The 121,896-nt window shown below is 52.1% G+C and overlaps 3 protein-coding genes across 6 annotated transcripts; 1 reads left to right on the plus strand and 2 right to left on the minus strand.

Moving 5' to 3' along the window:
• Positions 1-13,808: 13,808 nt before the first annotated feature.
• AIPL1 (aryl hydrocarbon receptor interacting protein like 1) lies at positions 13,809-22,652 on the minus strand. Its single transcript, XM_066363388.1, has 6 exons — positions 22,498-22,652; positions 21,708-21,887; positions 16,843-17,031; positions 15,729-15,905; positions 15,480-15,621; positions 13,809-14,735 (listed from the first exon to the last, which is right to left on the minus strand). Exons 1-6 carry the CDS (start codon positions 22,591-22,593, stop codon positions 14,473-14,475), a joined length of 1,047 nt encoding a protein of 348 aa, XP_066219485.1. The 5' UTR covers positions 22,594-22,652; the 3' UTR covers positions 13,809-14,472.
• Positions 22,653-28,725: 6,073 nt separating this feature from the next.
• PIMREG (PICALM interacting mitotic regulator) lies at positions 28,726-34,166 on the plus strand. Of its 2 annotated transcripts, XM_066366246.1 has the most exons (6): positions 28,726-28,793; positions 29,373-29,698; positions 31,321-31,616; positions 32,467-32,562; positions 33,190-33,239; positions 33,832-34,166. In XM_066366246.1, the coding sequence occupies exons 2-5, from the start codon at positions 29,408-29,410 to the stop codon at positions 33,221-33,223; spliced, it is 717 nt and encodes a 238-aa protein (XP_066222343.1). In that variant the 5' UTR covers positions 28,726-28,793; positions 29,373-29,407; the 3' UTR covers positions 33,224-33,239; positions 33,832-34,166. The 2 variants fall into 2 exon arrangements, with proteins under 2 accessions (XP_066222343.1, XP_066222342.1); XM_066366245.1 differs by lacking the exon at positions 33,832-34,166 and having other exon boundaries at positions 33,190-33,320.
• Positions 34,167-36,254: 2,088 nt separating this feature from the next.
• Positions 36,255-120,331, minus strand: PITPNM3 (PITPNM family member 3). Of its 3 annotated transcripts, none has more exons than XM_066363389.1 (20): positions 120,144-120,331; positions 105,986-106,081; positions 93,474-93,581; positions 79,404-79,451; positions 66,578-66,654; positions 65,878-66,113; positions 62,564-62,753; positions 61,960-62,082; positions 61,298-61,482; positions 58,683-58,855; positions 56,457-56,627; positions 55,011-55,205; positions 54,235-54,383; positions 51,629-51,745; positions 48,099-48,215; positions 47,687-47,835; positions 47,270-47,419; positions 42,721-42,904; positions 40,000-40,128; positions 36,255-38,396 (listed from the first exon to the last, which is right to left on the minus strand). In XM_066363389.1, exons 1-20 carry the CDS (start codon positions 120,163-120,165, stop codon positions 38,094-38,096), a joined length of 2,922 nt encoding a protein of 973 aa, XP_066219486.1. In that variant the 5' UTR covers positions 120,166-120,331; the 3' UTR covers positions 36,255-38,093. The 3 variants fall into 3 exon arrangements, 2 of the variants coding, with proteins under 2 accessions (XP_066219486.1, XP_066219487.1); XR_010748878.1 differs by lacking the exons at positions 36,255-38,396; positions 40,000-40,128 and adding exons at positions 42,121-42,358; positions 42,507-42,616; XM_066363390.1 differs by lacking the exons at positions 36,255-38,396; positions 40,000-40,128 and adding an exon at positions 42,119-42,616.
• Positions 120,332-121,896: the final 1,565 nt, after the last annotated feature.

A 121,896-nucleotide genomic window follows, 5' to 3' on the forward strand; every position in this document is an offset into this window, starting at 1 on the left:
CAAAGGATTCATCGCTCTACTTATCAATGCTCCTACCTCTCTCTCCCTCTCTCTCATGTCTTCACCCGTGCCCACTCTCCTGGCTACGGCAAGCACACAGCATCCCACGTAGAACTGCCTTCCCTCCTCTGCCTTGGTGAGCTTCTCTAAGCCTGCGACCCCCGCCCTCACCGACCGGTGTCTGCCTTTTGTCTCCTGCGCTCACTCTCTGTTTGAAACTGAGCTACTGATCGCTCAGATGTCACCATTGGCCTTGTGGTTCTCATTCTGCCTAACCTCTCTCCACACGTCTGACTTGGCACGAGGCTGCTTTCTCCTCCATGCTGGAGCGTCAGGCCGAGCAAGCTCCCCGCTGGATTCTAATCCCAGTGGGGTCAGGAGACAGTCTGCCTCTCGCTCAGAGGCATGTGACCCTGGAACATAGTGGGCTTTTAATAATGCCTAATGTGAACAGAGAAACAAATGAACCCATTAATCAATTCACCACTGCCCATGGCTGACGAGCTGAAGTTCTGCTCCAGCCCCCCTCCGATGGGTGAGGGCTGATGAGGGCCCCCCCACATTATGGTGAAGAGAGCCAGGTGACCATCAAGCAGGCAGCTCTGTGAGATCCCCATCGAGACCTCATGGCCCTGTTGGCCCTAAGTCATCTCAGTGAATGACTCCCTCGTGTAGGGAGGTGATTTTGCAAGAAGGGGCCAGGAATAATAAGACCTGCTTTACTCTGCCCTGGACCTTGGCTTCACCCTCCTTTCCCTGAGGACCCCAAAGGTTGCAGCCTGCCCACTCAGTTGCACAGGAGGGCAAGAGGCTTGAGTTTACCAGGGGACGACCTCAGGCCTTCTCAGCAAGGTCACAGCCACCAAAAAGTGATGGGAAAGTAGGTTTAGAGGGAAGGATGGAGGTAAGCATCCTAAGGCCCTGCTCCAGGGCAGCACTGGAGTTCAGACCCTAACAACCAAGAAGGAAAGCCTCGTGGCCTTGGGTCAGAAAAGAAAGTCAAATATTTCCTAACTGGTTCCAACAGTGCAGATGTGGATTCTTGTAAATTACAGTGAGACAACAGGTTCTAGACTCAAAATTATTCCCTCTACCTGCAGAGGTTACATCTGGTTTTCTCCTGAATTACCCAAAAGCAAGTTCATCTGACTCCAGAGGGGATTCATGTCTCCAGGGTCATCACAGTCTAATCTCATCTAAGGGAAGCATCTTCCTCCTTGAACGTGACTTTGACCCCACAAGCGGTGACCCCGGCCATTGAATACTCTGTAGCATCTGACCCCAGCGGAGCCCCTTGCACTCTGTGGGTGCCCATTGTCCACTGGTGTGTCACCAACCCAAGTAAATTCTTTCTGCTGCTGGTCTCCAGTCCCTGAGAGCAGGGTCATCTCTCACTTGTTCCCTCACATCTCCAAACAAAAGACTTGGACTTGCTGGCTGTGGACACCTGTGGTCATCAGGCCATGCCAAGTATTATAAAAAACACTTCTGCAAAGACCCCAAATGGTTGTACTGATTGAAAACAGTACAGGCTTATTCCTGACTCATATTACAGTTTCATGAGTAGTCCTTCATGGGTCCAGACTCCCCCTGTGGTAGAGTCTCACCAATATCAGGCATATGGCTTCAGTGACCCTTGGGCATTATCGATCAGCAGATAGGAAGGTGACCATGCGAAAGGTTTTAGGGTCCAAGCAGAGGCGGATTTAACGGCAGGCACACCGGGCGCACGCCCTAGGCCCCGACTTCTGAAGGGCCCTGCAAAACCCCAACTTTTTTTTTTTTTTTTTTTTATTATATAATTTTATTTTTTTAATGGGGTGACATCAATAAATCAGGATACATATATTCAAAGATAACAAGTCCAGGTTATCTTGTCGTTCAATTATGTTGCATACCCACCACCCAAAGTCAGATTGTCCTCTGTCACCTTCTATCTTGTTTTCTTTGTGCCCCTCCCCACCCCCTATCCCTCTCCCATTCCCCCCTCCCCCCTGTAACCACCACACTCTTATAAATGTCTCTTAGTTTCACTATTATGTCCCACCTACGTATGGAATAATACAGTTCCTGTTTTTTTCTGATTTACTTATTTCGCTTCGTATCATGTTATCAAGATCCCACCATTTTGCTGTAAATGTTCCGATGTCATCATTTCTTATGGCTGAGTAGTATTCCATAGTGTATATGTGCCACATCTTCTTTATCCAGTCATCTATTGATGGGCTTTTTGGTTGTTTCCATGTCCTGGCCACTGTGAACAATGCTGCAATAAACATGAGGCTGCATGTGTCTTTACGTATCAATGTTTCTGAGTTTTTGGGATATATACCCAGTAGAGGGATTGCTGGGTCATAAGGTAGTTCTATTTTCAGTTTTTTGAGGAACCACCATACTTTCTTCCATAATGGTTGTACTACTTTACATTCCCACCAACAGTGTATGAGGGTTCCTTTTTCTCCACAGCCTCTCCAACATTTGCTGTTACCTGACTTGCTAATAACAGCTAATCGAACAGGTGTGAGGTGGTATCTCATTGCCGTTTTGATTTGCATTTCTCTAATAGCTAAAGAAGATGAGCATCTTTTCATATATCTGTTGGCCATTTGTATTTCTTCCTGGGAGAAGTGTCTATTCATATCCTCTTCCCATTTTTTTATTGGATTGTTTGTTTGTTTGTTGTTGAGTTTTATGAGTTCTTTGTATATTTTGGATATTAGGCCCTTATCTGAGCTGTCGTTTGAAAAAATCATTTCCCATTTAGTTGGCTTTCTGTTTATTTTGTTATCAGTTTCTCTTGCTGAGCAAAAACTTCTTAGTCTGATGTAGTCCCATTCATTAATTTTTGCCTTCACTTCTCTTGCCATTGGAGTCAAATTCATAAAATGCTCTTTAAAACCCAGGTCCCTGAGTTGAGTACCTATGTCTTCTTCTATGTACTTAATTGTTTCAGGTCTTATGTTTAGATCTTTGATCCATTTTGAGTTAATTTTTGTACAGGGGGAGAGACTGTAGTCCAGTTTCATTCTTTTGCATGTGGCTTTCCAGTTTTCCCAGCACCATTTATTGAAGAGGCTTTCTTTTCTCCATTGTGTGTTGTTGGCCCCTTTATCAAAAATTATTTGGCCCTGGCCGGTTGGCTCAGCGGTAGAGCGTCGGCCTAGCGTGCGGAGGACCCGGGTTCGATTCCCGGCCAGGGCACATAGGAGAAGCGCCCATTTGCTTCTCCACCCCTCCGCCGCGCTTTCCTCTCTGTCTCTCTCTTCCCCTCCCGCAGCCAAGGCTCCATTGGAGCAAAAGATGGCCCGGGCGCTGGGCATGGCTTTGTGGCCTCTGCCTCAGGCGCTAAAGTGGCTCTGGTCGCAATATGGCGACGCCCAGGATGGGCAGAGCACCGCCCCCTGGTGGGCAGAGCGTCGCCCCTGGTGGGCGTGCCGGGTGGATCCCGGTCGGGCGCATGCGGGAGTCTGTCTGACTGTCTCTCCCTGTTTCCAGCTTCAGAAAAATGAAAAAAAAAAAAAAATTATTTGACTATATATGTGGTTTTATTTCTGGACTTTCTATTCTGTTCCATTGGTCTGAGTGTCTATTTTTCTGCCAATACCATGCTGTTTTGATTGTCGTGGCCCTATAATAGAGTTTGAAGTCAGGTATTGAAATGCCCCCAGCTTCATTCTTTTTCTTTAGGATTGCTTTGGCTATTCGGGGTTTTTTATAGTTCCATATAAATCTGATGATTTTTTGCTCTATTTCTTTAAAAAATGTCATTGGAAGTTTGATGGGAATTGCATTAAATTTATATATTGCTTTGGGTAATATAGCCATCTTGATTATATTTATTCTTCCTAGCCAAGAACAAGGTATATTCTTCCATCTCATTATATCTTTTTCGATTTCCCTTAACAATGGCAAAACCCCAACTTTACACATTTTTTCTAATGACACCAAGTTTGGTTTCACATGCAATTTTAACATTAATAGTACATAATAAATATTTTCTACTTATTTAAAAATATGGCTAACATGTATTTTTATTTTCCCTGTCTCTCTCTCTCTCTCTCTCTCTTTTTTAAGGGGCCCAATATTTTATTTTGCGCCCAGGACTTCAACCAACCTTAATCAGCTCTGGGTCCAAGCCTGGAAGTGGCACACATCACACCACTGTCATTCTACCCGCTAGAACTCAGGTATATAAACCCCTCTAACTGTCCGGGGAACGGGGAAGCAGGGAGCGGGTGGGCCCGGGGGTAAAAGTAAATGGTTTCAGTGACCATCTATCTTCTCTGTAACAAGGTTCCTTCCACCATAGTTATAGGTCCTCCAGCTGCTTTGAACTCTCCCCAGAAACACTGTAACCAAGTTCCCTTACTCATCCTGCATCACGGAGGCTCCCCACAAAGGAAGAGAGCATTAAGCGGCACGCCCTCCCTAGGAGTCTACCTCCGGTCCCAGCTGGCCCTCTGCTCCCATCCCAGCAGCTCTCCTGGGGGAGCTGGCTTCTGCACATTACCAGAAATTGGTTCCCATTGAGGGCAGCTGTTCTTAAATTAACCGAAACAAGGCATAGAGGGGAAGGAGCATTTGGCAAAACAGCTGATGGCTTCATTGACTCAGAGGAAGCCTCTTTGCTGCTGCTATCCGGCTGCCAAGCCTCCCCTCTGGGGAACCAAAGCATGTCTTTTATGTTCCTTCCTCAGATCTAAACTTGGGGACGTTTGCAAGCCCTGGAGACGAGGCCTTCTGATGCTGGCCCCAGGAACTGACAGGTCCGCCCGCCCGCCCGGAGGGGCCAGCCGGAGAGGCCAGTCCTGCGAAGAGAAAAGGCATCTCTAAGAAGAGAAATGCAAACTTGTCAGCAGGATGAATACAAAGTTTTGAGATGGTGTCACTTTTCTTGCTTAAAAGTCCCCGAGGGGGTCCTGAAAAGTAGCTGTGAAAGACTGAAGACTGGTGGTGGCTGCTTGTGATATTTATCACAAAAAGAGGACATCCAGGAGAGAAAGGTCGCACTGTTCATGTTGGCAAAAGATGCAGCAGCTCCCTGAGGCTACATATGCCTCACTCGCACGGCAGGAGCTGCTGAGAGCGCTGAAAACTCACGCTCACCTAGAGCCGAGGGGGGGGGGGGTCGGCCAGAAGATGCGGACACCGGAACACAGAGCTTCACCAGGCACACATAAGGCTGGGGCTGCTGGGGTGCGGCCAAGGTGTGTGTGAAGGTGACTCTGGGGTGACGGCAGTGATCATCATAACGAAAGCTCATAATACTGAGCACCCACGGGCAACCTTCTAAGGCTTATGTACAGTAACTAATTTAATCTTCCCAACCATCCAATTAGGTCCGCAGCCAACATAGCTTCCATTGTACAAACAAGGAACTACAGCTCAGAGACGTCAAGGGATGTGCACAGTGTTACACAGCTGGTCAGTGGTCATAGTGGATTAGGAAGCCAAGCCTGTCCAATTTCAGGACCCTTGCTCTTAACCATTCTTCTATGCTGACCTCAGATGTGGCCTCTGAGGTAGCAAGCGTCACTGAGGTTACCTCTGAGGGACTCCAGGGAAGTATTATGACAAGTGGGTAACAGCCATGGTCAGCTTTAATTTGACAGCCAAACTGATGGCAACAGTGGCCTTAATGTCATATGCGAGAGGGCAGCCAAGAAGACCACGGAGGAACAGACACCTGAAAATCACTACAAAGTCACCATTCAGCCAGCAAATGTGTAACAAAGGGGACATCTGCAAGCCAGGCTATACGAGGCCATGGAGCAGGACGAAGGCTCTGCTGTGGGGTCAGCAAGTTCGTTCTGACTCAAATTCCAGGCCTGCGTGACCTCGCCAGGTAACCTCAGACAAGTTACTTAACCTCTCCAGCCCTCAGCTTCCTCAAAGAAAAAAATGGGGCGGAGGACAGGGAGAGTGGAAAATCGACTGCAAAGATGGTTGGAAAGATTCCATTACTTGGGCAGCTGTATGAGCTGAGGGCTAACAGGGATCCAATAGCACCCTCAGTTTGGGTGATTCGAGGAAGGTTTTTACAGGGGACTGGACAAAGATGAGGGCGGGATATAGCAAAACCATAGCAGCGCCATGCCCCTGACTAGCGACAGCCCGGGCCATGACCATCCCGAGGAAAAAGGAGAGGATGTGGTCACTAGAACCCTGAAACAAAGTGTGGTCAGTAGATTAATGGCCTTCCAAGAATGTCCACGTCCCAGTCCCTGGAGTCTGTAAATGTGTCCCTCACCTGACCAAAGGGACTTTGCAAGTGTGATTTTTCGATGGGAAGATGATTCTGGATTGTTGGGCAGGACCAGGGTCATCACAAAGGCTCTTATCCAAGGGAGATGGGAGACTGGAGGAGATGTGACACCAGGAGCGGAGCTTGCGGTGGTACGGGGCACCCGCCAGGCCCGGAACGCAGGCGGCCTCAGGAGCTGGAGGAGGTAAGCCACGAATTCTCCCCTGAAGCCTCCAGAACACAGCCCTGTGGACACCTTGGTTTTGGACCCATAAGGCTCATTTCAGACTTCTGACCTCCGGAACCGTAAAGTAACAAATTGCTGTTGTTTTAAGCCACCAAATTTGTGATGATTTCTTACAGCAGCCACAGGAAACTGAGACAGTGAGAGCTGGGTACAGGGGGCTGTGGTCTGGGGTCCGCCAGGCCAGGGGATCCCCTCAGAAAGAAAATGGAGGGAACAGAACCCCAGCTGTACTTTCCACCTGCCCCCAATGTCCTGGTGGGGCTTCCATGGGAAGAACCCAACTAGAAGCTGGAGAGCCACAGCTGTGTCCATGCAGGTCAGCTTCTGGGGCAGAGCGCGGGACAGAGGAGGCAGGGGCGGGTCTGAAGACAAGCAGGAAAACCCAACACAGGTAGGGTAAGATGGACAAACTCTGTTGGCTCACATATGGTAAAAAGTTAGGGGCCACATGTGAGTCGTGAAAAGGAGCAGGACACCTGCATTCCAGCTGGGAAATGAGACTCACCTCCCCTGACAACAGAGCCCCAAAAGACAGACTCACAGCTGTGGCTCGGTGGGTGAAAATCCTTCCAGAGGTTCCTGGGAGGTGGGTCCTCCAAGGGTCTAGCAGCCACTCTGTGGCCAGTCTGCAGGGGTGATCCACCAGAGGCTACCGCCCCTCCTCCTGTCTCATCCACCAGTCTCAGCCCTGGCCACCCCCCTCATACGACACCATCCGAGGATGAGTTTCTGCTGGCTGAGAGAAACTCCCTGGGCTCCAGACATCCACCGAGCTGGCTGTCATCCGAGTGTGGCTCTGGTCAACTGATACCTCCCAGTGTCACCTGTGGACACCCTCAGGTCCTGCCCTCAGAAACCAATATTCATAGGCAAGTTAGCTGATACACACAGCCTGGCACTAGCCAACATGGCAACTGTGCCAATTAGGAAAAGGTTCCTTTTCCTCAAGACACTCTCCTGCCATCTGCTGGGAACGTGTAATAACTACACATATCTAAGATGACAATGAGGCAGACAGGAGCCCCTGGAATCGTGCAACACATAACACGCACGCCTGGAAGTGTCGGCCTGGCAGTCTTTCATAGAGCCCTTAACACAGCTGGCACGATGGTGGCCTTTTTGCTTTGTTATCAGTCTCTTCAGCCACCACGAAAATCGTCATCAATGCCTCCCAGCAAAGGCAGGAACATACCTCTAGATCAGGGGTCCCCAAACTTTTTACACAGGGGGCCAGTTCACTGTCCCTCAGACCGTTGGAGGGCCGCCACATACAGCGCTCCTCTCACTGACCACCAATGAAAGAGGTGCCCCTTCCGGAAGTGTGGCGGGGGTGGGGGGCGGATAAATGGCCTCAGGGGGCCGCATGCGGCCCGTGAGCCGTAGTTTGGGGACGCCTGCTCTAGATTAACACATTGGGTTTACAACCAACTGCCACGAGAGCACACAGAAAGAATATGCTGTCCTGTTACATTTATATGGAGCTGGAGAATGAGGAAGACTAGTCTAGTGTACAGGAGCGCAGGGTCAGAGCGGGACAGTGGTGTGCATTCATTCTCGGCCAGGGCTGGTCAGCCCGTTGACGAGGGAGCCTCACGAGAAATGTGGCAGAAGATCACAGTGTGGGTGGAAGTTAAAAAGGAGGGGGAATGCGAGAATGCCATGGTGGCATTATAGAAAACATGGATAAACACTGGCTAGGAGTCAACACATTGCATCCCAGCCCTGGGCCTGTCAGTGACTCATTGTTGGGACCTGGGACGTGTCCCTTCTTATCTCTGAGCCTCAGTTTCTTTTAACTGCAGAATAAGGTGTTCTGACTGTCCTTGCACATGTAAGAATTGAGATGTTTGCCATAAAGCAATTGATTCCATCAAACAATGTCTCTGCGCTCCCGGTATAGCTCAGGCGTTATTCCAGCTGCTGAGGACACAGCAGTGAACAAAACAGATGAAATTCTCTGCCCTCCAGACCGTGGTCACCCTCAGTGAAAGCTGCCCGCCTCCGACTGCTGAGGAGAGAGACAAAGGCCTCTCTCTGCCTTCAAATGATATTTTTATTGGTGGCAAGAGGACAGGCGAGATTCTTTGTTCATCAGATTCACACACTAATGAGAATACCTGAAGCAATGGAGCAACTGTAATTAGGCCAGGAACTCTGCCTGCTTGAAATGACATAAATAAGAAGGGGGCTTAACCTAACCTTTCCATTAACACCCTGAGAGGGCAGGGAAGGGGCAGGGAGGAAGGCTGAGCAGGGAGCAGCCCCCTCCCAAATCGCAGGTGCTCGGAGGTGGTCCGATGGCCCCTCGCTCGCGGACCACTCAGTCAAGCTGAAAGTCCAGGCTGAGTCTCAGGTACGAGGCTTGGCAAGCCCAGGGAGGAAGAGGGAAAACCAAGCATCCAGATGTCAGTTGTGAGGGAACCCAAACCTGGAGTGCGACGTTGCCATGGTGAGGCCAGGCTCCCACCTGTCTGTGGAGGATCTATCACCTGGGGGAAATCAAGAGCCAGGGAAGGCCCAGGTGGCCCCGCGCACCCCCTGGCTCTCCACTAACCCGCTGGCAGGACTCTTCGGGAGCAGTGGCCTTGTGGGAACGTAAGGGAAGCGCCAGCTCCGCTCTGTGCTCTGTGCGGTTCGGCCCATCCTCACTCACCACTGCTGCGTCCTGAGCAGCTGAAAGGGTCCTGAGCTGTGGACCCACACCGTGTGCGTCAGTGCCAGGCTCGGCCACTCACAGCTGTGTGACCCAGGCCAGCTGCATTTCCACCACACCTCCATGCCCTCCTCACCCCAGCGGACATTCCACTGCTCACCACAAAGTGAGGAGAATCACTCAGAAAGGGTGCCTGTTAGAACCCAGGGCTCCCGCCAGGCCTTCTGCACAGCCTGCTCTGTCGCAGGTTGAACTGCTGGCAAGATGCACCTGACTGAGGTTGCCTGGCCATGTGTCGTGGTCGAGCAGGTGTTGGCCATGGTGTCAACCTCTGGATGCCTGCCAAACCCCTAGATGTCACTTCTGGCTGAGCCTTTCTCGCAGCCTGGAACCGAGAGGGGCCGTGCCCCAGTGGAGCAGAAAAATGCTGACTCCAGTCCCCATTTGTGGCATCTGAATTTAAATTCTGCCCCTGCGCCTGACGAGCTGAGAGACCCTGCACATTTGCCAACCCCTCTCAGCTTTCCTTTCCTCCCTAATCAGCGGGGTCTTGGCAGAAACCAGGACCCACTCGCAGGGGCGGCTGTGGAGAACTGAACGAGGTGCAAGCATGACTGAGGGGACCACAAGCTGGGTGGGAACCAGGGCCATGCCCAGGCTGGAAGGGCCCAGAGGAGGCACCGCTGCGGTGGGGGGCGGAGAGGTGCGAAGGGCTGCCTGACACCGGTGTGACCACTGGTCACAGAGCATAGCCACTCCAAACCTCAGCACAGCCTCCCTCTCCTCCACGCACATCTCCTACCGGCGCTCCCTGCTGCCGATCCTAACTGGAGGCCAGAGGGCCAGGGAGCGAGGAGGCTTCACCTCTCAGGGGAACAGAGCAGGCCAGAGATCGTATCGGGGGCACAGGGAGACTAACTGGCAGTGGTAGGCCCTGTAATGGCCCCCAAAGGAGCCACAGCCTAATCTCCAGAACCTGTGAATAGGTTACCTTCATGGCAAAAGAGACACGGTATACGTGACTAAGTAAAGAGTGATGTGATTGAGATGGGAAGGTGATCCTGGGTTACGCAGTTGGCCCAGCACAGTCACAGGGCGCTTATGAGAGGGAAGCGGCAGGGTGGGAGACATTCACAGGGCACGTGAAGACAGAAGCAGGGGGCACAGGGAGAAGCGGAAGATGCTGCACTGCTGGCTTTGAGGATGGCCACAAGCCAAGGAATGCTGGCAGCTTCTAGAAGCTGGAAAAAATAAGGAAACTGATTCTCCCCTAGAGCTTCCAGAAAGGACAATCTTGCTGACCCACTGGAGGACTTGTGAGCTCCCGATCTGTAAGAGAATAAATCTTGCTGTTTTAAGCCATTAAGTTTGTGGTCATTTGCAATCGCAGCACTAGGGAACTAAGACACCTGCACAAGTCCCAAGAGGAACCCTCTGGCCATCCAGCCTCCTCGCTCACCTTGAGGGCAGTGTAAACTCCAGCGAGACGGGTCAGAAGGGTGGCTCACACCTGGGAGCAAATGCCTTGGTTAACCAGTGACAATTCTCAAACAAAGACTACGGACATGCTCTAAGTTGCTCCCTAATAGAAGATTTATACTTTTCCCCTTCCTTTTATTTTCTTTCTTATAATACATTATGCTCATGTATGGATTGCCTGCAGTGAGAGGCATTGCAATGTAGTATAAAAAGTCCCAGCCTATGCCTGACCAGGAGGCGATACAGTGGATAGAATGTTGACTTAGGACGCTGAGGGCCCAGGTTCGAAACCCCAAGGGCCCGGCTTGAGCATAGGATCATATGAGCATGGAACAATGGCTTGAAGCCTAAGGGCGCTGGCTTAAACACAAGGTCACTGGCTTAAGCGAGGGGTCACTGGCTCAGCTGGAGCCCCCTTGCTGCAACTACAAGTTGATGCTTCTTACCTCTCTCCCTTCCTGTCTGTCTGTCCCCCACTCCTTTGAAAAATATAAAAAATAAAGTCCCAGCCCTGGCCAGGATCTCGGTAGGTTAGAGTGTCATCCCAATATGCCAAGGTTATAGGTTCGATCCCTGGTCAAGTAACATATAAGAATTGTGAAGCCAGTTGCCATGGCCAGTGCCACAGCCGCCTGGCCCATGCAGGTTCGCATTAGATTCAGACGGATGGTAATGAAACAATAGAGCCAAGAACTGGTGGGCCATCAACTTTAATCCTAGCTAGCACCCAGCAGGCAGGTAAAACACACACTGGGCTCCAGAACGCACTCATTCAGTGCTCACAAAGCTACTGACTTATCCAAGTTTCCTAGAATCAAAGGTTTCTAGCTCACCAGACTTATTCACCTCTGTTCCCCATCTCCTTCGCTCTACACAAACTGCACAAACTGGCTTCTCACTCAGCACTCCACCATCTTGGCTGCTTCTCCTGGCCTCCTCCACGTGGCCATTATCTGCTCTCTCCTCTAATGCTAATCTCAAGAACTGAGAGAGTAAGTTCCCAGTCTGCCCCACTTTATGTGCGGAAATCAAAACCTTTAGTCCAATATACAAAATAGGGAAGTCTCTAATACAAAGTCACTTATCTGAGGCATGATGGGATTGTACCACCCCACATCAAAAAGGGTGGGAAAGGCTTAGTCCTAAAACCAAGCCCCAGGCTACAAGGATCCTGCCTGCCCATAGCCTGCCCCCAACACACATTAATATCACCTGGGCGACGGGCTTCCACATGGGCAGCACCATCTTTAACAAAGTGAGCATAATATATTTTATCTGCCCAACAAGAATCAACCAATTAATGCATAAATAAGTGGAACAACAAATTGATCTCTCTCTATATATATATATGCGATCAGTAAATTAAAAAAATGATAATAATAAGCCCCAGCTCAGTCTACCCCAGCTTTCAAGTAGGACCTAGGAAGTTACTAACCTTCTCTGATGAGACTGAGGCATTTTGAATCCATGGTTCTAACCACCTCCTTTCCTATCACCAGCCAGGCTAACCCTGTAGGAGTAAGGGTGGTCACGGCTCATGGAGAGCCATCACATTTGGAGCCCAAAGCTTTCTCTGGGAGGTACCACCAACCCCCAGCTCCCAGCCCAGGGACTACAGTCTGCTTATTCTCTGCTGCCCCCTGCTGGACACTGAAAACACAAAGGCTTCCAGCTAGATCCCTGCAAGTGGTTGAAAGGGAACCTCAGGAGATGCCCCCTTGCAACCTCCTGCATCCACCTGCCCAGACATGGCCAGCCAGGACCTCCCTGGAGGCTGTCGTCAGAGCCCCCAAGGATGCTAGTGCAGGGACCAGAGACCTGGGTGGAAGGCTTCCTGATGTGGGGCCCTGGGTCAGCTCTCCCCACTTGCATCCATCTCCTCTCACCAGTAAAATGGGATAAAATGGGGTATAAATGCCATGGATTCTGAGTAGTGGTGCTCTCTTACCATTCTCTGCTTTTGGGTGATAGAAACAATAAGATGAGGTGTCCCTGCACCCCGCCTTCTCTCTCTCACACACACATGAATTTAAACAAGAGAAGCACACTAATAAGTAAGAAGTTGCTTAATTAGGCAGACATTACCAGCAATAATTCTACTGACCAGGCTCCAAGAGGGCTGCCTTCAGAGAGGACGAGTTCTGAGCAGGACCATGAGTAGGAGGCACGCAGCTGAGGGCACGCCAAAGGCAAGGTTTTCTTGATCTCCAGCATAAAGAAAGATGGACAAGTAGGACTGCTGGGCCAGGCGAGCCTGCAGTAAAGCTGACTGAGAAAGTCACGAACCAACAAAATGTGGCTTGATTCCCACCCACTGGATGGCGAGTAAGAAGGAATTCCTGGCACTTTTTTTTTTTTAACAGCAATGTCCCTAATGACTGCTCCAGTTTGGGACAGGAAAGGGGTCTCCAGTGGTCTCAACACCTCCTCAAGTACTAATGCCTCCTGGCTCGCAGGTGTCCTTGCCCCTACCCCTCTTTTGTCCTGGGCTTACAAATCTCCTGGAGCATCAAGAGCAGAGACTTGCCCGTAGCATGAGCAGGGCCCTGGGACACATTCAGTCATCAGTCCTGCTGGGCACACCACAGATGAATTGAGATTCTTGCTGTCCCCAGAAGAGGGGTAACCAGTGGGAATACTGCATACAGAAAACAGAAAGGACAATGGAGGCTGGGAAGTCTGCAGGCCATAGTTTCTGGTCCGCAAATAGTGACCCTGCCAAGCTTTTCATCTCCTGAGCCATGGTTGAGCCTAGGGTGGCTCAGACATCATCTATGCCTCTATCCCAGGGCAGTTAGAAACAGGGAAAAATCCCCTGCCGCCCCCTGCTGGCCATTCAAGAGAAAAGGTCCCAGGACATTCCTCCTGCTTCTGCAGGTCACACATAGTACTCCATTCCTTTGACACCCCCCCCTCTCTTAAACCTTCTCTGGGTTCTTGCAAGCCCATTAGACATTAAGCATAAATCAACCAAAAATTAACCCTCTTTCCTTATTCCTCAAATGTCCTAGTGCAGCAAAAGCCAGAGAGAAGAGAAAAATTAAAACACTCCCGTTAAGAGATCTGCTGCTACTTCTGATGCTAAAAATCTCATCAGTGACTTGGGGTCATGAATTTGGAACCACAGAGAAAGAAACGCAATCACAGCGCCACAGGGTCCTCGGGGAAACAACCTCACATGCCCATTTCAATGTAAATACTGTTTATTGATTTTCAATTTTTACACTCAACCTTTGGACAAAACACAGAAGACTGAGTTTTTGTTACAGGCAGAGAATAGATAGTAACAGCCCGGAGGATGGAAAAGTGAAGGTAGTCAGACTGTTAGGTAAGCAGAGGTGGGGAATGGAGAGTGGGAGTTGGGGCCCCCTGGGCCGCCGCCTCCCACCTGTACAGAAGAAAGTCAATGGGGTTCCACAGAGAATTCTAGAGGAAGTGGATGAAATTACAAAAACAACCAAGCAAAGAACCAAAACTATAGCTATCCAAAATTTGGAGAAGGGAAAGGGAAGACTGAGAAAGCATCAAAGCATCACAGTCGCATCTTTCCTTGACATGGGGTAAAGTGACACGTGGAGAAATTGTGGTTTAAACATAATATTTAAAGAGAGAGAAAACTACCAAAAAGAGTTAAAAAAAAAAAAAAAAGGGTCAAACTGCTGGCTCTGGGCTTAGAAATGGGAAAGGTCAGGCAGGAAAGTTTAGCTTTATTCATAAGCCCTTTAGGTATGTATTATTTTGATTTTTTAAATTGTATAAAGTGATGCCAAAACCCGGCCAGCTGAGCCAGAAATGGCCAGGCCCTCTGCTGGCTGCCCAGCATCCTCCTGTCTGGCCGGCACAAAGGGGTCAGCGCGGTGTGGGGTTCCCCGGCGGGAGGCGGGACCTGGGCGGGCCAGCACCCCCGCCGGACCCCAGCATGCTCCGGCAGCGAAGCCGCTCCTCCTCCCGCTTCTCCTCCAGGCGGCTCTCCAGCAGCCGCAGCTCTCTGTGCACCGCCTTCCGCATGCCCGGCTCCAGCTCCAGCACCTTCGCCAGGTCTGCCTTGGCCTCTGCCTCATTCCACACCTCCATGTGAGCCCGGGCGCGCACGTAATAGGCCTTCACGATGCCTGTGGGGAGGATCAAGCTGGACTTGTCATCCAGACCCAGAGGCAGCGCCACCTGCTGGTCCTTACCAGCTTACAAAACCCTTAACCTTGATCATGATCCTTAACTTCCCGGTACCACCTGAGTCCACATCGTCAACGGTAAAATGGGAATGATAATAAGAGCAGTAGTGGCCACCCTTGCGTGGACCCCTCCAAGTTCTCATAACTAATTCTATATTCATAACTTTGTATTCTTTTTCTTATGGAGGTTCCCCAAATGTGTGTGCTTCAGGGCCTATCCCTGCACCCGTCCCCTACGGGTATTAGGCGGATAAGTGACATGACAAATGCAGAGACTCTAGTGCCTGGCACCCAGTAAGTGTTTGATGTTGTTCCTACAAATTCCAATACTACCATCTTCACATACAGCATTGTGGTGCTGACATATCTGGGCTTCACACATACTGGTATTTACTTAATAGTGTTCTCTATATTGGTGGCCCTTTTTCTAAAAGACCTGTTTACTGCTCCACACAATCACAGGTTTGGTGAGTTACTTATATAGTTGTCCTAACGCACATTAAAATATAATACCTCTACAATAAGCACTGCTCATCCGTCACCGTGACACGGGCGCAGGCTTGGTAAACTGCTGGGAGGCAGTAAGTCCAGGCACCGGGACGGCGTCTGAGGGGCGCGCGGAGGTCGGTGCCAGTGAGCGCGCAGGCCCGGGCCAGCCCCGCCCCCACCCGCACCGCCACCCACCTGGGTGGTGCCGGAGGATGTCAGTGGTGTGCTCCAGCACCTCGTAGTACTCCTCCCTTTTCAGCAGGCACTGGCAGTAGTTGAGAATAAGGGTGTTGATCATTTTTTCCAGCTTCAGCCACTGCGCCTCCCAGGGCTTCTCCTGCCATGGAGAAAGGACGCCGTGAGCACACGCTGCTGCTGGGCACCGCCTCCCCCATGGCCCCAGCCCGGGCAGGGCTGCGCCCCTGATGGTGGGCAGCCTCCCACCTTGGTCTGCAGGTTCCTTAGGCAGACGATGGCTTCCTGGTACTTGGTGGAGGCCTCCTCGTGGCGGCCCAGCTTGAAGAGCCTGTTTCCTTCCCCGTGTAGGATAGGCACCGCCTGCATCTTCTCCGTGTTGCTCAGGTTCCACGTCTCCCTCTGGTACTCGCTCGGGGCCTCCACCTGGCCCAAGAGCGGCAGATCAGCAACGTGGGGCTGGGGGTGCCTGCACCCTCACAAGCAGGGGCCCCAGCCCACCTCACTGACGCCAGCCCTGCATTCTCCACAGTGAGGTTGCGCCAGCAAAACCATGCTTGCTGATCAAACACATGGAAACGGGGGAAGGAACCAACAGGGCCCAAGGGCCCAACGCTAAATCTGTGCGTTTGTGCAAATCAGGAAAAGGCACCTCTTTGTCAACACACTTTACTTCCAACATTCAGAAAGTTGCCATAATACCGGTGTCATTAGAATAAGACACTGTATTGCTATCTGCTGGAAAGTTGTCATTATACAAATACAAACACAATGTCTATAATGTGATGCCCTTGTTCAGTGCACAAACTGCGCTGCTGTTCAAATAGGCCCCTGGCTGACATGGTGACGGTTCTCTTATTTGTATTCACTCATGTATCCTTCAGGCTGAGCCTCAGCCTTGCCAGAGCTGAGCCCTGACCCGGGCTTGACCCCCTCCCACCGCCCCATACATGTGGGCTGTCAGTCACTTGGGGTGAGGGGTGTGGACAGTTCCATGCTGCCTCTCCTGATAATAGAGAATTGGTCTGAACCCACAAACCACAGGGACAGGGGTTGAGGACATAATTCTAAACATTTGAAGACAAAAATGGAAGTAGAGAACCAATAGAAGGAAAATGTCTCCAAAATAAAAAAACAAGTGATATTTTTAAAAATTGGTCCCAAATGGGCTTTTCCTTTGGAAAAGGCAGAGTATCATTTTTGGGAGGAAGGTGTTCAAATTCCAATTCTCTTGTGGTTTATGAGCCATTTCTGGGTGAGGGACAGTGACCGGTGGGGTCAGGCTCCCATGATGCCTGCTGACCCCCCGTTGCTCTCTCATGCTGGATCAGCAGTCTCCCCCCCTGCCCCCCCACAACCCCACCTGCAGCAGCTCAATAATGAAAATCAGAGGCTGCGGCTCCTTCTGCAGCTCGTCCAGGTCCTCGTAGCCCAGCGTATGGTAGGTGAACATGTTGGCCAGCCCGCAGGTGTGCGTGTGCCACTTGGTGGGGTCCTTGCCTTCAGCTATCTGCCGCAAGCTCTGGGACAGGATGGGGTAGACCCCTGTGTGCTGCGAGAAAGACAGCGGGTGGCATCAGGGCTGTCCGCTCAGAGATGGCTGGGTCTCTATGAGCTCCCGCTCCGAGCCCCCCAGAAGTATCCGCTACCCCACTATACTTGGCCCATGGCTACGACCATCTATTGCCTTCAACCTCCTCCCTCTACTAATAGCTGCAAGTAACTATGTACCAGGCAAAGCACTCTAAACCTATTAGCTCCTTCAATCATTAAGATGACCTCACAAGGGAGGCACTACTCTAAAGACCCTTTTACAGATGAGGAACCTAGAGCCCAGAAAGATTAAGTAACTTGCTTAAGGTCACACAGCTAGGAAATGAAAGAACCATGATTCAAACCCAGCTTCAGAGGCCACAGTCTAACCACAATGCCACGCTGCCTCTGCTGACCCTCGTAGTCAACTCTGAGTTTCTCTCCCAAGGAGACCCTGAGTCCATAAAGCCTGTGACTCACAGGCAGGGAGATGTGGAGGGAGGTGGGAGGACCTTCTGGGGTTGAGAGGCTTAGGTTGGCTTCCTGACAGTGCTGCTGATTAGCAGTCAGCCCATGCCACCCCCCCACCCAGCTCCAGAGCCCACCCCACCTCACTACACCTGTCCAATAGGGCTGTTGTAGATGAGGTGGTGCTGATATAGGTCCAGCTCACCACAGCTTCAGTCAGCTCAGGGACTGGAGTAGTCACCCTCGAGGTAGAGAAAGCCTGGGAAAACCAGCCTGCTGGCCTCAGGCCAGGCCTGTGCCACGCTGGGCCTCAGCTGCCCCATCCGCGAGCTGGAAAGCTGTACAAGGTGGCCTCTAGAACCCCTCTCCTTGGACTGTGTCTTGACCTGGCCAACCTCAGGCTTCCACATGGCAACCCCAGTAAAGACACACTATTAGGAGGTAGCGGCGCAGAAATAGTTCAGCGTGGCCACCAAGTCACCAGCATGAGGATGAAGGTCACTTCCCCTGCCCCCACCACCCAGGATCAGCCCTGAATGCCCTTCTCTTCCTTGTGAGAGAGATGCCCAGATGGCGGTTAAGCTTACTGGGATTAAGGCTGGACTGTAGGAGGGAGAGGCCCCAGGATCAGCTTGCTACGGGGAGGAACCACTCAGCCCTGAAGAAGTGGCCTCACCCCCAGGCCCCGGCTTCCAGCAAGGCAGCTGTGAGCTGTGGACCCCAAGGTCAGGTGCCATTTTGGCCATGACCTCAAAGGCCTTGTCCTGCTGAACGCCTACTCTCTGAGTACTGCCAGGGCCTGGTCAGCATAGTGGGCTGTGGAATGCCACCAGAAATGGGGTAAAATTGCAGGAAGGAAGATAAAGTCCAGAGAAGGGGCATAGCTCCAGAATCCTACCCCTACCCAGGCAGCACCTCAGAGGGAGGAAGGAGTGGGGAGCTCTCAGATCCGTGCCCACTCTTGCAGGCCAGCGGGGCAGCCAGAGTCACAGGAGAGTCTCTCTGGAGCTAGACGCCAGCCCCCGGGGTGTGACGAGGGCAGGGGCGCGCAGGACCACTGCCCCGCTCTGGGGCTTCAAGCCTGGTTCTTCTGTATGAGGGGCTGTATCTCTACCGGAGGCTAGCCAACCGGCATGCTACAAGCCTTACTCAGCTCCCAAATGGGTATGTTTCATCCTCATATTGTGAGGGTTTTTGTTCATGAGTTGCCAACATTTAAATATTGAGAGAGTTTACACGCTAACGAAGATTTCTGGCTTGTCTCAAAAACTTAGCATCTCCAGCTCCACTGGGCCTGACCCTTTCCCACGGGAACTACCCCATGGGGGCTGAGGGGCAGCAATCTCCAGGCAACCAGGGTTCCTGGCCCCCGGGGGCATTTGAGTTTGCAACCCTTGGCCTCATAAGATGGGCACCTGCAAAAGTTCTCACACAGAGACGGGTGTCCTAGGGAGTGGGAGCTGGTGGGGAAGAGGGAGGGAGGTGTGTGAGGACAGAAGCTCCCAGAGCCCCTGACTCACTCTGCCTCTCCGGTTTAGGGGAGGGGGGAGGAAGGCCCTGTGTCTTCAGAGACCCAAACTTCAAGGTGATCCAGTGAGGACCGTCCGAGCAGAGGGTTCTGCAGAGCATGACAGATAGACACTGCTGGGGGAGGGGGGTGGAACCTGGCCTCTTACGTCCTTTGTCAGGTAGACATGCTTGCCCCACGGGTCGCTTAGTCTTTCCAAAACTCAGATTCTGAAATGAAGAGATGCCCATAAAAAACAGGGACCAACTGAATGAACCCTGCCAAGCCTTTCCACACTTCCTGGCCTGGATGCTGGCTCTGGTTTCACTTCTAGACCGGGTGAACCCCTATTCATCCTTCAAGACCCAGCTCAACATCATCTTCTCGAAGAAGTCCCCCTAAGACCCCAAAGCAGTTAGTTGTCCCTCCCCTGTGGCCCTAAAGCATCCTGCCCTTATATCAATATAATTGTGCCATGGCACTGCTGTCCTGCACTGAACCTGTTTAGGTGTCTGCTCCTCCGCCAGAACTCACATTCCTTGAAGGACAGGGACTTTGCCTGTTTTATTCCTAACACTCAGAACAGGACAAATCTGGTGCTCAGTGCATATTTTCTAGAGAGATAGATAGATAAATAGGATGGGTGGATGCTTAGTGATGGAAGACTGGACTATGAATAATATTGGTTGAATAAAGGGATAGATTAATGATACCTGAGTGAGTGGATGGATAGAAGGATAAAAAAATGAATGTGTAAGTAAGTAAATGACTCAGAAAGGAGTATGTGTATGTGTGTATGCGTGTGGGTGCATGTGCACGTGAGTATGTGCAGAATCATGGCAGCTGTGGATTTAGAGATGTGGGGTGCTACTGGAAAACCCAACAGTCAATGTGGTATAAAAGTTACCAGCCTGTAAGATGAGTGATGCGTTCATGTGACTATTGATGTGGCCAAAAGAACACAGACACCACAGGAACTAAAGCGTCATGCCCACATTATGGGAATAACAGCAGCTTGAGCTTTTGCAAACAACAGATCAATCCACCATTCAAGAATTTACTGACAGCTTTCTATGAACTCAGCTGTCCTGTACAGTGTGTCCATAAAGTCATGGTGCACTTTTGACCGATCACAGGAAAGCAACAAAAGATGATAGAAATGCGAAATCTGCACCAAATGAAAGGAAAACCCTCCCAGTTTCTGTAGAATGATGTGGCAGCATGTACGCATGCGCAGATGATGACATAACACAGTGTATACAGCGGAGCAGCCCACGGCCATGCCAGTCAAGATGTGGACGGTACAGAGGAAAGTTCAGTGTGTTCTGTGGCTCGCTAAATTCGAATCCATGATCAAAATGCAGTGTGAATATCGGCGTGTTTATAATGAAGTGCCACCAAATAGGAATAACATTACTTGGTTGGATAAGCAGTTGAAGGAAACCTGGCAGTTTGGTGGAGAAACCCCGTTCTGGTAGGCCATCAGTCAGTGACGAGTCTGTAGAGGCTATATGGGATAGCTACCTAAGGAGCCCTAAAAAATCTGTGCGTGAGCCCACATCGAACTGCACTGAATAGGTATGAAACTGGGAGAGTTTTCCTTTTATTTGGTGCAGATTTCACATTTCTATCGTCTTTTGTTGCTTTCCTGTGACCGGTCAAAAGTGTACCATGACTTTACGGACACACTGTATTACTAAATATGCATGTCGAGAGGGGGCCCTTGTGATGACCAAGCCTCAAGCATATGGCCCAAATTAGAGGTACAGATGGGTTTAAAAAGTGCAGGAACTCCTCATTGTAAGCAGTCAATAGATAGCATTTTAAACTAACTGAAGCCACAAATAAGCCAATCCTCTGAAGATTTAACTTGTTAAATAAAACATCTTTCTAAAAATTTAAAACATCAGGATGAAGAATAACCCAGAGATTGATGCTCAGGAAAAATGTTAAAGTAGCACAGCATCTGCCAAGTCAATGAAGAAATGAATAACACATGGGGTCCCCTGATGATAGGGGACAGCATTACAGCCTCACTCTATCAGACATTGTGAGGAGAAAGACGCTGGATAAGGAGTGAAGGGATCAGGGTCCTCACCCTGATTCTGTCCCTTAACTGCTTCACCTAAAGCAAGTTCCTTTTCTTCTCTGAGCCATAAGTTTCCTCATCAGTCAGATGAGGGAGTTAGTCTCTAAAAATCTTCTAGTTCAGCCCTGGCCGGTTGGCTCAGCGGTAGAGCGTCGGCCTGGTGTGCGGGGGACTCGGGTTCGATTCCCGGCCAGAACACATAGGAGAAGCCCCCATTTACTTCTCCACCCCCCCCCTCCTTCCTTTCTGTCTCTCTCTTCCCCTCCTGCAGCCAAGGCTCCATTAGAGCAAAAGATGGCCCGGGCGCTGGGGATGGCTCCTTGGCCTCTGCCCTAGGCGCTAGAGTGGCTCTGGTCGCGGCAGAGCGATGCCCCAGATGGGCAGAGTATCGCCCCCTGGTGGGCATGCCGGGTGGATCCCGGTCGGGCACATGCGGGAGTCTGTCTGACTGTCTCTCCCGGTTTCCAGCTTCAGGGGAAAAAAAAAAAATCTTCTAGTTCAATATAATAATAGCTCCTACTTTTCCATTGCCCCGGATCATGATTAGCCCTGGTGTACATCCTATCTTATAATCCCTACAATATACCCACAGAAAGCAAACCCAGGGAGCATGCCGGCGCGGCCCACTTACGATGGTGTCACACCAGAACTCGGCCACCTCCCTGAGCCGCATGGACGTCAGCAGGACCTCCCAGACCTCCAGCTTGAACATGTTTCCGATGATGATGTGCATGGGCTGGCCCACCTGCCTGCTGTCGTCGATCACCGTCCGCTCCTCGTCGCATTTCATGGTGCGGAAATGAAAGGTCACCTGGTCACCCAGAGAGCGGACCCTGGTCTAGACACTGCTCCCCAAGGCCCACCCAGCAGAAGCCGCCCCACTGTCACCAACTCTCAGGATTGTCCTTAAGGGTCAGCTCACCCAGCGTCAATCAGATGCCTCAGAACCCCGAGCATCCCCACTTACAATCCCCCAGGGACAAAACACCCACTCCCTTCTAAATGACCCCATCTCATTCTTGGCAGCTCTGTAGGTCCTTAAATAAGCCCAAAATCTGAGGCCACAGACACAGTGTGCCATCGTCTAGGGAAGCCCACCAGAGATTTGTGGCCCAACACCATGCCCCCTGAGGGCCCCTCCTTCTCACTCAACATTCGGGGCTCCAGAAAATTCCCAAAGGCCTTCCCCCATCCCAGGCTGCACTTTAATATGCAGAGTGCCAAAAAATGCCCAATGAATGGGCTCTGGTTCAAAGCTTCCCAGATGCCATAGGGTTGAGAGTTCCAGGAGGGCTTGCTCAGCCATTTTTTTGGCAAAGAGAACGGACCCTGGTCTGTCTGCAATGCTATGTGACCCAGCAGAAAGTCAGGGGCTTCTATGGAGGGCCCCAGCGTGGTCTGGGAGGATGGGCCCCACTCACTCGAGATCCAGTGATGAAGTTTGGGAGCTCCCCCAGGCCCCCGTGCAGAATGGTTTTCTTGACCCCTTCCACATTCAGGAGCAGAGCAGCATCCATGGCTCCGGGTGGAGGGAGCTGTCCAGCTCAGGCTGAGATAATCTCACCGGAGGAAGGCATTCAGGCTGAGACCCGGGGATTTGCCCTGCCTGGGGGGCGAGAATTAGAGGAGGAAGGCGGGATAGCGCCCCAAGCTGGCCCCAGGCTGCTCATCAGAGTCACTGTGGGCAGCCTAGTCTTCTGCCCCCTCCATCCACTGCCTCTCCCTGCACGCGGGGCGCCTGCCTGGCACTACTGCATCAGCTCTGGTTTTGTCCCACCTCAAGAAGAGAGGAAGTCACCTGGAGCTTCCCTAGAGAAGAGAGGGGAGAGGGAGAGAGCAAGAGAGAGGCCTCAGGCCACCAAAGGAGGAAAGGAGAAGTGACCCAAAGCCCCTCTGTCCTGCTGGTCCCTAGTGCTGTCCCTGGTCTCCAACTCTTAGTCCCTTTGAGCCCAGGCCAGGGCCCCGTCGCCTTTGTGGTCCCTGCTTTTCCTCTTTTCTATTTCCTCCTGCTCTTCTTCCCAAACTCGATCCACCCACAAGAGGATGCAACACTGTGGAGGGAAGGAAGACTGGCAGGTGTCGAGCTTGGGAGGACACAGAACGGACTATGAGAAGGGGCCGGCTTGGAGAAAGCTGAAAAGCCCTTCCCCAGCCCCACTCCTGCCTTCAGTCCGTGGTCTGGCTGGGGGCAGTGGGGCTCTCCTGTCCCCTTTGGAAGGTCTCTACCCTATTCCCGGGGACCCAGGCAAACCTTATTCACAGCATCAGGGAACCCCTTTCTGGTCTAAGGTGAAAAACCATGTGAAGACTTGGTGTTTGGCCCTGGCCAGATAGCTTAGTTGGTTAGAGCATCGTTCTAAAGCACAGAGGTTGCCGGTTCGATCCCTGATCAGGGCATACACAGGGGCAGATCAATGTTCCTGTCTCTCTCTCTCTCTCTCTCCCTTCTTCTCAGAAAAATCAATAAATAAATGGATTTAAAATTTTTTTTAAATACTGTACTTGGTGTTTGGCGCCACCTTGTGGCAGGTTCAATTTTTCATACCTGGGCTTTCCAAGGTTCTGAGAGTGATGAGGATTCTGAGCACAGAACCTTTCTCTTTTGGACCCCTGACTGACTTGTTTCCTGGAGAGGGAACACAAAACCCTGCGGCAGGGAGAGATGAGAAACTGGGGGAGCCAGATAAAGCTGCCTTCAAAGGGCTGATCCTGCCTCTTATTTCCCGACCTGGTGGCCTTAGCTGTCTCCTATCCCTAACTCCACTTCCCAACTGAAACGGGATAATCAGTCTTTCCTGCTTCCATATCCTGGAAGTTGAGAGGCATCCCCCTGAAGCAGTGAATGGCACCCCAAAACCCAACACGCTTGAAAGTCTCCCATGAGGAGCTACTGGCACAGAGGAGGCCTAGCCTGAGCCAACTAGTCTGGGACCCAGAACCCAGACTGGGGCAGTAAATCAGGCCCCTCCAGCAGCCCTTCCTGAATACTCGGACCCTCCCACCCATGAGGCTTAGCTCCGCCCCTCTCTGCGGGCAGGGGATCGGGGTGGAGGGTGCAGAGCTCCTCCTCTTCCGTTCCATCCTTTCTCCAGCCACACAGCAACCTAGAGCTGTCTGTGTGCATAGGAGGTAAGATACACACTTAAATGAAAAACTGCAAAGAAAAATAAAAGTGATTACCGTGAAGCCTGGGGAGGGTGAGAAAGCAGACACACAGCAGGAAGCGGGGGGGCTGCTTCTGGGGCCAGGCAAAGTTCTGTTTCTTCACCTGGGTGATGGTTACGTGGGTGTGTGCTTTATAAGTACTTATTATACTAAGCTTCATGTTTTGAGCAATTTTCCATCCAGGATATAATTCTCTATGGAAGAAAAAGACCTAATCATGTCTCACTTAAAACTCTCCCACTGTTTCAATAGTTTCCCTTCGCAGACAGGTCAAAGGGCACACACAGGGTTCAGAGTTATCAAGAGGAAGTAGAACTGATAGATTGGGCCCCTGGGTGGCAGGGGTGGGAGGTGGAGGGCATAAGGGGAAGGGGATGTTGAAGCTGATGCCAGTGGTTTTGATTTCACTGCTGACAAGAAGGAGGTGCTCAGGCCACAGCCTCCGGGTAGACCCCCAGCCACCACTTGGCCCTCAAACTAACCTCCTGATGGACTTCATTAAAATACAACCCTAGTTGCCACAGACCAGCGCAGCTCCTAATGGTGGGGAATTAAGGAAACACACTAATCAAAAGACCAGGAAGACTCTTCAAAATGCCTATATCGGAGTGCCCCATTGCCCCAGTTTGCTTTATTATATAGCCCATATACAAATCAAGAACCCTGATACAAAGTTGCACATCCAAGGCTAAGACAGGAACTCTCCCAAGGCAAAAAATAGGATGCATTAGTGAAATCTACCAACATCCCGAAAACAAACAAAGAGTCAGAGGAAGGGCATGTATATTGCTTCCAGCAACCCAAGGAAGCAAGTGAAGTGGGTACAAATACTCAGCATCATAGCCAATATGGAGGTGAAGGGGGGAGAACTTAGCCTTTTGCTAAGCCTCCAATCTAACAATGGCTTTTTGCCATTTATGGTCCACAACACCTAGTAACCCCACTCTCTTCTACAAATCCATCCAGTGCTTCCTGCTGCCCTCAGGATAAGTTCTAAGCTCCTTTCCTGACAAGGAGCCTCACAGCTCCTGGCTCTTGCCTCCCCCCCCCCCCCCAGTGCTCAGATCCCAGCTCAGGTGTGGTTCGCTCCCCTGTCCCTCCTCTCTCCGCCCCCATCACTTCACAGCCATGGCATCTACACACTTAAATATCTTCTGCTTCCCTCAGACTGACAGTTCCATGAGGACAAGGAAACTGGTGGAAGCTTTGCTGTTGGACATGGAGCCACCAAGGTAGGGCAGGGCTGCAGATGGACGCCAGAAAGCCCCAGCTTGGAACAACTGATAAAACTGTTGGTTTTCCTTCTTGCAAGGAGCAGGAGCCTTCCACCCCTCAACTAGGAGCCTGCTTACCTCAGCACATCCTCCACCCCCCACCCCCCAACGTCAACAGTAGAAGGAGAAAGCCTTTTTGTTTAGAAGAAAATGTTTTTCCTCCCTTTCTCATTGTCATGGAAACTGCTCTTCTTTCTCTTAGCTTGCCAGTTATGGTTCGGAGGGAAGGGGGTGAAAAGTCCCAAGGAGGGAGGGCACTACCGCATTCCTTCCTGGGGCTTGATGAGACCATGTCACCAAAGGTTAAGAATTCAGGTGTTGGCCCTGGCTGGGTGGCCCAATGGATACAGTGTGGACCCAGCTACAGAAGTCATGGGTTTGATCTCTGGTCAGGGCACATAAGAGAAACAATCAATGGGCACACACTGAATGGAACATTGAGTTGATACTTCTCTCTCTTTCTCTCTCTCTCTCAAATCAATGGGAAAATTTTTTAATAAAAAAAAAAGATTCAGGTGTTAGAGTCAGACATCCAGGGTTTAAGTTTCCACTCTGACTCTTCATTCCATCCTGAGCAAGATACTTCACTCATCTGAATCTCAATTTTGTCATCTGCAATGGGAATAAAAATAGTATTACTTCATAGAGTCACTGCAAGGATTAAAGAAGAATAAAGAAATGCACTTAACACACACGTGGTAAGGGCTGATCAAATGGAAGCTGATGCAGCAATAATATGAAGTGTAAGGCATGGTGACAGGCACCGATAGACACTGTGGCAGGACAACCTAATCCATCTTTCACTAGTCTTTCCCACACTTTCAACTTAGTTTTCCTAAAAATAACAACTCTGCTCCCCCACACCCCATCTTTCATTGGTAAAGGACATTGTAAAGCTGGTAGCGGTGCCCACCATCACAGCCGCCTGGCTCTTGCAGGTTCGCATTTAACTCAGACAGACGGTAAAGAAACTGCGGAGTCGGACGATGGTGGACCATTTTCCTTTCATCCTAGCTCGCACCCAGCAAGTGAGTAAATACACACAGTGGGAAAAAACTTCCCTTTCCATTCAGGGCTCCCAAAGCCACTGATCATCCGAGTTTTCCGAGAATCAAAGGCTTCCACCTCCCCATTCCACCATTTTGGCTGCCTCCTCCACGTGGTCCCCCTGCCCTGCTACACCATGGGTTCTTCCTTTCTACAAGAAAGTGGTCACTCTCCCAAAATGGCCTCCTCACTCCATCTTTTAAAACCTTTTGGTGTGAAAGCCCCTCCCCCAACACATATTAGCATAACCAAGCCCCTTCCCACGCAAGAACGGCAATTAGCTGTATCATGTGTGGGCAGCGGCCATCTTTAACAATAAGGGTGAGAAAAAATAACTTATCTGCCCATCAGACATTAATTAAATTCCCTACTTACCATAACAAATACTCATGGCATAAACAGGCTTGCCAAACAACTCTACTAGGAGACCAAGGTGAACAGGCAAACTAGAACAGGGAGGCACTGTAAAATCAATGCAGTGAGCTGCCCCCAGCATCTTTAAAAAATAAAACATAAAACATCGAAGGATGTCACACATAGTCAAGCACTGTTTCAGGAAACGTTTGTTTCAGTTGCACATATGTATGCATTTTGGGTGTCTTACCTGGGTCCTGGTCCTTGTGCAAGAAGACCCCTCCACATACTCACAAATACACACATTCTTTGGTTAACTCATTCTCTAGGCCTCTGCTTTAAATGACATAATTTTTGTATCACAACTTTCTTTGATGGATTGATTATTGGTAATTTAATTAATGTCCATCTCTCCCCACACACTGGATTGAGCCCCATGAGGGTGAAGATGCATCTGTTTTGTTGACTTCACACAGTGTTTCATCTACCAGACACCAGTAGGTGTTTGGAAAGACGTGGGAGGACATGGGGAAGGGGAAGGAGGAGGGCAGGGAGAGAGCAGGGTGATGTGTGTTGGGACATTGGTCTAAGATACCCTGCAGTGCCCAGGAGGAGTTGGATATTATCCAGAAGGTGATCAAACATACCTGTCTGGGCGAAGTGCAGGTGAGAAGAGGTACTGTGGTGTGCAGTGGGGTTCAGGGACCCTGTTTGCAGGCTGGTGGAGTTTGTATCCTTGGCCCTGCTATGCGCTGAGGGATTGGGCACCAACCTAAACTCTCTACACTTGAGTCTCCTCGTCTTGTCAGGCTGCAAGGAGGGTCAAATGAGTTCATAATCTAAAGTGCTTGGAACACAGGTACTTGGTGCATAATAAGTGTCCCATATATGTTCATGTGGGTGGGATGGGGGCAGGGGGCGGGTAACTGAGGCCAGAGGAGTGGTTGGGATCACCCACAGATAAAGAAGAGGACAGAGCTGCAAGGAGCCAACAGGCAAGAGTGGTCAGAGAAGTTAGGCGTGGGGTGGAGGGCGAGACCAGATGAAGATGGCAGCAAGGAAAGCGAGGAGTGGAGTGGCCAGTGCCTCTTTGAGGTCCCGTAAAGGAGGGAGTGGTGTAGCTTTCTAAATGGCTTTTTTTCTTTTTCTTTTTTCTTTTTAGCTCCTTTGGATGCTAAGGGAAGGGAGGAAAGCATTCAACTGGAGAGAGGGAAGTGGTCAGTGAGCCGGGGTGGGGGAAGGGTGCTGCTTAAAAGGAGGGAGCGGAGGTGTACTCCATCTGTCTCCTCTTCCAGGATGGGTTTTTTGGGGTAGAATGTGGGTGACGAGTACGGGGCACGCAAGTGCAGTGCTTTGTGCAGAGAGGGTCAAGAGGGAAGACTGACATAAAAGCTCCTCCGGAACTCAGACCCGAGTTCTTTGTGACAAAACCACTGAGACCTCCAAGCAGGACGGAAGAGGTCCCGAGCAGCCCGGGGCCGCGCCTCCGCCCCGCCCAGTAAGACCAACCCTAGCCCTCTGTAGTTCAAAGAGGGGCCCTGGCGGCCAGAGGTTAGGAGTCCGGAGGCGGCGCGGGGGCCAGGCGGACGGGCGGTAGCAGATCCGGCGGCGGCGCGGGCGGGACCCCAGATACAAAAGCACTGGCAGCTTCACGCCGCACCCAGTTCCGCGGGGGAACTGAGGGATGAATGGGACGACCTCGCAAATCTGAGAGCAGGATTCACAGCGCCGAGAGCAGAGAGCCAATAGGATCCGGCAGGGCTGGAGCCAATCAGCTGTGAGGACAGGGCCAGGGGGCGGGTCCGCGGAGTTTCAAATCGGCTCGGGTGGGCGAGGTGCTGCTGTGCTGGGCGTCTGGTCGACGTGGGAGATTCTGGGTGAGTGCAGGCCGGGCCGTAGTGGGGCTTCTGTTCAGAAGAGACCAGGACCTTGGGGGCGGGGGAGCTGTCTAGTTAGGATAGGCACGCAGGTGGGGCGTCTGGGTATTGCAAGGTGGAAATCGGGGTCTCTGGTCAGCAGGCAGGGTCTGGGGAGGAGCGCGTTGAGTCAGGGCGAGTTGTGAAAGAGCCGCTGATCTTGCGCTGGGCCCATTGCTGAGGCTCCACGAGGGCCGCCCCAGACTTTGCCTCCCTCCCCGCCTTAGGCGACAGCGGAGAGGAGGCTGGGATGAAAAGGCAGCTGCTTTAGATACTCGCAGCGAGGGACCACAGGGAAAGCTGACCGGCCTCGTTCAGCCTCTGCCCTCTTCAGGGCCTCGCTGACAACCCCACCCCGACCCACTTCAGGAAGCATCTTCCTCTCCGCACCCACTGCCAAAGGCACACCTCCCCAGCCTGGGCCATCCACCTCACCCCATGGGCCTCTGTCCCGTCTCTTCCCCTGTACCCAGGGTTTCTGTGGAGCCTGGGGATGGGATGGAGAATGCCTTGCTGACTCGCCTTTTACCTCCTCCCCAGGGTCTGGTGGCCTGCACATATTCTTGGTCAGGCAGATGGCCTCCAGGTGGCCAGGTGTAGGGGCCTCCATGCGCAGATCTCGCCAGGACCAGGAGCAGCTGGAGGAGAATGAGGAGCTGCAGCCTGCAGTTGGCCATCTGGAGACCTCCAGCGGAACCCTGGGCTTGCTCTGCAGGCAGTTCCAAAGGAGGCTGCCCCTGAGAGCAGTCAGCCTCAACCTAGGGGCGGGCCCCTCCTGGAAACGTCTAGAAACCCCAGAGCCAGGGCAGCAGGGCCTCCAAGCTGCAGCTCGCTCAGCCAAGAATGCCTTGGGTGCCATGTCCCAGGTAATGCTGACCATGTCCAGGTCACCTGCTGGACAGTTGTTGCCCTAAGGAGCCCCCAAGAATATACTCTATGAAGACAGGACTTTGATTTGTTCATTGCTATGTCCCCAGCACCCCCCAGATAGATCCTGGCACATTGTAGGTGCTCAAAAAACAGTTGAGTGTGTGAATGAAAACAGTGTCACGGAGGAAACATCCTCCCCATACCACATGATAGAGCTGTATTGTGATGGAAATTGCAGGCAAGTGGCTGACTGAAGGGAGGAGACCCTAACCACCTTAGTCGATGAAGGCTTCCCAGAGGAGGTGATTCCATAGAATTCACCCAGGAAAGGGGAAGAATGAAGAGCTGTAAGACAGGTGAAATAGTGTGAGTCCAGACCCAGGCGGAGGGAGAGCAAGAAGCTGAAGCGAGCCGGCAGGAGCTTAGCCTGAGTATGGCCGGAGGGCGGCGTGGAGCACTGAGGGAGGTCCAGTGTGCTGAAAGTGTTTAGACATTCCAAGAGAGGCCAGTAGTCTTGGGAGCCAGTGGGAAGAATTGACAACAGGGTGGGAATTGGGTCAGTGAGCATATTAGGACTTGTTCTTTAGCTACTTGATGGAAATGGGGTTAGAAGCAGATTCTCCCATGAAGAGGGTCTGGGGGCCTGGCCTGGCAGAGGCGTGAACACTTCAGGAGTGGTTCAGAAGGAGGATTTGAAGGGTTTGGTATCAGATGAGATATATGGGCAGGACGATGTCACTTATGTTAGGTGTGAGGTGCTTAGGGGCCTTCCAAGTGGATGTGTCTTCAAATCTGGAGTTGGAGGTATATGGAGGTACCACCTAGAAAGGGCAGAGGCCGTGAGAGTGAATAGACCTCCAAGGGAAGAACGGCGGTTGGAGGGGGGTTCTCTGTGGTATCTGATTGGGAAGAGGAAGATGTTTCTGGACCCTTTGTAGAGAGACCTCTGAGCCAAATGTTAGTCCTTATCTAGAAGAACACTATGGTTGTTTTATCTCCAGGGGTCAGTGATGAAACGAGGTAGCCTGTCCACGGTCACATAATTCACCAAATGCAACTCAGGCCTTGCTCTGAGAACTCTGGATTCGGGTTTGCCAAGGCAAAGACAGTCTAACTGAGGAAGAGCCTTCACAGCTGTCCCCCAGCTGGTGTGAGGCTCAAGAGCAGGAGCTTGATCCTGTGGGCGATGGGCAGCCATAGAAGGGTATTGAGCAATTGTCATGATCAGAACTGCCCATGAAAAGGATCTCTGTGCATCAGCGTGAAGGATGGGATAGAATAGGACCAGAAGCAGGGGGCAGATAATCTCAGTGTCCTAGGCGGAAGGCTTTGCCCTGCAGTCTTGGTCAGTTCGTGTCCTAAAGGAGGCAAATGGAGGTTTTATGAGCCAGGCTGGTTCTGCTGCCAACCACTGTACTCATACCCTGCAGACTCTGAACTGGATCCCGGCAGTGGGCCCATGTCACATGGCGCCACTCATATGTCTCACCTTTGTGACTAAAAGCTGCTTGTGTGTGTGAGGCAGCTGAGATAGGTGGAGGGGTTGGAGATACGGCTTGGAGACTAGGGTGGCTCACCTGGGCTTGTCTGTGCTCACGCTTCTATGCACCTGTCTCAGAGAATCCAAGAGTCCTGCCAAAGTGGCACCAAGTGGCTGGTGGAAACCCAGGTGAAAGCCAGGAGGAGGAAGAGAGAGCCACAGATGGCCAGTAGCCCCTCCACTTGCAGCCGGGGCCAGAGGAGCACCTGGCTATCGGGAACCACCCCTGCCCACTCAACTCCGGGCCCCTGGGAGAGGGGGCGACGCCACTTCTCTACCCGGGTGGGCCCGCATGCCCACCCCCTGCGGAGGTCCAGGAGGGAGGCCACCTTCCGGAGCCCCTACTCCTCTACAGAGCCCCTCTGCTCCCCCAGGTAAGTGGAAGAGTGCCTTGCCCCCAAAACACTAGTGGATTTGCCTGACCAGGTGGTGGTGCAGTGGATAGAGCGTCGGACTGGGATGCGGAGGACCCAGGTTTGAGACCCTGAGGTCGCCAGCTTAAGCACCAGCTCATCTGGTTTGAGCAAAGCTCACCAGGTTGGTCCCAAGGTCGCTGGCTCGACAAAGGGGTCACTTGGTCTGCTGAAGGCCCGTGATCAAGGCACATATGAGAAAGCAATCAATGAACAACTAAGGTGTCGCAACGAAAAACTGATGATTGATGCTTCTCATCTCTCTCTGTTCCTGTCTGTCTGTCCCTATCTATCCCTCTCTCTGACTCTCTGTCTCTATAAAATAAAAACAACAACAAAAAACACTAGTGGACTCCCAAGAGCTGCCTGGAGCCAGGGGCACCCTGAGCTGAGTCACATCCGTGTTCTGGACCCATTCTGCCCCCACTAGTCAGGGAGCTGGGGAAGTCTTTAAGACCTTAGTTTCCCCATCCGTAGGAAGAGGTAAGCTTGGCTCTGCTTGTATCACACTCTTTCAGGCCTCCTGATAAGCCTAAAAGCCAGTTTGGAAGTTATCTTGAAGCTGAGACTCTGGAGAACCACAGGGCTCACCTTTCTGCGAGATCACTTGCCCATGACTTTGATTTCACGAGCCCTGATCCGTCTGTTCTCTGCCAGCTGCTCCAAGTTGCTCTGACGTTACTTCCTGGAGTGAGGGTCTGGGGTGATGACCAGCCCCCAGTGACCCCAGTCTGCAGTGCTGGGTTGGGAGGGACTCCTGCTACGGGTTTCCAACGTGTCATTGGTGACTGTGGCCTTTCCTCCTGCTCAGTGAGTCCGACTGTGACCTGGAGCCTGTGGGGGCAGGAATCCAGGATCTCCAGAAGCTGTCCCAGGAGCTGGACGAGGCCATTATGGCTGAAGAAAGGTGAGCTGGCATCCCATGTGTCAAAGCAAAATGTCTAGGAGTAGGAGGGTCTCCCTTTTTAAGGCAGGCCTCTGTTTCTGGCTCTGGCCCACTGTGTGACCCTGGCCAGTCCCTCCCTTTCTCTGAGCCTCGGTCTCCTCGTCTGCAACATGAGAGGGGATGAAAGACCTAGGTCAGGGGAGTGCTTAAGGATGCACCCTGGATACACATGGCCCTCTGGGCCTCAGGCCCCCACAGTTGTCCATCACCTGGAACTTCACTAGGCTGAGTACCTAGTTCCTGAAGGGCCTGCCCTGCCTCCAACACTGCCCGTGGCTCCCAATGTCCTGCCCGTGAACAGAATTAGGAAAAGTTCAAGGCTGCTTGGAGTTCCTGGTCTGTCTGCTCAGGACCACATCCTGAGGGTAGGGCCTGGGTCTGGAGCAGCCCTAACTTGGGATCATTTGTATGCGGCCATGATAGGCTCTTAGGTGGGGACCTATCCACTTTGACTATAAGTTGAGTGTGCCAAGTTCCATCACATGGCCGGGTCTGGTCCTGTCTAGTCCAAAGCCTGGGAGGGTCCCTCAGAGCCTGCAACACACAATGGCATGTTGGCATCCGTCTCTCCTGTTTTCCCATCTCTAGTGGTGACATGACTGTTTCTCTCATTCGTGACTGAGGACAGTGCCTTTCAGGTAATGCCCTCCTCCTGAGCACCATCCTCAGTGTCCTCTTCCTCCTCCCCTCCTACATGATGAGCACATGTGTGTAGCACATGTGTGTATCTGGAAGCATGTTAAGGAACAGCCTTCTGGGAAAACCCACAGAGCTGATGCCCCGGGGAGTGGGAAGTGTGCAGTCTTCCTAGCAGCTCGGAGCCAGAGCTGCGGACATTACTGACCCCATCACCTTCCAGCGCCTCATGCTGGAAGACGGCTACGTGTCCTCACTTCTGTCCTGAGCACAGTGAGGGGCACGAAGGGAGCTCTGTCTTGCAGGAAGCAAACCATACCTGACCCCATGTCCCCACAGCTGGGATCCACGCCTCCCCTCGAGTTCCCGGAGGAGACCCCAGGAGTTGGCAGTGCCCCTGGGCCATTGCTAACGAAGACCCAGGTGGGGGCTGCTCAGGGAACTCTGTTCTCCTGTTCCAACCATATCAGAGCCCAGCAGAGACCTCCTGCCACAGGGGAGACCTGGGAGGACTAGACGGATTGTTCGTCCTACCCCCCTCTTGGGCTTTGAAATGCACCCCACACTTGAACCTCGTGGTTGTCTCTTTGCAAGGTGAAGTGCGAGGCTCCGGAGAGTATTTGAGAGTCCTAAGCTGTGCACCCGGGAACAGGGTCTGCAAGGAGTCACCCCTTGTGTTGCCAGTGCCCAGGCTATTGAGAACCAGCTCCCGTCCCTGCTCCAAAAGAAGAGATGAGAAAGATACCCAGGCTCTGAGACCTGGGCCCACGGGTACCTATTTATATTCTCAGCATGGCACTGTGGATGGCGAGGAGGAGTACACTGCTCTATAAGTTTCTTCTCTTTGTAAATTATTTAAGAAATCTGCCTTTTCATTTTATTAGAAATTGCGTAACTTCCCTGGATAACATTGCTTTTTTTAAAATAAAGACTCTGCATTTGACATCTCTTCTCTGTAACTTGCTACACCCGTGCCAGCCCAGTCTATGGTGTGGGGCCAGGTTTTGGTCCCCTCATCCACCCCCACTCCAAGCCAGCCAGCCCCCAGCTCAAGGAGAACAGGCATAATGGGAAAGGTTTCATTCAGAGCAAAGCATATTTTAAAGGCAAATAAGGTTTTTATTTTAAGTGACAACGTTTGAGAGTTAAAAACCAGCTCACATCAAAATCAAGACCAGTTGTAAAAATCTTTTAACTCCTTAATGCTGTTTTTGTCTTGTTAGAAATCTGATGTTTTACATTTCCTTTTCTAACGGATTTTGTACAAGGCAGCCACGAGGGAGAGAAGAAACCATTTTCACCACAGAACCATCCGCCACAGGTAATACTGAGAGCTACACACTTAGGGACGGTCAGACCACAGACGAGCAGACAGGCTACCACCACCGAGTAAACAGATAGACAAGGACAGTGGGGTCCGAGGGTGGGGGTCCCCATGAGCGAGCCTCCCTCCTGTCCTGCCCCTCCTTGGTGTCACCTGTCACTCCTTGTCCCCACATGTGTGGGGTCCGATTGTTATTTCTCCTAACCACCCTCTTGGTTTCTCAGCAAAGAGAGCAGGACCCAGACCCATTCTCACTGCTTGGACTTAACCCTAAGTATTATATAATTTTTTTAAAAGAAACCTCCCCCCAAGCCCGGAGGGAGCAGAAGGAGGGAGGCGACTTCTTGTGGCTGAGCCAAAGAGAATAGGTTTCTAGAGCACTTGGCGCCCAACCCCCCGGGGTTTGGCGGGAAAGTTGAGTGTTTAAGGCGGGGTCAGCTGCGAGGCTCCTTTGCACGGGGCACCCCTCCCGGGTGGGGCTGGCTGGGAGCGTGAATGCGAAACGGGGCCGCAGCCGAACTGCGTGGGCCCCGCTTCCGCTTCCGTGTTGGTGTTGGTGCCTTGTCTCGTCTGCAGGACCCTGGGCATGGGGATGGGCGCCAGAGTAGTAAAAGGAGTTAAAAAGCCATGAGACCCAGCCTCCCTCTTTCAGAGAGCCTACCTCCCCCTCCCCCCTTAACCTCTGAACACTGGGGCTTACACGTGTGTTATCTCTGGCCCAGTATCCAGGCAGGAGGGCTAATTCATCCAAATGTGTAAAAAGTCTCCTTTTAAAAAAAAATTTTGTGGAGCCTAAGGGAGGAGTCAAGCTCTTTAGAAAAACCTATGATGCCAGCAGAGCAGGCCCTGGCGGCAGGCGTACCCTGAACCCCCAACAGGGTGGACGGAGAAGGCAGCGGGCAGGCCCTCCATCAGGACAGCCGCCAAACTGGGAAAAACAAACATGCCACGCGAGAAACGGGGAGCTTTGGTCAGGTGGGGAGATCTGCTTCCAGCTCCCGAGGAGCAGGCACGCCAGAAGCTGGAAGGGTCCTCTAGGAAACAGCCGGACTGGGGTCACGGAACGACTCGGGGAGAGGCAGCGGCCCTCCAGAGAATGACACAACTCGGTTCTTTGTCATTTTTTCTCCCAACATAACTGGACAAACAAAATTGAACAAACCACTAGTAGAGAAAGTGCGTATTGGTTACAGTTTCCATGAAAGCAAAACTAAAACCTACTTGTCTGAGTGTGGCCACTACACAGAACCGCACATGGGCACACACCCACTAGAGCTCCAAGTGAGTGCGTTCACACTAGCTCACTACGCCGTCCGCATCTCAGGTGTGCATCTTCAGAGCGCCAGCGAGGAAGGGGGCGGTGGCTCTCCTGCTAGGTCCCCCATCCCAGCTCCAACCCCCAACGTCACAGAATCCTGCTCAGGGGGGGCAGTCAGAGTTCCCCAGGATTCCTGTGTGCTTTCTCGCTCCTGCTCCAAGCCTAGGGTTTTAAGAAAAGTGAAGGGAATCAAATGGGGAGAAGGATCTCACGCTAATTATTTTATCATTTGAGAGTAATGTATCTCAAATGCAAAAGAAAGATGGTGGAGCTTCAGAAAGTCAGACCAAGTCTGCCCAAGTTTAATTCAGAGTGTATTTCACAAAGGAAAGGAAGGAGTAGGGTTGAGGCAGCTGTGCCACGGGAGCTGGTGCCTTACGGAGAAGGAACTTGAACTGCCAGGAGGCAGGACCAGAGAGGAAGCCCCTCCCCCACAGACCTGCCAGCTGCTGGTGCTGCTGAAATGCAAGTGCAGGACTGAGGGAAGCAGAGAGCTGCAGACAGGTTGAGCAGGTGTGGCAGGAGCGGGCCAGCTGGAGAAGACACATTTCCAGTAGAGCAGGGTTGGGAACTGGGAGCCCAGACCCCTCCAGGCCCAGCAGGGTACCCTATTTGCCAGTGGTGCCAGCCGCCTCCACCAGCAGCTGCCATCAGGGAAGACACTGGCCACATGGGAACTGCACGAGGTAGACATTGAGCAGAAGCGACACTGAGCTGACAGGTGCCTGCTGTGTATACAGCTGTCTGGGCCCTGGGGCGGCCTGGCCCGTGACACAGAGCTCTGGCCGAAAGAACTGGACCACCTCAGTGACAGCACGAGGGGGCTCAGAGGCTGGCCCAGGCTGCAGGAATCTAATACCAGCCCAGGGGCCCAGCAGCATAAGGGCCTGGACAGGCTTTAAGGGGGCCCAGGAGAGCTAAGCCCCGCTAACCTCAAGGGATGACCCAGGAGGAAGTTACAGGCACCGAACCAAGCTGAGTGGCAGAGGGAAGGAAAGAGAATACAACAGTTTGAGCCAAAACTACATGAACCCCCAGAATTCCAGAATCTCAGCTCTATGCCTTCCAGGAGACCAGAAAAGAGAGATCAGTCTGGGCAGAGCTGGGGAGGAAGAGCCAGATCAGTGCCCTCTGGGAGGATGTCTCTGTCCCTGGGATACCCAGTTTGGGCATCAGTGCAAAACAAATCTCTCCGTGGAGCAGGGACCCCTTCCCCCACCCAAGGGCTTTTTTTGAAGGTAGGGCAATAGCTGCTCCCACCCAGCCCACCCAGAGTCCCACTCACACTGTGGGAACAGTATAGATCACTGGGCACTCCAAGGAGTTCTTAGGCCTGAAAAGCCGAAAGGGGCAGAAGTGCAGAACAGCCTAGGAGTCAACAACTCACACAAATCTAATCTCAGCTGGGGAGACCCCTCAATTACATAAGGAAGGCAGGGCCCAGAGAGGGTAAGCAGCTGGCTCAAGGGCTCACAGTTAGCCCAGCTAGGCCAGAGCCCAAGGGGAGGGCACCAGGCAGGACTCGGAAAGAACAACTGTCCTCAAGGGCCACAGAAAAATGGTGAAGATACTGAGGACAAGAAGGCGGGACATGAACAGCCGCAGGACAGACTGTCAGCACCAGACCCCACCCCACCGAGGGCCATGGACAGACACCTGAACATAGGATGAGCCCAGGGGCTTCCTCTCCCTCCCAGAAAGTGGCACTTTGCCATAGGAGAGCCAGTCCCAAGATGTTGATTCAGGATGTCACAGGGAGGGCAGGCACAAGTGCCACTTGCCTCTCCACCAGACAGCCAAGAAGTTGTACCTGACAGCGGCTGTCCATCCTGGTTTGGGGGCGCCTCCAGTTAGGGCCTACCTACCATGACTGTGGGAGCCTGGAGGACTCAGAAAGATGGTCGACTTGATCACACACTCCAGCTCCCGGCAAGCCTGCATCCGGGATTACACAGACATCAACCCTGACTTGGGCTTGAAGTCACAGGCACCAGGGAGGCAGCGGTGGCTGCACTGAGACCCGGGGGTCTCACCCCCTTGCAGCCTAGGGAGCCCTCCCCAAGGCCCGCTAAGGTCCCTCCCCCCTGTGGTCGGACACTGCTGGACAGACACGGGAGGGAAAAAGCAGGAAAAGGCCTGTGTCGGGGAGAAGACAGCCCTTCCGTCCCGCAGGCAGCCCCATAGGGCCCCTCTGCTCTGCGCACAGCCCAGCCCTCAGGGCACGGACTCGAACTTGGGGGCGCCGCGCACCCAGCTGAGCACGGGCAGGGGCCGATCATGGTCCTTGTCGGATTCCGGCTGGCTCTGGGCCCGCTCGGGCTTAGGGTTGGCGGGCGGGTCCGGCTGCTGCACCGACAGGGTCCTGCGCAGGTGGTTGCGTTTCCTCAGGAAGTCGGGCTGCGCGTGCAGGCCGAAGCTGCCCTTGCGCAGGATCATACGCGAGTTGTTCTTCTTGGGGCGCGAGCGGTGGCTGGCCTCGAGAGCGGCCAGGTGGACGGCGTAGCCCTCGCTCAGGAACTGCGGAAGGGACAGGGGTCAGGCCAACAGGGCGGCGGCAGGTCTCCTGGTGCTGCCCCTCACGCCCCAACATCACCCTTTCTCTGGAACACCCTATCATGGGGTCTCCAGCTTCTCTGTGGAAACTCCAGGAAATTAGAGGTTTTCAAGAATGGAAAGGAATGAAGGCCTAAGCATTGGGTGAGCATTTGTGACAGAGGCAGCAGCAAAAGCAAAGGTCAGAAGGTGACAGAGAACATGTATATTCTGGGAACTACAGGTGACAGCTTGGCTGAGTGTCATGCGGGAGGGAGTGGGACAGGGCGGTTCAAGTGTCATTCAAGGTTCCCCATCCTGCTTTGGACAACTGAGCACTTCAGTCTGTACCTGTGGGTCATTCCAGAATTCTCTGCATTCTTGGTGGGGGTGACACTCCCATCTTTGTCACTTTCACTAAAATCCCAAAATATAACTCTCTCCCATCATCCTCCTACTCTCTGGGACTTAGTCATTTTCTGATCCCTGCAGCTACCCTTCTTCCCAGTCCTTCCCGCCGTGCAACGTGGACACCAGCAGCAGCAGCGCCGGGACCCTTGTCAGGCTCAGGCAGAATCTCCGGCCCTGCCCAGACCTACAGAATCAGAACCTGCATTTAAACAAGATCCCCATGTGATCGACGAGTGTATTTTGAGTTGGAGATCAGCGCTGCTCTAGAGATCCCCGCTCTGGGGTTCCCTCCATCTTCTGACTCTCCTCCTGATGGTCACTCTTAGAGTTCACACTCAGCACACCCCAAAATAAGACCATAACCTTCCCTTTAACCTGTCCCTTCAACCTGCTTCTCGGTGCCAATAATGGCACCAGACACCAAGCCAGAAATGGGGTGCCATCCTTGCCTTTCCCGTTCCTTCATCCCACGCATCTGATCCACGGATTAACAAATCCAGTCCATCCTGCCTAAAAGTGCCTCCCAGACCCTCCGACTTCTCTCCTCCCTTCCACTGCCCTGCCACTTCCTCCCACCCACCTCCCACCTGCAGCCCGAGGGGCCTCTGAATCACAGACACAGCTAAGCCTTAGAGCCCCAACCTGACAAGGCACACAGGCCATGGGATGCACTGCCACTGCCGCCCCTGTCCCACTCCCTCCCACATGACACTCAGCCAAGCTGTCACCTGTAGTTCCCAGAATATACATGTTCTCTGTCACCTTCTGACCTTTGCTTTTGCTGCTGCCCCTGTCACAAATGCTCACCCAATGCTCAGGCTTTCATTCCTTCTCGCTCTTGAAAACCAACCTTGCCCGAGTCCCTCTCCTGTCTGGGGCCCCACAAATCTGTGTATGCCCCCATAATTATGGCTCTTGCCACTGTACTGTCATTGTCTGCAATTTTTCCATCTCCCTACTAGACTGGATGACATAACATCTGATTCCACTGGGGACCCTCCCCTGCTCCCAACACAGAACCTGTTTCAAGGCAGGTGCCCAGTAGTATTTGTTGAATGAATGAATGAATGAATGAGCAGATGAAGGAATGAACGAATAAAGGAATAACCACCTACTTCTCTCTATCCTCCCCCTTATCCACCCCCCAGCCGCCAGCCCCAGCCCAGCCCTCACCCACCTGGCACTGGGTTTGGTACTTCTTGGTGGGCCGCCCCACAATGAAGATCTGGGAGGGTGGCAGGCCCAGCACGCTGTAGACGGAGATGTCCTTTGTGGAACCATAGGCAGCGCTGATTTTGATGAAGCACTGAAACACAGACAGCTCATGGGGGGAGGGGGCGGCCCCCTCAAACCACCCACGCAAGGATTCCTAGACCTCCCCCCAGGAAATTCCTGCTGGGGGACCCTTTATCTGCACACTGATAGAATCCAAGTCATGGGTGTACCCTGCAGTGGCCTCCCCTCTGCCCCTACCCGGCAGCCCAGGCCCAGTACAGGGTTCTGCCCGGTAAAGTCAGGACCACACCATTAGCTGAGCAACACTATTCATGGGTTATGTAACAACAGGCAAAGAGCTCCTCTGTGGACAAGAAAACAAAGTGCCAGGTTCACATATCACAGTGCCGGGACTGGAGCCAGTCTGTCTGGCCTCCAGCCCTGTGCCATCCACACTGCAGCAGACCGTGGCTGCCATTTGGCCACCGCTCGGTGCTGGCTGGTCTAATGTCCTCCCATGTCCTCCCCGGCAGCCTCATCCCAGTTCAGAGAACTGCCCAGAGCGCCCGGGTTATCAGTGCCCAGTCTTCATCATGAGCACATTTCTCACCAAACCACACCTCTTCTCAAGGACACTCTCTCCTTCCTAAAACCTCCTCCCTGATACCAGGAAACCTCTCTCTGGGCCTCCTCCTCCCCACCCACCTCTCTCTGGTTCCTCTGCTGGCCCTCCTCCTGCTCTTGGGGTTCACCCCCTCCCATGGCTTCACTGACCTGCTTCGGCTGAGAATGACAGGGCTCGTGTCCATTGTCATACAAGCCTGAATGTCTCCACAAATGAGCTCATCTTTTTCCAGCCTGGTCCCTTTTCATTTCATCCATTCATTCATTCATTCATGCTACTAACATTTATTGTGTGTCTATGCTGTGTCATCATTGCCCCAGATGCTAGGGAAATATTGGTGACAAAAGAGATACATGCTCTGCCTCCATGGAGACTATGGTCAGGTCAGCAGCACCTTGATCCCTCCTGATTACTCAAGATGGACACCCGAGAGCTCCCCACTCCCTCCATGAAACTATCACAGATCCTGACAATTCTGCCTCCTGATTTGCCCATGCCTTTCTCTCCATCCCATGGCCGCCACCTAGACTCTGGTCTTCCTGTTTCTTGTTTGGGCAACAGCTTCCTAACTGACCTTGCCACCTCTTGCTTCTCCCACCAATCTGTTCTCTACACAGCTGCTATAGAAGGAGGGATCTTTCTATAGCCAAATTAGACAATGCTGCTTTAAGCTCTCCCATGGCTTTAAGCTCTTCCATAGCTCCCTATTGCCCTCAACAGAGAGATCATGGTCTGGGCCTGGCTTCTAAGGTTTTTAAGACCTGCCAACCTCGGGTCCCTGATGACTTCTGGGGCCTCAGCTCCCAACTGGCCTGGATTTGCACCTCATCCTGCATTCTCTGAGGATATCCCAGGCTCTTCCTACCTCAGTGCCTTTGCACATGCTATTTCTTTGGCCACCTGACAAACTCATACTCATGCTTCAAGACTCAGCTCAAAAGTACCCACCTCCTAGAAGCCTTCCCTTCCCTCCCCAGGCAAAGCTAGGTCCTTTCTCCTTTGTTTGCCAAGAGGATCTTTTCTAATTACACACCAGTGAATTGTGGATTTCTATGTCCTTCTTGCTCTAGATCAGGGGCTGGGAGACTTTTTATGTGAAAGACCAGATGGGAAATATTTCAGGTTAGCACTCTGCTGCAGCTACTCAACTGTTCTATTGTAGCCCCACAGCAGCCATAAACAACACATAGCAAATGAGCTTGGCTGTGTTGAAATGAAACTTTATTTATGGACAATGAAATCTGAGGTTCATATATCTTTCACATGTCAGAAAATATTATTCTTCAATTGATCTTCCCCCAACCATTTAAAACTATATAAAAACCATTCATAGCTCACAGGTCGTATAAAATAGGCCGCAGACCAGATTCAGGCCTTGGGCCAGTTTGTCAACCCCTACCCTAAATCAGTGGTTCTCAGAGTTGGTAAGCATCAGAATCCCTTGGAGGCTTTGTTACAACACAGCTCGCTGGGCCCCTCTCCAGAACTTCTGAGTCAGCAGGTGTGAGGGAGGGCCAGAGAATCTGCATTTCTAATGAGTTCCTAGGGGTGCAGACCTGGGGTCCTGGAAACACGATGTGAGAACCCAACTGCAGCTCTAGGTCAAAGTTCCCAAGAGCATGTCCGCATTCTGTTAGTCTCTGGGTGGCACCCAAGACCAAGGACAGAGCAAGAAACACAATAGGCACGTAGGTGTCTGTTGAATGAAAAACCAAAGGCAAAGAGAAAAGTGTAGGCTGCAGGGTCAGGAGGTAAAGGAGAAAGTCTGACTCTGAGATCCAGGGTAGGGGTAGGGCCAGAGAGCCTCACCTTTCTCATCTGTCACTGAGGACAATAATACCCACCTGGAAGGGCTGTAAAAGGACCACTGAGATCCTTGTGAATGTGCTTTGCAGACTGGCCATCGCTTGCACATTGGGAGGTGGTGGGGTAAACGGATGAGGGACCACTAGGGCTGAGGAAGGAGGGGAGGAGCGCGGAGGGAAGGAATGTAGAAGAAGGTCCTGGAGGTCTCCTCCCCTCCCAGGCTGAAGCCTCGCCCCGGGGCTGGACACTCACCTCCTGCACGAGGTTGCGGAGGAAGATGGCCTTCTGCCGCAGCGGGTCATGCACCAGCCCGTCGGAGAAGAAGATCATGCCCTGTGGGAAGTTGTGCTGGGACAGCCAGGAAACCACCCGCTGCTTCTGCATGTCCGGCCGCCCCGTGATGTAGAGGATCATGTAGCCCAGGTCCTGCCAGTGCCTAGTCAGAGGGCATTGCGGATTCCAGCCCAGCCCCACCCTGTGCCAGCCACCTGCTGCCCAGTGGCCTGCCCCACCTGTTCTCTTCCTGAGAAGCCAGAGGGGCTGCTCCAAAGAGCGCTAGGGAAAACCAGGGGGACTCCCAAATCCACCCTCCCAGTTGAGCCCTGTAAGCCCCAGACCCTCTCTTGGGTGGCCCATAGGCACCACGTGCTCACAGCCTGCTGATCCCCCCACTCTTGCCCCCTCTGCTCGCGTCTCCTCCTCCATGATGCTGTCAATGTAATTCAAGTTTCTGGAGGCAGAGACAAGTGCCTCTGAGTCCTCCCTTTCCCTTTGCCACCCCTCCTTCTGCCTCCAATCAGTAAACCAGCCTTTCATTCTACCAGGCAGATTACGAATCCCTACTCTCACTTTAATCCGCTTCTCATTCTGAGCTCAGGGCCCGTATCGCACCTGGGCCACTGCAAGAGCCTCCTGGCAGGCCTCTTTGCCTCCACTCCCCCCACTGCAGTCTAACCTGGGCCGTGTAACCTTGGGCAGGTCACTTAGCCCCAGGGTTTCAGTTTCCACTTCTGTAAAATGGGGATAATATTAGCAACTACCATGCGTCACCCTAAGAATGAAATGAATTAATCCCAGATGTGGCTGGCATGCTGTTCTTTATGCAGTTGCTTTACTATTATCACCTATACTGTTTCCATAGCGATGTGTGTAAGTTACAAATCCAACCTGATTACTCCTTTGCCTAGAGCAGTGGTTCTCAACCTTTCTAATGCCATGACCCCGCAATACAGTTCCTCATGTTGCAGTGACCCCAAACCAAAAAATAATTTTGGTGGCTACATCATAACTGTAATTTTGTTACAATTATGATTCGGAATGTAAATACCTGATATGCATTATGTATTTTTCCGATGGCTTTAGGCGACCCCACTGGGGTCGCGACCCACAGGTTGAGAACTGCTGGCCTAAAGCCATTCCTGGCTCCCCAGTGCTCTGAGGTCACAAGCCCTCTCTTCACTATGCTGAGCCCTTGAGCCTGGCCTCCCCTCAGTCCCACGGAGCTGCTGGGCTGTCCCAGACAAGCCTTGCGCTCTTCTGCTGCACATCCCTCCTCTACAGCCTCCATGACTTCATCTCCTTATGTTCCCATTCTCCCATCTTTCCAGGCCCCCTCCTCCAGAAAGCCTTCCCTGATTCCCAAGCAGAATCAGCCTCTCTGCTCTGTGCCCTTTCAGCACAGTGGGCAGCGCTCTCCACTGACTTCACCTGGCATCCTGACTACAAGAAGTCAAATCAGCACAGGCCTTTTCCGGAGCATCTGTGGCACTAGCCACCAACTGGCTACTATAGAGCGGGGGTTTCCAAACCTGGAAGATGATCTAAAAGATTTGGGGAGGTTTTGTAACAAGGCACAAGCCCAGGTGTCACCCCCAGGTATCACTAATTCTGATTAGTTCTGAGGTGGGGTCTAGTGATTTTTTTTTTTTTTTTTTTGTATTTTTCTGAAGCTGGAAATGGGGAGAGACAGTCAGACAGACTCCCGCATGCGCCCGACCGGGATCCACCCGGCACGCCCACCAGGGGGTGATGCTCTGCCCACCAGGGGGCGATGCTCTGCCCATCCAGGGCGTCGCTCTGTTGCGACCAGAGCCACCCCAGTGCCTGGGCAGAGGCCAAGGAGCCATCCCCAGCGCCCAGGCCATCCTTGCTCCAATGGAACCTCGGCTGCGTGAGGGGAAGAGAGAGACAGAGAGGAAGGAGAGGGGGAGGGGTGGAGAAGCAGATGGGCGCTTCTCCTGTGTGCCCTGGCCGGGAATCGAACTCGGGACTTCTGCACGCCAGGCCGACGCTCCACCACTGAGCCAACCGGCCAGGGCCGGGGTCTAGTGATCTTGATGACAAAAAGTAGCTTCTGATGAGCAGCAAGGTTTGGAGAGCCCCACAGCGGCTGCGAGAGCCCACGGGAAGGAGGTGAGAGCACTGGAAGGATCCCCAGAGCGGAAGGACCAACCCAGCCTCCCCTTCTCAGCTGTGAGATGCTGATCAGGAAGGGTTTGGGGAAGATGCTGTAATGGGAATGCACAGCCCAGCCTTACAAGGGGAAAGCAGAGCACTGAAACGAGACTGAGCTTGTCCATGGCCTGTTCCCACAGGGCCAGTGGGCATCATGAGGTCAGCAGCCTCCCAGGAGCCCCTGAGCCAGGCTAGTATCCTCCCCCCAAAGCGATCACTGCAACCAGGGTGAGACAGGACAGGCCCTGCCGCAACACCAAGAACTCCCAGGACCCAGGATCTGTTCCACTCTTGGGGTTCTCATCACGCGGAGTCCTGGATTAGTTTCTCATACCTATGACTTGTTTCCCCAAAAGGACTGTGAGATTCCTCCCACTGGGATCTCTCAGCATCAGGGCCCAGCACAGAGCCTGGCTTAGGAAAGGATACGTGGAGACAGGGCTGGAGGGAGCCCAGGAGGGTGGGAGGAACTACAATAGTATTATATCTCTTTTGCTTTTCTATTGGCAAAACCCTTTGCACCCTGCTCAGCAATACAACAGCCCTGGGAGGCTGTGTTTCCAGCCACACCCCTACCCTGTCCTAATCTGTTCTCCAACCTCCAACTATCCTGACCTCGTCCCGCTTGTTCCCCACACATGCTCCGCTCTTCCCTAGCCTGGTCACCTCGTACCCTCCTTCTTGGCCTATCTAAATCAATCAGTTTATTTTTTTACCTTTCTTTATTTGCGAATATTTGTACAATGGCACAGACTGAAAAAATATATACTGTATTTCCCCAGGTATAAGACACTCCCATGTATAAGACGCACCTTAATTTTGGGGCCCAAAATTTGAAAAAAAAAACATATTACATAAAGTTATTGAACTCAAGTTTTATTCCTCATAAAATTCATACAACTCCTCATCACTGTCAAAACTCCCATCCATGAGCTTGTCCTCATCTGTGTCTGATGACAAATCACTGTCCTCAGTTCTATCTATGGCATTGGAAATGCCACAACCACTATATAAGACACAGCTAGTTTTTAGACCCCATTTGGGAAATGGTGCATCTTATACATGGGGAAATACAGTACATCCATCCTTCATGGGCTATCTCAAATGCCACCTCTCCCAGGAAGCCTACTCTGCTTTCTCCAACTAGCTGGAATGGTCCTCATCTCTCAATTAGCACTATATGTGAGCTAGTCTTGAAAGATGGCGCCTCAGTGAGCCATGAGTCCCAGTAGTCTCATCCTTATGTTGTCTCGCTCACTTGATCTGGGCTGATCCTGCAACTAGCTTATAACCAGGAGAATGCAGTGAAAAGGATACTGTGATGCCCAAGGCTGGGTCATAAGAAGGCTTACAGCTTCCACCTGGGTGTCTAGGAAGCAGGGGAAGCCAGCCACCCTGCACAAAGTCTAAACAATCTGAGACCTGCCAGGTTAGCCACAGGGAGCAGCCATGTGGAGAGACGGCACGACCCAGACAAGGAGCAACATATGCATTCAGAAGCCAGCCCTCTTGAACATCCAGCCCAGTAGAGCCTTCAGAGGACCCTCAGCCAAGACCACCTTCTGACTGAAATTGCTAGAGAGATCCCACAGGAGAACCTTTCAAAAGAACCCAGTCAGTCTGCAGAACCATGAGACAGAATAACAAATTATTCTAAGATGCTAAGTTTGGAACTATTTGTTACACAGCAAGAGGTCATTGAGACACACTAATGTTATCCTGACTGGGGTCAGAGAATGAGAAACCAGGCCTGAGTTCCTGCAGAGACTGCTCAGATGGTGTTAGAATAAATGGAGGGAGGAGGACAGGGAGGGAGGGAGGAGGACAAGGAGGGAGGGAGGGAGGAGGACAGGGAGGGAGGGAGGGAGGGAGGAGCTGGCATCTGAAAGCGGCAGGGATACCCCAAGGATGCTCAGTAAATTAGTATTGGGGGGAAGCCAGGACTTCCCAGCTCCTGGCCCAGAGACCAGTGGAATTCTCTGTGTCATCAAACACAGATGAGGACAAGCTAATGGATGGGAGTTTTGACAGTGATGAGGAGTTGTATGAATTCTATGACGAATAAAACTTGAGTTCAATAACTTTATGTAATACGTTTTTGTTTTTTTTCAAATTTCGGTCCCCAAAATTAAGATGCGTCTTATACATGGGAGTGTCTTATACCTGGGGAAATACAGTATATATGTTTTCGATCTATGCCATTGTACAAATATTAGCAAATAAAGAAAGGTAAAAAAAAAAAAAAAAAAAAAAAAAAAAAAAAACCAGAAAAAACACATCCATCTCCCCCCAGGACTGCTGGCTCCTGCCCAGGGGGGAACATCCCTTACAGGGAAATGGCACTCACCGGACAACATCCACTGCCCCTGGTCGGACCTTGGGGTCACTTCCCATGATAGACACACTGGCCGCAAAGGACCCATCGATGCTGAATACCACACACTCCATGCCACGGGGCAGCACCGTGAGGTAGCTCATCGCACAGGTCTGGTCACCCCTGAAAAGTATCACCTGTGGTCAGCCATGTGCCCAGGGTCAGGTGTTAGCCTGAGGCCAGAGGTCAGCCTGCCACTGGAGTCAGAGCTCAGTCTGGGGCCAGGGTCATAGAGAACCTGGTGATGACCTTGTCCACCTCTCTCTCTCCCCACATACAGGGATGAGGCCCAAAAGAGAGCAGCCCAGGAACCCCATCTTCTGGATAGGCTTGGCTAGAAAGGTCATGAAAGTGGGCCACACCACCACGAGCATGTTTCCTGGGTCTTACCTGACGACCATCTTCACGGGGTAGACGCCAACACCCAGGCGTCGGGGCCGCGGCACGCTGTAGGTGATTCGGCCACTGCTGTTGGTGATCTCCGTGTCCAGGTGCACCCAGCGGCCTGAGGACGGCTCTGCCATCACCAGGATGTCCACCTGCAGGCAGCAAGGGGGTCAGGGGACTCACCGAAGGCAAGGGGGTGGGGCACTACAGGCTTGGCTTTAGGAGCTCAGCTCGGGGGCTCTCTCCGGGGTTTGGGGTCCCACCGTCCTCTCTCCCTCCACTGCAGCCACACTGGCCTCTCAGATGCACCAAGTTCATCCCTGGCTCCTTGCTCACCCTCCCTGACCTCGCCAAGCGGGATGAGGCACCTGGTGCACGAGTGGTCAGTCAAAGAGGGATGGCCCAGCCTCTGTACCTTCTCTCCTGTCAGAGCCACCATATCAAGGGGCCCGTACATGAACCGTCCAACCAGGACCTGGGGGCCGTCTTCAGCAGCGATCACATCGTTGGCCCGGTGGTTAGCAGTGACATTCTGGAAGGACAGAAACCAGCTCAGCCTTTGCAAGTGGACCTTGCGTTTTCATTACACTGTCCTTAGGATTGGCTGGAGGGACATGGACCTGCCAACTCACGCCTTCCTATGAACCCCCATTAGAGTTTCTGAAACCTGTTCCCATGGGACCCATGGGAAAAACAGACCCACAGACCCTAATGCTGTCCCCGGGCAGTACTGGGGCTCCTGGAGACGAGCATTCTCTGTGCGCGACTCTCCCTCACGCCCTGGGGAACCACCAGTTCTCACAGCCTGCCATCCTCCACTTCCCTCAGCTGGACACTGCTGGTCACTCCTGTTTCCTCCTTCCACATCACTGCCCACATCCAACAGCCGTTTACCACCCCTCCTTTCTTCGTGGAGGATTTCAAACACACAAGAGCAGAGAGCATAGTGTGACCAAGTCTGTGTGCCTGACACCAGCGTCTCTGCTTACCCACTCACAGCCTCTCTGGTGTCCTTCCCTGCTGCATCCCCACCCAAACCCCACCCTGATGATTCTGGGGCCATCGGATGTCGTGTCACTCTAACATCCCACCCTTCTTTTTTTTTTTTTTTTTTGTATTTTTTTTTCTGAAGCTGGAAACGGGGAGAGACAGTCAGACAGACTCCCGCATGCGCCCCACCGGGATCCACCCGGCACGCCCACCAGGGGCAATGCTCTGCCCACCAGGGGGCGATGCTCTGCCCCTCCGGGGCGTCGCTCTGCCGTGACCAGAGCCACTCTAGCGCCTGGGGCAGAGGCCAAGGAGCCATCCCCAGCACCCGGGCCATCTTTGCTCCAATGGAGCCTTGGCTACGGGAGGGGAAGAGAGAGACAGAGAGGAAGGAGGGGGTTGGGGTGGAGAAGCAAATGGGCGCTTCTCCTATGTGCCCTGGCTGGGAATCGAACCCAGGTCCCCCGCATGCCAGGCCAACGCTGTACCGCTGAGCCAACCGGCCAGGGCCCATCCCACCCTTCTTCACTGCTGGCTCCCATTCATTCCGCAGCTTGAAGGCCTCCATTGCCCCCACCCCGATTCCCTTCCCGGCCTGGCTTCAACACCCAAGCTAGCGACCCTTCCTTGACAAAATTGCCCACATGGTATCTCTCCCCACACCCAAGTCACCTCTTGCCTGTACTCTGCTAATAGCTTCTTAAGAAGCTCTTTATTCAAAAACAGAGCCCATGGCGGAGCCGTCATCTTTATAAAGCACAAATCTGTTAGCACCCAGTGCTGTCCAGATGAAGTTCAGATCCTGAGCTCAGCCTTAAAGCCTTGCCTGACCAACCCGACCAGCCACATTAGTCTTCTTTCCTGCTGCTCCCCTTCCAGACTCGCTGAGCCTTTCAGGCCAAGCTCTGCAATGGCCTCCCACTCTACATGCCACCCCTGGCCTTCTGCCCCCTTATTCCAGCCCCTTCACTATGACCTGACTCAACAGTATCTGCTCCCGGAAACACTGCTGGGACTCCCCAGAGATGGCCTCCACCTCCTCGCAATTCCCATGATACAGTATTTTAATTCAAGTGAACAAACATTTGCAGTCACTTCATCTGCACAGGTCCCTTAGCTGGGCTTTGTGGACACAGAGAGGAACCAGCCAGTAACCCTGCCCTGGAGATACTCTGTCAGGTGTGGGACACAGGCCCCCTCACAGAAACATGGGAGGGGGACACGCTGATTCATGGAAAGAAACACCTGGGAAGATGCTCGACTCCCTAATCATCAGGGAAATACAAATCTAAACCACAACAAGATATCGTTTCGTACCCACTAGGATGACTAGAAGCAAAGAAACAAATAAGAATGCGTTGGTGAGGATGTGAAATCGGAACCCTCATACACTGCTGGGGGGAGTGTAGAATGATGTGGCTGCTTGAGAAAAGTTGAGCAGTTCCTCAAACAGTTGAACTAGAGTTACCATTTGATCCAGCAATTCCACTCCTAGGTGTACGCCCAGGAGAAATGAAAACATGTCCACATAAAAACCTGCACACGAATATTTAGAGCAGCATTATTCATAGTAGATAAAGGTAGAAACAACCCAAATGTCCAAGAACTGATGACTGGATAAACACAAATGTGGTATATCCATATAAAGAACTATTATTCAACCATAAAAAGGAGTGAATTACTGATACATGCTATAACATGGATGAACCTTGAAACCATTATGCTAGGACCCTGGTCGGGAAACCGCGGCTCGCGAACCACATGCGGCTCTTTGGCCCCTTGAGTGTGGCTCTTCCACAAAATACCACGTGCGGGCGCTACCTCGATAAGGAATGTACCTACCCATATATTAATAGTTTAGGTTTAAAAAATTTGGCTCTCAAAAGAAATTTCAATCATTGTACTGTTGATATATGGCTCTGTTGACTAATGAGTTTGCCGACCACTGTCTAGGAGAAAGAAACCAGACACAAAAGACAATATATTGTGCTGTTCAGTCTATGTGAAATGTCCAGAGGGCAAATCTATAGAGACAGAAAGTAAATTATTGATTGCTTAGGGGAGGGGGATGATAGGTAAAGACAAAAGGGTTTCTTTCTGAGGTAATGAAAATGTTCTAAACTTGACTGTAGATGTAAGATTGCATACATCTGTGAATACACTAAAATTGAATTTTATGTGGGTGAATTGTATGATACTTGAGTTGTATCTCAATAAATATGTCCAAAAAAAACCCAATTTATGGAGCACTGACCTCCTTCTACTTTTTAGGACTGTTTGTGGGGGTCTATGTCTGATCTTCCCACCCACTGGAATGGACCCTCAGACCAGTGGCTGTGTCTATAAATTCCTGTTCTCCACTCACTCCCTAGAAGAGGGCCTGGGGTACAAAGGGCACTGATGGTTGTTTCCTGAGTAAACAAATGAATATACATACCAAACTCCTAGTTATGCTTCAATACCCTACAGAGGTGACTCTTCATGGCAGCCCTGATGTCCTGCCCTGAAGTTCTTCTTTCCATCTTCTTTCTAATCTGGGCCTTGCTCTGTCATGGCAAATATCTCAGACCATACCTGGTCAATCAGACTCTGGGTCCCGTGGTCACGGACAGGACTCATTCCAATTCACATCCATGTCCGCAAGGGCCTGGCATATAGCAGTTGCTCCAGAATTGGCATCTCACCAGCCCCAATGTCCTGGACCCCCATTCTTGGGGTTCCTGTGGTGTCAGGCCACCTGGAACCAGCTGTCCCATCTCACAGACACCCCAACCCTGACCCCACCCACTGCAACACCTGGGCCTCATCTGAGCAGGAAGCCCAGCACACGTGAGTACTCAGCTCTGAGGAGCAAACCAAAGGCTTTCTCTGCAGTGTGGATGGTTCAGCCGCGAGGGCAGCCCCACCTCCCCGTGTCCATGTCTCAACCAGGGTGTGCCTCCAACATGCACATACCCGCAGCTTGACCTGGGTCCTCTTCCGAAGCCACTTCTCTCTGGGGTTAGCGGGGCTCAGGGCAGCAGGATCCAAGCCAGCGCTCTCCTTGACATTCACGCTCTCATAGTGCATCACCTGGTAGACACAGGGCAGGCTCGCATGTTAGGCTGTCAACCCCTCTTCCTCTCTGCCAGCGCATCAGGGCCCATCAGCTTGTGGCCAGAAGGCCCTCCCTCAACCCTGCCCACCAGCTTGGGACCTTCAGGAGGCTGCAGGCTCCAGGACTGATGTCCCTGCCCACCTGTCCTGACAGCTGGGGCCAGAGCTCAGTCCCACAAATGCTCTCCGGCCTGGGAGCAGCCTCTACACTTCACACCCGAACTCAATAGCCACGTGCATCTACACCCATTCTCTGCCTTCCCTCTTGTGACAGTAGTTGACCCCCACCGAGGCCCCTCCCACCACTCAGGATCATTGCTCTTGTAGCACTCTCTCTCAGTCCTAAGAGACTAGTTGGTCCCTCCCTACTGGGCCATTCTCTTTTGCATATAAATATGCTGTAATCATGCTCATCTTAAAAAAAAAATACCACTCTCCCTAGGACCCCTAGTGCCTCTCCAATGACCATCACATGTCTCCACTCCCCCTGACTCTATGCTCTGTCTCCCCCGACACACACACCGCTTCAGTCAGCTTTCTGTCCCCATTGCTTCACAGAAGCCATTCTTGCCAAAGCTCCGCCCATGACTTCTATTCTGCCTGACTCAGATCCATCCATCCATCCTCTCCTGGTCTTTCTCGGACCTTGAGGGATGCCTCCTTCTGCAGCTCCTCCTCTCTCCCGTGGAGCTTCAGGACTCATCCTTGAACTTCTCTATCTGTGAAAACTCCCTCAACATCTGGGGTGTCGTGATTTATCATAGGAAATGTATATGTTTTTTGGCCCCACTTATGGCACAGAGCTTCTAAAACTCTTGTAATTTCCTAAGAGATAAGAGCAACAAAAGTGTCTTTTGTTATGTTAGTAAGGTGACTTTGAGGGGCTGGTTGCCAGGGGAACCAACCATTTGAATAGAGGGTTTAAATTTTCGGTTCCAACCCTTAACTTCCAGAGACAGGAGAGGGGCCGGAGAGGGGCCAGAGGTTAGCTCAGTCACCAGTGGCCAAAGACTTAATCAATCATGCCTATGTAATAAAGCCCTCCAAAAATCGGGTTCGCAGAGCTTCTGGCTTGGTAAGCATGTGGGAATTTGGAAAGAGAAGCATCCTTAGAGAATGTATGGAAACTCCAAACCCCTTCCCACATACCTTACCCTCTGCCTTCTCCCATCTGGCTATTGCTGAGTTTTATCTTTTTATAATTAACCAGTGATCCAGTAAGGAAAATGTTTCTCTGGGTTCCGTGAGTCACTTGAGCAAATTCCTCAAACCCTAAGAGGGGGGTATATTGGGACCTCTGATTCTATAGCCAGTCAGTCAGAAGCCCAGGTGACAACCTGGGCTTGGGACTGGCATCTGAAGGGGGACAGGGGTCAGACTTGTGGGGCTGAGCCATCACCCTGTGGGATCTGATCTATTTGCAAGTAGGTAGTGTCAGAATTGAGTTGAATTGTAAGACACCCAGCTGGTGCTGGAGAATTGTTTGGTGTGGGGAAGAAATCACACGTTGAAATTGGTGTGAAAATCAGACCATCATACCTGTCACTGGTTTTAAATGCCACCGAAGCTCTGCTAACTCCACAGTTTTATCTCTAGGCCTGACATCATCCCTAAGCTCCAGACTTTCTATTCACCTTCTTTCTCACCATCTAACAGACACCTCACCTTTCCCAGGTCCGAATCAAAGACTCGGTTTCCCCAGCCCAGCCCCGCTCTGCCCTAACCCTAAGGAATGGCACTGCTATGAATATTCAAGCAGAACAGACCCACGGCCTCCCCTCTCCCTTACAGCTCAGACGTCAACAAGTCCTGTCACAACGCCTCAAACCCTCACCACAACTCCAGCTCCTCAGCACCTCCACTACCAGCATCCTAGCCCAAGGTGCCATCTTGAAGGGCTGCTCCTACGTTTGCTCATAAAAGGCCTCCCGCTTTCTCCCCCAAACAGCAGCAGGACTTCCTCCGAAGTATGAAAGTCAGTTGACATCTCTCCCTTGGCCAGAACCCTGCAATGGCTTCTGATTGGACCCAACATAACATCAAACTCCTGATTTTGGCCATTGAGGCTGCACGTGACTCAATCCTGCCTCCACCTCTCCACCTACCCCCGCCCCCCACTCTCATTCAGCCACTGGCCTCTCTGCTCACCCTCTCTTTCACAGATGGGACACTGAGATCCCCAGGGGAGAAGACATTTATTATTCTAGTCTCTAAGTTGAAACGTGGGTCCATTCTCCTATGTAGTTTCTATTTCATTTTCTACAAAGGACCAAACCACTAGCTGGAAGGCAGCACTCTTTATGAAACCCATTGTCTGACTGCGTCATCCTCCCACTTGGCTGAGTCCTTCGATGACTTCCCAGTGGCCGATGTGGCTTGCGGGGTAAGCCTCTTCTCCAGACACAGAAGGATAGGACCCCTCCAGAGGGGCCCCGGGGGCAGAGCCCAGGCACGGGGCAGAGTACCTGTCTCAGGATGAAGGCTACCACATCCGTGGACTCCCAGTAGCTGGCGTGGAAGAGGTGGGGCAGCGCCACCGTGGGGAAGGCTGTGAGGACCTCGGGACAGTACAGGGCGTAGTCGATGCGCTTGGCACCCCACCACTTGGACGTGACTGTGGGGCCGAGAGGGAGGTGAGGACAGAGTCGCCTGTCTGGGGCCTTGACCCAAGGGGCAGTGTGGACCCTGTTTCACAGACACAGTGGTGGGCGTCCCACTCAGGGCAGGAACTGGAGGCCAGCGTCCAGCTCAAACTGAGCTCTGGAACAGATGCTGCCTCCTTTCCCACCTCCCGCCACCCCTCCTCTAGGACATGTGCTGCAAACTGGTCCCTAGGATGGGGGCCCGTGGAGGCACCTGCTGTCCCACCCCAGGGCTGCTGGTCAGCGCGGTTCCCAGTGGGCAAACTGCATGTTGGGATCAGAGCTCAGTCTCCGCCTGGAGAGAACATGGTTCAGTCCACAAAGGTCAGGGCCCTGTCTACAGTCGGAGGTCAAGTTCTCTCTGAGGTCAGAGCTCAGTCTCCGCCTGGAGAGAACTGAGTCTCAGTCAGTTCAGTCCACAAAGGTCAGGGCCCTGTCTACAGTCGGAGGTCAAAGTTCTCTCTGAGGTCAGAGGTCAGCCTGGATTTCCATTACCCCGCCCCCCCTGCCCTCAGCAGCTCTGGCAGTGACCAGCAGCCACCCAGAGGAAGGGCCCTCCCTCTGGAACCCAAGGAGGGCCCCAGAAGACCCTCACTCACTGCGGGAGGCGCCAGCAGGGCCCAGGCTGTCTGAGGACTCCGAGCTCTCGCTGCGGGAGCTGCCCTGGCTCATCCTCCGGCCCAGGCGCTGGGACCTCAGGGCCTGAGGGGGCGAGGCAGGCGTGTCCGTAACCAGCAGGCCTCCCCAGGAGCTGCCGTCCAGGAAGAGAGAGCTATGGGTGTGCAGGGCATCAGCTGGGGGAGGAATTTCATGGTCAGGGCCAAGTAGCGTGGCTCAAATACAGACACCCATGCTGTGCCAGCCAGCCCCATGGGGGCTCAGAGGTGACCCACCCGGGCCCTGCTCATCACCTGCCCCACAGGCAACCTGTATCTCTCACCACTTTGAGCCTGGCTGGGAGCCCTTCACCACAGCACAGCCCTGGATCTCACATCCTCTAAGGCACAAGTCAGGGTCCCAATCATCACTCCTACCCCTAATACAGCCGTCAAGGGTCCCTCTGGGAGAGGGCCTCAAAGTACCAGTGGAGGTCACAGGATAAGCCATAACCATGTGAAAAGTATCATATGTCCCTCCTGAGCTACAAAGGACTGCAGCTGAGCCCAGAAGCGGACGGGGACTCCAGCCTGGGAGCTAGGGTACTGTTCAGGGGCAGGGAATACCTTGTCCAAAGAGGGACACACTTTAGGATGAGGGAGAGAGGTTTTTAGAACCTCTTCTCTCTATGGAAGCTCCTAACAAAGTAGAACTTTGAAAATTAAGTTTTCATCGAAATGGGGAGGGGGGCTGTTTTTCAATACAGGATGAGCCACACACACAGCACTACGCCCCGACAACCTGGCACAAACCTCTGACCAGCTGGGCACGGAGCCCAGGCTCTCAGCTCCGAGTCCCTGATCATCCGGTACAGGCCTCCCCTTGACCTCACCCGGTTTATGCCCAGCTCACCCCTCTTGAGCCCTGGAGGCCACTGGCACTCCTCCAAACCCACCTGCCTTTGCTTCTGCTGTTTCCTCCACCTAGAGGATCCCCCCAACTCCGATCCTCCAGCTCTTCTCCATCTGTCCAAATGCATTGGTTGAAAGCCCCCTCTTCCATGAAGCCTACCAGGATGAGACATTTCCTGCTCTGCCCCTCTAGAGTCTAAGCTGGACCCTGGGCAAGAGCACTTAGCCAGACCCCTGGACTTTCAATCAGGTTTGACAGCTTGAGTATTATGCTGTCCCCAGACTCTGGAGCTTATCAGGGGACATAGTGTGGGCCTCTGAGCCCTCAGATGACTTCTACAGAGCAGGTACTCACAGGGGTCGAGTGCCTGGAGAGCAGGTGAGTCAGCTGTTTGCCTATTCTATCTCCCGAGAGCACACAGCCCCTGCTCAGTTGGGTCCAGGCACTCCACCCGCTGACAGCTTGGAGAGACTGGACCAGAGACGGTAGACCCAGCCTGCCGCCTCAGCATATTTTCTCACCCCCCGAGAGCCTACCGAGAAGGAGGGACTGTCCGTCGCCCAGCGGGAACCTCTGGTAGCGGGGCACGCTGACAGGCGGCACCAGGTGGAACTTGGGCTCCAGCAGCGGCTCAAGCCGGGAGGCAGAGGGGTCCGCGCAATGGAAGAAGCTGTAGACCTGGCTGCAGGCAGGACGCACCTGGAATCCTGGGAGAATGCATAGCGGAAGCACCTTGTTAGTCCCTCGGCCTTAGAAGGCTTCCTTGAGTGCAGCTGAGTAGCCTACTCCTCTGCTCAAGAATGCCATGGCTCCCCGCTACCAACAGGATCAAAGCCGTTAGGTTGAGTTTGGCATTCAAAGCCCTGCCCATCTGCCCCACCCAGAAGCACCGACTACAGCACCCAGCAGTGCAGCCATGGTGGCCATCTGTAACTCCCCCATCAGTCTGGCTGTGTTGCTTCATCTAGGCCTTTGCTCAAGCTGCCCCTCCTCCCAGCAGGCCCTTCTCCCACTGTCTCCACTGGTCAAACTCCTTTCAAGTCTTCCAGCTTTCCCTAAGTTGCTATCTGATCTATGAAGCTGCCCTGGGGGTCTTTCAGTAAAGATCAGCTGCCCCTTCCTCCAGCCCCCACTCCCTTTCTAGGCCTGGTGGGAGAGTTCCTGGTTTGCCAGAGCTGGCAGTACACTTCTCTTAAAAACCAGTAGGCGTCTCCACTGAGGCCTCCTCCTCATCCATGAGTCTCCCTGTCCCTCTGTGTCAGGAGACTGGACTGTCCAGTGTCCAGAGAATTCTAGAGTTCCTTGGGGCAGCAGTGGGGTTCTGCCTCCTCTCCCTACTTCACGCTGTGCCCCTCCCTGTTTGTTCTGTACTGTAAGTCGTCAGTAAGCTTCGGTACAAAGGTTTGAGAAGCCCTGGTGTATTCATCTCCAAGGTGCCTCTACCTCTTGCATCTTCAGAATCATTGCCTAAGCCACCTGCTGGCACAAGTCGCCTTGGTGTATATGTTAGACTGCAGCTTGCGAGACACATGCGGCTCTTTGGCCCCTTGAGTGTGGCACTTCCACAAAATACCACATGCAGGCGCTACCTATATAGTTTAAGTTTAAAAAATCTGGCTCTCAAAAGAAATGTTAATCATTGTACTGTTGCTGTTTGGCTCTGTTGACTAGTGAGTTTGCCGACCACTGTGTTAGAGGAATGGAGGACGGCCTGCAAGGCTGTGGGTATGGCAGGAGCAAAGGCACTGAGGTGGGCCTGGCTGTGTGCTGGAGTCACTAACAGGAATGGAGGACGGCCTGCAAGGCTGTGGGCACCGCAGGAGCAAAGGCACTGAGGTGGGCCCGGCTGTGTGCTGGAGTCACTAATAGGAATGGAGGACGGCCTGCAAGGCTGTGGGTACCACAGGAGCAAAGGCACTGAGGTGGGCCCGGCTGTGTGCTGCAGTCACTAATAGGAATGGAGGACGGCCTGCAAGGCTGTGGGCACCGCAGGAGCAAAGGCACTGAGGTGGGCCCGGCTGTGTGCTGGAGTCACTAATAGGAATGGAGGACGGCCTGCAAGGCTGTGGGCACCGCAGGAGCAAAGGCACTGAGGTGGGCCTGGCTGTGTGCTGCAGTCACTAATAGGAATGGAGGACGGCCTGCAAGGCTGTGGGTACCACAGGAGCAAAGGCACTGAGGTGGGCCCGGCTGTGTGCTGCAGTCACTAATAGGAATGGAGGACGGCCTGCAAGGCTGTGGGCACCGCAGGAGCAAAGGCACTGAGGTGGGCCCGGCTGTGTGCTGGAGTCACTAATAGGAATGGAGGACGTCCTGCAAGGCTGTGGGCACCGCAGGAGCAAAGGCACTGAGGTGGGCCTGGCTGTGTGCTGTAGTCACTAACAGGGACCTGGCTGCAGTGGGTCTGCCTGGCCACTGGGGAAGGAGGGGCAGGTGCAACAGGATAAACATTCATGGTTTCTCTTCCCACAGAGCATGACCGCTGAAGAACAGGGCCACATATCGGCTGGGGATATGTGACAAGGACTGTGAAATCCAGCAGAGGCTGGCTCACCTTTGTTCCAGCTGAGAAAATTACCGCACTCTTCCTCACTCTTCCTCTTGTCCCCTCCCCCTCCTCCTCTTCTCTCACCTCTGTCCACCTACCCAACTCTGTGACTCTCCCACCCCTGCCCCCCAGTCCCTCCCCTCCCCAATTTGAGAGGAGGCACAGTGGCCTAGTGACATAAAAGGCATCTCAGGCCCAGGTGTGCCACACCCACCGTCCAGCCCGGGCAACACCGTCCTCCGCATGGCCAGGACCAGGCCAAGGGGAGAGCCGAAGAGGAAGAAGTCGGACACGTCGAAGTCCAAGCGGCCCAGGCTGACCTCAGGGAGCGGGGGCGCCCCCGCCGCCGGGGGCTCGGCCTCGTCCTGCAGCATGTTCGAGTGGATGCTGCCCGAGGAGGGAAAGACACAGGGAGCAGGTTAGGGAAGGACCGTGGGTGGGAAGCGTCCATTCAGCACGGCGGCCTGAAGTCTGGGTGTGTAGGACGCAGCCCTCCATGTCTGGGGGAGGGCCCAGAACCGGAGTCCACTTGCTGGTCACCACTAACACATCTCAGCATTGGCCATCAAGGCCTGGCCCAAGGGCCCAGAACCGGAGTCCACTTGCTGGTCACCATGAACACATCTCAGCATTGGCCGTCAAGGCCTGGCCCACATTTGGCAAAGGCAGAGGTCATCAGCCAACATTTCCCATAAAGGGCCAGATGGTAAATATTTTAGACTTTGAGGGCCCTATGGCCTCCATCATATCTACGTAACTCTGTCGTAGCATGCAAGCAATCAGAGATGATGCACGAACAAGTGGCCAATAAAACTTAATTTACAAAAGCCGCTGAGAACCTGAGAACACCTGAGCATCCCAGCACTGGCAGGCCGGCCCCGTTGTGCTGGGTTTGTGATGGCCACACTGGGACCTCCTGCACTGTCTCCTGGAAAAGCCCAGCTGGCCCCTATACAGATCAGGTGGGCAACGTCAGACCTGCCCGGACTGGGGCAGTTCGTGTTCCAGGCAACCCGCCCACACAGAAGCAAAGAGCTTGGTCTTCCCTCCCCCTCCAGCCCTACAGATGAAGCCGAGCTGAAAGAGAAAATGACAAGACGCAGAAAGCCGATCATTCGCCTCCCAGGCACCCATTGCCCCAAAGAGTTCAAGGTGATATCTAGCCACAGGCCCGGAGCAAGCTGCCCAGGATGGGGAGGAAAACAGGACTTCCTTGACCTCCCAGCTGGCATTTGACTACAGCTTTGAGTTTAAGACAATCCTGTGGGGTCATGTGATTTATGAATCAATTAACTGAATGCAAATTCAACTCACAATACTCAAGTTGGAAAAAAGAAAGGGAATTTTAGGAATCACAAATGAAACAGTGTGTGAGCAAGGGTCCCGAATCCCACACTCCTCCGCCCCTTACGGTGTGAGCATCTCCCCGTGAGGATGGTGACTCTGGTGTTTAACAATACATATTTTCACGTACAGCGTGGTCCCTAAACACACGCCAACTACTTAATTGCCAAAGAAACAGCCATCTGTCCCTGCACCAGCGGGAAAAGCTGGCTGTGTTGGACCAGCTACTCAAAGCCTCTGACTTCTTGTCACTCTTCAAATTTGGGGCTTTCTTAAAGGATTTTTCAAGGATGAACCAGAAATGTGAAGATTTTTACCTTGCAACCCGGACTTGAAATGTAACTTCTTTTTTAAAGAATTATCTGTCAGAGGGGCTTTAAATAGTCAGAGATTGAAATATACAGAGCCTTTGACCTAATAATTCCTCCCCCCAGGAATTCATGCAAACAAAATAACCCTAATATATACATAAATGTTTATGCACAGAGATGGTCACCAGAGTACAATTTATCATTTTGAAGAATTGGAAAAGCCAAAGGTGTCCAGTGACTGGGATTAAGTCAATATTGTCCATTTACTCCAATAAAATATTATTAAGACTATGTACCAAGTATTTTTAACTATGTGAGGGAAAAGATCACAATATAAGGGTTTTGTTGTGTTTTTTTAAGTAAAACTAATTGTAAAGAATCATGTAAAAGAATATACACTGAAAGGAAATAACACTGACGTGTTAGCAGCGGTTCACTCTTGACGATGAGAAGGTCTATTTCCGAACGCTGAACTGACCTCATGCTACTTATTACTGGGGTAAGAAAGAGGGAGGGAGCGAGGGAGGAAAGAGTTTAGGAGAGAAGGAAGAAGAGGCATCTCTTCCAATTTGGTTCTATGCTCAAAACCTACGTGTGTCCTGAATGAATGTGCAGAGAATTCAGTTTGCCAGTGTCAGCATGTCCCTTCTAGAAAGTCAAAGGGTGGACACTTCCACGGAGGGCCCTGCCTGGCCGACTAGTACAAGTGTGCTGTGTCCTGGGGATTATCTAGGTAACCAGAATGCTGACCCCAGATCTTCAGTAACAGGCTGTGTGGCCCCAGGGAGGTCCCTTACTTCACCTCTATTGCCTCATATGAGAAATAATAAGAGCACACACCTGGAGTAGCTCACAAACCACAATCTATCTGCTCTTTCACGACATTCTTAAAACCATCAGTGAAGTAGACTGAGCAGCATTGACCATCTTGCAGAAGATGAAACTTCGGCTTAATGATGTGAGACTGATTGTCCCCCATCTCTGAAAGTTGGGGTAGAGCAGAGATAGAGTGCAGGGTCCCGGGTCCCAGCCCAGGGTCTTTGGGGAGTGGCTTCTCTATGGGTCGCCATGGAAGGATCTACAACATATACCTGGTCCTAAGCCACCCGTATGATTCTAAGCCGAGGTGCTCTGGACACTTCGCTGGAAGGAAGGGGGCCCAGGGAGCGGTTACCTTGAGAGGAAGGCATGATGCTGGGAGATAGCCTCACAGTCATAGGTAGAGGAATCGCTCTGTTTCCGTGGCAACGGCCTCTTGGGCACCTCATCCTCCAACACACTCGAGACGTCAATGCTGCTTTTGCTGAGCCGCTTGCTGCTGGCCAGACTGCACTCGTCCTCCACCACGACTGGGGCGTCCTTTGGGACCAAGGAGAAGACAGGAGGGCGTGCAGCCACTGGAGACTCTGGGGCCTGACCTCCTCCCCTGGCACAAGTGATCTCTTTCTCCTAGACGTGAGAACAATCCCTCTTCCAAAACAATTATGAAAGCCACAATACAATAATGGTGGGATGTCAGTCACAGGGCTGCCTCCTGCATCCAAAGGGATTGGTGACTCAGTGGGACTCTGAGCAGCTGTCTGGAGACCCAACCCCTCTGGGCTCCCTCTGGGCTCCCTCTGGACCCCCTCTGGGCCCCCTCTGGACCCCCTCTGGGCCCCCTCTGGGCCTCAGTTTCCTCACTTGTGATAGTAATCTCTTGCTACTCTGACAAAATTGTGACACAACACTTGGTAACCTGAATGTCACGGTACAGGTGTCAAGGGTTAACGCCGCCCTCTGAGAGGCCCCGCTCCCAAGGACAGACCCTCTACCATTCCGCCCTCCGGCCCGCACCTGCGTGCTGCTGATGCTCCCCTTCCGGCTGCTGCTGGCTGGGCTGTCGCCTGAGGGCCCCGCACTGTAGCAGATGGCATCAAAGGCCAGGAGGCCCCCCACACAGTCCCCGATGAGACACACCTGGAGAAGGCACAGCTGGAACCACAGACCCGGCCACCGCTGACCCCTCACCCCCACACCCATCCAGAGCTCGTGTCACCTGGAGAACAAGGAGCCTGTCCCAGGGAGGCCTGAGAGAGCCTCAGTAGGGGAGAAGCGTTCATTCTGGGGCCACGATCAGCCTGAGGACAGGCACCAGGCTAGAGTCAGGGGTCGGATTTAGGCAGGTTAAGCCTGAGTATAGGAATCTGCCTGGGGACTGGGGTCAGACTTGGGCCAGGGGTCAGGCCTGAGCCAGGAATCAGCATGGGCTCACAATCGGAACTCAGATATTGGCCTCAATTTTTTTATCTGTAAAATGAGCATAAACCCCCAAAATCTCAAAAGCCTCCTTGGATCTCAGAGACTATGGCTCCTGAACAGCCTGGTCGAGCTCCTTCGGGTAGATCCAAGCCCCTCTCCAGGTAGATCCGAGACAGGGAGCCGGGGCAGGCTGTCCTACCTGCCCACTGAAGCCGATGCCATCAGGAGACTTGAGGAACTCCGCGTAGACCTGGTTGGCTCTCTCGATGACCGTGACAACCGCATCCTGGTACTGGGGGGAGGAGATGGCCAACAGGGGCAGCGCGGCCAGAGGGACGTGGTCCTGGCTGTTGTTGAGACAGCCCTCATCGTGGCTGCAGGGGTTCAGGCTGCAGACAGGGACCAAGGTAAGCCCAGCTGGGGTCAGGCAGAGGGGCTGGTCTGTGGGTTTGGACTGGGCAGAAGAGAGCACATACTGGCCAGGAACTGGGCCCTCTACTCCAGGCTCTTTAAGAGGGCCCAGGCAGGAGCCAGCAAGACAAAGCACAGGCAGTAGGGCGGGAGTGTGGGTGGGAAGCCGGGCCTGCGCTAACTCCCCGGGGCCTACCCTGGGCCAGCCTGTGATAGGGGCCCCGGAGTCTCCTCTGACCGCAGCTCTCTCCTGCTCTATTCTGCATGGCACCAAGGGACATCCCAACTGTGCAAAAACACACACCTGGTGTGAATCCAGGTGGGGTTATCTCATCAGGGCAGACTTCCTAGAGGAGGTGAGGTTTGAACTGGGCCCCCAAACTTTTTACACAGAGGGCCAGTTCACTGTCCCTCAGACCATTGGAGGGCCGCCACATACAGTGCTCCTCTCACTGACCACCAATGAAAGAGGTGGCCCTTCCGGAAGTGTGGTGGGGGCTGGATAAATGGCCTCAGGGGGCTGCATGCAGCCCTACCAGGGCCATAGTTTGGGGACACCTGGTAGGGAAAGTAAAAAGGAGGACAGGAAGTGTGCTTGGGGGCACGTAGCTCTATGCTCGACAGTGTGTCCATCTTTCTGGGACAAGGATCCACAGCCTCAATAGGGTTTATAGGAAGATCTGTGACCAGGAAAGGACAAGGAGAGCACCCCCCTATCGTATCTGCACCACCAGCGGATTGCCCAGCCTGTGCATGGGACCCCTCACTTCTCTGCCTACCCACTGGGTGGCTCAGACTCGTCTGGGCCCAGCTCCTAGCTGCCTGACCCCTTTCCCACCTCACCCCACCAGTCCTGCCCCTGTCCCCTGGGGCACTGGACCCAGCCGGCTAGGAAGGACCACAGGGGAGAGACTGTCCAACCCCAACCCACACCCTGCACTCCCCTCTAAGATCGGCTGACTGAAGTTGAAACTAGGGGTAGGTGACAGGGCTCAGCAACCCTGGGCAGGTGACAGAGACCTCACAGTGTGCAAGGCCAGCCTAACAGTCATTCCTCATCTCCAAGGAACACAAATTAGAGGAAACAGGCCTCGATTGCAGCCGGAGAGATTTTAATTAGCTGAGAAGGAGCTCCCTCCCAGCAGTGATTAAGGCTGATGGATGGCATGGCAAGGGGCCGTCTGGGGGAGAAGGGCGCTCCCTCCAGCTGTCCCCTCCAGTGGCCAGGCCATCCATCTTCCTGGAGAGCAGGCCTGGGCTGGGTCAGATGTCCAGGGGCGAGGGGTTGGGGTGGGGGGGATCCTGAGATTGATTATGAATGAGCCTAATTGACTCCAACTGTTGGAGTGTGTAGGGAATAGAGCCACGTCAGCTCAGCTCCCCAAGACCTGCTGCAGAGCAGACACGAAAAGCAGATTAATCTGTTAAAGAAGCAGATTCCAGGGCCCTCCCTGCCCCATTCAGACACTGCAGGGGTGCGGCCGGCTGCCTTGTGCTTTAACCAGAACCGCATGGGGCTCGGGGGGCCTTAGCCAGGCTGGGGAACTACTGGCCTAATCTCTTTCCGTCCTTCCAACTCTGATCGAAATCTGTCCTGCCTGTGTCCTGGAGCACAGCCATTTCAGAGAGAGGTCTCGCTCCCTGTGCAGAGGCAAACTTTCCTTTCTCTCAGAGATCAGAAAAGCAAGGCCCTCGCGCCCTCTGCAGGTGCTCTGCTAACCAGCAGGAAGCTGATGACGGGGCTCCTGCCCCTCCCAGCACTGCTGAGCCCTGTAGAGGGCCACACCTGACTGGGAGGCTGGGACGCCCCATCCAGCCTCCCTGAGCCCCACACAGGTAAGGCCTCCTCTCTGCGAAGCCTCCAGGTTCTGGCAAAGTTGACCCGAAAGGGAGTGAGGGGCAGGACAGAGGTGCCCCTGGCCTCCGTTTTCTCCCTAACTGCAGAAAGTTCCTGGCTTCCAGTCCCCGCAGTCCGCCACCTGCTCTACTACACATGCGCTCTGCAGGCGCTCAGGCCTCTCTGCCTGCACTGCCTGTGAGCAGCCAGGGCTCCCACCTGGCACCCACCTTGGCTCCTGGCTATTTCAACAGGGCAGGGGCCTGGGGAGCCCAGAGCCCCCTGGTCCTGGAGCAGTGAGCAGGATCTCTCAGAGGCTCCATGTCCTGGAGGGGCCCCTTGCTCCCCCACAGGGGCCCAGGCAGTTTGGATGAAGAATCCAGGCCTGGTGAACATGCTGCCTTAGTCCCGCCGTCGGGGCCTGTGCTGGGAGTCAGGAACATCGCCCAGCCCAGCCCCCGGTTCCCCAGTGGAGGGAGCACCTTCTCCCCTGTGAGGACCATGGTGTGAGTCATAGCGAATCGCCACCATGAGCTTTCTAAGTGCCCCACGCTGTGCCAGGCACTTCACATATGCTAGCACGTAACATCCTTGGAAAATAACTCTAGGAGGTGGTATTCACCTGAGTATCCCCATTTTATAGATGAGGAAATAGACAAGGAGCAGCTAAATAACTTCTTCTGGGTCACACAGCTGGAACTCATACCCGGACTGATCAAAAAGCCCATATACTTAACCATGTTATGGTACTCTCGTAGCACACACCAAAGTCACCTCCCCCAGGAAGCCTCCCTGGCTCTCCTCCCAAGTGTCTTCATTGCCCTGTGCCACCTCCACTAGCGCACACATCCCTACTGGGCTCTAACTTTGTGGCCTGGGAGTGAGGCTGCCTGGGTTTGACTCCTGGCTCCATTTGCTTGGTAACCCCAGGGAAAATTGTATTGTTTAACCTCTCAATGCCTCAGCTTCTGTACCTGGCCAACAAGAGCAGGGCCTGTTGAGCACAGGAAGTGGACATGAGCTGCCATGCGGGCCCAGCACCTCTGGCTCTAGGCAGAGGAGGACCCAGTGCACCGTGCTACTTGCTTTGAACTCTTGCTGACCACTTCTCACCAGTGACGCTCAGGGTCAGTCAGGACCTGACACCTCAGAGAGGCCTGGGCAGGTATCCCTATGCCCACCACATACCCACATTGGAGGGGCAGTCCCTCTGCTTCCTCCCCCCGCCAGCACCAGGCAGTCCCAACAAGCAAAAAGGGACTCACTTAGAGACCAGCGAGAAGGCCTCAGAGCAGATGGCAGGACAGGGGACAAATCTGATAAGGATGTGGCCCAGGGCCGCAGGGAAGTGGGCACGTGTGACCTTCTCCAGCACGGAGCTGAAAGTGTGGATGTCGGCTGCCTTGCAGGACGGGTCCCCTGAGCCTGTGTCCAGGATGTTCCCCCCATGCAGCACCAGCAGGAGGACGTGCGTCTTGCAGGAGCGCTGTGGGCAGGCTTCCTGAAAGGGACATCAATGAGGATAGAGAGAGAGCAGGGAGATAGGAGGGGGGCGGGGTGACACAAAGAATCTCTCTCTCTCTCTCTCTCTCTCTCTCTCTCTCTCTCTCTCTCTCTCTCTCTCATACACACACAGCTGCTGTGGCCAGAATAGTAGGCACTGCGCCCAGCCTGTCTCAGCTCCAAGTTGGAGACTTCTCCAGCCCCCCCATACGATGGGACCTACTGAGCACTCAGAGTGAGAGCACAGGCTGCCAGCAGGGCAATGTCAAGGCGAGAAGGGTCCCAAGAAGCCCTTCTTGTTCATATGGGAGCCAGCAACCCAGAGATGGACACAATGCTGCCCAGGGTCACACAGCAAGTCAAATGAGGAGCTGGGTGGAAACTAGACAGCCTGTCTACTGAGGGCTCTTCCTAAAGTCCTGAGCGCAGAGGTGGGCCCACAGCCTCACACATCCGGCCTACCTCATTGTCTTCGTGGATCTCAATGCTTCCCTGGGCTGGGAACTTCTGTCTTCTCAAGGAAACCCGGTACAGTTCTCCTGCGGCAGGAACAGAGAGGGACTCAGCCGGCACAAGGCACGGGCCTGGGCATGGGCCAGCACATAGCGCCCGGAGCTCAGGAGCCACCCTGCCCGGCTCCTCGCCTCCGCACTCAGCACAACAGGAAACCCTTTCTGCTCCTAAAGAAGGAAGACCAGCAGGATGAGGCTGCCGCAGGTGCTGTCCCGGTGGCCAGCAGTGGCCACCCAGAAAGGAACTAGTCTCTTTCCTTCACTAATAACCACAGCAACAGTACAAGGGTCCTCTGACAGCTTCCACTTCCAGTAAGGGACAAGGTTGGGCTAAGCATCCTCTGAAAACAATTACAGTTGCTGAGTTAAAACAAAAAGCAAAACAAACAAAAAAAACTAAATATGTTTGAAGCTATCAGGGAGATTGCAAGGCCCTGAATTACGGGAACCCCATCGGGGGGAAGGTGGGCCCTCAGAGAGGGAAGGCCAGCGTTTGGTACCACCCTTTTCATCACTCTTCCCCCGCAAGCTTTCCGGTGAGGCCAGCTACGGCCAGACACGTCCAGAAATGTCGTCCTGGTTTCTCTCAGCTACCTGGGCTCAGTGCCTCCCCCTTCAGGAAGCTGGCAGCCAGCCCTCCCTGGGCTCTCGTTTCCTCCAACACAGACACTACGGTCATGAACCAGATTCGAGCCACTGCTTGCTTTTGTAAATAAAGTTTTATTGGAACACAGCATGTCCATTCATTTACGTGTTATCTGTAGCTCCTTATGCACCACAGAGATTTTATAGCCCACAAAGCCTAAAATATTTACTATCTGGCCCTTTAAAGAAAAGTGGGTTGACCCCTGATCTAATACCTAAATATCACTGCTTTGGACTCTCAGGTGCAGAAAGATCTCAAAAACATTCAGCTGTCCCCACATTGCCGGCCCAGTGAGGCTGCCACCATGAGACAGTGAGGAATCCCTCCTGCCCTCCAGCTGACCTCCACATTTCTCCTTTCTCCCCATGAGGATACTGCTTTCTCTGTGTGGCTGAACCTCACAGCTAGACTGTGAACTCCTTGTTTGCCTTCAATGACAGGGAACTCATCTCTTAAAGCAGCCAGTTCCAGGCAAGAATGGCCCTCGCCTTCTTCTCACTTTACCCGCAACCCTGCTAGGAAGCACTTTTGGAGAAGGTCCTTCCCAGGGGCTTTGCAGTCAACCCTGAAGTAGGTGTGGGTTGGCAGTCCTGTTCAGTGTGTGTCTGTGTCCACATCTCCTCAGTCACTACTGGCCCCAAGGGAGGGTACATCTGCAAGGAATTCCAAATGAGAAGCTTTTCTCAGCAGGGAAGTACATTTCTGAAATAGTTTGTCCTCACAGACACAACCCTGGGCTAAGGGTAATTGCTTTATGAGCTCGGAGCGGCTGCCCACTCAGACAGGAAATCATTCCCTAAATGATGGAAGGTTTTAGCTTGGAGGAGGAAGAGGAAAAACTTGTTCCGAGGCCTGGCTCTGCCCAGTACTTCCTAATGCTCCTTCCTGCAGCTCAGACTCTTCTGCCTTATTTTCTGACATAGACCTTGCCCTGGACATGGCTAGAAGAGGCTATGACAGGATCAAAATAAGAACAACAGTAGATGGCTCAGCTTCACTGAGTACGCATGCCCTAGGCATGTGTGCTGTAAAGGTAGCATGTCATCTAGTCCCCGCAAGGAACCTCTGAGTGTTGTTCCTCTTGTTATTAGCCCCATTGTACAGATGAGAAAACTGAGGCTCAAACAACCTAAATCCCCTGCTCAAGGCCACACAATTGAGAAGACTGAGTGAGCTGGCACATGAACCCAGCTAAAAATGACCACACTCAACAGAAGACAATGCTTGACAGAGTGCTCCCAACTCATCTGATCCACAGCTTCCTAGGGAAGTAGACATGGAATACCTCATTCTGCAGAAGAAACAGGAGCCCAAATTGGCAAGTGGCACCCCGAAGACTGGAGTCCAGGTCTGCCATGGGAGACCAGTTCACCAGCAGGAAAGAGAGTGTCCAGGAGGGAACCGAGTGTGGCTTTGTTTGTGCAGCCTCTGTGCCACCGTAGGGCATGGGCCAGAGAGACTGGGAGCTGGCCCGGTTGAGTTTGTGGGTGTGGAGCTGCGAGGCCCCTGTCTTCTGGGGCTGGGAGGGACCTGGTGGAAACATGGACTGTGGAGCCAGAGCGCCTAAGTTCAAATCTTGGCTCTTACCAGCTGTATGACCTGCACCTGTTTTCTCGCCTGGAGGATGGGGATAATAATCCTAGCTACCTCTTAATGGTGATGGAGATAAACAAGTTTATAAATAGAAAGGGCTTAGAATGGGACCTGGAACGTAAATACTATGTGTTAGTTGTTATTATTACTATTATTAATTATTATTATTATTGTGACCCAGGGTACCTAGGGGGACACAGAGTTACAGCTGATAAGATGGAGCCAGTGGCTGATAGGGACACTGCCACCTCCACACTCTCCTGCCCTGTCCCCAAGTCCTCTCCGAGCCCTGGCAGCTCCCCAGCCTTGCTGGGCTGGGTGCCTACTTGCACCGGGGAGCCTGCTTGCAGTATGATTACAGGATTAAATACTGTGATTGCCACAAATTGCCATAGCGGGGCTATAAATAAGTCACAGGGAAAACATGAGGGTCCTACCACCTCTCAGGCACATTCCTTCCATTAGGTGGGGGTTGCATCCTGCACCCTCACTGATTATACAGGCGGAGGAGCACCCACATCCGTGATTTGCCTGGGGCCAGCTCCCTTTGGGCCCCATGCAATGTTCTGGGCATCAGATCAGTGGACAAGTGCTGTATCCTGGCTGCCAATGATGCCGAGGCAGTTCCTGGCCCAGTGTAGATGGGAGATCGGCAGGGCGGTTTGTTCTCAGCATCCCTACTCCTTCCCTAGCAAAGGGAAAAGTCTGGCCTCCTGTGCTGTTCAGGGTGGAGCCTTGCTTCCTTTCAATGAACAAAAGCAAGAGATACCTTGCTCTGGGAAAGGGAAGCGGGGAGACTTGGCCTGCCAGATCTAGATTCTGGCCCTAGAGAGTTAACTAACAGGACCAGAGTTGCCCCACTGAAAGGTACGTCTCCATTCTTCGCAGAAGCCTCTGTAGACAGCAGAAAGACAACCCAGAGGCCCCCCTGCCTATCCCTTGCTCACAAGGGCTCTGCTCTTCCAAGAATTAGAAATTCCCACCATAATAATTGAGGCCACTGGCTCTGACTCACCCATAAGCCATAACTCTTTCACTCCTCCGTGACCTTGCTCGTCCTGAGCCCTCGGCCTGGTAAGCCCTTCCTCCCTTTGCAGACCGGCAAATTCCCACTTGTCCTTCCAAACTCTGCTCAATTATCACCACCTCTGGAAAGCCTTCTCAGATCTGTTTTGTCAGAGAGGTGTTACCCCACAGCATGCTGAGCTGGGCCTGGCTTCTTGCTGTTAAGTTACTTGTCTATTTCCCCATCAAACTGAGGGCCCCTTGAGAGCAGGTGTACCAGCTGTCAGGGCTGAGTGTGATATTTTTAAGAAAACTTCTTGCAAGTGAAGATTCAGGGTGTACACAGACATTGAGACAGCTCTACGCTGTCAAACCCCCAGGAGCAAGCCGGTTTGGGGAGCATCACCCACTAGGAAGCACATTTCTTACAAGTTCCCAGGAAAACCGTATTGGGGAACCTCTGAGAATTCTGGAACACCCTGGCCTGGGCTTTGTGACTTTGCATCTAGAGGCTTCCCTAGAACTTCTGGTGACAAGATCTGATGGCACGGGTCCTGGGTGGTAGGGAGTCACATGCTGGGGGTCCCACTTCCTGTTCATTTCTGTCTGCACGACCCAATTCAGGCTGGTCCCTGTTGTGCCCAGATATGGGATGGGGGAACCCACAGCTGTCTTGCCCAGATATGGGATGGGGGAACCCACAGCTGTCTTGCCCAGATATGGGATGGGGGAACCCACAGCTGTCTTGCCCAGATATGGGATGGGGGAACCCACAGCTGTCTTGCCCAGATATGGGATGGGGAAACCCACAGCTGTCTTGCCCAGATATGGGATGGGGGAACCCCCAGCTGTCTTTGTGACGGTGTTTTGTAACAAGCGTTGAGGCAGGCCAACTAGCACCGTGCCTGCTTCCAGCCTCCCTGCTGGTCCTGGAACTGGGACCAGTGGCCCACCCATCTCACCATAGCTCCTCTTGGCAGCTAGAGAATAGAGGCTATTTTTGCTTAATCACCACCTTGGGAAGGCACAGATCGTGATCGTCCCTTCTAATTACTGATGTGCCATACAGCTCTGGAGACGAAAGCCGAGGTCGTCACCCACACACTCAGCACCCTAACCAGAGTCATCCGACTTGGCGGAGGAGTCCAACTGTCTCCATTCTCTCTTGCCACCTGCCGCCAGGACCCTGGAGGGGTGGGTGCTGGGGTGTCCCCTATCGAAAACTGACCATTCAGTTTCATTCTCCATTCTACCAGCCCCTGCAGTGGCACCCCCATCTCCATTAGTCGCCCCTGGGGTCAACTGAGCAGAGCTAGGCCCAGCTTGAAACCGTGGGGCATGTCCTGAGAAGTAGCGACAAAAGTATCTAATCCTCTATGAGCACGTGGAAACATAGGTACTGGCATAAACACACATCCTGTGTTTGAATCCAATGGCTATGCTAGCTTGCTCTGGTGTGGGATGCAAGAGATGTTCCTGGGAAGATCTGGAAAGGTCTAGAACCTCATTCAGCAGCAAGCAGAGAGCTCAAAGCCCCCAGGTAAGCACACACAGAGAAAGACACACACGCAGTGGAGGAGAGAGGCCATGGAAAGAGTCACGGGGTGGGAAATGAACACCCTAGTCAGAGGCTTACTGCGGACACCCTCTCCAAACCACCGCAGAGTGAGGGGTTGGCCTCAATTCCCTCTTACGGGTCAGGCAGTCAGAGATTCTCTGAGTCCAAGCATGAGGAGACCGTGCCCTGCATGACTTCAAGCCTCTATGCCCAGAAGAATTCTTCCCTAAGACCCTGACAAGACCTGCAAGTGTGAGTGGTGAGTCACTTTTAGGGACTATGGAGAAAAAGAACCAGGAAACTGCAGGCAGCAAAGGTCACCTGGATTTCAAAGCAAACGATTCCAAGCCTGACCAGGAGGTGGCGCAGTGGATAGAGAGCATCAGGCTGGGAAACGGAGGACCCAAGTTCAAAACCCTGAGGTTGCCGGCTTGAGCATGGGCTCATCTGGCTTGAGCATGGGATCATAGACATGACCCCTTATGGTTGCTGGCTTGAGCCCAAGGTCGCTGGTTTGAGCAAGGGGTCACTCGCTCTGCTGTAGCCCCCCCCCCCATCAAGGCACATACCAGAATGCAATCAATGAACAACTAAGGAGCTGCAACAAATTGATGTTTCTCATCTCTCTCCCTTCCTGTCTGTCCCTATCTGTCTCTCTCTCTGACTCTCTCTGTCTCTGTCAAAACACAAAACACAAAAAACAAACAAACAAAATAATATATATATATATATATATATATATATATATATATATATATATATATATATATATATATCTCAAATGATTCCAACCAGGGAGCTTGGTGTCAATTCCCAGGCAAGTCCTGGTGCAAATTAATAAACACATGTTTGAGGAGCCCTTAGCAAAGGAGAGCTCTGATAGGTTCTTTTGCAACATACCTTGCCCACCCACCGAGGGATCAACATGGGCTTAGGGCATCTGGGGAGGAGGGAGATACCACCCGGAGGACAAACTCTCAAGGGAACCTGCATCTCGCACAACAGCTCAGGGGCTGTGGGATAATGAGTCAGGCCATGCTTCTCTGCCAGACACTGGGACGTGGATGGCACAGCATGAAGCAGGGGAAAGAACGCGCCCTCACCTGATGGTTGTAAAACTTTTCAAGGACAGGGAGATCTTTTATCCCGTGAAATTTTCTTTAGGAACTCATTCTGCAATGCAGATGAAAGTGGACCAGCTATGACTGACACAGGTTAGGGGGCCCAGAGCCTCACTCTCCTGCTCCACCCATCCTTGCCCCTAAGCAGTCCCTGGGGCTCCACAGAGCACAACTAAAAAGCCAGCGCCACATGGCCCGTGGTGGCACAGTGGATAGAGAGTTGACCTGGGACACTGAGGTCCCAGGTTTGAAAACCTGAGATCACTGGTTTGAGCACAGGCTCATCTGGCTTAAGTGTGAGATCATCAACATGATCTCATGGTCCCTGGCTTGAGCAAGGGGTCACAGGCTTGGTTGGAGCCAACATCCACCCCCATCATTGTCAAGGCACGTATGAGAAGCAATGAATGAACAACTAAAGTGCCGCAACTACCAGTTGATGCTTCTCATTTCTCTCCCTTCCTGTCTGTCTATCACCCTCTCTTGCTAAAAAAAAAAAAAAGCCATCACCTGCTCACGAGCCGAAATCCAGGCCAACGTCCTCTCCACGGTCCCTTAGCACCCCCAACCTCGGGTAAAACAGCAGACTAGGTGGGAGGTGTGTGGTGGGCTGGCCTATGCATTCGAGGGAAACACACTAAATGTTCATAGGTGGTTTTCTCTAAACGACAGGGCAATATCGTTTGATAGGTGATAATATATATCAAATACTATATTGATATTTTGCTATATATTGATAAAATATCAAATGATAGGTGATATTTTTTTAACTTTCAACTTCTATTTTGCAATTTTTCTCCAGGGAGCCCATATTTCTTTTAGTTTAAAACTATTTATGAATAGTCAATCAAATAGACAATATAAGCATGTGTCAAATTGACAACAAAAACATTTTAAACAAGCCACACCCCCTACTTTAATAAACGTAAACACTACAAACAAAATAAAGCGGCAAATATGTTGTCCTGCCCTCTGGGAGCTGACAGGCTAATGAGCGGCTGTAAAAAGTAAAAGACATGCTCCTGCAAGGAACAAATATACATGAAACATGCTGAGTGAATTATGATCCTACATCTGGGTTAAAAAAAACCCCAAAACTCAACATCACTTGCCGATTCCTACTCGATTTGTTGCCCAAATTTGTGTCTTGGCTGAAAAGACCAAGATCAATCAGATATAGCATGTGACTTCAAGAATCTCGCAAGTGCCCAGGGTCACATACATAATCAAGGTCAAATCACATGACAAAGACTTAGGTCATGTGACCAAGTCCAGCCACAAAACCAAAGGCTGCACACAGCCTGAGTCAGGGTAAGGGATTGCCAGAGGGACCTCTCAGCCTGAGGCTGCGTGTACTAGAGATTAGATCAGAAGAAAGAGAGGGAATCTGCTCTACTCTGCACCTCAGGCCACTTGCAGGGCATGTCTGGGGATCAATAACCAGCAGGATAGTATGAGAAGGGCCCCAGTCTGGAGAAGAGCAGGCTCTAGGGGACATGGCAGCTGCCTGCAGATCCCTGCAGAGCCTTGCTTGGGTCACAGGAGCAGAGGGCAGAGCCAGGGTGAATGGGGGTGGGGTAGTTTCCAGAGAGTTCCCAGTTTGAACACAACCTAGGAAATGTTGACAACAGTTCAGAACTGACCCGTGCTGGCCTGGAGAAGGCAGGGAGCTCTCCCTCACTGGGTTACACAAGCAAGTTATGTAAGTGGCTACTTAGCAAGGAATGCTAGGGCAGGAATTTCCAACCAGGCTTGAGGATCTAGAAATTAAGGTCCCTCATCTGACTCCTTAACCCTTTCCATGACAGAATCCATTCAGGTCAGCCTGGGTTCACCTGGCTAGTGAGGCCCAAACCCCAGTGGGCCAGTTAGCCCTCCACTAGCCCAGACGAAGGCCCGACCCTTATTAGGGTTTGAGCCCCAGGTCCTGCCTCTTGAAAACTTGTTGGCTGCCCCCAGTGAGCATCGGGACAGCTCCAGGGAAACTCCTCTTGGAAGCCTGCTTAGATCAGGAGTGTCTCCATCTTGAATCATGCCCAGTGAAGGTTCTAGATATTCCACCACAGGAAAACCCCCTACAGTGCGACACTGGGATGCTAGAAGGGCCTAGCACCCCTCTCCTGGCTACTGTCCTGTAATACAGCCTTCCTAAAACCTGTCTGGAGTTGATAATCCTCATCTTGTGTCTCAGGCAATTATCCCATCTATCCTGAGAGGTCAGGGTGCTCTCCCCGTTTTGCAGGTGAGAAAACTGAGGCTCAGAGACGTGTTTTATCTCTATATGTACATGAAGGGACAGGGATTTGAACCAGGTCACTAGGCTGGGGCTCTTTCATCCCTCCTACAGCATTGCCCCCAAAATATGAGGTATAAGAATGGAGTGTTCTCATCACTTTTTCAAATGCCTCCACATCACAGCCTGCATGGCCGGCAGAGTGACCCCTGGTAGGAAGGACAAAGGGGAGAGAGGCTTTTATCAGGAGCAAGTACCTGCTTAGACCTTCTGGCCTACCCCCGGCCCCACCCAGGGGACCCCTGTCAAGCCCACCCTGGCTCTGCTTGGAAGTCGGCACAAAACCAAAGAAATACAACAATCTGTTCCAACCCACACATTCCTTCTTACCCTGGTAATCTTCTCAGAATGAATGTGGTTTCTAGAAAAAGGCCTGGGAATGGCTTTTAAACATACAGAAAGGTGTGCTCAACCTTAGAACTCTGGACTAGAGGAAGGCTCATGGAAATTACTCTAAAACACCTTCTGTTTTACCTCCTGGACCAGCAATTATTAACCCCATGCTGCCCAAGGTACGGGGAAACAGCCCTCGTCATTCATCGCTGGGGAAATGAGAACTAGTCCAACCTCTGTGGAGAATTCAACTATGCCATTCAAAATACCAAATGTCCTTGACCCAGTAAGTCCAAGTCCGTGGGCATAATGGCATATGTACAATGCTAACCCTTGCCAACTATTTATAACAGACAAAAGACAGAAAGCAAACCTATGCGCCTGCCAACAAGGGGCTGGTTAAACAAATGAAGCCACAGTGAAATATGACACACCGTTGCAAAGCCATGTGCCTCCAAATGTACCGAGAGAGTAAGATAATCCCAGATACCTTATTACTGAGGAGAGCAAGGTGCAGAGTGGAATACACCATATGCTCCCATCTGGGTATAAAAATATAAATTAATATTTATGGAGACATTCACTTATGCAGGGAATATTTCTGGAATGGTCGATGAGAAATTCATCCTAATCTTTGTTTCTGGGGAGAGAGACAAGGTGAGCTGGAGGAGGGGACAAGGAGGCATACTTGTCACCTTTTGTCCCTTTAGAATTTTATACTGTGTATGTGTGTTACCTACTCAAAAGGCAGGTTGGAAATCAGAAGTTTTTCAATGTGCATGTATCAGGGTGTGCATTTTCCCCTGAGATGTTCCTTTCTGTTCTCTCTTGGCTCTGGCTTCTTTGCCTCTGGGGAGATTTGTAGCAGAGCTTCCTAGTTTTTGTTTCCAATAGCACCTTTGTTCCCAGCAGAAAAGGAATTGAGGAAACCGAGGTCTCTGGGCTGAACAGAAATCCCCAGGCCCATCCCTGGCTGACAGGAGGACAGAGATGAGCAGGGTGCCCTCCCAACTTGGGGTACCCTCACAACTCCAGGCGGATGCACCACAGCTGCCAGGGGCTGCAGGCCAGGCCAGGAGGGACCACCAGGCGGGGCCCAGGAGCCTCACTGCTCGTAAGCGCGCGCGCACGCGCGCACACACACACACACACACACACACACACACACACGAGTGAGTACACACTCGCCACTCCCCACCAGGGTGGTGGGGAAGTCCCCTGGGCACTCTGAGAAGCCCCTGGAATCACAGAAGGGGTGTGTTTCCCGCACATTTGGATAGGTATGCGAAGTGAAAATTATAAATTGGTGTCTAGAAAAATTAAGGAAAAGCCTGTTCTTCCACTAGTCAGGGGACTGTACAGGATGATCTCCATTTGCCCCCTCCCCGGATCCACACTCCACCTTCCGGCCCAGTGAGGGCCTCAGATTCAGCTGGGCTTGGCTGGGGGAAGGTACCCAGAGAACTGGGGAGAGAGACTCCCTCCCTACCAGGCCACCAGAGGCTAAACCCTCTACTGAGGACCACAGCTCCTGGCGGGGGGTGGGGGGGTCTTTTTGCTCCAGTTCATTCCCAGAGACTATCAAAGTGCTGACATATACACGATAGTTATTAAACACTTTTGAAGTGAATAAATAAATAATTTGTTTCCATTCTGTCCCCCTGTAAGTGTTGGAAGCTGTGCATGTCCCCAGCAGAGCATACACTCACATAGACACACATTTATCTTCGTGTAAATGAATGCACCAGTGCAGTGACATACACAATGCACTACACACTAGAACGGCCCATGCCAAGCATAGACATACGCACACACACGCAGGAAAAGTGCTCCCCAGGCGGACGTCTGCCATCCTGAGCTCATTAAAGCCAGCTAAATATAGCCTGTCTGCAGCTGTGCTCAGCAAGCTGCCCACACAGGCCAGGAAAAGATACCAGTTACCAGGCAGAGGAGTGGGGAGGCCAGCTGCGGGCAACAGGCTCCATGTACCATGCCTGTGAGGGGCCACGAGGGAGGCCACAGGGCGGACAGTATGCAGGGAGGGAAGCCTGTTGGTGGCTGGGCACTCAGAGCTCTGGTCACTGGCCCCAGGCAGTGGGACATGAGGTCACGCCACACCCCCACAATGGGGTAGGCGATGCTGAGCACCTCCATCTTCTCTGTATGTCCCTTTGGGATAAACACACAGGTTTGTCTGACAGTTGATTTGATCAAGGAACCAAGCTCAGTCCAGGACCAAGGACTAGAGTCAAGACACAACCTGGGACAAATCAGGTCTCCATTGGTGGCTAGGGGAGCAACTCGGTGGGGATGTGGATCAAGAGTCAGTTCAGAACCATTGGGACTCAGTCTGGACCACTGTCAGGTCTTGGTCAGGGGACAAGAGAGAATTCAGAGTCCCACTAGAGCACTCCATTCTAGTAAGCAGAGTTGGCTGTGAGCAGACCCTCCTCACACCTGAGGCAGCTGCCTGCTGCTTCCACACCCACCTCTGATGCCAGGCACAGGCCCTGGCAAAGCCACTGACAACCACAAGTGGGGAGTCACATGTTTCACGTCATGTGCTCCACCCAGAGGGCCCATGGTAAGTCCTCCTGTCCTGGAATCTCCCCCCATCAGGTGAGGATGAGATAGCAGAAGCCCCTCCAATTTGTACTTTCCTGCGCACATCCTGGACCCCAAGGTAGTTGGGAGTGGAGTGGATCTGGGCTTGAGGAGGCACCTGTATGACACATGGGACAATGGGGCACCATCCCAGTTCCTGGGGTGACCATGGAAAGCAAAAATTGCAGAAAAATGGGAGCACAGATGAGACATGGACCCGAGCTCAGATGGCAGAGTGAGGAGACGGTGTGAGCTCCTTCCTTGGAAGGTTGTTTGTTTAGTCCGAGTCCTCATTTTCTCCTTGTGGCATGCTTGTCATGACTGTCACCCTTCCCAGATCCCAGGTCATCCCGAAGATCAGAGAGACCAGCCTGGACAGCACCCTGCATGCTGTAGCTGCCCAGATGGGGAGGGGGAGAGTGAAGCAGCCACATATCTCCTGGAAAGTCAGGTCCTCCCTGGAGGTGAACTTGGTGTCACCGTGCCACTGCGCCACACACTGCCCCCAGCCTCCTCCGAGATGATGGCCAGAACCAGCATGGGGGAATGGGCCCAGCTGCTGACCCGGGCAGCAGTGAATGAATGGACCAGAGAAAGCAGAGGCCAACAGCGCTGGGTCCCAAGGAATCGCTCTAGGACCCCCAAGTCTTTCCTGCCATCTGCTGCAAAGGGGGCTGGTTGAGTCCCCTCCACACGATCAGATGGAATACTCAAGCTTCTCAATTCACTTATAAAGAAACTACTTAGAGTCTCCACATTCCTTTCATATGCAAACCAGCCAATCCACCTCCCTTATCTAACTCTCACACACCAAGCCCATATTTCTCCTGCCCTAATCACCCCAGGGCCAGTATGGGACCACAGAGACCACCCCTGCAGGCCAGAGCTTCAACGTTATAAGAACTACCCAGTCCTCAGCCATTTCCCCTGCCCTAACCCTCAGAAAACACAGTGCAGACTCTGACCCATGCTCTCCGGCACACCTGCCTCCTGAGTAAATCTCCTGCTTTCCCTGTGGCCCCGCGTGACATGGTATGTTTCCTCCTCTTGGGAACTGTCAATAATGCAGTGTTTTCAAGGCATTGATCTCTCTAATTTGCCACTTAGTCACCTCTGTAAATTAAAATCCCAGGGAACATTTTAACACAGCTCCCCCCCATATTGCAGAACTGAGTCCCTTACATTCTATGAGGACACATGAGAGAGATGTGACCGCTCTCTGCACGGCCACGCCAGTGCACTTGTGGCCTGCTCCTTGGGGGTGCCCCTGGCAGAGACACTCATGCCTCCCAGGCCCTGAGGGGCTTTGTCTGGCATTAACACTGGATGTTGGAAACAGAAAGCTTCTCAGGAGGCCCGTGCTCCTGCTCCGAGCTGGAGCCAGGCCGTGGGGAGCTGGCACGGCAGGCACCGCCACCCTGCCTCTGCCGCTCGGCTGCCCCGTGTGCAGTGACTCAGGAACCACACCTGGGGCAGAGAGCGGCTCCGATCCTGCCTGCAGGCCCAGTGAACACCCGACAACCCCTGCACCCTGAGTGGACCCGAGAGAACCAAGGCCCATGGAGCCTGGACCCATCCAAGGGCAAGAAGAGACTCCGCGTAGGGGAGGCAGGTTTAACTCACTCTGCTTCTCCTGAAGGATACCGGACGTGCATGGTACACTCCCTTCTCCTGCAGAGAAAGAAAGAAACGTGAGCAGACACCCTCATCACTGATGGCCAGACACTGGGAGGCCACTGTGGCTGCCTGTGCCCCTCTGTTCAATGTCCTCCCTCCCCAAGCCGGGGGCAGGCACATGTCTCTCCCACCTCCTCGTGCCCTGCCCCTGCCACGCTTATCTCTTGGATATTTACACAAGACAGAGCAGGGCGCCATGACACCATGGCCTGGGGAGGTGGGGACCAGCCTCCTTTCTCCCTGGTCTTCTTCTCTGGCACCTCCTCTCTTCCCACCTGCATCAAGCAGCCGCTTGCTTACCTGGCATCGCCCTCTGGACACTCATTCCCCCTCCGATGGGCAACACTGAACGCCACATCCCTGCAGACAACTGCCACATCTCCATCTCTAGTCCAGCCACTTTTCTACATTTTTGACCCACATCTCCCGCTGCCTCTTGGACATCAGCTCTGGATTCTTTCAGGTGGCACACACTCACCATGCCCACCGTGCGGGTCCTGGAGCTGGCCCTCTTCCCCAGGCCCCACCTCAATGGAGACGCCAGTTTCTCCCCCAGCCTGGGAGTTGGCCACAACCCTTTCCCTCTTTTGCCTCCACGTTCAATCAGTCACAGAGTGCTGTGGGTCTGCCACCTTAACTCCTCGACACTCCCTCCCTCTTCACAAGGCATAGACTCCACAATGGAAGGTATTTCTGATGTTTACAGGTGTCTCCCCGGAACATTTATTTATTTGTTGAATGAATAAAGAAATGACACATGCCCCCCCCTCCTGCCACCAATACACAGAAGCATACTACCCAAATACAGAACTCTATTCTATCTCCTTGGACCAGGGGTCCCCAAACTTTTTACACAGGGCGCCAGTTCACTGTCCCTCAGACCGTTGGAGGGCCGGACTATAAAAAAAACCCATGAACAAATCCCTATGCACACTGCACATATCTTATTTTAAAGTAAAAAAAAAAAAAAAACAGGAACAAATACAATATTTTTTTAAAAGAACAAGTAAATTTAAATCAACAAACTGACCAGTATTTCAATGGGAGCTATGGGCCTGTTTTTGGCTAATGAGATGGTCAATGTGCTCCTCTCACTGACCACCAATGAAAGAGGTGCCCCTTCCGGAAGTGCGGTGGGGCCGGATAAATGGCCTCAGGGGCCGCATGCAGCCCGCGGGGCTGTAGTTTGGGGACCCCTGCCTTGGACTATCAGAATAGCTTCTTTCTTTTAACAAGAAGCTTTTTCCCCCCCTGTATGTATGAAGCAATACGAGCTCCTTACTGGAAATTCAGAAAACACTAACAAACATTAATAAGAAGAAGATTCCTTACAACCTATCACTAAGAAAAAACCACTGAGCCCATTTTTTGTCATTCCTTCCAGCCTTCTTTTCAATGCATTCTGGGGCTGATTAAAATAATATCAGCTCTTTGCATGCAGGAATGTCTGTATTTCCAATAACTAGATCAATAGCTAGCTCATGGAAAGCATGACAGAGAAGCACAAAATACACTTTCTATAACTTCAAGTTGAAGCATAAATAGTTCCCCAGTAAAGTTAAAAAAGAGAGAGAGAGAGAGAAAAGCCTTTGAAACATCATCCCATTGGCTGTACGAGCTGCACTGAGAGGATATAGCATGACTGACTTTAATATTATCCCATTTGTGTAAAGTTTCTAAATTACACCACTGTAGTTACTGCTGCAATGAACATCTTGGTGGTTGGAGCCCTTTCTGCATTTTCTATGATTTCCCTAAAATACATCCACAGAAGGAGAATTCTGGATCAGAGGACAAGAACCTTTAGGCTCCTGACGTTGCAGCCTGATCGTTTTCTATGAGGTGTACCTTCTGATCTGCACAGCCACCAGCAGAAGTTAAGCGCTGTCATCAACAGACATCACCTCCCTGGCATTTACATCGGGCTGTTGAATTTTTCTGCCTCTGGCTTCTCCACACTAATCTTCTACAGGTAGCACTAGAGTGGGGCGTCCCATCATCCAGTTGTGAGCCTGGCAAATGAGCCTGTCCATTAAGCGGGCCCGCCCCCCCCCCCCTAGCTTTCCCCACCCCTCCCACTCACCCTGCCCAAGCCGAATCACTGTTCTGCGTCTGCGCTCACCGCACAGCCTGCGCTCAGCTCACCGCACAGCCTGCGCTCCGCTCACCGCACAGCCTGCGCTCCGCTCACCGCACAGCCTGCGCTCACCGCACAGCCTGCGCTCACCGCACAGCCTGCGCTCACCGCACAGCCTGCGCTCACCGCACAGCCTGCGCTCACCGCACAGCCTGCGCTCACCGCACAGCCTGCACACCTTCGCCTGTTCCTCCTTCCACTTTCCTCTTTCAAACTCACTGTATCCTGCAGGCTGGGCTGAGAACCTCTTCCATGAGGTGGTGATGCTTCCCCAGAAACCTCAATTTTCAGGACCTCTGTCCTCAAACGTCAGCTCTGGGTCCCAAGGGCCAGCACAGGGTCAGGTTCAATAAAGGCCAGTTCCCTTCCTTCTCAAGCGCTCTCCTCGAGCCCACCGACCTGTCTGGAAACCTCAGAAAGGGGCCTCGGCCCAAACCCCCAGGAGCTAGAAAGCTCCCTGCCCCCACAGTGAGGCTGGAGTCAGAGAAGCAGAGACCCTAGGCCCAAGCTCACTGGATCCCTCCCCTCTAGAGCTCAGCCAGTCAGCTGCTCTGTCTGAGGCCCTCAAGGCTCTACGGCCTGAAGGAGACCCTTGTGCCAGGAGTCCTGCCCTGTCTCTGCCGTGTGGTGTGGTTTGGCCTTTGGTAGTCACACCTTCCCGGTGGGAGGTTGCGCTCTACTATGCTGAAAGGCCCTCTAGCGCTGCCTTTTCTGCCTCCCTGGGCGAGGTGTCCTGGGCCTGGGGATGGCACAAAAGTGGCGCACTGGGGTCTGGGATAGGGATCAGCAACATCAAGGCCATGCCTCCAGCCTGCACTCTCGAGCTTTCAGATCTGGGGTCAGGATCCTGCTGCATGACACGGTCCCTTCTGAACCTGACTATGCCAGAGGAACCTGCAGACACCAGGTCTGGCCTCCCCATCTGCCTGAGAAGTTTCGAGTTCCCCTAAGAAGTGTATGTGCAGCTTCTCCATGGACCCCAGTTCTCCGAGGAGAGGGAAGAGTGTTAGAAAGGGAGGTAAGCACCGCCCCGGGATCACAAGCAGGAAAGGCTGTCCCTAGGCGTGCGGGAGCAGTGGGGTTGCCCCAGGGCTCCCCACCATTAGATCACTGTCATCTCACATCTGTGCGGAAGAGGCCCCTTCACAGGTAAGGAAACTGAGGCTCAGAAGGAAAAAGCCTTATAGCCAATGTTTAGATATACTCCCTTTTGACATTCCAACTCTGCTGAGGGCTCTCCTCATGACCTCACCTCTGCCCCTATTTGGTGGGAGGGGGTAGCGAGCTTTCTCGAGCAGGAGCTTCCTGGGATGGTCCGGGCAGCATGGACAGTGCTTCCTCAAGTAGGGAGGCATCGAGGCAGACAAAGGCTGCTACACGTCAGGGCTGAGGAGTGGGGAGGGAGCAAGGGGGTGTGGGAGAAGGGATGTCAGCAAGGGGTACTGGTGAGGAGTGTCCTGAGGCTTTGACTATCCGTGTGTCATCAGACTTAGTCCGCTCCGCTATAGCGCCTGAGCCAGGCATCCAAGTGGCAAGTGGCTGGTGAGGTCACCAACCTGGGCAAGAAGTTGACAAGGTGAGTGTGGAGCCAGCGCAGCAGGAAGCTGCCTCCCGCCCGCCCAGCCCAGCATCAGGCTCCTGCTTCCCTCCAGCCTCCGCCAGTCCTGAACCCGGCTTCCAGGCTTCCTGGGAAGCAGGCTCCCAGTACGAAGGTGATTAGCCAAGTGTGCAACTGGCTTAACCATTGCCTAAATGAGATTCCACTTAGCCTGGAGCTTTCCTGGGCCCCACGTTCTGGCCCCAGGCTGAGTGTTCTTCACATGCAGAAGCTGCCAGTGCAGCTCCACAGAAAGGCCTGGGACCTGGGGGGCAGGGTCTGGTCATCTGCCCGAGGCTCAGCCCGCTAATCCTGCCTGTCCCAGACTCCCCCAGCCCTGCGCATGGAAGCCACATCATCTCTTCCAGTGGTTTCCGGGGCAATTCTATGTTTCCTCTTCCCACTCCCCTTTCAACAAACTGAGCCTACCCAGGAGCAAGAAGGGAAATGTGTGAAGATCAGAAGCACTTTCACTAAAACACCTGAAACAAGAGCATCTTCCCGCCCCTAAGGAAGGGGGGGGCTCCTGGGGGAGCAGTTCAGACAGATGGGCCTTGGGGAAGAAGTTGGGACCCTCCTCCTAACACTCCAGAAAGTGGCAGGCAGCCCCTCCGGAGTAGGGATACTCATGAAGCCCCAAGATCTGCAGGCCTTAGGGATCCCAACCAGGCTCAGGCCCAGCCAGGAAACCTAGTTCATGGAGAAGGGCTGACGAGGAAAGCCCCACATGCCCCTCCCTGCTCAGAGTGTTCCCCAAACACGAGCCTCTGCTGAGTTGCAGGGTCAAGTTTCACTCTAATTAACTCTCACCCGGGCCCATCACAACCCACTCTATACTCATTCCCCGGGCCCTGCTATGATCTCCTACACTGGCTTCCAGAATGCTCTTTCTAAAACATGACTTGTCACTCGCCTGCTTACACTATTCCATTAATCCCCGGGGTAGTCCCGAGAAACAGCCATCTCCACAGCCTGACGTTCAAGGCCTTCCCCTCCAGTTTCCCACTCCGCCTCTTCTCCCTGACCTCCCCACTGCTTTCATCACCCCCCAGCCCAACACTTACACCTCAGCGTCAGTCAAGATGAATGCTGGGTTCCCTCAATTCCCTTGCATTCTCATACCTCCCTCCACCTCTCTGCACCTGCTATTTCCTTTGCCTGTTGTACCCACATAGGTCTGTCCAGAGCCCAGAAAGACCTCCTTCACTCCTCACCTCTCAGCTCAAGTCTTCTTAGATCCATCTCTCCATCCTTTGTTTCTACTCTTGTTAGAACAACTGGCTCACTGGACTATAACTGCCCCACCCCAAACGGGCTCAGGCCCAGCCAGGAAACCTATTCTGAGTCTGTTTCTGAGTCATCCATGCATCCCCAACACAGAGCAGCCCAGGGTCTGACACAGAGAAAGCAGCGGTGCGTGTGCACGAATGCGTCAGGGAGAGAACGTGTGATGCACGATGAGCCCCTCCCCACGTCAGGGGCAGAAACAAAGGCAGAGCACACACCCAGAAGGACAGACTGTAAGCCTACAGGTCAGCGCTGTGGGAGACAGCCCAGCTAAACAGGGCTGGGACAAAGGAGCTGATCTGAGAAAGGCCCAGGGAGCAAGGAGGCTCCCTGAGGGAGTGCACGGGACTGCCAGAGCTAGAGATGAAACCAGGGGAAAAGCAGGCGAAGGCAGGAACGGAATAGCTTAAGTGGCCTCGAGAGCCAGCAAGCAGCCCCTGGGATACCAGTCAGAGATAGCCTTGGGATCACCAGACTTAGCAATGATTGGACAGACCCTTGACTATAGCTCTCCTGATAGCCGTTCCAGGGCTGTTTGATTCTTGCAGTGATGGTGAACTTACTGTCCTCATACAATTACAATTATTAGAAGAAAGAGCCATTGCGATAGACCTCCATGCCAGGCGGGGGGATTTATACTTCATTCTGTAGGCAATAAATACCTGGTTGTCAACTTCATAGCAGAATGCTATTACTAGATTTATATTTTAGAAGCATCCCAGTAGGGTTGGATGAAGACAGGAAGCTGGCAACACAATCCAGCCCTTTTCTCCTGCCCTAAATCTCTAGACAATGATATTCTATATTTTCTATGAATTAATCTTTAGTAGCATTATAAAATAAAAAGGGATATACTTAGTAGACCAGAAATTATAAGGCAGAAATCAGAGAGATAGGATAGAGGTATAAAGGACTGGCTATATAATTTGCAGGGTCCATAAAAAATAAAAATGAGGGGAGGGGGCTTGTGGGAAATTATTTAAAAATTTAAGATGGCAACAGCAGAGCATAAACACAAATGTGAGACTCTATGAAGTATGGAGCCTTGTATGACCGCCGAAGTCAAATGCTCATAAAGCCAAGTCAGGAGAGAAGAAACCGTAGCCTCAATTCTACAAAGGAAGGTCTGTGGCCAAAGGCGTGGACAGCTCGGAAAGAATGGCAGGCTCACGGGTAGAAAATAGGGGAGCAAAGGAAGCTTTTGCAACTGTCCGAGCTTCCACGGTAGAGGAGCCATGGTCCTTTATCCAACATTTGCTTGTGTCAGGCAGAGGCATTTGTCCCCAGCAGTGAAAAGGGATGAGTATTTGAGAGAGAGGGCACCCTGGAAGGCTGAACATACTCAAGAGGAATAAACCAGAAGCAAATGGCTCAACTCACCCAGCAGCATTTTCTACCCTCCCCAATGAGATGGCAGCATATTGCAGTAAACATAAGAAGGAACTACAAATACAAAGTAGAGTACATGTCCAAATATTGCTAAATATTCAAGGAAAACCAACAATGTGGAAAGAAAATGTCACACTCAATGGCTGAAGGAAAGGAGTAGGGGAAAATGGATCTATGGATTCCTTGAACCAACTTAGTGTCATAATAGTTAATTCAGGAGTTGGGAACCATCTTGGCTGAGAGAGCCATGAATGTCACATATTTTACAATGTAATTCCATGAGAGCCATACAATGACCCGTGTACATTACGCATTATCCAATAAAAATTTGGTGTTGTCCCGGACAGCTGTGATTGGCTCCAGCCACCCACAACCATGAACGTGAGCGGTAGGAAATGAATGGATCGTAATACATGAGAATGTTTTATATTTTTAACGTTATTTTTTTTTTATTAAAGATTTGTCTGCGAGCCAGATGCAGCCATCAAAAGAGCCACATCTGGCTCACGAGCCATAGGTTCCTGACCCCTGAGTTAATAGTTAGTTATCAAATTTTAACACGCACCAAAATCACCTAGAGGGCTAGTTAAAACATGGATTCTGAGCCCTACTCAGAGTTTCTAATTCAGTATGTCTGGGATGGGCTCCAAAATTTGCATTTCTAACAGGTTTCTAAGTGATGCTCATGCTATTGGTACAGAGGCCACTCTTTGAGAATCACATATCAGAAACAAGGGGTGAATGGTAGGAAAAAATAGCTCTCTGGAAAGCTGAAGTCAGAGAAAATGAACAGAGACACCTAGGAAGTGACTGCTTCCTCCCTCTCAATGTGAATGTGGCCTTGATGATGCTGTTTCAAAAACAAGAAGAGCCCTGATTGTAAATAGTCCTGTAAGTGACAGCTCATAGATTGTTAGTATAAACTGTTCTGGAAGAGATATGTAAACCCTGAGCATAAAAGATTAGTGACATGGCAAAGACCAGGTGAAATTATCCCAGAAATGCAAGGTTGTTCAACGTATCAAAATCAATCAATGTAATAAATCATATTAATAGAATAAAAGACAAAAACCACACGACCATCTCTATAGATCAGAAAAAAACATTTGGCACAATCCAACACCCTTTCATGATAAAAGCACTCAACAAATTCACAGTAAGAGGGAACTTCTTCAACCAGATACAGGACAGCTACAAAAACCCACAGGCATTTAATGCACTTAATATATTTAATAGTGAAAAACTAAAAACATTCTTCCTAACTTCAGGAATAAGACAAAATCTGGGCTCTCTCCATTTTTACTTGATATTATACCAAAGGACCTAGCCAAGGAAACTAGGTAAATAAAGCAAATAAAAGGCACCCAGATTGGAAGGGAAGAAGTAAAACTACCTTGATTTGGAGATGACATGATCTTATATACAGAAAATCCTAAGGAATCCCCTCCAAAAGAACTAATGAATGAGTCAGTAAGGTGTCAGGATACAAAACAACATACAAAAATCAACTGTATTTCTCTACACTTGTAATGAACAATCCATAAATAAAATTAAGAAAATAATTCAAATACAATAGCATCAAGAAGAATAAAACACTTAGGAACAAATTTAAATTTAACAGAACAACTATAATACTTACATATTAAAAACTATTAAACATCGCCCTGGCCGGTTTGCTCAGTGGTAGAGTGTCAGCCTGGCATGCAGGAGTCCCAGGTTCGATTCCCGGCCAGGGCACACAGGAGAACCGCCCATCTGCTTCTCCACCCCTCCCCCTCTCCTTCCTCTCTGTCTCTCTCTTCCCCTTCTGCAGCCGAGGCTCCATTGGAGCAAAGTTTGCCCGGGCGCTGAGGATGGCTCTGTGGCCTCTTTCTCAGGTGCTAGAATGGCTCTGGTTGCAACAGAGCAACGCCCTAGATGGGCGGAGCATCACCTCCTGGTGGGCGTGCCGGGTGGATCCCGGTCGGGCGCATGCGGGAGTCTGTCTGACTGCCGCCCCGTTTCCAACTTCAGAAAAAAATGCAAAAAGAAAAAAAACTATAAAACATCATCGAAATAAATGAAAAGACATCTCATATTCATGGATTTTGAAGACTAATATTGTTAAGATAGCAATAGACCCTAAATTTATATACATATTTAGCACAATCCCTATCAAAACCCTAGGGGGCTTTTTTGCAGAAGTTGACCAACTGATTCTAAAATCCATATGGAAATGAAAAGAACACAGAATAGCCAAAACAAACTTGCAAAAGAAGACCAAACTTGCTGGGCTCCCACTTCCTCATTTCAAACTTACTACAAGGATAGCCTAATCAAGCCTATGTGGTACTGGCAGAAAGATATACGTATACATCAATGGAACAGAACTGGGAGTCCAGATATAAACCCATATGGTATGATCAATTGATTTTTGACAACGCTGCCGAGACAAGTAAATGGAGAGAAAATTAGTCTATTCAACAAATGGTGCCAGTACACAGCTTAACCACTTGCAAAAAAAATAATTGTTTAAAAAAACAAACAAACCATCCACAGAAGAGCTGACCAGAAAAATGGAAAGAGCTGAGGAAGAGAAAATTGATGAGCAGTTTGTTAGGTTAGAGTGGAGGAACAGTTTCAGACCCAGCAAGGACCAAGAAATAAGTATAGGTACAGCAAGTTGAGACATGGTTCCAGCATCTATCTAATATAAGTTGTAAAAGGAGGAAACATAAAAATAAATAAGTAAATAAATAAAAATACTTGAAGAAATAAAATGTCACAATAATGAAGAAAGAATACACAGGTGCAGGTGTGACAAGCTACAAAACCTCACCCACAAACATTGTTTGTGACTTCAGACAAAGAGTAAATATTTTAAAACATAAACTTTCAAGGAAAGAAAAAAATCAGTTTACTACAAAGTTACCTCAGACTTTTCACCAACAACACTAAATGCAAGAAGGCAATGAGGAATATCTTTAAAGATAGTTGGGAACATGATTATGAACACAAGCAAATTTGCATTCAAGTGAGAAGGCAAAATATAGACGCATTTAGAAATGCAAGGGCTTAGAAAGTTACTCTCACAATCCCTATCTGAAAGAATTACTTGAGGAGCTCTTCCAGTGAACAGGGAAGTAAATCCAAGAGGAAGTCATGGGATTTAAGCAGCAGCAGTAAGAATTACACACTAAAAGGGTGAATGTTATAGAATGTAAATCATACCTCCCATATGCTTAACAGGAGAATGAGAAGGAGGAGGAGGAAGAGGAGGGGTTACAGCATTACAGTCAGGATCAAACAAGAAAGCCTGCTATCATTCTTGCTACTCAGCAACTATCTGTGCAATGGAATTTAATAAAAAATAAGCAAGCAGTATAAATATTGGCAAGGATATAACCATTAGGGTTTGTGAATGATATGACACTCAGAAAGCTCAAGAGAGTCAAATGACAAACTATTACCCCTAATAAGAAAAGTCAGTCATGTGTCAGGATTTGAGACAAATATTTCAAATACATAGTAGACAAATAATTTATATATCCAGAATATATGTAAAGAACTCCTAAAAACCAATAAGAAAAAGACAAATACAGCCCTGGCCGCTTGGCTCAGCAGTAGAGCGTCGGCCTAGCGTGCGGAGGACCCGGGTTCGATTCCCGGCCAGGGCACACAGGAGAAGCGCCCATTTGCTTCTCCACCCCTCCGCCACGCCTTCCTCTCTGTCTCTCTCTTCCCCTCCCGCAGCCAAGGCTCCACTGGAGCAAAGATGGCCCGGGCACTGGGGATGGCTCCTTGGCCTCTGCCCCAGGCGCTAGAGTGGCTCTGGTCGCAACATGGCGACCCCCAGGATGGGCAGAGCATCGCCCCCTGGTAGGCAGAGCATCACCCCTGGTGGGCGTGCCGGGTGGATCCCGGTCGGGCGCATGCGGGAATCTGTCTGACTGTCTCTCCCTGTTTCCAGCTTCAGAAAATAGCAAAAAAAAAAAAAAAAAGAAAAAGACAAATACTCCAATAAAAGATGAGAGAAAAAGAAAATAGGTTTGGGCAAACATTTATGAAGAGAGGCTTTACTAGCAACCAAGTAAAGACAAAACAAAACAATAAGAAATATCTTCACCCATCAATCAGGTAAAAATTTTTAAGTTTAATAAGATCAAGTCTGGTAACATTGTAGAGAAATGGCTAATCTAATCCATTGCTGGTGTGAATGTAAATCTGCGCAGTTTTTTTGGAAAACTTTTTGGCAGTATCTATTACAGTTGTCAATGCTTATACTTTCAGCATATGTAGCTTATTTTTAAGAGAGAAGAGGGGAGAAAGAGAGACAAACTACCACATGCACCCCAACTGGGATCCACCCAGTAACACCACCTGGGGCTATTGCTCCGATCAGCTGAGCTATACTCAGTGCCTGAGGCCGGTGCTCAAACCAGTTGAGCCATTGGCTGTGAGAGGGGACAAAAGAAAGGAGGAGAGAGAGGGGAGAGAAGCAGATAGTCACTTCTCCTGTGTTCCCTGACCGGGAATCCAAACCAGGACATCAGCATACAGGGCTGACAGTCTATCCACTGAGCCAACCCGCCCGGGACACGTGTAGCTTTTTTAATAATGGAAAATTTTAATGTCTATCACCACAGAATGGTAAAACAAATTATGGTCCATCTGTTGTAGCACCAAAGCAACATAGGCTTTACATGGTTAAGGAGGTAAAAGATGGACTGAAACATAATTAAGGTTTGGGAGGGGAAAGATTGGCTCCATTTGGAACTCACAGAGTAGGCAGGGTCTTCAGGACATCCAGATAGAGATAAGTAGGAGGATCCTGAAAATCTAAGTCAAGAGCCCAGGAGAAAGGTCTTGGCCAGAGATGGACTTGGGGGTCATCACCAGAGGTAGATCTGATAGGCCAGAGCATGAGCCATGAAAGAGGGTCGAGCCTCCCATTTCAGGGAAGGAAATTTGAAGGAGGCAGGAGTAGAGCTCTGTTTGTACCACCAGTTTTGATGTTAGCCTTTCCTATGACGTATTTGCAGGCTTTTCTCTCCCCAAAATAGTCCCCAGAGCCCCTCCTAAAGCCCCTTACTCAGCCTGTCCTGTAGTCTTCCTCTCTGCTGTGAGCTCCTAAAAGAGGGACAATACCAGCCTGCTCCTGTCTGTTTCCCCCACTTCTAGCATAGCATTGAGCCTCTGCCATGGCTCCATAAATGACTGTTGAAATGAATGAAATTAATGTGTGTTCTGTGGTGTTGTGGGAATTCACATTATCAATCCACTGGGGAATGAGGCTCAAAAGGAGATGGAGACTTGGCTGGTTCCCTCTTCCACCCCCCCCCCTTCTCTCTCTTCCTCCAGCTCCCCATTCTGTACCGGGAGAAACAGCATCAATTCTTGACTCAGGAAAGCACTGCCCTAATTCAACCTCTCGTGAGTACTCTGAGGTCTGTTAGAACTGTACTTGTGCACGATCCTTCGCTTTTCTCTCCCTCTTCCAGCGTTCTAATCACCTGTTATTGAGTGCACTTTGCACGTGTTAGCTCATTTAATCCCTCTACCTTCTGTATTAGCCCCACTCTGCAGATGAAGAAGCTGAGGCTCAGAGAGGCGATGTGACTTTCTCTGGTCACAAAGCTGCAGGCTGGCAGGGCCAAGATTCAAACGCAGACCTCTTAGATGCCAAAGCTGCAGTTCCGGCCTCTCCCACCACCCTCCTCCGCTTCCTTCTCCCCTGCCCTCCCAGTCACACTGCCTATCGCTCACCACTGCTTGGCTCACACTGTGTCTGAGTCACGTATTTTTTGAAAGACAAGTGAGGGTGGTGGTGGGAAATGGATGACCAGATGGATGGTGAGTACAAGTCTATGTTTGTCTTTTCATGGCCACCAAGCATTGCCTTGGGGAAGCACCTGGAACCCATGACCCCTTCTGGCCCTTCCTGGGTTCCTGAGGTGAAAGAAAGAGCAAACGAGGGTCCACCTGTAAATGGGTGCCTATGAAGACTGGAGAATTGTCCCTGGACTGGCCTCGATGACCAGACTCGAAGTCTGTCCTTCCTATGAATATAACAGTGTTCTGGGGGTGGGGGGAGGTTCCTTTAAGACTGGATTTCTTGGACCTGACTTCGCAGGAACCCATGACCGTGTCTGGCCTCAGTCTGGTTTGGGAGGTGGAGTCCTGGTCTGGGAATCAAGAGACTAGAGATCCAAGCACGATGATTCCCCCAACTTGGAGGACCTTTGGCAAGACAGAGCTCCTCTGAGCACTGGATTTCTTCTTTGTAAAATGGAACAGTCATCCTGGGCTTATCCATTCTCAGATGGACAGTGTGGCATGGGGAGGGCTCCAAACCACAGCGACAGAAGAGGGGTGAGGAAAGGAACAGAGGCTACAGGCAAGACAACCACCCCCGTGACGGCCAGCATCAAGTATGTCTTTCCCGTGGGCTGGGCCAGGACCACCCACTGAACAGCTCCTGAAAGGACTGCCTTCCCCAGTCCAGCGGCTCTGACCCAGACCAAGCCTGAGGAATTACAGGGCCAGGGGAGAAAGGAAAGAGATGAGGAAAACAGGAAACAAGAGAAGTGACATATGGTGTGGGGAGAGAGATGGAAAAAACTGGCTTCAGGAGAACAAATACAGAGGTCAGCACCCTCGGTCTGGGACAGGTCTGGCCCCAGCTCTGTCCCTCATGCCAGTTGCACCTCAATCACCTACAGTTCCTCTGAGCCTTGACTTCCCCAAACGTCATCTCAGATTTTAAGACCTCCTCAGCTACATCCTCCAGTTGTCTTTCAAAGCCTGACTCCATAGCTTCACTGTCAGGGATCCTTCTATGAGCCCCCTCTCCTGCCTCCTTCTAAATTTCCTGCCTCCTTCTAAATTTCCTGCCTCCTTCTAAATTTCCTGCCTCTCCCGTCCGGGCCCTTCAACCCTCAGCTTAAGCCTTACTCCCTTATATTTTAACTTCTACTGTGAGCCACATCACAAGTCAGAGGCCTCAGTTGAGTCACTTGTGGTCCCTCCTACAAGAACTTTATACACACTAGATGCTTAACAAACATTCTGCTAGAGATGCAGTGTGATCAGATGGACAGATGGAAGGATGCCTAAAAGGATATGCCTGCTTTGTCTGCTGATTAAGCTCCTGGTCAAAATTCCTCTCCATAAAAAGCCTCCTAGCTTAATTCCCAACCACATACTCTTTCAACAACTCAGCCAAAAAAAGTTATAACCCCACTGCTGCCCCTCATCCCTGGCCCCCTCAAAGGCTCCTGCAGTTGCCACCCTACTTTAACAAACAGATTCCAACACCATAGGCCTGACAGTCCAAGGAGCTTGGACCCTGCCATCTGTCCTTAGTTACCCATGCTCCTGGGGACAAAGGACATTCTGTTGAAGTACCCTGAAACTTTTCTGCCACAGAAAATGCCACAGAAGCCCCCAAGAGGATTTCTGCAAGTCACAGAATGCAAGGGTCATTGGCTCAGAGAAGGGAGGTGCCCAGACAAATAGATGACTCTTCATGGAAGCCCCATATCCTAGCCCCAAATTGCCAGCACTTCAGCCCACCTTGCAATGCACATTTGTCCACACCCCGGTCACAGGAAAAGCAGAATCTCACCTTGATGCTCCTCCAGTTTGCCCATGGTCTCCATCTGCTCCACCAGGTCGTTTGAATTCCACTGGCTCATCCCGATGAGGATGGCGCTCTTCCCTTCAGCTACCTCCTCTGCAGGAAGGAGCGGAGATGAGCGTGAGCAGAAAGGGCGGGGTACAGACAGCCCTACCAGGAGCACGTATCTGAGAGAGTACTTATGTCTTCCTTTGAGTCGAAGTGTCTTTAGTTATGACAGGTATGAGACATTCAGGAATTGTTCATTGCAAGAAAGTTATGAGAGAGGCTAAAAAAGTCATAGAAGGCTCCATTCCAAGCCCTAAGAGAAATATTTCTTAAAAGAAAGTGTGTTTTGGGGGAAAATAAAACCAATCTTGCTACCGCTAAAAGTTGTTCCTTGGGTAAGTTACTTGCCTTCTGAGCTTCCGTTTTTCTATCAGTAAAATGGGGCTAGAAATGTCTCACTCACAGACTTATTGTGAAGACAAAAGAGACAATGGGTATGAAGGTCCTGGTGCATAGAGGGTGGTCATAAGTGAGAGATGTCATGGTATTTCTTCACGTGAGAAGTGTTGCCATCAGTATTTGAGTGGACCAAGATTTGAGTGGGGCAGGGGCAGCTCTAGAGTAACTGGAAGAATAGAAGACTTCTGGCTCTAAGCAGCCTTGAGCTGTGTGGAGCCATTAGCCAACATCTCAACCTTATGACCTTTTTAATGCCTTCAGTCTCTATCCTTGCTCTTTCTCAGTCTGAGCTTCATAATTACTCTGAGAGAAATCAATGGGGGCCAAATTCTCTAACCACACTGAATACAAGTCCCTGGCTCCCAAACATCTGGTGCAGGCATCCCAGATGAGAGCACCCCAGAAAGGGGCATTTCCTCAAGAACAAATCTACAGGAATGTTCTCTACTCTCTCTTTGAAAGGCTTTTCTAGTAAAGTTTTGTGTCCTCATTCATAGAATAGACATTAGAGTGTCATGAGAATCATCAAGCTCATGACAACCCAGAATCAAGGAATAAGTCCTGGCCAGATAGCTCAGTTGGTTGGAGTGTCATCCTGATACACAGAAGTTGCTGGTTCGATCCCCGGTCAGGGCATATACAGGAATAGATTGATGTTTCTGTCTGTCTGTCTCTTTCTCCTCTCCTGTCTTTAAAATCAATAAATAAAAATAAAATAGAATAAAATAAATGGATGAGACCCATTTCGCTGCCAAAGAACTTTACAGAGCAGGTGGAACCAACATGGATCTGAAGCTTGAGGAGCTGTCCAGAGTTCTGAACTCCTCTAGAACTCAGCAATCCAGGCCCATTTCCGGCTGGGATCTGGATGATGATGATGATGATGATGATGTTCTGAACTCCTCTAGACTCAGTAATCCAGGCCCATTTCTGGCCGGGATCTGGATGAGGATGATGATGATGATGATGTTCTGAACTCCTCTAGAACTCAGCAATCCAGGCCCATTTCCGGCTGGGATCTGGATGATGATGATGATGATGATGATGATGTTCTGAACTCCTCTAGAACTCAGCAATCCAGGCCCATTTCTGGCTGGGATCTGGATGATGATGATGATGATGATGATGATGTTCTGAACTCCTCTAGAACTCAGCAATCCAGGCCCATTTCTGGCTGGGATCTGGATGATGATAATGATGATGATGATGATGTTCTGAACTCCAGCAATCCAGGCCCATTTCTGGCTGGGATCTGGATGAGGATGAGGATGATGATGATGATGATGATGATGATTCCTGTCTTATTTACATATTTATTTATGTATTTGATTTATTTAACATATCAAATCCTTACTATTTACTGAAATTGTTACAAGTACTTTAAAAATATTAATTCATTTAATTCTCATAAAATACTAAAAAGGTACAATTATTATTATCTCCACTTAAGGCATGGAGTAGTCCAGAATTTACCCAATGTCACTGTCTAGAGCCAGGATTTAAACCCAGATGTACTACATCAAAAGTTCTTAAATCCTGTCCCCATGAGGGCCTGCCCTGGGCATCCTGTATCGGCTGCCCAACACCCCAGCCAGACACCACTCGCACCCAGATAATTTACTCTGAGTGGTACATTCCACCTGGGCACCAGTGCGCACCTCTTAGCAGCACTGGGGTCGGGCGGAGCTCTGAGCAGTTTCCAGTCCGGTCTGCTCCCTGTGAGCCTGTGCTTTGCACACATCTCTCAACTCTCCCAATGTTTTCATCTCTTAATGGGAATCACAACTCTGGTTCTATAACTCTTTCTAGCAAGCTGTCATGAGGACAATTATATACTACGTTTGCAAAACCCACACCAGCCAAATTGCTGTGAACAAACATCAGGTAGTATTACTCAGAGGGAAGCAGGATCGGGAAGGGGGTAAGAGCTCAGCTCCTGTTATGTTGACTCCTTTCAGTCCTGCTAGATATCTGACCTTCGACAATAACTTCTGCTTTCTGAGCCTCAGTTTCATCTATAAAATCATATGATAGACATGGCTATGTCAAAGAATTGCTGTGAGTGTAAATAAGACAATGAAGGTAAAGTGTTTCCAAGCATGACTAGCACACAGTAAGAGTACAGAGGTGGCTAATAGCACAGAGAGATGATGGTCCATCATTACCCCACTGTCAGAGCATGTGGTGCTATGCCCCAGTGCTCACCATGCAGGTTGGGGTCTGCCCCTACAATACTCTGCCCCAACTCCAGAGTGGCGTAGTCAGGGTCAGCCTGTAACCTACTTTGAGGGTCTGTGTCTCCTGGCTCAGTTCCACAAGCATCCAGTTGTTCACTTGTTCATTCAAATACTCATTTGACAATGAGAGGATTTTTGAGCACTTACCATGTAAGTGTGAGACACAGCCTCTATGCTGTAGGAATACAGTTTTGTGAAAAAACACAAGTCAGTAACTCTGATGCAGGAAGATGAGCGTTCTGGGGCTCCTGGTGCAGTGCCCAGCATGCAGCAGGTGCTCAACAGGTGCCTGCCCATCCTAGCTTCTGCTTTTCATACAATGTGTAAGCCCTACCCCTGCGGAGTGCATGAGTCTATCAGAACCCTGAGGGTCCTCCCAGGTTCTGAGGTCTGAGCACACCTACTTCTGCACCATCCTCAGCCTCTGTCCTCTCCTCCTAGTGTTGGGGGTGACTCTCCTCCATCCTTCCTTCCGGTCTTTTGTCTGTCTTTCTAGTCCATGTATCTTCTCCTCTGACTCCTATCATGTTCCTTTAGGCTTGACATCTGGCCCTGCCCACTCAGATCCGGTCTCACCAGATCCCTTTCCATTGATCTCTGTCCCTCCTGGTCCTCTTATTTCTCTGTCTCTCGGGCTCCTGGTGCTCTCAGTCACATCTGTCCCCTCTCTGGGCGGGCCCCAGTCTTGCTCCCGTACTCTGTGCTTCCTCTCTGTATCCCAGCATCTCTCTCTCTCTCCTCTCTCTGGGTGGATGTGTCTCTCTCACTCTCTGAGTTTTTCTTTCTCTGTATCCTGCCCCTCAAGACCTCTCTTCCTATGCAGGTCTTTCTTGCTTTCTCTGGTCTCTTTCTCCTTCTCAGTTACTGTCTCCCTTTCGACTCTCTCTGGTGTGCATGTGTGCGCGTGTATGCGCGTGCGCGTGTATGCGCGCGAGTGTGTGCGTGCCCCTCTCTCCCACCCTCTCTGGTCTCTCTTGCTCGCTCTCCCTCTGTTTCCTCGTCTTTTCCTTGACTTCCTGGCACTCCCGCCTCTCTACCGCATCCCTGTTTCTCTGGCTGCTCCCCGCCCCACCTTTTACAGGGCTCTCTTCTGCCCCCTGCTCTCAACACTCAGCCTTCAGTTCTCACTCTGCCAACAATGGGCTTGTTCCCTGAGAGGCAATGAAAACACACACACACACACACACACACACACACACACACACACACACACACACACGGAAGACTGCACCTCCTGGAGTCATTCAGGCAAACCAGAGCTTCAGGTCTTCGCTCTACTCCCCTTCACTGTGGTACGTGCCTCCATCAGGGTCCACAGAGGCCGAACACAGGAATTTATGTCACCCCAACTAAGTCCCAGTCCCTGTCCAGACTAGGTGTCAGGCTGAATCCCACCCAGAGGAAACCAAAACACTGGCCTTGACCCCAGACTGACCCCTGACCAAAGCACACCCTCCCATGCCATAGGAAAGCCTTTCTTCCCACCCCGGGCCTGTTTCTGCTGGATCCATGGGACTTCAGAGCAGGGAATCTCCTTGTCCCACATCAGGAAGACTTCGCCTCCAACTCATGGAGCTAAGGGTATGGTCCTCTTCTACAGTTGGCCAGTCCAGTACCATATATCACCCTCTGCATCAGGCCCAGGGCGTCAGTTTTTCCAAGGGCTTGGAAATGCATTGTTCTGGGGCCTCTGGGAGACAAGAGTGTTAACCTTCCCCTGGTGCTGTTTAACCTCGCCTCACCCCCACCTGTGGCCATCACCGCTACTCTCTGTTCCTTGCAGTGAAGGGATCAAAATTCTGCCACGGTAAAGCTGCTTTTTGGAATATTGATTTTAAGCTATTAAGAAACAGAACTCAGGCCTGACCAGGCGGTGGTGCAGTGGATAGAGCGTCGGACTGGGATGCGGAAGACCCAGGTTCGAGACCCTGAGGTTGCCAGCTTGAGCACAGGCTCATCTGGTTTGAGCAAAAGCTCACCAACTTGAACCCAAGGTCGCTGGCTCGATCAAGGGGTTACTCAGTCTGCTGAAGGCCCGCGGTCAAGGCACATATGAGAAAGCAATCAATGAACAACTAAGGTGTCGCAACAAAAAACTAATGATTGATGCTTCTCATCTCTCTCCGTTCCTGTCTGTCCCTATCTATCCCTCTCTCTGACTCTCTCTCTCTCTCTCTCTCTGTCTCTGAAAAAAAAAAAAAAAAAAGAAACAAAACTCAGAAAGAACCTTTGAACTTCCCCCTTTTCCTGCCCAAGAGATTCAAACAGACAAACCTGCTTCAGGAAGGAGAGTTTAGGATGTCACCTTAGCTTAATTTGAATTATGTATGGTAAATAGAAGGCCACAGACAGGTGCCAGTGAGCTAGACACCCTGTGTCCCATTATCCCCAAGTCACCCAGCAAGGATTGGCCTGCCCTGTGAGTTCCACTCTCCCTCTACTCTCTGTAAATGGCCCATTCTCACTTCTGAAATCTAATACCCTGTTCTGTCCCTTTTATCCAAAAATGTCTTCTATTCCCACTGCTGCCTCACTGTCTGGAATTTTCATGCCTCTGTCAATTCCCCATGCATGTGTGTTAAACTTTGATTTTCTCCTGTTATTTTGGTTATTAGCTCAGCCTGAAAGAACGTAGAGTTGGGATGAAAAGTATTAATATTGTTGACCCCCACACCAGTGGAGGGGTCCCCACTCAGGCCGCCTCTGGAAACCTCTGGGGCCAGCATCTGTTTTCCCTTGCCCTCCGCCCGTGAGAGGGAGGGCTGGGATTCGCTTCTGAGCAGGCTCCCGGGACCAGCTTCCCACAGCACTGTCCTCCCACTGCGCCCACGAGACAGACACCCCAGGCAGTGTGGGAGGGCCCTGGGACCCAGAGGCTCAAGGCTTGCCCGAGGTCAGCCAGTGGCCGGACCCCAACTGACCTGCACCACTTTCCCCTCCTCTCCCCTGACTTGGGGGTTCCAGAAGTCATGTCATCACAGCAAAAGCCAGAGCAGGAGGAGGAGACCTGGGATGTGTCCCTCGTTCCCTCAGAGGCCCGCCCCTGCCTTGGCACCTTTGTCTGTGAAACGGGAGGATTTCTTCTGTGCCACCTTCCTGTCCAGACCACTGCGGGAAACGAGGGAGTTAGAGCAGGAAGCCTGGTCTCTGTAAGACGGAGACCAGCTCCCAGGCCCCTAGCCTCCTGCCAGGTGTGGGGAGGGGAGGGGGGAGGGTCACAAGATGCAGAAAGAGAGAGGGAGAGAGAGAGAGAGAGAGAGAGAGAGAGAGAGGGAGAGGGCGCAAAGGACACAGAAGACAACACAGGAAAAATGTCCGTCTTCACACTCAGGAGGATTTCCCTCCCCCACCACGGGAGGGAGTTCCATGCTTTGCTCTTGGTCTAGCTACCCAGGGCCAGATGAGCCCAGGCAACAAACCCTGGCTCCTTTCAACCCGCTCCTCACCTCTGTTCTCACCCCAGCGCTGCCAACATTCCCTTTGTCACTGTCAGGACCTGGCCTGCTTGTGCTTGTTCAGGTATTCATAGCGGGAGGAGGGTTTGTTGTTTAGATGCTGGTGACAAAAGTCAACAGAAAACAAACAGATCCCATGAAAGTGAGGGAATGGCCTTGGGCACTGCTGCCAACAGGGCTTTAAAAAGCCAGTGCCTCGGGACCAGGCGGCTATCTCACAGCTTTTCCCATTAACACTATCTTCCACCAGCTGAGTTCATCGTAAGAAGGAGCCTCTGTTTGTACCCAGATGCTTGGTGACTTTCAAGATTCCTCTAACTGGACTATTTATTGCACCTAAGTAGAAGGTTAAAGTTAAGAATGCAGCTGATATTTCTAAGTAAGACATACACTTTACTGTAGAAACAGGCCGTAGATGACTCATGCGTGACACACCCAACCGCAGCCCCAGTAAACTCAGCCGGTGCCACCATGGTCATTCTAGTCTCAACCTGCACCCGTAGAGGAATGGTAACTCCAAAGGGCATTCTCCTCTGAGCAGGGCATAGAGTGAAGCTAGAACACAGCAGGTCCATTCATAACCCCTTTCTGCTGTTTTCCCATGATCCAACTGTGTCGTTTCCGGTCAGTGGTTCCAGATTTTAAATAATTTGTAAATGTTCGGTTTCTACACAACTTTATCATCCCCTAAGAGTTTAAAAATCATATTCTCTGTTCAGCCATTAATGCTGGGATCCATATTTACTTTTATAAGCTTTTGCCTATTTTTAGTTTTGTTTTGGGTTTTTGGCTCATGAATTGTATTTCTGTTTGTCTTAAGAAATGTTAAGAGTAGAATGTTAATAAGTTTTAGTTTGGTTCTGTAATATCAAGAATTTAAAAATGAAAAAGTGGATAGGTTAAAAAATGCTTCATATTTTAAAAAGCTGGGAACTATCTTTAAAAAAAAAAAAAAGAACATCTCCATTTTCTCCCTGGCGCTCAGCATTTCCTGGCCAGGAACCATATGACATCTGGGCTGTCCCTCCTTGGCCACTAAGCTCTTTTTACCCACGGTTTCTGGCCAGACCACCTGTCACCCCGCAATCCTCATCACCCACAATGAGAGCTTTACTCAAGGCTCAGGCATGCTTGCATTGGGTGGGTCCATCCTGCACCAGAGATCCTGAAATCTGAGTCTCTGGAACCCTTCTGGGCAGAGACACCCAGGGTCACCTCTGAGCCTGGGCAGGAACGCATGTCCTGAAGTTACTGGTTCGGGTCTGCTCTCCCTCCCCACCCTGGGCAGTGGGCCGAGGACCCTACCTGGGCACCCCCTTTCCTCACTCCTGGGACACCCGCCTTCCTGCTCATTCCTCTGGTAAAAGCTTTGTGCTGGCTGTTCCCACTGTCCAGAACACTGTTCCCCCCAGATATTCACTTGGTTCATTTCTTGTTAATCACTTCTCAGCTCAAGACCAAGTCTGCTTATGTTATATTGGATGAAGTTTCTCCACTTTCTTTAAATTTTTTTAAAATTAATTTTAGCAAAGAGAAAGGAAGGGAGAAAGAGACAGGCACATCAATCCATTCCTGTGTGTGCCCTGATTGGGGATCGAACTGGCAACCTCTGTGTTTTAGAACGATGCTCTAACCAACTAAGCTATCCAGCCAGGGCAAGTTTCTCCACTTTTTAAAACAGTATTACTGAGATATAATCAACATTCAATTAAGTATATGTACTTAATATGTACAATTTGAGGGAGTACCTCTCCATTATTTACTATGTAGGCTGCTGCTCAATTCATAAATTGCTCAATAAAGTCAATCAGATCTTCCAATTAAAAAAAATAGGATGTACAATTTGATAAATTTGGACATGTGCAGATACCTGTAAAACCATCACCCTAATCAAGACAGTGACCGTGGATCCATCACCCGCAGGAGTTGTCCCCTGTCCCTTTTAATCCCTCCTTCTCGCCCCCAGGCAACCATTGATCTGCTCCTGTCACTATGGATCCGTTTGCATTTTCTGGTTTGGCATTAATGGAATCATACAGTATGCACTCCTTCTCTGAGTCCTGCTACTCAGCGTGCTTATTTTGAGATTCAGCACATGGTGCGCGCATCGTAGGTGGTTCCCTCTTATTACCGAGTAGTATTTCGTCGCATGACTGTACCACCATTTGTTTATCTATTCACCCTCTGATGTACCTTTGACTTGTCTTCAGTTTGGGGCTATAATAAATAAAGCTGCTAGAAACATTTAGGGATGTGTCTTAGGTGAACAGATGCTCTCTTTCCCCTTGGGTAAATTATCTAGGAGTGGAAGGGCTGGCTCATGGGGTCGTTAACTTTGATTAACTTCTTAAGAAGCTGCAATCCTCTTTCTAAAATGGCTGTACCCTTGCACATCCCCATCAGCAGAGTTTGAAAGTTCCAGTTCCTCCATGTCCTGACCAGTTGTTTTAATTAGCTGTCCTAATAGGGGTGTAGTGGTATCTCATTGTGGGTTTTAATTGTATTTAATTTACATCTAATGACTAATGATGTTGAGCATATTTTAATTTTTTGTCACTCATGTATCCTCTTTGGTGAGGTGTCTGTTCCTCTACATTATTTTATTTATGGTAATGATCAATATAGTTTACACGCTTGTATATTGTCTTACCGCCCACCATCCATCCACAGTAAACTGCAGGCGCTGTGAGGGCTGGGACAGGATCTGTTTGCCCCTGTCTCCCCAACAACTGGAATTCTGCCTGGTGCTTGATGGGTAGATACTCAGAAACATTGGAAAGAGTGAATGAGCGAGTCTGAATTCTCTCTGACTCTGGGTGACCCTGAGCAAGTTTCCCAGTCCTTGGCCCCACTTTCCCAGCCTGTAAAATGGGCTGAGGTGATGAACTCAAACACCTGCATGCACCCCCCAGCTCTGCATGGTCTGTGTGTGAGGCCCATCCCTTCACTCTGCCCTCCAACCTTGGCGGACCGGGCCATGGCTCCCCAGATGTCCTTTCACTGTAACGACAAGAGAGGGAGTGGTACCTGTTCTGGGTCTGGATCCTGGACCCCATGGCCCACCCTGCAGCATCCATCAGGGGCATCAGCCACCCCGGAGGTGCCGGACCTGTTGTCTTGGCCTGAAGAGCCAACATGCTGCCCAGTGTTATAGACCCAAACGGTCCCTACTCCTCCTGCCTGAGCCCCACTCCCTCCTGTGTCTTACATATACAACCGAGCCTCTACAGCCTAAGAGTCTCCCATCTGCTACTAGACCACGAGCCGTGAAGGTCTCTCATTCCACCGGTAAACCCAGTGCCGGGCCAATGGGCTAGAGCTTGAGGAAGGAGGGAAGGGAAGAAGGCCCATGTTTCTGTAACAAAGTCAAAGACAAAGGCGTGATCTGAACATAGAACTCCTGGGTTCCTGCCCCTCCTCCCTGCCCTGCTGTGGGATCTTGAGAGGCCCCTTTGATGGTCTGGCCTCCGTTTCCACATCAGTGCACTGAGGAGGAAGACATAATATTCAAGGGATTTGTTCAGTGTGGCCCCACCGCAGCTGGAGCTGGACCCGCACAGGCAGCAAGGTGCAGAGTCCTGCTCAGGTGGGGACAGACACTTCCGCCCAGCTCAGAGTCAGGGCTCAGCCTAGCTAGAAAAAAGAGGCCAGATAGGTGGCCCTTCACAGAACGCTCAGGAAGCCGGACACCCAGGGCCTGGTCCCGGTGCTGAGAAAGCAGGCCAGGTGGGGCCAGGACCAGCCCCTGGGGGCAGAGGAGGAGGATGGCTTCACCTCTTACTACCTTGAGCCAAGGAAATGTGAAAAGATCTCATCCAGGGAGGCCGCATGGAACAGGCAGGTGGTCAGGAGTTGGCAACTCAGAACTAAAGAGGGTCCCAGCAGCCTGCGGGGCAGTGCCTGTGGCCGAGGGCCGCAGGTGCGCTGGAAGGAAGGGGGGAGACGGAGGAGGCAGCAGGTCTACGAGGCTGGTAGGGAGTGCCGAGGGGTGGGCGACTGGGAAGGAGACGGGAGAGTCCAGAATCCTGGGAAGTGAAGAGAAGGAAAGCCGGAGGTGGGGAGACGGGAGGAGATGAGATACTGGAAGGAAGAAATGGAGACGGTGGCCTTCCCATGAGAGAGGAGGAGAGCAACAAGGCCAATTTGGGAACTGCAGGCTGAACAGTGAGATCATAGGAGGGGAGGACAGAGAGTGAAGGAGGCAGCAGTCAACAGGGAAGAGAGCAGATGTGTCCACAGCAGCCCCCAGGGAAAGCAGGTGAGCAGGGCCCCGAGGGATGGACAGGGAGCTGACCCAGTTCACCCACAGCCGCCTGCCACCTCCCACAGCAAGCCAGCATTGTCATCTGGGAATGTAGAGCCCTAATGAACTGCACAAGTATTGTAAATAAATGTGCTCTAAGCATCAAAATACTGAAACCACTGTTGCTACACTGTGGCTTAGTTGCTACGGAGGAACTCAGTCCTGGCAGCCACTCCAATGGGAGACGGGAAACGAGCCCAAAACGGACTAGTTTAGGGTTGGCATCAGGGAGGGTGTTCTCTGCCCAGCGCAAAGAATGAGGGAGGCTGGAGCCAGACAGCATCCCACCACCCAGCTGTGCTGCCCCCAACCACCTCGACCGGGTCCTCTCCGCTTCTGGCGGCACACAGCCAAAGGCAGAACTGAGGCCCAGAGCAGGTAAGAGACCTGCCCAAGACCACAAACAAGCCAATGCCAAGGATGAACCTCTGTCCCAAGTGTGCTTATCTGGGTCCAGATGACTTCCCAGCACAGTCTGTTTCTCTGTCAGGACCCAATTTTGACAGGCATTTCAAAGTTGGTCCCATCTCAGAAGGAAGTGAAGCCCTCAGATATGGTGACTTCCCAGACTGGGACCAAGTCAGACAAGTGAAAACTTGGGACCCTCCTGGGTCCGAGAGGAGGTTCCTGTTCTTCCCACCTACTCCCACACAGCCCAGGTGAGCGCAGCTGCGAGGGTCCCCTCTCCTAAATTCCAGCCAGACTCCGCCTCCCGCTGGTCCCCACACCTGCCCTGCGCGTTCTGGGCCCTGAGCCTTTGTCCACACTGACCGCTCTGCCTGAAAGGCCCACCCTCTTTGCTGCCCTCTTATGCAATTTCTATGATGCTTCTTGTTCTTCCAGCCCTGCTTAAAAAGTGCCCCTTGCGCCCTGGCCAGTTGGCTCAGTGGTAGAGCATTGGCCTGGCGTGCAAGGGGTCCCGGATTCAATTCCCGGCCAGGGCACACAGGAGAAGCGCTCATCTGCTTCTCCACCCCTCCCCCTCCCCTTCCTCTCTGTCTCCCTCTTCCCCTCCCGCAGCGAGGCTCCATTGGAGCAAAGATGGCCCGGGCGCTGGGGATGGCTCCTTGGCCTCTGCCCCAGGCGCTAGAGTGGCTCTGGTCGCAACAGAGCGACGCCCCGGAGGGGCAGAGCATCACCCCCTGGTGGGCAGAGCGTCGCCCGTGGTGGGCGTGCCGGGTGGATCCTGGTCGGGTGCATGCGGGAGTCTGTCTGACTGTCTCTCCCCGTTTCCAGCTTCGGAAAAATACAAAATAAATACATAAATAAATAAAGTGCCCCTTGCTATGTCCTGTGTGCTGGCCATGCACTCAGCACTGGGGCGGAGCTGGCGCCCTGCCCACCATCACCGCTCGACTGAACGGCTGCAACAGTCTCTCTAACTGGTCCCTACCTGCAGCGCAGTTCCCCTCCCGTGGGCTAATCTTCCAGGAGACTCTCTGGGCCATAGGCAGCCACCTTTCTCCTCTTCCCCTTGCTCACCACCTCCCTGCCATGCGAGGCGGGCCTCCTTCAATTCCTGGAATGCCCCCATCTCTCCTGCTTCAGCACCATCCTACCTCCTGTTTCCTGTCTCGAAGTCTTTCTCCCAGGCCTCACCTAGCCGACTGCTCCCTCTAGTTCTGCAGAGAGGATGCCAATGACCTTCCCCACCCGGCTCAGTTAGGTGCCCCTGTTTATCACTTTTTCTATTGACAGCTGGTACTTTTTACTCAGTGGCGTTACTCCCCACTTGGGATTGGGTTTCTCTTTGTAACTGTCTAACACGTGCCTCTCCCACTAAGACCATAAGCTTGATGAGGGCAGTGACCATGACTGTTAGTTTACAGCTGTATTGTGAGCACCTGGTACAGCTCCAGAACTATATGAGGGACTCCATAAATATCTCAAAGAGTAAGTGAGTGAAGGCTGAGCCCCACCCTCGGGGAACCCACAGACGGGGTCAGTATGAAGTGTGGACCTGCAGTGTCTGAGTCGGGAGAGATACTAGCCCCCAATTTGTTCTCGGGGCTCCAGAAAGATCAGCCAGCCAGTGATGGGAAGATGGTGTTCACTCACCTCTAGCATCGAAGAATTCATCATCTGAGCTCTCCACTGAGTCACTGAGGACATTTTGAAGGTGCCAGGGTGCACCGCCGCCCGGGGTAGGGCCACCTGCCAAAGGGAACACTCCTGTTAACCAAGCCTGACACCATGACTTGGCATGAAAGAGGTAAACCAAGACGGCCTCTGAACCAAGGGTCAGTCAGCACCCTGCACGTCCTCCCCCTCCTGGAACGCAGCACCTCCCAGAGCCCTCCCCCCACTGCGGTTTCATGTAAACCCAACAGGGCAGCAACAAGTGTGCCCATTTTACAGGCACTAAAACTGAGACCAGACAGTTATGAGACATTGGCAAGGTGGCACAGTGTACCAGGAAGCATAAGGTTAGTTTCCCTGTGTTTCCCACAAATGGTCCCAGCTGCTAAGACAACGGTGGTTCCTTTCTCGCTCACACGCAGAATGGAAGGAGACTCTGTTCATGGTGGTCACCTTATGATGCCACCATCTCAGAATGAGACTTCAAAGTCTACTGAACCAGGAAAGAAGAGCACAGGAAATCACAGTCATCAATGCCCCTTCCCACAAGCAGTATGCTTCTTCTGTACATGTCATTGGCTAAGGCAAGTCACATGGCTATCCCAATTCAAGAGGGTGGAGGAGGGGGAAGCAGAGACCCTGATCAGTACTAGTAATGTCCACTGCATACAACTTGTGCAGGCCAGGCCAAGACTGCAGCCTCCAGTAGAGGGAGGAACCCTGAACTAAGAGAAAGGAACCTGAGCTTCAGCTCTGCCGCATCTCTGCCACTTGCAAGCCTTTCCCTTTCCATACAGCAGCCTCAGTTTCCCTATCTATAGAATGTTGACAACAATCAATCTCGAGCTCAGAAGACAGAAATAATGCGTGCTTAGGCCTGTATCTCAGAACTCTCAGTCATGGAAATTGCTATTATTATTGTATTGCATTGTATCTACAGAGGCCAGGACATGGACTGAGGGTTCTCCGGAACAGGGAGAAACAAGGGCACACAGAAAATGTGGCCCCTTCCCTGAACTATGCCCCAACCCTCCTGCTGCCCTGGGACCAGGGGTCGAGGGGAGCCAGAGCCAGAGCTGCAGACAAGAGCCTCTCTCCCTGCTCCCCATTCTCTGAGCTCCCTCCACTGGGCTCTTTGGGACCCACATGGAACCTAGCATGTGCTCTCTTGACACATGAAATCCTGGAGACTGCAGATGGATTAAATTCTAATTGTAAAAATTAAAACCATAGACATGTTAGAAGAAAACTGACCTGGTATTTTCCTCGAGGAGAATTAGAGAGGTATACAAAAATGGAAGTATACAGTCGACCATCTCAGTATTCTGGTAACACCAAAAACCTGCAAGAAGTGCCACAAGGGACTGGCAGCTCCTTAGGGATGGACATGGAAAGATGCCTGTGGGTACGGTTAGGAGGGAAAAAAATGCAGGTAGATCCCAGGACAGTATGTTCCTTTTGACCTCATTTTGGAAAAAAACATACTCATATCTGCATAATGAGGATACGCGCAACACGTAAGTTAGGAGTTCAGGCTCTGAGGTTGAAGAGGCATGAATGCAAGCTCGGGCCTCACCTACTAGAAACTGTGTGATGTCAGATAAGTCCCTTCACCTCTCTGTGCCTCAGTTTCCTCAGCTGTAAAGTGAAGATAGCTCATACCTATCTCATGACCCTGTCGTAAAGATTAAATGAAATGCCTGGCCGGGTAGCTCAGTTGGTTAGAGCATCATCCCACGTGCCAAGGTTGTGGGTTTGATCCCCAGTCAGGACACAGACAAGAATCAACTAATGAGTGCATAAATAAGTGGGACAATAAATCAATGTTTCTCCCTCCCTCTCTCTCTTCTTCTCTTTTAAAGTTTATTAATTACAACAGTTTAAAAAAATTAAAATAATCATAATAACACCTCTCCCTTCACCCTCCGCCATGATCTCCCTCCTCCAGCCTAAAGGATAGACAGGTGTGAACACATGGATCTGTCACTCATTTGAGTGACAAATGCTGAACTAACACTGTGACTCTCCTTTCGGATGACCCTTTACCTGATTGTTGACTCTTCTTTTGGTCAAAATCTCTATGTGAATTTCTTTTCAAGGGCATATTTTTTTCTTCTTTACTGTTATCCTCTTTGTTTTCAAAATGTGCTAGTTTATAAACATACACTATCAGTTTCTTTAAATATGCTACCCGTCACTCCCTCCTCTCAGGCAAGGACCGCCCGAAACAACCTCTGGAAAAGCAGGCACATGGGGGCATCTCAGCTATCTGCCCTTAAAGAAAAAAGAACCTAGACAAACGGATACTGCTAGCAAGCAGCTGTCACCTGGCTCCTGGATGGGAGATGATCCCTCAGCTCTTCCTCCAGCTTGCAGAATTTTTTAGCAAATGGCAAAGATCATATTTCAAAAAAAGGAAAAAAGCAATGGACAGAATATCTGGGGAGGGGTGTGAGTGGAAGACCTTTCTGGAAAGATGTCAGAGGAGTGGGGGCTTGAATGATGAGAAAGAGCCAGACATGCTAAGCACTAGTGTGTGTGTGCACGCACACTCCTTCACGCACTGATGCGGGGTGGACAGCAGGGTGCATGGATGAGAGGCTTCCAGGAAGAAGGAACTGCAGGGCAAAGCTGCACGTGAACTTGGCACATCCGAGGGGTAAAAGGAAAGCCATGTGGCTGGAGGCTGTGATGAGGTGGAGACAGATAGAGGAGGGGGTGGGAGAGGAAAGGGAGCCGGAAGTGTGGCCTGTGGTGGACGGGAGCTCGGAACAGGTGGGTTTTAAGGTTCCAACCCTTACCTACAGACTTACCCACGCACTGCAGGGACAGGGGATAGAGCTGCCCAAGAGGGCCAGGACATCTCCTGAGGGGTGGGGTGGGGACAGAGGCAGGTGTGCTACAGGCCGCACATAGTCTTGAGAGTCAAAAAAGGTAGGCACCAAAAAAATAATAATAAAAATTGAAAAAGAAAAAGAAAGTGGACACCATGATTTGAAAACAGCAATGGCAAAGGCCCAGAAGTTCAGTCACCTTGAGGCGGGTCCTGCTCTATGCCTTTCTGCATTTTTTGTGTCCAGTGTGTGGTCCTAGGAGGAATAGGGCCAAGTAGTGTTTTTGGCAAGCAAGCAAATTAATGGAAATGACCTGATGAGTAAATACACTCTGCTAGATACTTCACAGGTATTCTCTATCCTAACCAAGCTCTGTGAAGTGGACATCACGAATCCCCACCTTACAACTAGGGAAATAAAGCCTCAGAGATGAAAAGTCCTTTGCTCAAGGTCATAAAGCTAGTACGTGATGGAGGCAGGATTTGAACCCAGGTCCATCTGACTTCAGGGTCTGTGCTCAGGACCACCATATTGCATGCTCTGTATTAGTCCTCAGGGTGGGGGTTCCAGGTGTCCTCTCTCTTGGCCAAAATAACCCTCCTAGCTGCTACTGTCCTGGTGGGCAAGGGGCCAGCGGCCTGCCCTGGCTGTTCCCCAGGCACCCTCGCCCAGTTCCAGAGTCATCTTCCCACCGGGTTTGCAAATTAGTGTCAGGGCATCCTGTGTCTGTGTGAAGATCCGTGGGGAGTGGAAGGCCCCCCCACCAGCAATGCCCCCTTCCAGAGCCATCCCTGAGACACATGCGTGCACATGTTCCCATGCACTGTCCCCTCATTGCCCCCGCTTTTACAGACATACGCACATCAGCTCCCAGCCATGGGTGACACTTTAGCAGAAAAGTGAGAACATGGGCTTTGGAGCAGCACAAACACAATGCTCAGTAGTCTATGACCTGAAGCAAACTAACCTCTCTGAGCCTCACTTTTCCCATCTGTAAAGTGGGTGTCATAATTCTTACCTCACAGTTAGGAGATTTAAATAAGATCATCCACTGCCTGGCACTCAGAAGATGGTGGCATCAGATGTAAGACCAAGGTTTAGACCAGGCTCTGGCTCCTACCTGTGCCCAGTGGGGCTTCCAGGCAGCCTTCAGGGGCCTCCCCAAGGTTGCAGGGGTCCTTCTGTACCTTCAAAGACCCACCTACACCCTCTAGCCGACATCCTTCTGTCCCACCTTCACTACCACACTTTCTAAAAACTCTAAATCAGGGTAGAAGAGAAAGGGGACTGTCTCAACCCTGTCCCAGCAATCCAGAGAGAAAGAAATGATCCTTCACAGCGCATGATGCCCTAATCTCCCCACAGAGCTGGAGCCAACCCCTCTGTCTCCTGGCCCACCTACCCACTGCCTGCAGGTCCAGCATGGTCTTCTGGATCTTGTCACAGGCCTAGATCTGCCCAGAAGGGGTGCAGCCAGAGGTCCTGGCTCAGGCCATCCACTGCATAGTCCCATCTTCCCCCTCAACTGTGGTTCCCAGCGACAGAGGACTAGGCAGATGGACAGAGGGAAGGGAGCCTGCTGTGGGTGCTCTGCCCAAACTGGGACCCCAGGCAGCCCCAGCCCGAGAGCACACAGCCTCTCACACATCCACATATAGCCTCTCTCTCTCTCTCTCTCACACCCACAGAGACTCAAAATGCACATTTAGATCACACCTCCCTGCTTCTCAGTTCTGACCTGGGGCCCAGGGTCCACATGCAGAATGTAGAGTGTGAGACGTGTGGTCTGTGTGAGGCTCCCACAGGCACCGTGACTCTGAAGGTCCTCCCCTTCTCTGCCCCTCCCTCGGGAGCCTGAGAACCACTGTCCCACTCCTACTCCCACTGAGCGCTGGTTCAAATCCCAGCTCTCCCGCTTATCAATTGAGGATCTTAGTAATGTCACTATACACCACTCTGTGCCTCAGTTTCCTCCTCTGTAAAATGGGAGTAATAATGGTACTTACATAGGGTGGCAATGAGATCAAATGGATGAATATTTGCAAAAGGTTTAGCAAAAGGACTGGCACTCCGTACTCTAAGAGGGCTTATTAAATAACATAAGTAATCACGATGATCCATGGACCTTTCTTTGGTCCTTTCCTACGTGGAAGCGCCTAAGGATGAGCCCCTCTCCTCCGTGGGCCCCTGGAATGGGAGTCCAAAGGGAAAAACAGGAACTGCCCTCCGCACCCTGAAGCTGGGCGTGCCTGTCTCCCAATGCTTGTGGGGGCTCCTGGTGCATGGCTGGTACTTCTCTCTTCTCTCCCAGCATAGCTGCCTTTGGCCGTGTCTTGTCTTCCCCTGAAACCTCGAGCTGTGTCCCAAATCATCCTTTGCCCGTGTTCACCAGAGCACCTACCCCAGGCTGGACCCCAGCCTGCCTGCCCCACTGGGCTGGGTGTTCCCCCAAGGCAGGCAATTGATAGGAATCCTCTCCAGGCCCATATCCTCATTCCTCTCCCAGTCCAGGGATGGGCACAGAGAAAGCTCTTGTTATGCTCAGCATGGCCCCGCATGGGGTAGATGTGAGGAGAGCCCCCTCAGGGAAGGTATCTCACAGAGCAGGTCCCCAGGTCCTTCTCTGGGTCAGGATGAGTGTGGGAACCAGCCCAGCCCAGGGCCAACGAGCCCATGCGAAGACTTCAAGGGGCTGTGGGCCGTCCTGGGAGGGAGAGGCCAGGAAATGCTGCTTCCAGAAAAAGGCATTATTGAAGGAAACCAGTGCTGGTCGGGGGTTGGTTGCTATAGAAACACATCCTAACTATCTCCCAAAATGCTGTATGCGCCACTGATGAGCTTGTGTGCTAAGCTGTTTCAGGGGACATGCCAGGAGTCCCAGAAGGGTCTGTCTGCTGGGGCTCCCAGCAGCTGGAGCCTAGATCCTGAAGAACCCGAAAGGAATCCAGCTCCATCAGTTCAGGGGTGGACTCAAGGATTGAGACTGTGTCTCCGGGCTGCAGAATTACCCTGAGATGAGCCACAACCTCAACCTTGACTTCAACCACAGCCTGAACCTTGAGATGGCCACAGTTCAAGTCACAACCATAATCACTGAACAAACTGAGACCCTGCTGCAGACCAGGCTACAACCCCAATCTCAAACCAAGCTGTGAAACTAATCACAGACCAAGCCACAAACCAAGCCTTTACCCAGTCACAGGCCGAGCCACAAATTTGGCAAACCACCAAGAAATAACTCCTGCCACCAATTTCAGCTTCACCCCGGCCATCAACTGCACTGGGCGCCATCCAAGGGCTGTATATAATGACTTCAAGGATGTTTTCATGGCTAACACTAAATGCTATGCAGCATCTCCCACCACTGCCAGGGATTTGCATGGCCTTCACTTCTTATTCTCTTTACAACAGCCCAGTGAGGTCAGCAAAGAAAGGCCTTGATCCCTGTTTGCAGATGAGAAAAGGGAAGCTCGGAGGAGGAGGAAGCTGACCTGCCAGTCAGGTTCTTTGTTCTGGGGGGGGGGGGCAGGCTGAGTGGGATTAGAATCTTGGTCTCCCACCAGGACACGGTTGGCCAAATCAGTTGCTTTGGAAAAGATGTGCTTTTTGAAGACCTGCTGGTATCTCATAAATATGCCATTTAAGTCCCCTTTAATTACCTTATTTAGGAACTAATTAGTGATTAATAGCTTTGGCTATCTATTGTACTCTCACTTGCTCTGCCAATTCAGCTCCCAACAGTGCCGAGTTACTTGGAACAATCCTCCCAAGGCCCAGATGTCCCCCACTCTGTCCCTCCAGACTCCTGCTCCATAAGGAAGAAACTTTCTCCTCCCTCTAAAGGGAGCTCCCACAGCATCTGCCACTGGTGGCTCTGCCACCTGCAGCCTCCTCAGGAGGGCAGCAGGAAGCAGAGGGAACCCCAAAAGAGGGGTCAGAGGGGCCCCTCCGCATCTGCAGAAAGACACTCCTTCCAGTCATCCCAGGACCCCCTGTGGGAAGTGGGGAAAGGAAGTTGGGGGCCCAGGCACCCAAGCAGGGCCTGGGTAGGCCAGGTTGGGGTCACAGATTCCATGGAGGATGCTGGGCGTGCTTTCAGAGATCCCACCTCAACCATTAGAACAGCTCTCTGGTGAGCGCATCAAAGGCGACCAATGAGCCTACAGCAAGCAGGCGGGCAGCCCCTCCCTGAGCAAGGACCTCGATGATTCCCTGCGGGCCATTCCTACCACCTGCCACTCCAGGCTGCTATTAAGCAAAGATGAGGTCCAGGTTGCTTCTGCCCCCCCCCCTCCCCCAGGCTCTCCATTTGGTGCCATATTCCAGCACCAAGAATTGCCTGCCAGCCAGCTGAGACCCCAGAAACGGGGCTGCGTGATGTTCTCATGACTGCTCCAGATTACACTGTATGAAAAGGAAACAAACAGGCAGCAAGGGATAAACACCACCACACCCCCCCTCCCACTGGGCAGCAATGGGAAAGCTGAAAATAGCTTTTTCTACCACTAGGGATGATTCCAGGGTTGCTCAACTGGGACCAGCCTCACTGGAGGCGGGAGGCGGGAAGTGGGGGTAGGGAAAGGAGAAGGAAGCCACAGGATACTGAGGCCGAAGGGGGTTCTGATGGGGGAGGGGGTCTGAACCATTCTAGGGCAGTCCAGAAAAGGTCAGAGGGATATGAGTGATGGGCAGCCCCAGATGCTCCAAGCCTCCCAGGGACAGACTCGTACAGTGGCTGTGGCCCCTGAGAGCTCACGGTTCCGATCCACACACCTAGGTTTTTCCCCGGGGGAGAGGAGGTCAGGAGCGCAGGGTGTGATGTGCTCAGCAAACACTGAGAGCCAAGCAAACATGGCATCAGCAGCAGACGGCTCAAAAGAGCCTCTCGATCCACCAGAACTCAGCGCCCCTCCCAAACACAGCTCGACGCGTTTCTATTTTTGCTTTCAACCCTTGTTTGGCATCCCCAGCTAACAGTCAGCTACTTCCCCTCCCTCCAGAATCACAGGCCCTTTGGGAAGGAGGAGCACCTCCTCGCTGGCCTCCCTGGCCCCAGGTCTGCAAATAAACAGCCTGCTCCTCCCAGAAGGAGGTGAGGCCCCAGACTCTCCGGGCACCTTCCCCTGGCAGGGCATCCATCCGAGTTCTCCTGCGCACCAGCTCTGGAGAAGAACCTCACCAAGATGCCTAGAGAGAACAGCATGACACCCAGGAACTCTGGTTTCCAGATGCAAAGGCACCTAACCGCCCCTGCCAGCCCTGGTCACAGGCACTGAACTCACTCTCCACAGCCACCAAACCTTCCCCCAGGGTCCTGAATTCGCCCCACAGACAGACCATTGCCCGAGCCACACTACACGCTACTCCCAGTCTTGAACCAAGCCCTGATGTGGCCACATGGGCTCACAACCTGGCCCCAGCCTGCCCCCTGTCTTCATTCCCATGTGAACCTCACAAATTCAGCCCTGGAGAGAGCCCAGAGGAAGCAAGGTGGGGCCCCACTGCAGGGACCCAGCTCCCACCCCAGAGCCACTGACAGGCAGGGGCTCCCCCACTCAATGGGTCGCACTCTCCACACACGACCCCTAGGAGGGCTGCTGGCCACACAGCTGTGCAGGCCTTTGCAGGCAGACATGGGGCCCTGGAGGCGACATTTACCTCCAGCGTGACTCATTAAGGCTCCCGTTCCTTTGTGAAAAGGAGTGCAATTTAGCATTTTCTTTCTCCTTAGAAAACAAGAATTTTAAAAATGAGTGTAAAGAGATTTGAGAGTGGGTGGGGAGCTCAGATCTCACTGGATTTGTTATGCCTTCTCTCCTGTCCCCTCCTACCCCTGCCCTTCCCCTGGGGACTCTGGCCACACCCTTCCACATAGCTCCTGGTTGGAGAGCTGGTGAGGGGCTGGGCCTGGGACCCCCAGGAAGCTCTCTATAACCCAATTCTCAGTGGCCCAATTGTTCCCCCCTCCCCGGCACCCTGTAGGAGGGTCCTTGTGGGGTAAGAGATGGGAGGAAGTGTGGTCCCTTAAGGCTCAGGAAAGCCAGTGGGGAGGGAAGCAGGAATGGAAAGAGCAATGTTAGAATTGGGGCTGACTTTATGCTCATTCTGACCCCCCAACTCTTCCCCTTCTCTTCCCCTTTTACAGATGAGGAAACTGAGGCCCAAAGGAGCAGTTCAAGGTCAACCTGTGACGGAGCCAGGTGTCTTCTCTGTTACACAATTTAACTCTTAGAAATGCTGACTCCAAGAGTAGAAGAGACCTAAGTTCTGATTCCAGTTCTGCCTTAACTTGATGTTATGCGTGATTCCAGACCCAGTTAACCTTTCTGGGCCTCAGTTTTCTTATCCATCAAATGGGAATAACATCAGTCCACCTCAAAGAGATACTGTCAATCTGTTGGACAGGAAAGCATGTTAAGGACTGCTACCAAAAAAATGAGCCAGATGGTCCTCAGGATGTTAATCCCTGACACGGTCCTCTCTCTCTCTCTCTCTCTCTCTCTCTCTCAAGCCTGGAATCACAGAGAATTCCTGGGAGGCACCAGAGTCCTACCAGGAAGCCCCTAGTCCTCAGATCCTCCCTGGTCTCCAGGAGGTCACACCCTCTGTCCTTGAAGACACCACGCCTGGGAGAAGAGCCCTTTGCCTTTCTGGCCACGGTCTCCCACCCTGCATGATGAACAGGTAGGCCTGGAGACCTCCAAGCCTCTTCCAGCCACAAACTATCACAATTCTGGTCAGTCTGACACAGACAGAGCCCAACAAGGGGTTGTAGCCTGGTACTTTACTCTCTGCGTCCCACCACGGACTCCCAACCACCAGCGAGATTACAGGGGCCTCTGGCTGGGACAGGGATGCTGGGCTCAGGGTCACATGCTTGAGGTGGAGCTTCTGTTTGAATTGCTCTGTTTGACTCATGTAACCATACCACAGCCAGGGCTAAGAGGCAGCAAAGGGTCTCAAGCTGGGGCCTGTTGTGGCCCGCCAGGTCTGCTGTGACAGGTAACTCAGCTGAGGAACCTGCCCAAGCTCCAGTAGTTCCCGAACTGTCCACAAAGGTTTCCTGGAAACAATTTTAGGAAGGCCTTGAGTCAAGACATTGTCATCTTAATTCGCCCCAGCCTTCCCCTGAGCACTTGAGAAGTAGAATTTGTTATCTCCTTGCAGAACCTGATGCCCTTCCTAAAATACATCTCAAAGCAATGCTGACACCCGGACGTGGGGGGTTCTCAGGAGTCCTGCCTCAAATCCCCTGGCCCCTACCCAGAGTCCTGAGAATCCCAGTGCTGACCCCCCTTTCCTTAGTGCCAAACATTCTCTCTGCTGGGACACTGGGACACCTGTCTGCACACTGGCAGCCAGGGAGCAGGGAGTCCAGGAGGTCTGGCTTTGGGATGGTGAGAGGGCAGCTGACTCAGCTGAGCAAGGTTCTCAACTTAGGCTCTGGGAAGGCAGGTTTGAGGCCCAGGCTCGGCCACCTCCTTCTTCTGTGGCCTTGGGCAAACACCTCCCCTCCCTGGGCCTCAGTGTCCCCTGTTGACAAGGGCTTTGAAAATGGGTTTCTGGAAGTGTCCTCCAGCTCTGCCACGGTAGGATCAGTATTTTATTGACTTGAATTACTAGGTTTAAGAGTCCCCAGCCACTGGCTCCTCCTCTCAGAACAGAGGCCAACACCTGGAAGCAAATAAACTGGTTCCTCCAGCCCAGGAGGCCCCGCCCAGCCCCCCCAGAAGGCCCTGTCCCTGCCTGAGAGGGGGCAAGACCCTCCTGGCTGCTCCCTCTACTTCTGCTTGGCTGGCCTTCCACTTACACTGCCCTGGGGCTGGCAGACACCCCCTGCCAGCCTGCTGGGGTGTAGAGGGAGGGCCCCAGGGGTGTAGAGAGGAAGGAGGGGCAGCGCAGCTGGCAGAAACCAGAACAGACCTTTCCCAGCCTGGCAAAGCCTCTCTTCACCCTCCTGAAGCCCTCATGTAGCAGCCAAAGGGACCTGTAAAAACACCCAAATCTTACTGTGTCACTCCTATCTTCAAGGCTCCCCAGTTTCCTTTCAGCCCTCTGCACCCCTCTAGGAACCTGCCATCCCAGCCAGAAAGATTTCTGCACCCTTGGGCACCTCCTGGCCACCCACCCCGTTCCCCTCCAGCAGCAGTCCCTCCACACTTACCTCTGTCCCATTCCAACCTCCTAGTCTTTGTTCAAGCCCCACCTGGAAGCCTGCCCCTCGCCACCTTCCTGTCCAAATTCTGCTGGTCTTTGAGGCCCAGCTCCTAGAGAAATCCAGTCTTCCCCATTTCAAGCCACTATTGGCCTCCTCTGTGTCTGTATCGCACTGAGCCTGCCCAGGTACAGCTCTTATTGCAAATTATCATTTCCTGAATGGACCTCCCAGATCCTTCTCCATCCCCCACCCCACTTCCCCACAGCTGCCCTTCATCCCCAAGGTAGGCCTCTCTCCCTCGTTTTCCACCAGACCAAGAGTTCCCTCGGGGCAAGAGCAAAGCTCTCCTTCCCTTGCCTTTCCTCTCAAGACTGAACGTGGGGACCAGCATGATCTTGGTCTGTGTGACTGAAGATTGGTAACTGGTAATAGCCTATTTGGGATCCATCCTCCATGGTGTATCCAGTCCTTTCTGGGACCAGATGACAGGTCTTCTGGTACCTGGGATCTCCTGGCAGAGTGTGGAAGCACATTCTCTGCCTCCCTTCAGCTCCCGTCTGACACGGTTGGCTGGCGCTCAGGCTGCACCTCCATGGGTCTGAGGATCCCAATCATTGGACCACAATGTGCTGACCCTGGACTCATGCACCATGGTGGCCCCGGGGCCCAAACCTCTATTTCTTCTCTTAGTGGGTGGTCCCTTAGCCAGTTTTTAGAGGAAACACCTCACAAATCATGAAGCAGACCCCTCACTCAGAGGCCAGGTTCCCACAGCCTCCACCCCGGGCCTTCAGCCTTCCTTGGTTCTAATGTCGTCCCCGGAATAAAGGCCTGATCTTTCCTGACCATCAATCTGTCTGTGTAAGATGGATGCTTTTGAATAGCCAGCCCTCTCTGTGTTACACCCCTTCCTTGGGCCTCAGTTTCTCTATCTCTAAGAGAGGGACTTGGACTCCTGTCTCCAAGGACTCCCTCTGTTCTAATGCTCACCTCTCTATTCTCCAGAGACTTTGCCAGTGGGGGATATGTGACTTCCATACACACATGACTGCATATAGTTTTCAATTCAGTAGGTTTAGGAGCCTAAAGAAGAGGGATATTTGCAAAATGCAAAGTAGCCTGGGAGAGCTGAGAAAAGGAGTAATCCGATTTGGCTGGGGTCAATCCCCAAAGCCTCCTCAGGGTAGCAGCTGAGTATGGGAGAGAAAAGCCTGGACAGTTCAGTCCACGGGGGAGGGAGTCTGTGCTGCCCCGAGGAAAAGGGCCAAGCGTGAAATTGCAGCACGAAAGACAAACTGTTTGATGCTCAAAGCAGGGCAGTTTTTTTTCACCTGTCACTGAAACAAATTCCCATAGACTCTCAGCCTAGGGACCAAAGGACCCACAGGTCAAGGCAGAGGGAGTGAGACAGTCCCCCCCACTCCATAAGAGGGGTGACCTATCAGGGTAGTGATGAAGAAACCCCACCACTTAGAACCCTGAAAGTCCAACAGAGCTGGATCTTAGTCCAGGCTCTGCCCAGACCCTTTGGGCCACCTTGGGGAGCTATTTCCCCGATTATCTGTTTCCAGATGTTTCATAAAGGAGGAGAGTAATATTGCCTATTTCCCCAGATCATTGTGCACCTTGCCTGGCGCATAGTACAACTAGTATTAACTGCAATTATGATGGCAGTGCCCTGGCAAGTGATCTGTGCCCAGGGTGGGCGCGCGCGGCGCACACACACACACACACACACACACACACACACACCTGCACACATAGAGCAGGGGTAGTAGGTGGACACACACCCTGTCTTGTGCCCTTTGGGAGGAGTGGAGGTGAGTAAGGACCCAACTCAGTGAGGGAAGGAGAGAGAGAGCCTTTTCCAGCCTCACCGAACCTACCCCAGGAAGGAGAAGGGAGGGAAGTGAGAAAGGGGGTGTTTAAATGTGTTCTGTACTTGCTGCGGCTCACACAACCAGCCCCACCCCAACAGGACTCCTCAGGGACAGGTGGGAATACATTCTCAAGCACCTAAGTCACATACCAGGTCATGCACAGGAAGGACCTGAACCCAGTCCAGAGTCTGGGGCAGCATTTGTGGGGTGGCAGGAAATTTACACGCAGCCCAGTGGTCTTCATGCCAATTGTGTATACACGTGAATTCACACTCACTTCATCACTTTCATCGCTTATGGTTAGAGTGGTGGGGTTCCTGCCAGGCCAATCTCTAGTCCCAGGGGATGGCACAGCACCCACCAACATCACAGGCTGGGTATGAGTTCATGGCAGATGTATTTACACATGCCAACCTCACAAGCCAGCCCTGCGGAGGCCAGGCTGGCTGCCCCCACTGTCTGGCCGGCCCTTTGGCCTTTTGTCAACCAGTGGGCCCATAGTGTGCAAACAGGGGCAGAATCTGATGCACGTCCTGATCCCCATTGCTCAGGACCTGGCACAGAGCAGATGTTGGTGAATGAACGTCTGGCTGAATGAATGAACGAATGACTAACGCCCACTTCCTCCCACCGCAGGCTACACCGCCTGAGTCTGACGGGACCCCAGAAGAGGTCGCACCTTCAGACCTCCGCACCTGAGGTGGAGTGGTGAAGGTGCGGTTGGGGGAGGGGGGGGGGGAGGGATGGTCACTCGCGGGTGAGGCGTGGAGCACCCCTCCTTGCGAGGAAGAAATACCGCTTTCCTGACTGTGCTAGGGGTGGAGGGATTGTCGCGTCCAGGATAAAACCAGCGGCAGGCAGGACAAGGGGGCGCGTCCCGGTTGCGGGGCGTGGGATGGAGCGGCAGCCGCGGGACAGCCCCTTCGGTCCCCGAGCCCAAGTCTGCCCAGGGCCTCCGGAGCGTAGTGAGAGCTCCCACAGCCTGACTGGACAGGGGCGCCGCAGCCTGGCCCTTTCCACGGGGGCCGTGGCGAGGGGAACGCGGTGTCCCACGCGGTGACTGTGAGCACGGGAAGGACGCGGAGCGCTCGGAGCCCCTTTGGCGCGCGCCCGGGGTCCGGCCTCGCCACCGCCCACCGCAGCCCTCCCGGAACCTCCGCCCACCTGCGCTGGGGGCTCACCTGGCCCCGCAGCCCCTCCGCCGGCAGCGCGAGTCCCTCCCCCGCGCCGCCGGCCCTGCCCTCTCGGCGCCCGCCTGCCCTCACCTGCACGGCACGCCTTGGCCATATCCCGGGCGGCGGGCTCCGGCTGAGCAGCCTGGCTCCTCGCGGCTCCCGGGCTCGGCCCCGGCTCCGAGCAGCCTCCCGCCCGAGTGGACTCCGAGCGCCGCGCCCCGCGCCCCCACCCCGCGTGCTCGGCTGCCGCCACCGCAGCCGCCGCCGCCTCACCGCTCCCTCCCGCTCCCTTAAAGGCGCCGAGCGGCGGCCGCGCCGCCCCCCACCCCCCGCCCGCTGCCGGGGAGGGACTGACGGAGGAAGGCGCCCCACCCGCCCCCGCGGGCCCGCACCCCGCCTGGGCCGCGGCCGCCGCTCCAGCCCGCTTCGCTCCGGCCCGCGAGGCCGCTGCGGCGCGCGGGCGTGACAGCGACCGAGACCCGGCCCGGCGCAGAGACAGGAGATACTGCGGTCCAGACAGAGATGTAGACGCGGACTAGGAGTCAGGAGTGCAGAGACAGAGACACAACCCCGAGGTTGAACCACCAGCGGGGAGAGAAATTCAGAGATAAAAATTCATAGGAGACCAGAAACAAGAGATCCTGGCACCGGAAAAGTGACTGAGCCAGCAAAGATGAGGACAGAGGAAGGAAGAAGGGACACAGGGTGGCTCCCACGAAGCCAACAAAGAAGGAGGTGGCTCCAGAGATCAGAGATCAGAGATGAACCCAACTCCAGAACTCTGGACCGTTTCTAGAGTCTGACCTAGCCTCAGAAGGGAAGAGATTTCTGTGCCCTTAACTAGTCTCAAGGAACATGTACAACCTAGGCAAATCCCCCTGGGACTCCAGGCTGGAGCAGAATTTGGGGAAGCCAGTAGCCTAGCTGTGAGCAGTACCCAGTCCACCTCCCAAACCTGGGATGCAGGTTTTGATAAACAAGCCTGGGGAGGGCCGGGAGGTTTGGGTGGTGGCTTGCAGCCAGGGGCCCACAGTCCAGCCCCAAAAGGAGGCGGGAGATGGCTAGCTGTTCTGGTGGTGCCCGGGTGGTAGCCAGGGGGAAGCCCCAGGAGTGAGAAGTGCTCTCCCTAGTCAGGGCTGGGCCAGGGCCGAGGACCCAACAGATGTCTGACCAGCCTTCTGGCAGCTCCCAGCATCCTCCAAGCCGTGCCTTGCTCCTTGCTGCTGGAAAGGGGTAGTAGGTAGCTACTCCTCAGATGACTTTTCAACTCCTACCAAGCCCTCCCCTGAGAAGATGCCTTCTGCTTCCTTCTGAGGAATCGGTAAGGGTTAAAAAGCCCAGTTATAATCTGCAGCCAGTCACCCCACCCACCCTGTCCCAACCCAATCTTCCAGGGAAAAGATCCATCAGATAACTCCTTCCATAGGCTAGCCATGGTCCTGATTCCTGAATTCCATTAGTCCCACTATGGAAACAGGGCATATGTGGAGCAAAAAGGAGCTTCAGTGGCCATTAGTGGTGCTTTAGTCCAGCACACCCTCAAGGGCTCTGACTCCACCCACAGAATCCCCACCAAGTGGCCCTTCAGCTCTTGGCTGATTATATCCCATGACAGGGAGCTCAGTACTCAAGCAAGAGTTCTTCCATCTTTGGATGGTGCTAACCATGAAAATGTTTTCCCTCATTTGAGCTGAATTCTGTCTTTTATGATCCACCTATGAGTCCTTCTGATGCCTCACCCAACAAATCCAAGGCTCCCCAGGTCTCTGTCCAAAAGCCCTACTGAGGCTTCACCAACCATCCTGGTGTGCCAGAGACTGCCTTGGTTTTAGCACTGAAGTCC

The sequence above is a fragment of the Saccopteryx leptura genome, chromosome 2 (genome assembly GCF_036850995.1).
Source record: "Saccopteryx leptura isolate mSacLep1 chromosome 2, mSacLep1_pri_phased_curated, whole genome shotgun sequence".
NCBI lineage: Eukaryota > Metazoa > Chordata > Mammalia > Chiroptera > Emballonuridae > Saccopteryx > Saccopteryx leptura.

Excerpts from the sequence above, each read along its gene's own strand:
- AIPL1 (XM_066363388.1), bottom strand. The coding sequence starts at position 22,593 with ATGGATGCTGCTCTGCTCCTGAATGTGGAAGGGGTCAAGAAAACCATT. Across the intron at positions 21,888-22,497 it reads ACTTCATCACTGGATCTCGA|GTGACCTTTCATTTCCGCAC; the intron begins GTGAGTGGGGCC and ends CTGGGTGACCAG. Across the intron at positions 14,736-15,479 it reads CATCCTCCGGCACCACCCAG|GCATCGTGAAGGCCTATTAC; the intron begins GTGGGTGGCGGT and ends TCCTCCCCACAG.
- PITPNM3 (XM_066363389.1), bottom strand. The coding sequence starts at position 120,165 with ATGGCCAAGGCGTGCCGTGCAG. Across the intron at positions 51,746-54,234 it reads TAGCCTTCATCCTGAGACAG|GTGATGCACTATGAGAGCGT; the intron begins GTACTCTGCCCC and ends TGTGTCTACCAG. Across the intron at positions 47,836-48,098 it reads TGGCTCTGACAGGAGAGAAG|GTGGACATCCTGGTGATGGC; the intron begins GTACAGAGGCTG and ends TGCTGCCTGCAG.
- PIMREG (XM_066366246.1), top strand. The coding sequence starts at position 29,408 with ATGGCCTCCAGGTGGCCAGGTGTAGGGGCCTCCATGCGCAGATCTCGC. Across the intron at positions 29,699-31,320 it reads CCTTGGGTGCCATGTCCCAG|AGAATCCAAGAGTCCTGCCA; the intron begins GTAATGCTGACC and ends CACCTGTCTCAG. Across the intron at positions 31,617-32,466 it reads GAGCCCCTCTGCTCCCCCAG|TGAGTCCGACTGTGACCTGG; the intron begins GTAAGTGGAAGA and ends CCTCCTGCTCAG.